The sequence below is a fragment of the Anopheles gambiae genome, chromosome 3 (assembly GCF_943734735.2).
Source record: "Anopheles gambiae chromosome 3, idAnoGambNW_F1_1, whole genome shotgun sequence".
NCBI classification, from domain to species: Eukaryota; Metazoa; Arthropoda; class Insecta; order Diptera; family Culicidae; genus Anopheles; species Anopheles gambiae.
The window spans coordinates 58,399,609-58,533,407 of NC_064602.1; the positions used below are offsets into that span (position 1 = coordinate 58,399,609).

Sequence of the window (133,799 nt, forward strand, 5' to 3'; positions counted from 1 at the left end):
TACCGGACTAGAATGAGTTGCATTCAAAGGGGAAGCTCCCATGAGAGTTGGAAGATATTGCTTCGAGCGTGTACGAGCTCTCAATAAAATAAGATAGATTGACAAAAAGTATGGAGAAACCACTCATACAACGGTGTTACAAAACAATCGACAGATTGATTTCCAAACAAAAGAATACACTCATTGAGGTGTGAAGAAATGTTACATGCTTTTGTAATTTAGTTTATTAATATCATCCAGAAAACATCAGACGGATGCAATGCAGAATCATTTTAGTTTTTAGTTTTTTAGTTTTAAAAGTTCTTACTTCAAAAAATCATTGGTAAATAATACACTGTGATGCAAGGAAGTTTAGTATTAAAGAGATATGTATTTCTTTATACTTTGGAATTATTTTTATTTTAATTGATTGATTAATAACATTTTAAATTCAAAATATATTTACACTGGTTTATAATGGAATGGTATAAAGAGTCACAACAAATAAATGTGCATTTGCAGACTGTAGGGAATTTGACATCATAAATTTTTCTTTTGTGGTGAAGCCACATATTTTACTGTTAATTGTCCTTTTTCTGTATTGTGGAGTGAATTATGTATGGATGTAAATAAACATACACATAATTATTCTGTCTTTCTTGCTCTATTTTATGCTGCCAAATACCAAACGCTGTGCTAATAAGCTTCGCGTACTCCTTCAACAAATAAACAATACCCACTCTCAGTCGTCATACTGAAGGTTTGAGAACAAACAACAATGAGGTACCCGTTGTAGTGTTAACTCACATATAATGAATATGCAAGCTTAGTAGCAGGAAGCTGGCGAAAAACTTTCTTTTATATGTGTCAGTGCCAGTCCGACTTCTTCCTCTTCAATAGGATACAGTTGCAAGCACACGAACTAACTGACTAACTAACTCACTAACTATCTAACAACCAGCATAATATATAAAAATCTGAATGCTTTGGAGATCACTATTCCCTTCACAAAACATTTCGCTCCTTTCTGCCTTTTGTGAAATATTTCATTTTGGTGCCTGATGAGTAACTGATCTAAATTGAAGTGAAATTTAATATGAAATATCTCTATGGAGCAGGTACAAGCATTTAAAATAATTGACACCCGTGCCTTCCGCGCTAATCTCTTCTTCTTCTTCTTTGGCTCAACAACCGATGTCGATCAAGGCCTGCCTGTACCCACTTGTGGGGGCTTGTACTCCTAAGTAAGCTTCGCGTACTCCTTCAACAAATAAACAATACCCACTCTCAGTCGTCATACTGAAGGTTTGAGAACAAACAACAATGAGGTACCCGTTGTAGTGTTAACTCACATATAATGAATATGCAAGCTTAGTAGCAGGAAGCTGGCGAAAAACTTTCTTTTATATGTGTCAGTGCCAGTCCGACTTCTTCCTCTTCAATAGGATACAGTTGCAAGCACACGAACTAACTGACTAACTAACTCACTAACTATCTAACAACCAGCATAATATATAAAAATCTGAATGCTTTGGAGATCACTATTCCCTTCACAAAACATTTCGCTCCTTTCTGCCTTTTGTGAAATATTTCATTTTGGTGCCTGATGAGTAACTGATCTAAATTGAAGTGAAATTTAATATGAAATATCTCTATGGAGCAGGTACAAGCATTTAAAATAATTGACACCCGTGCCTTCCGCGCTAATCTCTTCTTCTTCTTCTTTGGCTCAACAACCGATGTCGATCAAGGCCTGCCTGTATCCACTTGTGGGGGCTTGGCGGCTTCCAGTGACTAATTGATTCCCCCAATAGCAGGATAGTCAGTCCTACGTATGGCGGCGCGGTCTATTTGGAGATTGAACCCATGACGGGCATGTTGTTAAGTCGTACGAGTTGACGACTGTACTACGAGACCGGCCTTCCGCGCTAATACACGCTAATAAGTAGCCAATAAAATCAATAAGCCCAACGTCTATATTCTAATAAGTATACAATATATATTTTATAAATAAATATATAAAATATATTATATTATTATAAATATATTTTATAAATATTTCCTCAGCTATGTAAAAAGCATGCAATATAGCAATATACCATCCATTCAAAGGGATCAGAATATGAGCGCAATAGAATATGTTTAAAAATTATTACCGAAATTATTACGAATGTAAAGCAATGTTGTAAATTTGTTGTAGTTTAATCAATTTTATGGAATATTGAACTACACTTAATATTCCATAGGGATATTTGCTATAACAATAGGCGATGAAGTATTTAGTTTATTACAAGAATCTCTAGACATGCGAAGAGAACGATTTTGAATGAGTTGACAGTTGTTAGTTTGATAAAACTGTCAAATTTTTTATTTGCCTTTACATGTATATTCGTGAAAATTTCCGAATATCTGATCATGTGTGTAACGTGTGAAGGAGAGTTGTAGTATAATTATTACATTAAAAAACAAAAAAGTAGTCCCAGGGGCGGTCAACATACACGACCTAACAACATGCCCATCATGAGTCCCAGACTACAACGAACCGCCCCCCGTAGCAAGGACTTATTATTACTTGTTATTATTATTAGTAAGATGTTTTGAGGGACACTTTACATTCGACTTTATTGGAAAATACAGTTCTTAGTCTCATTTCTCAGTTCTCGAGAGTCTCATTTAAATACATTCCTAGAAAATTTCGCAATTTTCTGCATGGATTGATAAAATTTCATTTGCGATTTATTTGGCGGTATTTCAACAAGTTAAATTTTAATTAATTTCTTAAACTTTCTCTTGTAAATGAAAATGAATGCTTTTTCTACAGTACACTACGAAAAAAGAATTACAATACCTTTTATATATTCAATGTCTCATAATATCAAGGGCATTGAATAAAACCTTATTAACTTCGTATGCAAAATACAACAAATATATTTAGAAAAAAAAGGAAATGTTTCAATCGGTGAAGAAATCAGGTTATTCATTTATGATGCTTCAATTTAATACATTCATGCTAGGTACAATAAACATGAAAATTCCTCTAAATTACATTCTGCATGTAGAAAATGCGAATTAGTCAGAGGATATCACGAACTCTCATTGAAGTATCAGTGAGGGATTATCAGTAAAGCGACAAAATTTAACTCAGAATACACTCACACATAAAACCCTCCACACTTCACACTTCATGAGCGTCACATACCAAATCACAATTCAGTTACTTCCGTACCAAAATGCATGGCATTGTCCATACAATATACTCAGAAGGATATAACCGTATCGGATTCGTTTTATATCGTACTCTTCTCGGACTAGCCTAAAATGCTTTTTACCGGCACTTTTGCCGGTTTGGCCCGCCAGTGTGCGGCAAAACTGTAAGCGTCTTATGTGTGGTTGGTTGGATTTGCCAGCACCACGTGACCACTGGTTGTCTAGAAAGTATCACGCAGAGAAACGAGGGGGTAAGGGCACACACATTGTCTATTAGAAGAGCCAACCTTTGCAAGAAGCAGAAGAGATGCAAAAGGGTAGACGAAATCAATTTAATATTTTTCCATTTTCAATTTTCTGTATGTGTCCACCTACTAACTCTGTTCAATTCTGCTGGCTTGTGCTTCGTTCCTTACGCTTTAGCAATCCTTTGTTATTTCGGAACGATATCACATGCTAGGTCCCAAAATCTGCATCTCTGTACCCCATGCTGAGTTATTTTTTCTTCTTTGTTCAATCTGCTTTGCGTTCAATAGACGAGAGAATTGTCCTGCAACGGCAAAATCAATTTTATAGATTTGCCAACAAGTTTGCATCAGTTTCAAAGTACTAATAAAGTGTGACCTATTTAATTACTAATATACTTGTTTCCATTTGACATAGCGTTAATACTACTATCAATAATTAAAATGTAAAGGAAAAATAGAGTGGAAGTGTTATTGTTGTACCGTAGTGTTATTGGAAGTGTTATTGTTGTACAGTAGATAATCATTGAATGCTATCATAATGAAAGTATAATAGTATCTATTAAAATAATTAGTAGCAGTAAAATTATTAGTTTCAGGGTCAAAAACTCACTATGGTCATGCTAGCGCGCTAGTTTGCTTCAGCCGAAACTTCTACAATTGGCCAATACGACACTTCTGCAATTAGCAACTTAAATAGAGGAATGGGTCCCTTTTGCCCAAGTTACTTCTTTCTTACTTCTCTTTTCATTCTAAAAACATTACAAACGCGATCGTGATAAAAATAATGTATCATACAGGCAAATATTATTGCTCGTTAAGAAGGTCCTATGTATGTGTTTTAATAAAGGTAGCTGTTGTGGAAGTTATTATAACAACATGTCAGGTTAGGCATTTTAAACATTCTTCTGGAATTTGAATGATGCTATCATACTGACCATACCTCATACTAGGTAATTGCTTTAACAATATGTTATGGCCAGATACGTTACAAGCTAGGTAAACAAAAAGAATCAGAACAATTTACAGTACGAAAAAATAATCAGAATAATATAAAATCCCAAATAAAAGAAACTTTTCAAGGAATGATAACATTTTCAAATTTAGCAGTCAAAAACTAGCGCAATGTGTAATTTTACTGATTACCAAAACAGAAACATATCAATGGAAAATATGAATAGCTTACTAGTATAGTATAGCGAACATTACATGAATGACATGAATATGGTTGAATATACTATTTGATTTTTTTTAATGGTTTATTAAAGTCAAGTTCTCCTCTTCAAGATTTAGATATTCAAGGCGTAAAAAATCGTGGTGATGGCTGAATATGGCTTTAAGGTATACTGAGAAAAATAAACAAAAGTATCATCATACCTATATAAAAATGTCATTTAATCAACTTTTAGAGCGGCTGTTCATTACTTAAGATAACCAAGGAAATGATAGGTAAACATTTACAGCACGAAAGGAAACTTCGAATTAGAAAGAAAGCATAATTGAAGATTTAATTGAATACTCGTTAAACTTTCCTCAAATTATTATTATTTAACGCTGAAAAAACATAAACACATTATTATGATTTTTTCTGCTGATGATTATCATTATTCTGATGATAGCCAATTGTCCAAGATTCGCCAAAAAGCGTCGCGCCATGATGTTAATATCGATGACTTGCGATGATATTCGATGAGTAGTCGATGCGCAAGCCATACAATGGTAAGCATGACCATCTATACTGTTACTGTTGTACGAATGTAACCGAAATAGGACAAAATTAGTGTGACTAAAATTTCTTATAAATAGTTACTCTATACAGTGTACTATACACTGTATATCAACGTAACTATAAGTCATAGACTAATCTGCAAACTCAACGGTAAAATTGATTACATACCCACAAACGCTAAGATAAAGACAGCATGCCACAATATAGTTATCAGCACGATCATCTTTTTCCGATTCCTGCAATGCAATGATACCCTATAACGGGTTTTTGAGTCACATACTTTTGAAAGATTTGTTGTTTCATTATAATATATTCATACAGATTGTATATCTCTAAGAATATTAAACAATGATACCAGGGTATGCGTGTTTTGTTTACTCAATTTTTTGAATGCTTTTTGATTTGTGTCCGGGTAGATTAAACTATATATTGTTAGCTTTCATAAATTATTTGGATACAATTGATTATTGGATCTATTCTAAAATTTATTGCATGTTGCTCTATATTTTTTGAATTATTTGTTAAAAATAGATTATAAATGATTAGATTAGGATTAATCTAATCCTACTAATTGTGGTAATGGGTAAAAAATATGAAAAAAACTGTTAATTAATCATTGATCGAATCCAAACATAAAGCACAAAACATCATGAGATTTATCAACGAAAAAACAGAACTACCAGAATGACCAGAATATAAATTAATACATTTACATTAATGATTTGAAGAATTTTTTCAATATTATACTTTTATTCCATATAATAACCATCATTTAGCATACAACGATTATTTTTTTAATTAAATTTAAAAGAGCTAACCCATTTTGTCGTATTTTAATAAGTAAGCAACATTTTGAATCTCGATCAGTGGCGGATCTAACGGTAGGCGGTCTAGGCGGTCGTCTGGGGCCCCGCTGATTTAGGGGCCCCGTAGATCGCTAGTCTATAGTATGCCGTATGGATAGAGTACTATCGACAAGGGCTCCCGGAAGGATGGACGTTGGGGCCCCAAGGCTGGCGTTTCATAGGCACTCCTCCCCTTCCCCCCATCCACCCCCGCCATCAAAAAATTTAGAGCCTGTGACTGATGATCGTAGGGCCCCCCGACGGCATTTCAAGTTTACTGTTCATTCTCCCATGAGCAAGTTCAGTGTCAGTACCAACCAGCCCCTCCCCTAAAACACCATTTACAGGGGGCCTCAACTCGTCTTACCGCCAGGGCCCCCGATACTCTTAATCCGCCACTGATCTAGATACAGCTACTCTACTATATTTTATGTGAAATGAATCAATAAACAAACTTCAAAACATATACCAAATATCAGATACATAAGCAATCGAAAAACCAAAGCCCACCATTAAACCAAAACCTCACAAAACACAAAACTTCATCATGTTAAACATGCAATTGTGCCCGATTGTTTTGACATTTGATGTTTTGGTGTGACTATTTTGCCCATTTCCAAAGTCATATTGCATAAATAAAATGTTACATGTTAAATGTAAGCACTAAATTATTTATATAGCACAATCTTTAATATGGCATTTATATCTCATATTCCCATTGACCCATTGACAAGTAAAAGTATTTGTTTTACATACGATTTGATTAGTGATTTTTATGTCCTTATTCATTTGATTTCATCTTAAGAACAGAATACAAAAAACTTTTATGAAATGAAATGAATTCAAATATTGAGTTAAATATTTTTTCTGCATTTTTAATTTTTTTTAATGCCAACATTGTTTAGTTTACGTTTAGAAAAATATTTGAATTTTAAAGTTATTTTTGTAATGCAAATAAAAATTTTATAATATATTTTTTTATAGTGCCTAAGGTACCTATTTGGAACCCTTTTAATTACTTGTTTTGACTCACACATCACACAATAGTACCATCAATTGAAAAGCGATCTTATTAAATAGGGAAAACAGAATTTCCAAATATCATCAGCCTCCGGTTGGAGGCTTTTATCCTTCAAACGTTGGCACTATTTCCACCACCCTATTGCGTTCCTCGTTTTATTTTGAGCGCTTTTCATTTTTAATGGTGTTCTTTCATATATCGCGTAACACCGTTGTAACGGCTGCTAAGTTGCGGAAGGGGTCCGTGTGAGATTCGGTGTATGCTGAGTTGTTGCGCTTTGCAGATGCGTCCTGGATATTCGTAGAACATTAAAATGCTCTTTGAAACATTTATATCGACTACAAGCAAAACCCATTCGCCTTTAAAAGCATTTTCACCATACATTTCGGAATGTGAGACGGAAGAGAATATAACGGCTGCGTTTTCTATGCCATGATGCATGGTCAGAAATCTTCCTTTCGACAACACATATACTGGAGACCTTTTCTATCACGGTGTTTAATTTTTGTTGTTGTCATCCTTTCGGTCTCCATGAAAGGCTTTAGAACGTTTAAGTTACTTTTATGATAGTATTTCAAAATGAATGTCAAGAAATAGTGAAACAAAGAAGATAACTTTTGAACAAATTCGAGAGTTTCGTGTAAATTCCAAATAAATTACATTCATATAGTAGTATATAGTTATATAATATTTTTTCAGTAACTTTGGAGATTGCCTTGATCGAACGATGCGTGAATTGATGATGATTATGATGGTTCCACCTTCACCCCTGCATAGGCTGGAAAAGGAGGAATACTATTTAGATATGTTCTGAAATGTCAAGAAAAGAGAGAAGGTTAATATACATTGATACGAATACTATTTAGATATGGTCTGAAATTGCGAGAAAAGAGAGAAGATTGATATGCATTCATTCTGTTAGTATGATTTAAGATGTGTTTTTTTATTCACGTATATAACAGTTGTATTGATGATGCTTATGATGATGGTCACACCTCTACCCCTGCATATGGTCCAGAAGGATGGAACTACAATTTAGACACTTTTTTTATTTACAATAAATGTATAAATGTCCAATAGGGCTGGACAACATTTTATGTTCGCTTTATAGTTTTCTAATCAGTACGCGTCAGGATGGCCAATTCCATTTCACGCACGCGTGTCTTGAAATTATGAAGACTAGATTATATTTTTCATATTTTTTATTATTACTAGTATAAGTATTATTATTAGTATCATTATCACTAAATAGTGATGACGTTAGCGTAGCATTACATACAATACGGTACATATTTCTTACATCATTTAAACAAAACACTGTTCTTAATGTAATGAATATTTGACACTCTACATTGCATCAGCTTGAATTTACGCTCGTGCGTTCAATGTAGCTTTCGAATGTCCAAAGAGATTCAGTTTCGCTTGCATTACGTTCACGAGGGAATTAAGGAATGAAAAAGGTTCTTTTTAATTAACCTAATTGATTGTCTCTTCCTTCAGTCCAGTCAGTCAGTGTCGTTGCATGGAGTTATGCTATTACTTTTTTAACGTAAAAATACTCTATAGTATCTAGTTTCTACAGCAGTTTCAATCAAAGAAAAAGGAGTAACACATTTTATTTGGTATGATCATAAAACGTTTGCAAAACCTATATTGTTACAAAGCGTTATTTTACCAACAAAACTTATTCATTATTATTCGAGGGGTCGGCAAAGAGCTTATACGACATACGACTTTTTCGACTTACGCCTTGCTTTGGGACATTTTTCGGTCCCAAATACAGTCGTATCTCGGGGTACACCTGTATTGCTATTGATAATGAGTCAATTAAACTGTAATTAAGGATACATAGGTAAATTTTTGACATGTTACGTGTAACGTGCCGATAACAAGATACAAATGTATTGTCGGTTATCTTAATAACGCTGTTCCGTGGTCTTGAAAATTTAATTTTGGCTTTAACTATAACTAACCAGCAAAAACTATATTGCTGAACTAAAATTTCTTGAAGTGGTTCTTATTAGCAGCCACATTAGGTAAATTAGAAAGTGAGAACAATAAAAAATGCGAGTAAAATTTAAAAAAAAATGATTCAAGATAAACCAATAAAATAGCCTGGGCTCAAATTCGGAACAATCATAAACCGACTGCAATTGTTGCGTCTAGTTAGAGGAATATTTCACATACAATGTATTCCACGATATAATAGGCCTCGTATATCCGACGTGTTTTAATTGATTGGTAGTCTTAAAAATTAACTCTATATTTTTTCTAATTCAAATGTTTTTTATGTAAAGAGAGACAGAGAGAGAGAGAGAGAGAGAGAGAGAGAGAGAGAGCGAGAGATTATCAGCTACATCAACGATGATACCATTACCATAATTTTCGACTACTCGAGATTTCACCAAATGTGTTATTTTGTGCTTTGTATTTTATGTTAAAAAAGGCTTCCGAGGCTTTATAATAAAAATCACCAAAGCTGAAATCTTGTTTGCAATGTTTGATTTGAAATTCTGAATAAATGGTCGGTTAGGAAAAAAAAGATATTACTGAAATGCATTTAGTTTTCTTTTTCTACTAGTTTCTGAGTAACGTCACATTATTTACAGAATTTGTAGAGTTTCTGTAAAATGTGTAATAATGCATTTGCTTGATTTTAAACATAATGACAATGACGCTGATACAGGAATGCAAGCGTTTACTGGCAAATATTCACAATAAAAAAAAACTTCAGTAAAACAGAATAAAAATTCATTACGTAACATCAGGAAGAAGAACAAGAAGAATTATATATATAGATAGTCAAAATCTATACAAGCTTAAATGCACAGTTTTGGAAAATGTTTATATTTAAAATTGTGTGAAAACTAAGACCCGGCAATGTTTTTATGAAAATGGGAATTATCTGAAAGTAGTAGACTCCCCATATCAACCACAGAATAGTTTCCCTTGAAATCTCCGAGACCTGAAAACCCATAATCTCTCCACGTTATTACAAACACAGATCCCGAAATAAAAACATTGATTTTTGCCCTTTTTTTGCATTATCTAATCGTTATTTCGGAAAAGGAAAATTATAGCGCACAGAATATACCAAACGTTGCATTTATACTAATGATGAAGTCCTACTGTGGTTTGAAAAGTCTGTGACACAAGCACACAACAATTAACTCGTCTACCACCAAAAACCTCAGGGCACCGAGGGGGAATCGAAATGGGTGCATGCACATGCATGAAAGTGCAACAGTTAAAACCATTCAATTTCATGATTGCATCCATAAATAAAGCGATCTCCAGTAACAAACCTCCACGCTTGTGTTCGCGTGTACAGGATATAAGAGTGTTGGTGCGACGAGGTAGAAGAGAATTCGCTTGGCAGCGACAGGCCGAAGTACATAATTATTATTGGTATAATTTCGATTGAAACGAAATTAATTTAAATTAACAGAGAATGCAGAAAGCAATTCGCAAATTTATGCATTAATTCTCTGCATATTCATTCGGTTTCAATCCCTCTCGGCGAATTGGGTGTTCATTGCATGTGTGGAGGGGTTCTGAGTATTTTGAACCATCCACTCGTTGTTTCTAGCAAGGGTGCATTATAGTGTAAAGTCATTGCGGTGGCGCATGCAGAAAATGTATACAGGGCACATTGTTATGGGGAAGAGTGTGTCGGGCAGGTGATAATTTAAATTGCCTCAAACCTATGCTACCGCAGCCATCCCCACTCGAACCGATTCTAGAGATTGCATCAACAATTTACAATGCATGCCAAAAATGTGCACCATGCTGATAAAATAATATTTTAGGGGAAATTGAATTTTATTTGTTATTTGATATTTGTTAGTTCTCATACCATTAAATTAAAAAAATTATGCTAGATACTCGTATATGCAACTCGTATGACTTTACACCATTTACATCATGCATGAGTTCTAGCCAAGAATGAACCGTGCCCCAATATGTAGGATTAACTATCCTGCTATGGGGTAATCAATAAGTCACTAAAAAGCCAAGCCCATTAGTAGTTCAGACAGGCCTTGACTGACAATGGTGGTTGTGCCAAAAAAGAGGAAGATTCTAGAACTTATTTTCAAAGGAGAATTCGTACGATCTAAGCATTACAACTTAAAGAATCCACGTTTTGTTTCGTCGAGTATAAGCGAGTATTTGAGTTGAGCATATACCTATTATTATAAAGTAATTATTATAAAGCTCTAATTTTCTTTACTGTTTCCATTTTTAATTCTGTTATGTATATTGAAAATGCATTCAAAATCCTTAAATATGACTTTAAACACCCTTGACGCATGTGTCGTTGTACGAAGAGACCCACTGTTGCTTTCACCACGCGGTTTCAGTTGGAGGGTCGTCATATTGCAGAGGGTAGAGCAATAACAGGCAATGCAAATTAATTGCGATGAAAATGTGTGCTTTGGATGTTGCCAAACCAGCCCGCAATTTATCGTTTCCAGCTTGTTTTTGTTCATCAGCTTCCCATCACCGTACTGCTAGCTACCCCGATCAATCATGTTGTACCCATGAACTTTGCTGCGTTTTGTAAATGGTTGGACAACCGCAGCAAAAGAGCAGAGTGGAAACTAGAGGTCGGTGCCTACTGATTCGGCTAAAAGCGAATGCATCGCGAGTGTCCCTACTTTATGCTGGTGTTAGTGTGTATACGTACAAGTAAATGATCCTGAACATTTGCGTATTTCTATGTAGGCATTGAAAAGGATCGTAATAATCAGAAGGTAGTAAAAAAATGATACAATCAGAAAACAGATCATTTACTTCTCACACAGCGTGCTTGCGTAACGAAGAGAGAAAAGGATATCGAATGTGCAGAGCATAACAGAAAAGGATAAACATCATGAATATACGGCATTTGCTCTTGGTACTCTATTAAGCGCTTTCCCTACCATTCGGATTTCCTCTGGCTGCGCAATATCCAAACAATTTTCTCGCCCCTTGTTCTAGCCCTTCCCTACAGCACCACGCAGAGAGGGATGAAATCCGCGTGGCGTTGCATGTGATTATATTAATTACATTTTACAAGCAATTATAATATAAATTAATTAACGCGTGCAAAATTCAGTTCCTGTCTCATGAATGCCGCACACTCTTGAGGGAGCGATTGTAGAGACGGGTTACCATTGCCATATTGCACTACAGATAATGATGATACAGGGGTTCCCGCAACAGCTTACATTACACTTGTTGGTTGTTTTTAGTTTGTGTAGCTCAAAATGTTTAGTTTATTTGTTTGGCTTATTTATGGTTTGTACATATTGTTTATGTTTTTCGAATTTTATTTCATATGACACACAAACGGTTTATCGGATTCGGTAGAGACACGAACCCTGTCCTTGGAGACCGATTGGGAATGCAAATTACTGCATGGCGGCGGAGATTATTATGTACTCGAATGTGGTTTTTGATGTTGCTTTTATTGATATGTTGCCTTGCAGGGAAGAAGTAAAATGAGCTACAGGAGCACCTATGCGCATACACCCTAACGGATCACAGAACAAATGTTTTAGAGTCGGATGCAATGCGAAAAAGAGACTTTCTGTTCGCTGACACATTAATGGAATGGAGGAACCAGCCCGATGTCCCTACCGCAAAATTCCGTGGTCAGCGTTATTGCAGTATTGTTCCTCTTTCCCACAAATTGGATTAATTCGCATTGCCTTCATGGCACTTCCCCATCCCAGCGTATGAGCGTAATGAGCATCAAGCATTGATGGAGGCTGTGCAACTAATTAATAATAAACATTTTATGGCAAAATACTTAGTTAAACTTACCGAATGTAAGGTAGCAAATAGCTACCACCAAATATATGGATAACAGATATTAATACAAATCACGTAAAATACATGATTTTAATTGTGATGTTTTAAAGGGTTTGAATTCCTGAAAAAATCACGTCTTTGTATATGCAGCATGTGGAAATGCTTTGAACATATACTATTTAACCCGTTTTTTTAATAGAAAGTGTAATATGCTTTCAAAATTCGGTCGCAGTCTGTTGCTTGAAATAAAACAGAATTTATTTTTTCGTTTGTTTGATACTATCAAAAATAATAACCTAAACCATCCCAATGAATGCAAAAAATTCTCTCTTTTTTAATATCTCAATCTTTCCCTCTTTATTTATTTGAATCTGGTTGTCTCTCTCTCTCTCTCTCTCTCTCTCTTTCTCTCTCGCTCTCTCTTTCCCTCTGTCAAGTACTTATTCTCACTAAATTCGTTATCTCTACAACCCAATTTGACTTTCTCTCAGAAATACCATTCTTCTAATAATATAATGTTAAACTTATACATGACACAAGGATGCATCATTATTGACACTCTTTTGTCATGCAGCATGATACCAAAAACGAGGTTGCGTTGAAAATGGTTATAATTGGCAAAGTTTATTATGGAATAAGAAAAATAAATTAACCAACCGTCGTTTGCCGCATCTCGCTTCCTTGATAAGGAACGTTCCTTATGTCGATCGTTGCCTATGCAAACAAATACTTGTAAGGTCTAGTTCCTCGGCTCGATATTAAATTATCTACTACTCATAAGAATTATGAAATTGAGCCTCTCTTTCGCGTATTGTTTTCCATCAACTACCTTTAATGTGGTGTCATAAATATGGTAAATGTACCAATTATTACCTTTAAACATTCAATTACAAGTAATTTACCTTTTTCCACTTGAAGCGATTCTGTGGTAAAATAGTCGACTCGCGTGACCTTACAACATGCCCGTCGCTCGTGGTTCAAGCCTCATATGGACCGTCCCCCCATCGCAAGGACTGACTATTCGGCTACGTGGTACTGAAAAAGTATCGAAAGTCTATCTAGACCGGCATGACCGCGTAGGTCATTACGCCAACAAGGAGAAGCAGAAGATTCGAGATCGACTGTCATTGTTCCCAAACTTATGTTGTTTTTGACAACTGTTTATGATAAACTATACTTTCAGCTCTTTCTAAAATGAACAGCTCAAGCCTAAACAATAAGGAAACAGTGGGACAAATTCTATTGGCAGATAGATAGTACTACAAAAAAACTAAAATGTGTTGTTCGTTGAGAACGTCAGTACCGTAAAAAATGTTCTATAAGTTTTATATCAATGACATAAAAAATTGAATATTTTCTCTCATAAACAGGCTCGCAGTGTTCATGAATATCTTCAATTCGCTCTTTTGCATAAAAAATTTGCTAGTCCTGATATAATAGACTGCCACATTAATGTTTTCCTCGATTTTAGTGTAACATGTAATTCAAATTTATTGTCTTTTTACATAATGTTGTCATTCATTTTGGCATGTTATACCAAAGCCCTAATATAAGGATAGATAACAAATATGCTTCATAATGGACATGCATATCCTACTTCTTCTTCTACTTGGTTTAACGTCCTACGTGGATATGCCGGCTTATACAGAATTTCGAGACTTTATTCAGTACCAGAAAGCCAGATAATATGGCCTTGCTACGGGGGAACGGTACATTCTACACTTGTAGCCTACGATGGGCATGTAGTCAAGTCGCGTAACATGAGAACTGTATCACAGGGGCGTCCCGGACATGGATATAAATCGACTGAAGGTTATGAATCTCTTAAGTTAATTCATTATCATTATTGTACGAAATGTATAGAATTTTTATTCTTGTAGGCTTGATGTAGTTGTTGTTTTAAAGTAAAAGTAATCGTTCACGTGTGTATCGTATTTCTTGGAATTACGTACACGTAAGACATTTTTATCATTTCATATTTTCTAACTAATATAAATTTAATCTGTAAAATCTCTCCACACTCCACTGTTATTTTCACGTTGATAATTACTTCTACATTACATTCCGATGTACTTCAATGTAACTGAACCATATTAATATGAATTTTCGACAATATTAGTACATCATGGCAATCATGTTGTTACGCACGCGATTCTAAATTTCTTTTTTTTTACCAATCTAATCGTAGTAACCATTGTTTATCCTTCCAAGTCAAAATAAGATGTTTCTGGAAACACGAATTATCCCGTCCGAACGGATATTCGGGTAAACTTGGGAGGATAATTTTAGTATAAAAGTAGACCATATTTTGAATAAAGCAGGATTCAAACGCAGAAGCTCTTGGAGTAAAGAGGTTTAATTCTAAATATCCGAAATAGGACAGAGCCCCTGGATTTCCGAGCCAAACACCCCCTTCCGTCTGCATAGGCTTCCCAACCTTGGATCAGAAGCAACTAGCGGGAAGGACTGGTTAGTAGGCGAAGTATCAAATACTCTGTCCACTCTGCTGCTGTTTGTTTCTCCTCCGTTACAACCCTGCAACTCTTGCTGAGGGCCAAACCTTCGCGTGGCCTGCCGGAGAAGCTCGGATCGTAATACATGTACAATTAAAAGCGAAATTAATTAAATTAAATTTATTTTTTTAAAAAAGGTGAGTGTATGGAATTTGAAGCTATCCGTATTTTTACTCATAACGCTAATTGGCTGATAGTTAATTAAAAAAGCACGCGTTCTATTGAAAAACAGACAATGTTCAACAATTTGTTTAAAATCTGATGGTCCATTGAGAAAAACAAATCATTTCTTTTATTCCTTATGGTAAATTGTGTCAATTCAAAAAACGACAATTCGGTAACATTCAACAGAACGATTGTTGTTTGATGACGAATCCCTTTTTGCGTTTCCATGATAAGATTCTTTTATGAATTAGAAAATGACAATTTCATATATACATGCAATTCTATGTTTTCATCGTTTTGAAATCACTTAAAACACTTAGCCACATCCTATGCGCAGGGATCACAAAACTAAGTTTATATACCAAAATGCACAGTTTTTCTTTGCATCTGTCAAAGAATTACAAGCAACGACGATTCGTGCCTTCCAAAAAAGCATGAAAATAATTCGTCGAATCCTGTTTGATTTCCGGGGCCATAGAAAACTGTGATTTTGACAGAAGTTTTCAAGCAGAAATCATTCGATGGAAACAAGGCTATTCAACAGCCGGTATTATTATTTTTTATTTTTTTAAAGCATTTTTTATTAGTTTTGGTCTAAATTAAAAAGAGAACAATATCAGGACCAAGAATGGGGTCCAGGATCTGTTCCAGGACCGATATGGAATCATAATCAAATCAAGGACCAGTATAGGTTTGCGATCAGTTCAAGTATCGGTAGGTATATATTAAAGGAAGTGTATGGGGTCAGGATCAGTCCCAGAACCGATATGGGTTTCAGTGTAAGTTCTGGTATGGGTTCGGAACCAGTGATTCTGGGTAAGGGTCAGCTCCAGCATGAGTTCTGTAAATTTCCAGAATGCGTTTGGGATCAGTCCCAGGATCGCTATGGGTTCCTAATCAGTTTCTCTTAATGTGTGTCTTAGAGTTAAAAGTCACCTGCATATTGCGTTGTCTTTTCAAAAATCTTGAGCACGCATCCTCAAGTAATTAAATACTTCCGAAATTATCTTGCATAACCCTGTAACTGGGTCAAATTAATTTGTTGCACTGAAAATTGACATTTACGAATGTTATCAAACTATCCATATTTACCAAATTTTCACATGAAGCTAGAAAGTTAGACTCAAAACATTTCAACACTCCATACAAAACTACACACAAACTAAACGCCTCAGGTTTAAAGCCTAGATTGGGGCGCTTTCCATATTAAGTTCGTGGGCTGAAATTTCAGCCTGTCAGCTGTTTGCATTGTATAGCAGTTTTCGAGCAGCTATCTAAGTGAATATAATATACAGGTGGGCTTATCCCAAGGTATATGAATTTAGAAGGCTGATTTTTATCGCTTCTGTTTCTAAATCATGATTAGAAGAATATTTTGTGTATTCGTCAAGCCTGCAGAGAGCTTGTTTGAGCAAAAGTTTTCGCCCATCCTGTCAAAAAGTGATATTCAAATTTGGTTATAAAAAACATGCTATGAGAACACCTGGACTACATGCACTTTGATTCTGGATTCCATCACCCGATCTCTTTAATGCACCTTGAGATAAATGTTAAACCCCATCTTGTTTTGCCATTTTTCGAGCAGGTACTCGAATCTAATTCTAGCTTTGAGGCTAGAATAATCTAGTCTGAAAATTGATGGCTAGTTTTATTTGTGGTTTTGTATGGAGTTTTTACATGATTTCAGCCTCCAACTGTCAAACTCCATACAAAAAACTAACTAGAATCGTGAAGGGCCCCATTATTAGGTTTAAGCCTGCTATAGTATACATATTTTGTCAATAAAGATTGAAAACTTTTTGAAATGATGTTTTAAAAAGAATTCTTCTTTTACTTTTTCTTCTTCTTATACCTGGCTTAATAGCATACGCGTATGCTATGCGTTGATGCCTCCCAAGAACAATAAAAAAATATTTTTACTCATTTCAAAACGTAAAAATGGAAAGAAAACTATATTCTCGATGCATAATTGTTTATACTCAATTGTAAATGGCTGATGATTTGCTTCAACTGAAAAGAATACAGCAGGATTTGTTAGTGCTTTCATTAAAACTTTATTTTCTTGTGCTTTACTGGTATAAAAAAAATCCGCCATGTGCGACTACCGCGAGCAATGAAAATTATTGAAACAACATATAGAATATTCAAATACAGTTGTAGGTTCAAATGATGTAGATGACCTTGCAAAACATCCAAACGCGCTTCAAAACTATCCAAACTATCCATTCTGATTCATAACAACCCATAGAAACTAAATAATAACTGTTCTTATATGGCTTTACAACCGTTGGTATGTACTTGCCTTGACCACTAATAGGGTTTGACGCTCTGTGACTTGCTGATGTATCCATAACAGAATACTCAGTTAGTGATAGCTAGCTAATCGAATAACTGTAAAGCTTGCTCTTTACTCTTACCAGTCTAAAAATAAACTTTTTTCAAAAATTTCCTTTTTTTGTTTTTTTTTCATTTGTACTCACCAACATCGTATTCACTAATATAATTAATTTTTGTTTTTAATATTTTGCAGCATAATATACAAAACTTGTTATGAATGGACGAACACGGGTTTGTGAGCTAGATCATGATTGTGTAAATCATTACGTTGCAGCACAAAGTCATAAATCGGCCATTGTCAGGAATGCACAGCACTGAAAATGTTGCTGGTAAGTTTTCAACTAACAAAAACCAGTGGCCAGATTTTTTTCATATTTTTAACATATCAGTAGGTTGCAAACGTAGTAATTTTGACGCAACGTATCACACTGAAAAAAATAACATAATAAAGAAAAAGTGGTTTTTATTTTCCTAAGCTGTTTATGGGAGCATAATAATTATAATCACTGAGAAGTGTTCAGTTTCACTATGTTTTGATAAAACTTTCATTCCAATTATCATCTTGCGATGCTGATACCAGCACACCATCTTACTTTTCTGAGCAGTCAATTAATTCATAGACACAAACAAACAGGAACATCAACTCCATGTGCGCTGTTCACTAATGGCATTTAATGTTGAACATTCAAACCGCATGAAATGTAACAAAAGAATCGCAGGAAGGGAAAACATGAATAGGGATCCATGAAGGGATGTGGTTCATTACTTTCATCTTGTGACGTATTCTCATTGTAAATCTAATTAAAATATTTCTCAAATGGGTTAATAGTACAAACCAGTTTGGTTGAATTATGATGTCTTCGTCTCATCATCCATTGAAATCTTATTTGCAAGTAAAAGTGTGTTCCATGTTGACAAAATTGCTCAACCTAACGTCTGAGTGAAACTTTGAAATTTATGTATCAATTTAATACAAAATACAGCATGATATGAATGCAATATGAAGAATAATTAAATTATAAATAAATTACAACATTTCTTGCAATAAAAAAGAAAGTTAAAAAAAACATTAAAGCATTATTTCTAGTTGAGCTTGCTGTACAAATCAATATAATACCTTATAAAGAGTAATATATTGTCAGTAAATTTTCTAATTCTGAACTAGTTCTGAAATTGCTGCATGCAGGTGTTAATTTTGTTCACTGATTGATCAATTTTCTTAAAAGGTTTTCGTTGCAGTATGGACGTAATCGATTACGTAATTTATTTGGCTGGCTGAATGATGCTCCATTTTCTTACTAAAATCTCGTTAATGTAAAGACATGGAAAAGCAATCATCCCCCAGTCCCTAGCTTGTAAACTTATCTGCACCGGGACACAAGTTCATGCGTGTGGACATAAATATGAAGCTCTCAACTGTACTATTAACCAAAGCTAGAAGGAAAGTATTACATCATCAATATGCACTGAATTTTTGAAATGCTTTATAGAGTTAAATGAGGATATGAGTGCGAAGACAATAGAATCGTTAATAAGCAATAGTGCCTAATGTTACTTATAATTAAATATACGGAATAGGTTTTCGATGTGCATACAATTTTACGAAATTTAGTTCACATAAAAATGTTTTGTGATTTGCTGTGACCATCAATGGCACTATTAGTTACGATAAGCTGCCATCGGTCCATTCTATTTCAATTACTTTTCCCTCCCTACTCTTTCTGATTCAGTTTTACATCCTTACAGGGCAGTATAAAATGAAAATAGCTTCTAACATAAAAAATAACAAAGACATAAAAAGTGGAAAACTATGGAACACGGTTTTGCTGTTTCCTGAGGCACATCTATCTCCGATCGGTAGAAAAGCTCGGTTCAGCTGTGCTCTTTGCCAGCTAATGGATATTGAAAATTGTTGTTTTATTTATTGGGATCTTTTTTCGATACTTTATCATTGTTTGTCGGTTCCAAGGCACTCCAACTTGATCTATCCACCTACGGTCATGGTAAATAGCAAGGCATTCGGTATTCTCTGAACATTGTTTTCCGTGCAATTGTGTCCAACACTTTATAGATCCATCCTTAAACGACAGTGGGCGAAACAGAGCCAAAAAGAAAAAAAAATACGCAAACATTCACTTGGAAAATTTGGGAAATTGTACTGTAGTCTGAATCAATGTGTGATATTTTAAACTTCAATTCATTCCAAAAGTCCACTTCCACCGTTGTGTATGTGTGTATGTGTGAAAGAGAGAGAGAGAGAGAGAGAGAGAGAGAGAGATAAAGAGAGAATGAGAAATAATACTAGGACAAGCAACCCAGCCAATTGTACCCAGCTGGGCAACGCAAAAGACAATCACAGTAGAATAGTATATAACGAAATGAAGCTACGCCGTGTGTGAGTGCGGACGAAATAGGATAAATTCTTCGTTATTTTCACTGTCCATCACAGTTTTTCCTTCCGGTCAACCAGTTGTACCACTTGATCCTTGAGAGACATTTGTGAGGTTAGCTTTCTAAAGCGAGGGAAAACTATCCATACGACAATTCCAACTCGCCAGTATAGCCAACCCTCTTGCCATATCCAATGTTTGGCTATAGTGAGGGAAATGGGTAAAATTGGACACATAAGAAAAAGGAAGAAAAAATGCTCGACTATCAACCTCCCGGCAAAAAAGGGGTTCCTGAAGAAAGTCAATTCAAAACTGTCACCGAACCGGAAAAGTGAATTATATTGAAAGATTTCCATTTTCAGCTGAACTTTTCGGTGCCGTTTTCGACCAGACTCATCCGTAACCTATCCTTTCTAGCACGAATTTAGCGAAAGTATCCTCGACATTGGCAGTCGTTCTAGTCGGCAACAACGACCAATGAATCAATCCCCGGTCATCACCATCATCACTATCATCATCAACGATGGAGAAGTAAGTTAGTATTGGTCCTCCATAAAACGATAATAGCATCAGAAAGCTTTCCATGTGGCTGCCTTAGGGCTTGATGCCTTGACGCGTTTATGTACCGATTTCAATTAGTGACATATAGCTGGACATAATACTGCAGAGCCTTTTCTCCGTGGTTCAAGGCTCACACACTCTGTTTAACTAGTTAAGTTTCGGAAAGAGCTCTATCAATTCATTCATTAGTTTTAATGGCGATGCGGGCCTTTACTCGTAGTTTAATAATGAAATTGAAATGTAAAATGACTACATACAATGACTACATGAACAACATGTGCTACATGTAAACAAATAGTAAATTCAATTCATGTACTGAAAGTGTAATATTATTTTTATGATTATTTTAATTTATTCTTTTGCAAACTTTTGAATATTTTGCGATTATTATTGTTATTCATACGTATTTGTACGACATTTGTGCTACTTTACGCGTAATATAACCGAGTGAAAAAGACCAGCCTAGGAACATAATTAGCTTGTTAATTTTGCGCTGCGACCATGCGTTAATCACGTTCTCGGATAAGATTAACACTTCGTTAAAGACACGCATGAAATACATCAACAAAGTTATGGTAATGTAGTTTATTTAATGTAGTCCTTTGATTTGGCAAGTAATAGAGTATGTGTGTATGAGTGTCAGCAGTATGAAATAACAGCCAATTAGAGCGTATTGTGAGCATAGGATCTCAGTAAATACTCCCAGTGGATATAGCTTCTACCTTCAACTCACTACGCTCGAACGTAGCAGTCGACAGAAGTGGAGGTGCCATCGTGCCACCCCGTTTCATGCAAGGAGGCCATACCATCAGAAATATAATTATATAATAATAACAATAATAAGAACAAGAATAATACTAATCTTCACATCGAAAAGAAAAGAGAACGTAATTGAAATTACATTTCGCCAACGCAAACCGCTTCACTCCAGCGTTGCTGCTAATGTTACTAATTTCCGACGAATAATGATCCTTGTTGCATGCGGTCTACTGTCAAAAGGCTGAAAGGCAATGTGTTACACCCACGGACAAACAACCACACCACATCGAAGAAGAAAGTGCTGCAGCTTCGGATTCCAAACAGTCATTTCACAATCATACAAGAAGTCAGTCAATTTGGCGTTGCCTTTGAATTGCCGCGATGTTTATGTGGGGTTTTTTTTATTATAAGTAGCAGAACCGAGGTATAACCGAGTTTCTGAAATGTTGAGATGAAATTTACCATCTTTCAGACTTGCTAATCCTTCCTCTGTTGCGATTTTTTTAGATGTTTTGGGTAGCCGAAAACCCGAAAAAATGCTGTGTTGGTTGACGCAGCCTGCCCAAAAATCCATCATTTTTCTTGAATAATGAAATTAATTTAATAAATCTGTAATGTAAACATCATCGTAATAATGTTTCCTCTCTGCACACTCTTCGTAATTAAGTAGCCGGGTAAGACTCTAGCTTTTCATTTCGCCTTCACATGCCGAGGGGACGCCATTTTACTCACCATGAGTAACTGGGAGATGAGTATAATTAAATGAAAACTTAATTAAATAATTTGCTGGTTAAAAAAAACGAGCTACGGTTCCAAAAGAGTTGGAAGTGGTTGAATTTATTTTAAGAAGCGCTGAAGAAACCTTTTGAGTTTGTTTCTTTCTTCGTTTGTTAATGATATGCGATTCTTTTGAAATCTGCTCTCGCATGAAATTGTTGTCAGTTTTTTTTAATTCCATAAATAAGATTTATTGGTTGGTTGGTAAAAATATAAAAATTAAAACAAGGGGGTAGTTACGGATTATATAGAATTCATACGTAATAACGAACATGTTTGTCATGTATTAAGCATTCGTCTTGACTAGCCACTTAATTAACGTTTTAATTCAATTTAATTGAATTTTGATCAGCACGACTTTTTATCAACCGCATTGCTTTTAATCAATTTTTTTTACATTCATAGAAAATATATTTTTTTCGATTGATTTGAAAATTATACTTATGATCTTATTGATTTGAAAATGATACTTATGATTATGATTGATCTGAAAATTATACGTAATAATAATTCGGCGGAAAATTATCGTGTATGGCGTCTGACTCGGATAAATAATTGTTTATTTGTTTATTTGTTTTCAATATTTCTTGATCAACCATAATAATCTTATTGAAGTTTTAATATTTATTATATTTTATGCCAATGCATTCATAAATAAAAACATATGCAAATAATTAATAAAAACTATAGAACGAGATAAATCACATAAAATTTAGTCGTTACCAAAGTGTGTGCAACGAGCAAACAAAGCCAACCAATTAGCGGTCATATTGGAACTGATTCCCTTAGCTCTGATAAGTTCGTGTTCTCCATGACCTGTGTTTCTTATTGCAAAGAATAGAAACGTTTGCTCTTGTAAAGCTCTTCTTGGGACGGACCAATTTATATATTCAAGAACTTTTGATCCAACGATAGTTCTCTGAAATATGCTGGGAACGAATAATGCCTGAGCATTTCTTCGCACAACTTTAATATAAATCCAAAAAATCTCACTAAAGAATACTCAAACGAATTAAAAAACCAAAAGTTATGAGCTAGATGCAGCATTCCAGACAAAGTGTAAACAAAAACACTGTGCGAGATAAATGTCAAACCAAGACTTATTTTACTCACTCTCATTTATAAGTTCCTTAATGATGTATCGAATATATTGGATTGCATTATGTTTGAGGTCACCTGGTGAGCGCTCTGCCTTTGAAAGATTGTACCGAGATGTTAAACTCAAACAGTGTGTAAACCTCATAAAACGATCTGCTCATGGATGTTAACGATCACCTGATCCACCTGTAGTGGTACCGAAATAGATAAAGTAGATACATCGGTAACTATTATAAACTATGCGTCAGTAACAAGGTTTATAAACTACTACTGGTTGGCCCGTCCAGTGTACTTTGACAAATCTTCATATGACAGGTAGGGAGTCCGAAGTTACTTAGCTACTCATATAAAGTCCTTGGCAACCATAACACCCTATCTGCCAATCTCATAGAAATCTTAATAAAAAAAATCCACCTGTAGTCTATGTAGCCTAGAGGCGGTCTCGTGGTACAGTCGTCAACTCGAACGACTCAATAACATGCCCGTCATGGGTTCAAGCCCAGAATGGGACCGTCCCCCAGTAGCAAGGATTTGACTATCCGGCTCTACGTGGTAATTAATTAGGTCTCGAAAGCCTATGTACAGGCCGGAATGTCCGCGTAGGACATTACGCCAAATAGAAGAAGAAGAAGTATATCTAGCCACCTTGAACAGAAGAAAAATTAAATCAGAACAGAAGAAATGAGTCAAAACTGATCAAGCATGCGAAGAATCGGCGTGTGTTAACATTTTTTCAGACTGAAATACACTAGGCTGAAAATCTGGGCACATCATTATTCAATTCTTGCAAGATAATTTTCAACAGCTTTCATTATTTGTAACAGCTAGGCTATAAAAAAAGCTCAATGGTGAATAAAACCATTTGCATTGGAAACTGACTCGAAAAACGGTTTGATGGGCTGTCCAGTTTTATTGATCATTTGAATAGAAAAATAGATAATGATTTTGATGATACTTTTCACGTTTGACTCTATACTAATGTCAAAATCAGATAGTGAGTTTTTATATCTACATAAGTAAAATCTCCCAATGATACATTGTTTGATCTTTTAATATGTGTGTGTGTGTGTGTGATGTTGTTTTTTTCAAGTAAAGGTGCTTTAAATAAATACAATCCAACATATTTACTTTGAACATAAATTTTAAAAATACTCGCTTATATTAACATACATATAATGCCTTTTGTCCAACATATAATGACTTAACTTTAGTATTGAAAAAAACGATAAAGATCCCCAAGTTCCAAAATTCGCCGACATTCAACGCAATTGCTGTGAATGTGTATTTTTTGCGAACGAAGAAACCATTCTCATTCTACTCCACACGGTCAATAATCCAAAGCAGCAGAACAAAACCAAACGATCAGGCAAAGTGCTTCCTAATGATGTCTGAAGCAAGAAGAATGGATGTCTGTAATTTTAGTGAATGAATGCAATTAAAAGCTTTTCTACTTTTGCTGTCAACTCGCACTCTTGCCCCACACAGCACGAGTGGCACCATAGTCGGTTCCTCGGTCACTGCGTATTTATGAACTTGAGTTTATTTCGACTCCATGTTCTACCACATTGTACTGTTTATACTGCACATGAGGAATCAAATGGCATGAGAATGGACAATATTTGGCCATAAGCTGAATATTTACCCTCATACTTGGGATAAATAATGTTGAATTATTTGGTTCAATAATTCGATAGAATAAAAAATCTATGTTGCAGTAGATTTTACGTAACAATTTTTATAACATTTCCTAAATCACAATGTTTTTTTTCATCTGATCCAAAGCCATAGTGCAACAATGTGCAGTAAAAGGAAATCCTTTAAATCGTTTCGTTTCTGTGCGGTGCAGTGAGGTTAACTTTTATCCGACAATGCTGTAGAGTGCTTCCGTTTGCATAGCCAGCTTCTGTTGAGAGATACATACCCAGCTCTTCTCCGTTCAGTGACTGTTTTACAGTATTGAAATGGGCATAAAATGACATTCACCGTTCGCTGTACGTACTGGCCCTCCTTTACTGGCCAGCATTCTTATCATTGACCTCGGATCACATTTGAGGAAGCATTCTATTAGATACTCATGTTATGTCCACATTGCACACGCTAAAGCACCGACTAACAGAACGTCTGGTTGCGGGATTCAGGCGCAGAAGGGAACAAGTCATCGTCGCCATCACCATCTCTTCGTCAGCATTATTATATAATAACGTAAGGCTTACCTTCAAATTTCAAGACAGTTCCCCATATAATGGAATTTCAATTTGATATTGTAATTATACGGTTCATTTGCGACGATAAAAATAGCCACACAAAATATACTCTCAGCTTTTGATTGGTTTATACTTCGCCCCTGCAGCATCTTCCTACTGTTGCGACAACCCCATTTAAAGCAGCTGGTGTTCGGTGCTCCTTCGCCCTATCTTCGAGCATCCGTACGCTCCTGGCTCTAACAGTTGGGATTTTTCCTTTCCCATGTTTAACACAGACAATGGTGAATGAACCTCAGCAGAAACAAGCTGTAAGAAAGTCTATTAAGTTTGTACCCATTTATCAAGCACCAAAGATCACATTGGAATAAATTGAAAACTATGGCACGTGGCGTACGAACTGTGAGGAAGATTCGGCAAATATGATGGGTCTTTTGACTTTAGCCTAAACAATTTCACTTGTTATTATTTACTTGGTCGGGTTAAGAGAGTGTTAGGATTTGGGAAAGCAAAATGGTATTATTTTTATATAAAATCTTTAAACTATAATTCATCAACTTGAATTATACTTCATCTACGTGATTTAAAATTGTCATAATATTTTAATAGAAATTTTATTGAGATTTATACTAAAGGCATACCGATAAATATCTTGAAATACCGAATTGACTGTCCGTTCATCGAATTTATTGATAGGTAGGATATATTGTATTAATTTATCCTGGTAGGTTTTAATGTGAACTAGTATAAAACAAGAAAATTCCCTTATTTAATCATATAATAGTCTGCCCTGTTGATAGACTGGTTTGATTGGCTTTACATTAGTGAGAATACAAGACAACCATAATAAATAGTCATGCCTTATCAGTCTCTCAAATCAACAGAAGCTCTCTGATTTTCTTAACGTTCTTTTAACTTCTTCTACGAACATTTGCTTAGTTACCAAAGCTGAAGAAAAACTTGTTGTATTCCCTTTGCCTAGGCACAGTTTTATTTCGTTTAAAGTTTTTTTTGTTTTTTTTTTACCGCTTTACCTTATTCTGCACTAGCAAAGTATAGACTTAAATGAAACCACTTCTAGTTGAATCAAATTAGGAAATCATTAGTCTAATAGCTAATACGTGTATGCTACTATTTAGCAATATTTATTTGTGGTTCATTTGAGCGCAAACTATACAAGTTATGTTTCATGAGCCATAAGCTGATTTTGAGTTCCCAGCATTTTTTACAACTACTTTTCATGAATTGGCACGCAAAACAAATTGACTACTGTAATGCGTACATAATCGTTTTAGTTATTATCAATCGTTTGTTAAATTGGTTTAATCTTTCATCAATAATTTTATTTGGTTTGCGTGAATATGTTAAACTTCAACCCAAAATGTATTCGGTTCTCTGGAAAAACGCTCTCTGAGCGAAATGTAGCAACAGTTTTGATTCATCCTACTTCCTTATCGAGCTCGTCCCGAGCAGGGCGGCAAAAGAAGCGACGAAAACTGTAGGTTTTATGTTTCTACTTCCAAACAGCCGTCCCTCCATCGGTCATACATCTTTCGAATTATTCTAGCGGCGGTTTCGTGCTGGACCGCAGACTAAAGCAGCCTTCTTTGCTACCACGCACACGCCTTGCATCTATGCGTGTGTATGTGTGTGTTTGAGAGAGTGTGCGCGCGTAATTTCAGACCCGGTCAAACAGAAGGAGGACGCAGTTGCGATGGAGTTGGAGTACCGTAATCAAGAAAATTTTCTTAATTAATTTCTTACATACTCCTTTACCCGGGACGCTTCCTTTGCCACTGTTCTTTGCGGTGCCTTCGTGTGGACTGCTGGAAAAATCCCGTCCTTTCCCACCTCACACGTACATAAAGCGTCTATACGCACCCACATCCACCCGCATACCCATTGCTACCGGCAAGCCCCAGAAATCTAACTTAATTTATGTGCATACTTTGTTTTGGCGTCCTGACAGTTTTGCCTTCACTTTCCTCCTCCAGCTTCAATCAATCTCTCTTGTTCTCTCTTTTACTGTCGTCCACACTGTTTTCCTGGTCCTTGTTGGTTGATGTGTTGGTCCTTCCGATGTTGGTTCTAGTTTGACCGAAGAACAACGAACAACGTCTTGCACGCACACTGCGTCATCTAGGTTCCAAAAATGGCAAATCTATTGGTACCCTACCGAACGTGACACGCTCGTGTTATCAAGAAGTGAGAAAAAGCAATTTCACTTCACAGTTTTAGTCAGCTCCAAAAGCAGTTTCTAAGGAGTTGAATACAGTTTGAAGTGTGCTGTCACTCATTCGGTTTCTCATTTAGAGAATGAAAAAGAATTTAAAAAAACATGTTTCATGTTTTCCCATACTTTTGCATTCGCCTTTGCTAATACAGTTTCAAAATTGTCATCAAAAAGAAAGATGAAATTCATAACAAAACAAAATTAAAAGAGATAAAGAAAAGGAATTCCATTGTGTTGTTACTACTAATACATATACCAAATAAAATAAAAATAATGTAAGAAATCCTCACAAATACCAATATATAATAGATCCTTTGCAGCTCTATGCACTTCTATTGTCAGGTAACTTGTTCAGTCTGCAACGCTTCATTTATGGTTACAGTTATGTATGTCGTTTTTGAGCCAATTAGGTTAACATTGCTTTGGTTTAATTAATCTGAAGATTTACTCAATCAAAAATGAACATTTAGTATGTGAATTTTATTAACAATTACAATTACAGATTAAAGCAGGGTGTAAAATAATTTATTCTATTCCACTCGCGTACTCAAGCTTAAATTTTTCCAAAATTTCTTTGTTTATTAATATAAATTAATAAATTAATAAAATATGGCATTTTAGTCCATCTGATCATAAATGTTTCAATTGTTTGACTTCAAATTATCGAGTTTTTGACCATTTTGAACAGAATATGACAGACCAACTATGATAATTTTTCAGTTTAAACACTTTTTCGGTGCTCAGAAAGATTAACTATCCAATCCCAGCATCAACATTTTAACCCTGGCTTGAGAACTGGCCACGATATTTGCAAAACACTGTGAAAAAGTTGAGATTACCATCAATTTAGTTAGCCATTGTATCTTATGTTATACATTCAATGCAGCTGTTCCTTCATTGTAATGAACCATTGAATATTTAAAGTCTATGTTGATTTTTTGTGAACGAAAACGTTAAGTTGTTTACTGACCCTCGTTGATGTCACTTTGCCACAATACATAGTCTGATTAATACACGATTGAACTATAGTCTACCATAATGTTTCTTTGATTCTTTGCCGGCCAATCTTTTCCCTATCACTGCTAAAAACATATCGCGATTATTTTTGCATCCACACGATACGAGCCTTATCCTAAACAAAACGCAAAAGTTTTACAAAATTATTCGTATTACCGGTTAGCCGGTCTCGTAATACAGTCGTCAACTCATACGACTTAACAACATGCCCGTCATGGGTTCAATCCCCAAAGAGACCGCGCCGCCATACGTAGGACTGACTATCCTGCTATGGGGGGGAATCAATTAGTCACTGAAAGCCAAGCCCACAAGTGGGTACAGGCAGGCCTTGACCGACATCGGTTGTTGAGCCAAAAGAAGAAGAAGAAGATTCGTATTACCAGTTGGATACCAAGAGATACCACCAAAACTATGTTCTCTCACAGGTAGTAAACCCAAAATTGAGTAAAAGTACAAAATGCAAATGCAATAAAAGTACAAATCGTGCCACCCAGTAACCAGTGGAAGCTCTTTGCCCGAAAATGGTTCGCAGAAAATTCTCGGGCAGAAATCGTACGGTGTTCAGGCAGCAAATGGATCTTACAGGGTTTCTCAAGCCAGCTCAACATCGTAACACTATTTTTCAAAAACATTAAACGATTGTCAACATCGTACATATAATCCGAATCCGTAAACTCTTTTCGATTAGATAACTCTAGGTTTTGAACGCGTAAAATCCCAACTCGAATCTGGAAAATGTATAATGGGTGACAATACAGCTAACATACGATGTTGACAATCGTTTAACGTTTTCGAAAAATAGTGTTACGATGTTGAGCTGGCTTGAGAAACCCTGTATAATAACGTAAGTTGGCTGTCTTGTCAGCCATTATGCATTTTCCAGATTTGAGTTGGGATTTTACGGGTCCATAACCTAGTGTTACCAAATCGAAAAGAGTTTACGGATTCGAATTGTATGTACGATGTTGACAATCGTTTGACGTGTTCGAAAAATAGTGTTACAATGTTAAGCTGGCTTAAGAAACCCTGTACGTTATTTTTTAAGTAATGCGACCCATGAGCTGAAAAGTTTGGAGTCCCCTGCTCTATAGCATCAATTTTTGACTGTACACATCTATTTTTGTTTCTATAGTATCAGTTTTTGATTGAAACAATCACAATCCTTTAATAATTCGTATTGAAAATAATTCGTGCTAAAGAATATTTACCACAAACAATTCTTTAATTGTAATGAACATGGTTTATTTTGGAATAAAAAAGTAGCAGGAAATATTTAGTAGCGGAACGTCATTTTTTTTTCTAAAATGATGGAAACATTTTCCTTTATTAGCGACTTATATAAATTTATTCCAAAACATTTATGATCTTGAAAACAATTATTTCACTTTTAAAACAAATACTACGGAAAAGAGTCACTTGCATAACAAGTAAAGCACTTGTTAATAATTATTAACAATCGATTCGCTGGCACAGTGTTGTTTCTTGTGATTCCCGAAAGAGGCAACCACAGAAAATGTTTAGTGTGGTTAGCGTCTACCACTGATCGCAAGCTAAGCGAAAGATGCAATGTCACTCTTTAGTCAAATCCCACGACAAGTGACAATTTTTTTAGTGTCTCTAAATTAAAAATAAATAATAAGAAAGCTTAAAAACACTTGTTTTTACTGAAACAATAATTTACTGCGGACGAGTCCTGTTGCAGTGTGCAACAGCACTGGAATGGCTTAAACTCGTTGTGAGGGATTCCACTGCATTTTATTAGGAAAACCTTTACTATAAGAGAACTAGCTTTTCCAAATCTATCCTGAAGTGAAACTAATTTATAATTTTTCTATATCACCTATGCATTTTGTTATTCCTACAATAATTGTCCTTTTTACTGCAATAATTGTTCATTATTCATTTCGGAATGTAATTGCTTGCATTGAGTGTCATAGAAAATAGAACACTTCCCGTAATTGCACTTGCTCTCCGTTTAAGTCAGGTAATGCAAATGTTTGAAAAAAAAACTCTTTGTTCAGTTATAAATGTCAAATAAGAGACAAATCAAGATGTCAACCACGCATCATATTGGGTTTTCCAAGTCTCTTCCGTATCTGCACATCATTACAGCGTTTTCTAAGTCAGTTTCGAATGTAAACATTGTTATTCACCGCGTGCAAAATGTTATTCCGCACTGATTTGACATTTCATTTGCATCATAATAATTTTTATTTTCTTCAGCATAATTTTCAACACTTCAACAGGCAGCTGCCATCGTTTTTCACCGAAACTCACAATCACATCACCATTATCATTATGATGAAAATGAAACATCAGAGTGATGTGAAATATCTTCTTGCACTTGGACTTCAAGTGACATGGAAAACCCTGTTCACCGCCTCCCAGATGTTTTTCAACAGCTGTCATACATTGTATTGGCATCACAATAATGTTTCAGTTCTTCCACATGACTTTCAACACATCATAACTGTCAAACTCAATCCAGCTTGAGACGTGTTGAAAATCATGTGGAAGAACTGAAACTAAACTATTGTGATGCAAATGCAGTACAGGGTTTTCCAAGTCACTTTCGAATGTGCACATAATTATTCACGGCATCCAAGATGTTTTTCAACAGCTGCCAAATGGTTTATTTGTTTCAAAATGAAATTTCAGTTTCAACACATGATTTTCAGCACATAATAAAGAACTGTCAAATTCAATCCAGCTTGGCTCGTGTTGAAAATAATGCGGGAGAAATTAAAAATTATTGTGGTGGAAATGAAATGTCAGATTGATGTGGATTAACATCTTGCAAGCGGAGAATAACAATGTTTACATTCGACAGTGAATTGGAAAATCCTTTATTTGATAGCTTTTGAAAAACATCTCGCAAGCAATGAAAAATGTTGTGCACATTGGAAATTGACTCGGAAGCACTGTAATACCAGATATGAGTTTTGTTACTTCCTCTCTAACAATCGAGTCACATAATAGCCGTGATAATCATTGAATGTAAAATGTAAATGTTTCTATAAATAATCATGTTCATTGCAATAATTCAGGCAAAGGCAAATATGAGCAACGTACACTGAATACCACTCTTTTTTTTAAGAATAGACGATAATTTGGATAGAACGTGAATTCATCCACAGCTTGTACAGCTGTGACGATATTTGCCTCGCATTTGTAAACGTTTGCACACTATAAAAAATAAAAATGGTCATAATTGAAGTAAATAACAGTAATGAGAAGCTGAATAATGCTCATATGAATAACAAACTGGTAACTTACTAATGGGGCTAGTTAACTTTGAAAACTCTTCCCAAAGGGTCAAACTCATTAAAACAAAAATACCCTCGGGTGCACCGTCCATTCTTCTTCTTTTGCTGTTTGCGAAAATGTATACCATTCTAACGAACAGCTACGAGTGGAAGATAGAGAGACAGTTGAAGAGTCACGCAAAAGACGCGCCCTGAGCTATCCTTTAACGAAGCATAAAAATAAGAGCCCATTTTAAGCATCAACTTCGCACGAAGATGTGCAGTGATTGCTTCGCATTGCAGTGAAAAAGTGCCCAAACTCTTTAGCCGACGATGAAGATTATGAAGAGGTGCTTCTCCGACATATCTGTATTTTCCAAGCATGTAAACTATGTGGGAACAAAAGTGTGTGTGTGTGTGTGTGTGTGTGTGTGTGTGTGTGTGTGTGTGTGTGTGTGTGTGTGTGTGTGTGTGTGTGTGTGTGTGTGTGTGTGTGTGTGTGTGTGTGTGTGTGTGTGTGTGTGTGTGTGTGTGTGTGTGTGTGTGTGTGTGTGTGTGTGTGATGAATGATACCTAAATAAATAAATAATACATTTAAATTGAATAGGGCAAATAAATCTACTTCATTAATATCATGTAATTTATTATTTTAAAGACATTTTTGGTCAAGCCGGATTCTATCCATACACAATACAATGTGCTTAGCTGCTTTAAAACGCGTTGAACGTTATTCGTAATACTTAATTCTAATTATTTTAATTCAGCAGCTACCATAACAGTGACAACTGTTTTTGGCAATTTACTTCAAATTCAGAAGAGATAAATAAAAACATGTTAATGTATGATTTGTATGCACTGGTATTTTACGAATTTGCATGTTTATTTCCAATTTTTTAAACTATTATTACTCAACTTATTACAAAACAAAAACGGATTTAGGACCTCAATATAACTGTAATAAACAACATAACTAGTTACACGATTAGTTGGTTTTTAAACAGTATAACAGCATTTGTATTTCATTCTTCCTCTTTTTTTTTTTTTTTTTGAAGATGATGATTGGTGCAACAACTATTGTGAGTCTATCAATTAATTTTGTTTAGTTTCTCAGCTATATGTTACATAAATTCTGCTCTATGTTACTGTGAACACTCTGCGTCCAGATACAAGCGAACATATAATAAAATGAAACTTCAAATGTGTTCTACTTGTTTCTTCCCATTGTCTTTATCCTGCAGTATGCGGCCTTAAACAGTGAAATTTATCCTTCATGCATTTTGTCACAAGATTCTCTGAATGTCGTTTTGCAGTATATCCTTTTCGATCATGGAGAGATATTCAGAGGATACAGGAGACACATATAGTGCAAAATATGAAGCATTTACTATTCCAATGAAATAGATCGTTTGTACCACGTTTGCTCAGCAAATTGCAACAGAACGAGCGTTTGCAAACGTGGCACGCTACTGCGGTGCAGCCATTTGATTGAAAATAAGTTCAGAGAAAGTTTTGCTGTTGTTGCACTTTTCATTTCATACGAGATTTCATCCTTCGTCGAAACACAAACATACAGAGAATCGGTCTATTTTCGAAGGAATCTATTTTTTTAGGGAAGCTTGCGCCGCACTTTTTTATGCTGAGTGTAAACTCACAAAGTACTGTGTCGAACCTGCATCATTAGTGACAAATTGATGTTGTTTTTTTCATACCATTTGCTTGATTGCTTTATTTTAACAAAAATATTTAAACGCTTATTAAGACACCCGGTCTATTCAAAACACGTGCCGCTGCTGCAATACTGGACCATCTCATGACAAGAATCGACTATTCGATTGCATGGTACTTAGAAGTCGATGTAGTCTGTATAAACCGCCACGACATAATTATTTTAGTTTCAATTTAACAAACGGCTATAAACATTTTCTAAAATTTATTTTAATATAGATGAAAATATTTAACTACTCCATATCACGAAATAAGTACAAAGCACTCACTATTAAAGCTATCATGTAAAAATAATGCTAGAAATGCTATTGTTAGCCGCCATTGGATTAAGAGCTGAAAGTAGCGATCTGTTGTCTTTCCCCGAAAGTAAATTTGCTACGTCATCACTTTAGAAAACATTTTGTAGTCAATTAGCAAGCACTATGCATGGCCAATGCAAACAAACCGAGGCGAAACCATTTCTTGAGTCTTGCGTTGGACAGCGTCAGCAACAATAATCCCCACTATGGCCAAAGTTATCCCAATAATTGCTAACGTTAGCCTAATTAAAATTTATAGAACCTTACCAACCATTCCTACCAGCTTACAGATGATTATAGGGAAGCAATGCCAACAAGCCAGCTGTGCTCCGGTGCTGAAATTATTTCAGAAATATACATAAAGTATGCGAAGAAACACAAAACAAACATCAGTTCATTGCACGAAGAAACAGGAAAGCCAAGTTTTGCCGCATTCCAACAAACATAAACGCCCCTCCATATCATAGCATTGGACATATTTGCAGAACACATACCATTCAAAGGACCTTTTGTGCCTGTGGCAGTGAAAAGATGGGCATAACTCCCACGGCTAATTAATTCCTTACGTTATAAACACCAATACCGTGCAATAGAGAGCACGCTTATCGGGCGTTGCAAAATGGTGTACCAGTTACTGCAAAATCTGTGTTGTTGGACATAATATACTTTCCATTTTTTCAATCTTGTCTAGTGCATGTGCAGGAAAAAGCACTATTGAAGAAAAACAAGTTAAGATGTAGTTTTTGTTTAGTTAACAAAATACAAGAAACCTTCCTTTATTCGCACCCAAAGAAGTGACAATAAGATTACTAAATGAAATACAGCGAAAAAAAAATGCCAGCGAAGCAAGGGGTGAAATATCGAAAACGTATTCCCATCTAACTTCGAAGTCTGTACGCATAAGAGAACAAACTTTTGCAGCTACATATAAGATGCTAATTAATGAATACAAAACATCCTCTACCTAATTACATATTCATTGGCCAGGATGCAATTAATGCTAATTACTTTTCTCTTTAATCATTACAAAATCGCGACGTTTTGACACCAGCACCGTGCACTTGACGGGATTTTAATTAAATAATTTCATCCCATACGGAATCAAATAAAGGAAGAAAATGCATCCCATCTGTATTCCAACCGAACTTAAAAATGAACATTACGGTACGGTGAAAAACTCTGGTCAAAAACAAATTCACGCTTACAGCTTGCGGCGTTTTAGAAAATGTTTTAAAAAGCCCTAGAAAACTACTTGTGTTTCTTTCATTTTATTTGCGAACTTAAAATATCCTGTGCAGATGGTTTGATTATTGTTAACAAATTATTTCACAAATGTGCTTTTTATCGAAATAAATCAAATATCCATGTCGATGTGGTCGAATTATCTTTTATCTTCAACTCTTTATCTACCAGTATTATTTTATTTATTTTTTCCAATTAACAATCCAGCTACGATCTAAAATTTTCCTTCACATCGCATACAATACAAATGCTCAACCATATGAACATGAGAAGCACACATGTGAGTTGATAACTCTGTTTAGCTTGTAGCATTAATGTTATGCTATGACTGATTTTCTCTTATCGAACCGATGCCGAATGCAGCAGTGAGCTGGTTTTGCGTTTTACACAAGATATGATGGGATTATTAATAAATGTTATTCATTCCTTTTCGTTCAATCGCTACGTTTCTGCTCGCATGAGATTATGACAGAAGGCATTTTGTTTCATTTCGATAGACTTTGGACAGGGAGCCAATAACAATTACTTTTTTGATGTTTTTTTTAATACATCAACAGGAAAACTACACCTCTTAATTTTATACGGAAAGGATGGAAAATAAATCTTTGGATGCTGAAATTCACATTGCCATGAAACAATACTTTTATTTTTTCTTATATTTTTAACACATTTTCCGTAAACTATATGCATTGTATAGTTCGAGCCAGTCTCATGGTACAGTCGTCAACTCGCGCGACTTAACAACATGCCCGTTATAGCAGCTTCAAGCCCCGAAAAGACCGAGCCCTCATGTATAGGACTGACTATCCTGCTATGGGGTAATCAATAAGTCTCTGAAAACCAATCCCAATACGGTGGTTACAGACAGGGCTTGGCCATCAACAGTTGTTGTATCAAAGAAAAAGAAAAAAATAAGCATTGTGTTGAAACATAAATGAAAAAAAAAAAGATTGTTTTTAATGATTTTTTTTGCATAATCTACAACAGGAAACATATTTCTTGTTTCAAAATAGCTGTAATTTTTTAAATGTAATCAATCAATCATATAATACAATTCAGGCAAACTATTTCTCAAGCAATCTGAAATCTTTCTACTATGTGAAATCTATATATGATTGGCCATTTCCTTTGATTCAAAATTCCTGTTTTGCCGGCAATTTACAATCATCTCATCCTTAAACACACTCGGATCAGTATAAACAAGTAACACGGAATAAAACCCAAACACACGTTACAAAAGGAATACCAGAAAACGGATCAGGTCGTAATAAAAATTGCAATCATATTTCTGCTGATTGAAAAAGTTTATCTACATTTATGAATTTGTGCACAGAGACACACACTCGGAAGGGAAGGGTGCACCGTGGCCGAATCGAATTCAGGATAGTAGAAATTGATTTTCGGTCCGATACTGAACCGGATGAACGGAAAAGGATGTCGCAATTGTGCTGTGATGGTCGTCTCAAAGTGAAATGCTGATTGTATTTGCTAAAAGAAGGAGGATGGAAGAGATAAGGATTGTGTGACACACGCACTTAACCTCCATATCCTGCAACAACAGCCGGAACCGGATACGTACGTAACGTCCAGAAGATTGGAAACTGGTTGGTTGCAATTATTCGCTTGTAAGCATTTTAGTCAACCGGGGATTCAAGATATTCAGTTTAGGTAATGCGCGTTTAAACGAAATGGTCTGTGTGTGCTTAAACAGAACGTTTCCGATAGGTTTCGAGCATTGAACAAATGCACATAAATAAGCAAAACATACAAGTTGTTACAGTTTAACAAATGCCGTATAAAACCATTGTTTAAATTTTCATACATGATTGTTCGTTTACAAATAACATAAAATAAAGCCGTTTAGAATTTTTGAAACAAAGTGATTGTGGAAAGTGACATTATACTATAATAGGCGAAAATAATATTCAATTTAAGTAAATAAATAATTAATTAAATACATAACTTACAATCACTTAATTAATCACTCTCGAACTCCTTGATTAAAAAGTATTTTTTTAAATTCTTATTCTCTTACAGTGGAATCAATCAACGACCACACAATCAATGTACAGCCGATTCGAACTCACCATTCCGGCAGCGTGTCAGCAACAACAATGGGACACACGACAGTTACACCTAATACACCCGCCACTACGATCCAATCGTCGGTCTCAGCCACTGCAAACCTGGTTGCCGCGACCGGCTTAGCCAAGGACTGTGCCGGGTGCGGGAAGCGTATAACCGAGCGCTTTCTATTGAAAGCACTAGATATCTTCTGGCACGAAGATTGCCTCAAGTGTGGTTGCTGTGATTGCCGCCTGGGAGAGGTCGGCTCAACATTGTATACTAAAGCGAATCTTATCCTATGTAAGCGAGACTACCTTAGACTATTCGGCACGACTGGATACTGTGCCGCTTGCAACAAGGTGATACCGGCATTCGAAATGGTAATGCGTGCCAAAAACAATGTCTATCATCTAGAATGCTTCGCATGCCAACAGTGCAATCATAGGTACGGAAGAGAGGTATCATTTTTGCAACTTCGATACTAGCAAGCAATTTACCCTATTTATATATTAACCTTTTCTTCTTTTCATTCATACCAGATTCTGTGTTGGCGATCGTTTCTATTTATGTGATAATAAAATTCTATGCGAATATGACTACGAAGAGCGATTGGTGTTTGCTAGTATGGCCTGTAATCCGTCTAGCTTGGCGCATATTCGGAGGCAAGTTAGTAATTTACAGGTAAAATCAAAACACCCTTAGATGAATCCCTCCCCGGTTTGAATGATCCCGCATACATCATGGCTTACATTTTCTATGTTACATTTTCACATTGCGTTTGTTACCTCTACTGATTTTTTTAATCCGACATACCATATTCATTTTTTTTGTTTACAGTGTTATTTCCTTATTTACATTATATTATCATTCGGTGGTATAAGTGTAGCTATAAAATGGGCAGTAACTGAATTTCTTGATTTAATAGCCTCATATTCGCTGAGCCAGTAACCTGTGGGATGACTACCTTTAGGCATTATGATCATAAGAGTTTTAAACATTGCAGGCATTGCTGTTATAAACATGTTATTATTTAGATTTAGTTTATCGTTAATCGCTTCCTGATCACTACTGATGATACACGAAGCTCAATATTATAATGACGGTGTGCAAGGGATCCCAAGTATGACAAACGAATAGTAGCTTTTTAGGGTGCTTGTGTAATGGTTGGAAATAATTTACGCGCGGCATCGGCAAGACACCGTAAAGCTTGGTTACGAGTTTAATATCACGCCTGTGACAATAAATGGAGCATTACAAACAACCGAAGGTATTGTTGGTTGCCCGATTTGTGTCATCAAGAAAATATAACTGACATCTGGAAGCACGTTTATTGTGCCTGCTTTCAAAAGATTGTAACAGCAACGCCCAAAATGTCTATAAAACGTGATTGAACGTTACCCCGTTGATATTTCATCAACACGTGGTTTCAAAATAAACTGGATTCTTTACGGCCTGCTGCAGTTGCGTCTTTCAGCCTATGTGTAGCGAGTACGGCATGGGGACGCAAATGTTGATTCTGCTCCTTCTTTGGTCAATTACAGCAGCTTTAAAATCTACGTACCATTTGTTTTAAAATGCTAGTGTATCAACCCAAATTGTGTAACAAAAAAAAGAATGTTTGTGTAATTCCAAGATACCTTTAAATATTTCAAAATATTAGAAACCAACGACCGGAAATAGAATAGAACACACATAACTTAAAGTAATAATATTCTTAGTATTCGTATAACAAAAAAGAACAATCCAATTCAACGCTGTGATTTATGAATGAACCCACATACCGACCCTTTAAATCAGATGTGTCAAACTCATTTATTCATGGTCTCATGCTCAAGGGCCACATGTTAACTACAAAATCCTTTCGTGTGCCGAATATTCCTACGTCCATTTAAAGTATCGGTGCTAAAGGTATTCCATTTCAAATACAGACTGGATTAATCATAACTTCGTAGCGTCGCGGGCCGCATACAGAACCCTCAGCGGGACGCCAGTTTGACATATCTACTCTATACAATATGTGTAATTTGGTATTATTGGTATTATTGGTATAAAATTAGTATTAATTGAATAAAATCTATTTAATTAATTGAATAAAATCTAAAAATATTTCCAAAAAAGGAAACGATTTCATATTTTCAATTGATTTTTAATTAAATTAAAATTCTAAATAATAATTAAAATTAAATATTAAATTAAATTAAATAATTAAAATTCTAAATTAAAATTAAAATTCAAAATGAAATTGAGTGAAAAGAATACAAAATATAGTTTTTTGATAATGTTTAGCTTGCAAATTACACAAAAACGCAAATATGAAAATTCCATAGATAAAAAACGAAGTAGTATTCAATTCCACAACTATTTACATTATTTTCTGCAATATCATATGAAACATATGAAATAACCTTCTTTTTTTAGTTGGGGAAAATAATAAATTTATATTTATTTTACAAGACGCCATATGTTGATAACAAAATAGGAGAAGAAGAAGAAAAAGCGAAAGAAGAAGAAGAAGAAGAAGAAGAAGAAGAAGAAGAAGAAGAAGAAGAAGAAGAAGAAGAAATAGAAGAAGAAGAAGAAGAAGAAGAAGAAGAAGAAGAAGAAGAAGAAGAAGAAGAAGAAGAAGAAGAAGAAGTTTTTTTTATTAATTTATGATTTCTGACATTCAGGAACATACATTAAAATTGTATTAAATAGTTTAACTGAAACTAATTGTCCCCCATGTTATCATGACTACCGGAACAAACATTGCAATCGCTATAACTTTAGAAGATTATTTGACATGCAAAAAATTAAATGTAAACAGACGCTATTTATATCATCACAAAATGAAAATATTATAAAATAAAAAACAAATAATACTTTTAGAAGAAAATAACTCATTAAATTTCTTTTGAAAATTTATAGTGCATCGCATAGGGCTGTTGTCAATTTAAAGAGTGCAATATTTATATCGCTTGAACAATTGGTTCTAACGATACTTCTTCGAACGACTTTGAAATATTTTACTAGTAAAATAACAAGTATGTTGAAACTGGAGTGTGTCTAAGCTTGTAGTTTTCATTTTCAAAATAAATAAAAACCCTAATTTTCATTTAATTTCATTCTGAAATTCATTTTTGTTGTACAACTTTCAATTATTAATATAATTGTCGTATTAACAAGGATGATTTCAAAAAAAAACAACTGTTGGTACCAACAAACAGGGCCACATAAAGTAAACGTAGCCAAAGCAGCAAAGTGAACTATAGTTTCTAACGTCAAGACTAAAATTATAAATTCAGTACAATGTGGCTTACTAACGTTTTGCCTAGATACCACAGTGGTTGATTATCGTATTGATGCACCCAGGAGCTATACAATTTGCTTTCGTGCTTACCGATAAAACAAGCCATAGGTTACATGTGATCTACCAAAGCTCGTATGTAACATAACTAGCCTGTTATGGATAGCAGATATACGTTTGATACGGCTCTATTTCTCCATAAGCAACGCAACGTCTTTGTGAATTCGTTGTAAAACAAGCACCAAAAACACACACACACTCTCTCTCTCTCTCTATTGGATAAACGACAAGAATAACTATTGACGTATGTAGAAGAAAATTATACAATTTACTATAATTAGATTTTATTTGGATACGTTTCTCAGTAAACTTAGAGAGATGGGTCATTTGTGAAAACTTTCATGTGGCACCATCATACCATCATACTTGCTAACACCATCCGACATACACTTTTGCGTACGGAGCGGTTGAATCATCAGCTCAACCATTGTATTGATGCCGGCACGCGAAAACGATCCGTCGCTTATGGCTGAAGAATATCCTTAGCGCCGAAAGAGAATAGACAAGGCAAAAAGTGTAGAAGCTTCAAAGTATGAACTATTTTAAAATGTGTAACTGCATTGTTATCTATGATTGAGATCATGTTATGGCCTTTCAACACAAAGCAGTGTCAGCGAGCACTGCAAAATATGACGCAGAACAACCATACATGCCCTTGGGTCATGTTTTGTTTGGTTTGTTTGCTTTTTTAGTTTGCTCGTCTTTGCCGCTTCGTAAAATCTATGGCGAATCTCAAGCAATTTGCAACCTGAAGTAGTTTATGACTTGGTTTTCGGTGATGTGCTAAACCGCACTTTCATAAACAAGACATTCTCTGCGCGATGAGGTCAAACATCAAACTAGCATTACGTGTGATGGGACTGTTGGAAGTTCGTTTTTACTTTATAATTAGGTATATGCAAACAACACGACTCTTGATTAGCTATCCAGTAACAAATTATGGCACATGTGAGTTAGTGAGTTTGATAGCAGATATGCATAACTTAAATGCACAGATCAATATTGTATGCATTTTGCATTAGCATGTTATTTTATATCTTAATTACCTAAATTTAAAAAACTGAATATTGATCATATCAGGCAAATATACACTAATGCATAGTTAGAAAAAAGACAAAATATAACATTCTAAACTTTGTTCAAGCGAAACCCTTTCAAATTGTTTTTCAATAATGTGTGTGTAAATTCATGACGTACACCATCTACAAAGACTGTCGTAAATAGATGCGTTGAATGTAGGAACAAAATGGAATATACACACACACACACACACACATACACACACTAATGGACGGATAAAATCACACAATGGTCGTGGTTGGAGGCATTTGAAAATGTGTAAATTAAGGATGAATGGGGCAAGAGAAATCAACAAATATGTTTAATGAATTTAATTAAAATTTTGTAACAGAGCAGGACCGCACCATATGCAGTCCTATCACAGATCCTTTGTCTCCCATTCCTATATACTCCTAAATAACCTGCTCGTTTTTTGTGCCAATGAATTCGAAGCCATTTCTGAGATTGACTGAGAGCAAAAAAAAACAGTACTATTCTTTTATTTTACGAAACAAATCCACAGACGACCAACCAAAACGTTTGCCAAAATGGTATGCAACGCTTGTCAACGCTGTGACTGTTTTTCGTTGCACTTTTATCATTAATTAAAACGAATAAATCAGTTTTGCAGGAGCCGGCGCTCTTAAATAATAACAAATTCAGCGAGTGAATGTACTCGTTCAAGGATATATGGTGAACATAAATGCTATAATATATGAATTTACTTTACTTATTTGTAGTAGAGTTCGGTTTCCATAGCTTGTTGCAGCTCGGTCCATAAGCCTCGGTCTGAAAGGTATTTTTTCCAACAACTGGTCATTTAGTAGCATGTGTAGCAGTACTTTAAGCTAATTATTTGAACCGAGAACGAAAAATCGTCGTCATGAAAAAACAAAGCTGACCAATTAAGCTCAAGTGAGCGATGTTTTTTTAAGTCATGGCTACAAATTATTTAACGAATTATTACTGATGTGTACAGGTCAGATGTGTACGAGAGAGCTGATTTAGAATAATAAATGCACAATGATACGCGTGGCGTAAAGTAAAACGGGGTAAAATAGGTAACTAAAAGAATAAAATGGCAGTGGTCAACAAAACGGACGCTCATTTATTGTGAACATAAGCTAAAAAGCTCAACGCAAATTAGCGCGCATACGCCTTCATTTTGAGAGCACAAAAGAAAATTAATTATAAACAGGATAATAACTTTTCTTGTGCATCTTTAATCTTTTGCAGATAATTAAAAATTTATAATTAGAATACACAGAGAACAGATCTAGCGATAAAGTGGAATGGAGTGCAATGGAACTCGGTGTGTGTTTAGCTACAAGAAGGGACCTGTACACGGCAACGTACGTCAAATAAAACACTGGAAAACCATTTCGCTAAATAATTAGTACTCACTCTTCATATTTACGTGCGAAAATGAAGAGGAAAAAAAGGATTCGTGTTACGAAAATAATTGAAAGTTTGGAGGAAAATAGTGTAAGCTGTGAAGTATTGATTAATGTCGAGTACTTCTTTTGCCCTAATTCCAAAAAAAAAAGAAAAACATGTAATGCATTTTTAGCAGATTATGCACGTATTTGAGTATTTAGTTTTAAAAAGAATTTTTACTTTTTTATTCGTGTTCTTTTTTTAAATATTGTCACATCTTTCTCTCCTTACATTTTACAATCCTAATTAAAACGAGTCCTATAATTACTCATTTTCGTTCGTTTCCATTATTTAATATTCAGCTCCCCTTTTTCGCACTCCTTCGTAATATATAGCATTGTTCCGCAGTCTCCCCCCCCCCCTCCCCCCCTTTCTCTCTCTTTCTCTCTCTATCTCTCTCTCTTTCTCTCTATCTCCTCTCTTTCTCTCGCTCCTCTCTTTCTCTCTCTCCTCTCTTACTCTTTCTCCCTTGATTATAACCATTTCTTGTGCAATCCCTGCATTCCTCATATAAAAGCATAAATAATGTAAAACTGTTTAACGATGTTTCGCCTTAATTAAATATGTACATTTTTTGTTCTTTTCCTTCTTTTGCGCTCTGCCTGTTGTCTGAAATGAATCGAAATCCATGCAAAACCGTAGCCCACTGGAGAAAACCATCTCGCGAGTGCCGGACGTTTGCCACCAACCAGTATTAATCGATCTCCATACGTAGCAGAAAAGGCCGGATTGGTCCAACAACAACAACAGCAGCACCAACAATCACCATCTCAACAACAACAACCCTCTGCAACAGTTGCGGTAGCGACTACATCATCGGCAACGTCGATAGCACCAACAACGTGCGAATCACATCCATCCTGCTTACCAGCTACTTCGTCCTCAATGCATCAAATCCAGCCCGGAAGTAGCAATCTTCAGCAGCAACATTCCACACAACAGCCGCAACACCCACAGCAGCAGCAGCAGCAACAACAACAACAGCATCATCATCACCATCCAAGCAACCCGGGTCCACATCGAGACGATGGTTCCAGCGGCTATGGAAGTCCCGATTCAGAAACGTTCGAAATGTCCAACAATCAATGACGTTTGATTTCGGGCATTACCAAAATGTGCTGATGATGCACAATAGAATGTTTTTTGTTTGCGACAGTAACGCGGTAACGGAAAAGTTAAGTTTGGTGCATTTTTACGTTGCAAACTTTTACGTAATTATTGGAAGGCGACTCTATGTACTCAACGTACTGAAAGTTCTAGTCAAATTAGATGAGCCAACAGTTTTCATAGCAGGGAATACAGCAACTAAATAAGAGTTTCTCTTGGTTGAATATAGGCTCAATTTCGTTCCTATGCTTTTCATTATAGATAAAAGGAATGCAATCTTCTTTTCTTGCTCCAATTTATTATCTATATAATATGATAGCGAACGCCTTATCACAATACACTGGCGAATGGCAGCGTAACGGCGAAATAATAGGAAAGCACGGTACCGCAGATAATACAAATCCGGTGGCATATAATAAATATCAAAGGTTTATCAACGGACTTCACATGTCCATACGCAAGGAAATAATTAATCGAAAAGACTTTCGCCCTCACTATCACCAATAACTCTATTAATCTCGGTCTTCCAAAGACTGTCCTGCATTATGAAGTACGTGCTGATTATGTTTTAATTTTTTTTGTACCGTTGAAAACTTTCCAGCGGCCCATTATTTTAAGTCCCATTACATTCCTTAGTTTATCATTATTTTTATAAAACTATATCGACAAAAAGTTCAGTGCATAGTGATAACTATGTCGAATACTTTACACTGTTATCGAAATATTCATATGTATTATTTCGCAGTAATAAATTGTTGAATAAATAGTTTGAAGAACAAACTATTTCTTTTTCCCACTTTCACGCACGTCAACATTCCAGATACGTGTCTCTCCGTTTTTGGCGCATACGATCTACGCAGAGATACCAGATTAATGTAGACTTACTTGACATAATTATACACCATGACGGAATAGTCAGTGAGTCTATGCACCCGTAAGGTAGTGCATGAACGAGAACCAAGCTGCGTCCGGTTTTACAAGAACCAACGCCAGTTTCATTTCGGCAGACTCTTCAATAAACCTCTTGGCCGCTCCGTAACGTTGAAATACAAAAGTGTAATAACTTTTCCTTCACAAAATACCGCAGCATAACTGGATAGTTGGTTCTGCCTATGGGAATAACGTCCGGACGGGAATCGAACGTCCGCCCGACCTTATAGAAACTGACGCGTCTATCTAATAGATGTCGCGACCTACTCTAACGACAAAACTGATCTTCGATGTTGATTGTTTTTTCCTCTTTTCTTAACTGCTTTAATTGTTCGATCCTAATCCCATCAATTGCACATTTTGTTCTGCTATATTCTCTTTTTAAACATATCCCAGATTCATATTTTGTTCCGTGTATAGTAATGTAAAAACTGTTAAATTATTGTCTAGGTACAGCGGTGTAGTAAAAGTATTTCATGCTATGCTCGTAGTAGCAGAAGTACGGCGCCAAGTATGTATTTGTTTTAAGCAACGTCAGTTTACTATTTGCTTTGATAAAGGCAAACGATTAGAAAATAAAATGACCAGACTATGTACAGTTTGCTTGCTTTACACGTAATTCAAATCACAACTAAGCGAAGAGCTACTCTAAGAACTATTTTAGGCAGACTAATATAAAATACTAAATAAACACAACCTCGGAAACTTGCAGTAGCTGTAGCAGCCCGTAAATAAAATTACGATTTACACAGAACATGTAAACATGCTATGCGGATAGTCGTGCCAGTATGTATTACTATACGATGGAAAAGGAAGACACTGTAGCAATGACATGTTCCAAGCATAGGTAATGTGTAAAAGGTTTTTTTTAACAAATCGAATATTATAAGAAGAACATTGCACTCGGATGTAAAAACAAGTTTGACCTGAGAACTACACCTAACAATAATTCGCACACTTATATAGTAATGAAAGCCAATGTAAATACGATTTCAATAATAACTGCAATCTAAAAGTAACAATAAAATTGTCATCTATGAAGAAACTCGCTTACATTGACTCCAATTGTATGCGATTCTTTACAGCATACTAGCGGTGACATGGCGGTTCATTTAATGCGAACAATAAGAACCACGGAAAGAACACCACGTAAGTCACAACATTATAGGTATCACCTTTCTGCACAAGTGATTGTTGATTGTCGTTCGACCCTATTGTCAATGTGTAGCCAGCAAAGGAGCGATCAGCTAATGGCAATAATTTGATATAAACGCTTAATTCGGTCCAATGTTGTTTATTCAATTATAAACATGCTTTCTTCTAGATTTTGTTTACAAATTGAATATATTTCACATTTTTAGTTGATCTTAGTAGCTTGCCCAAGGCTTTTGGGTAAGGCGAACATAAATGGTACGATTTGTTAAACCTATGTAAAGATATTAATAGTTAAACTAAATGTTAGAAAACCATAGAACGATATATTCATATCGATGATCAGATCTCATTCTTCGAAGAAATAATTATTAATCCTATTCACTACATTTCTTTACCAGCAGTGCTTTTGCTATTTTTCAATGGCAAACAAAAGAGTATGTTAAATTTGTCAGTCGCAATCGAATGCCTTCCGTAATCGCACTAAGACATGACGCTGTTAAATATCAATTCAAAGAAATATGTATTCGTATACGAAAATATTCAATCTCGTCACGAATGAATGAAAACACTTGAATCATAATTTCTTTTCTTTTTGCCTAAAATTCGTCGTGCCGCGTTAAAGCCTCACCAAAATCGGTCGCCTGCGAACCGACAAACAGGTCGTACTTTTCAATAATTTCCTCCTTTGTTAGCTTTTCATCTGCGTCAGAGTCTGCCTCGTAGATCAAATGACGGGCTTCGGCTTCCGCATGGTCAAAGTCCGCCGGAGTGATCCAATCTTTCACCTCCTGGTTGTCCATGAAGCCATCCTTATTTTTGTCACTGCAATGTAAAATATCAACAATGTAAGACGGTTTCGCACCTTATTTCTGTAACCATACGTACCGGAAGTTGGTAAAGGTTTCGCGTTCGTGTTTTACCCAATCCGGTTCTTCTTCATTTTGTTCACCTTGCCGATACATATCGCCAATGTACTCTTCGACTGACACCTTTCCGTCACTATCCTTGTCAATGTCCTCGATGGTCTCCGTTACTACAACGTCGCGCATGTGACTGCTTTCCTCGGGATGGAGAAAATCGGTAAACTCTTCCCTCGTGAGCTCATCATCTCCGTCACGATCCGCAATGCTCCAGCGGCGTCGGTCGCGCTTCATCATAGTGCGGTAGGAAAAATGTTCATCGCTCGGATGGTCCGGTTCCTGCGCCGCAAGCTCGTCCAGGAATCCATACACATTCTTGCGGTATGTGTCCCAGTGCACCTTCTCCGTGTTGTTCGGATTATGCGTCTTCCACTGACGGTTGACATCATCGTCGATGTAGCGCCTCTGTGTGTACTGAATCCACGCTTTCAGCTCAGACATATTAACGAAGCCATCATTGTCTCTGTCTATTTTATCTACGATGAGTCTGGCGAAATAGTGAAATCATTTTAACCAATTAGCGACACAATTGCTGCACTTTAATGCATGCTACGCGGCGCGACGTGATTACGCGATTAATTCCCATCTATCCAAGCTTACCATATTGTACGTCGGCTCGCGTTTACTTACCCCAAGCGTCTTCTGCTTTCGTCCGCCTCGAGCTGATCAAACGTTTTAGCATCTTCGCCGAGAAATGCTTCGTGATCGTACTGTTTGTTATGCTCATCGTTTTGATAATGTTGCGCATGGCTTAGCGGATCATGATCCAGCACTCGTTTTTCCTCCGGCTTTGGGATAGCAGACACGGCGTAGTTAAGCAACAAGCAGATGCTCATTGCGAATACGAACATCGTTTTCATTGTTATTGTTTAGGATGGACTTTTTCTGGTGTAGTTTCCGTTTGCGTTCAATTCACCTAAGAATGCTGGAAACGGCCAAAGAAAATGGATGATCTCCAAGCATTAGAACTAGAAATGTGTAAACTTCATTTTTAATTACATGTGCAGCATTCGACAACGAAAATAACCATTGAGCATTGTCAAAGTAACAATTAGTACCAGCTTCAGAAAAAATAACTAATATCAATTCTAAAGATCACTAAGCATGAACCATTCAGTAAAGAGCGCCATAAACGTTACGACAGTGTGTAAAATTAGGCCACGTCATATCCCGTAAATCAAGACTGTCCAATAACCAGAAGGATGCAAATAATGTGAAATAGAACTTACTATATTGAACCTCTATATTGAGTCACACGAACTTGGGGTTTACCACAGAAAAGAACTCCTCTTATAAGTAAAATCTATTCATAATGACACTACAATAACGAAATATATGAGGCCTGGACGTGTAACCGAATTAACACCGTTCTGATGTGCCTTGTGTGGATGCTGAACTAAAACTAAATTCTGTACTGCTTCTTCAAATAAACATAAACCACGTTGCGTCGGCGGTCCACGGGAGACGATAGACGGGTTAAATGAGCATATGCGGAAGTAAACCAAGACGAGAAGAAAACTTCGTCGGTTCAAACATCGGTCGACCAATGGCCAAAGCGACATGCAGCAGAATATGACTCTTCACCGCATGAACGCCTATGCTGATGTAATGCGACCCGTTTGTATTGGTGTTATTACTGCCGGCTCTTGGAGCGATAAGCGTATCTTGCTGTACACTGTAACGGGAAAAACTTGCAGTTTCCTTCCATCAAATCGCAAACATTTTGAATGTTTGTTCGCTGTAAACTTCTTGCTTTTTTTATGTTACTGCAGGTTAATGTTTGTTTAGAAAATGCTACAAAGCAACACGGTGTTTTAAGCCATATTTTCTAGACAAAAGAAAGAAAATTGTAAAAAAAATAACACAACACAAATTCTTTCATTATTTTCGATTGAGAGTACGAGAGTAGGGGGGGGGGGGCGATTCATTTTGCTCACAGTGCCAGTCATCTGCATGCTGGGGGAATCTGTTGCATGTGGTGCCGGATGATGGAAAAACCATGTGTAGCGCACGATGAACACAACGCTAGGGAGGCGGCGGTATCCGTGTAGGCAAATAACACGAAAAATAGTTCACTCACAATTCCACAATTCCAGATGGTGTTAGTGGCATAAAAATAACAACCGATTCGGCACAACCAGCGCTACGTGGAATACCAAGCCATCTTGAGCATTTCGAAGAGCCATTGTACAAAATGAACAGGGAAATGTTTTATTCAAAGATTTGCAATATCACTTACGTATGAATAGCACTAATAACGCGCCACTTTTTCACTGTAAGATATGTACAACATAGTAAAAGAGAATTTTTTGACTAATAATTAAACATAACGAAGCTAATATCGAATTTGACATTGAGATGTTTATATTTGTTTGCCAATATGCAAGTGAATAATTATATAAAAAAAGGTAAATAGGTAAATACTTACAACTCTACCGGCAATTTACATTGAAATAATTTTCTATTCACCAATCACGACACTTTCATATTTGTAAACACAAGAATAATGAATAGGTAGAGGTCTCATACGATTTATAAAATGACATTGTGCTGATGATGAATGACAGATTGCGTCAAAACCGCGACCAAGATACATAAGCTGCAATAAAATAAGCTGCATTTTCGAATATAAAGTCTACACATCTTGGTGATGAGCGAATTTCGCTGTTGCCATACAACGGCAAGGCGCAAGGCAACGGGAGCAATAAAATGCTCAAATATTTGTCAATTTTGCGTGCAATTCTCATAAAGTTATTTTTCTATGTTTATTACTTAATACGGAGGAGAAAAGTTTTGTAAAAGGTAAATGCACATGTTTTGCATGCATTTCAACCATTTTCGTGACAAAAAAACGATGAAAAAACTACAGTAGAACAACCGACAAACCGACGTGACACTGGCGTTACAAAAGTGTTCCACACGCAAGTACAGGCGTCCCCCGAGTTACGACGATTCGCAGATACGACGATTTTGATTTTGACAGTTAAAAGTTGTCAGTGAGAAGAAATTGATGTATTTTTTTGAATTTATGTGCTGAAAACCGTTGCAAACACATTTTAAAAGATTCTACAACTAGCCGATCTTTGATATTTATATCGCGTAAACGACTTTCGGTGTAAAATTAATACATTATCAAACATTATTTCAAATAAAAATCACGTTATCATAGATTTCGCCTCTTCAACTTCGGTTTTAAACTTAACTTTGACAGATATTCGACATACGACTATTTCGACTTACGCTTTGCTTTGGGCCATTTTTTCGGTCCCAAATACAGTCGTATCTCGGGGGACACCTGTACTGTCATTTACTAGTGAGGCGATCACTTCTGTCAAAGTAAGCTCTGTTCACTGCTGCTTCGATTTAAACAACTTTTCTAAATACAAATTGCGAAGGAAGTGTGAGGCACGATTTTGTGAGAATTATTGGACAAAACACCCAGGAAAATCATTTTATAAGTTTCCAAATCAATGCAAAAGATGTTAGAAGTACATAAAACAATACGCAATGGAATTTGCGAAGAAAAACAAAAAAGGGATTTAGTAGTTTCTTCTCTGTGTCAGTGTAGTAAGCGAATCATTATAGTGATGGCGCTAGTGTTTAACGTATTTTCATTTGAAATAAGGAGACAACTTTTGAAGCTCTTTTTGTTCGAAGTGTCACATCGGTTTGTCGGTGGTAGAACGTCGATTATCCGGGCAGTTCCCCAAGCGCCACAGATTAAGCTTAAACGACTGGAAAATTGAATATCCATAGAAAAAAAAATGAAAGCTTCACAGCTTCATTGGTTTCATCAATAGATGGCGTATTACAACTCATCATTATATTGCTATCCTTTTCTTGCAATGTGTTTCGACAAGTTTCATCTTATCATGACCTATATAGCCTTCTAACTTTCTGAGCAAAAATCTATATGAATGGTCGTGTGGTCAAATACGTGGATATCAACACCAACGACCATTACTCAAATCTCACTTGCTTCAGTGCTGGTGGTTTCCGTTGGAGTTTAGTATTTAAACAATCGTATCGCCGTTCTAGTTCTAGCGATGCATAACTTCAATGCGAAACCATACAACAGTACAGAGGAAATGAGAAAGCTCTCCTCCAAGCGATGAAGATCAGCTGGTTGGGGTATCCCACCAACAGATAGCGCCACCAGCTTTTTTGCTATTTTTAGAACGCATGAGTCGTTTGCCGTCTGCTAAACGAAGTCTTTCTATATTCCGTTTAAGTAGAGTGCTTAAGTCGTTTAGAAGCCGTTTAGTGGTCGTTTAGTGGATTTGTGGCACTTGGGTCGTGACCGGAATGCCGATTAAATGAATACCACGAATAATGGTTCAAAAATGTCAAATTCATGAACAAAATTTAAAAATCACTGGTTTTGCTAGAAATTCATATTAAACTAATCGATAAATCATCAGTAGAATATTTTTTGAATCAATAACAATATATTTAACAATTGTCTTTTGTCAAAAATAATGTTAAAAAATATCACTAGACACTAGATTGCTGCATAACAATTTTTTTTTTTTTTGGTAACCGTTCCATCGCAGAAAATGTTCGCCGCTATAGACCAACTGTCAAGTTCATGCGCACGTTTAAGCCGCCACCGGTTAATCCGTCCCCGGAAAATCGTCGTTCCACTGTATTTAATTTTTAAATCCGGCTCGACCATTCCATCGATTACTATAAAAAACTTCCACCAACCGACGCCACATGCGCTAGGGAAAATATAAATTACGCTAGCGAGTACGGGCAATCCACCCCGTACAAATATTTGCAAAACTGAGCTACTTTTTGTCACGCGCGACGTTGTCGCTGTACGTCTATTTGGACGGTTACTTGGGAATGTTCGAAAACTGCATAGCAGAAAGGTCAAGACATCTGTTCTAACTTCTAACTTCTATAAACCTTGTGTTTATTGCAGCTGATGCGCGCCAATAATTGTTTACTCCCTGATAGTGCGGATTGTAATAGCAGTGGAAAGAATTTTGTTTTTACGCGGTTAAAACAACGAATTGTGTGGATTGTGATAGTTCTTCTATTTCCCGAAGCATAGGTAATTGAAACAATGTCGAAGGTACCGGTTTTATTAGCTTGCAAGAGGTGTTTTTAAAAGGTACCTTGAAGATGGTTGTAGGACTGGGTACAGTGCTAGTGTGAAAGAGAAGGTTCCATCCTTTGTTTTCTTTTCATCATACATGACTGAAGCAATGTTAAGACCGAATGGTCGAATTAGATTTTAGTTGTCTGATGTTTTCAATCTTTGAATCAATCCTTAGTCTGTGCAAATGAATCTTACAACATTCGCAGTTGCTAATTCCACTTTTCCAGAGAGGCCGGGAACTGTAAACGTGTGAAACGATGACTCCAAGCCACCACCACTCCCTACCTGGCCATGAGCTTTATGATCGTCTACGGGAAGCTCTACGTTTGGCATCCTATGATGAACTTGATAGCATCTTGATCGAGCTTAAAACAGTATGTTGTACCGCAGCGGAAGAATCCGACAAGAAAGAATGCGACAAAAAGCGCAGCATCGAAAAGGATGAACTTAAATTTTGGCTCATCGATGTTGGGCGCCTGATGTTCGAAGAAAAGGCTAAAACTAGAGAGCTAGCTCTGGATGCATTTGAGTCTGCTGTGGTCCACATCCGTGCCACGGACTATCAAGATCATTCATCATGGAGTGAATTACGAGAGATAGTCAGCAAGGAATACACATCCCTGCTAGATATAGCCCGCAGCGAGAAGGATCCCAACTGGCATCGGGTATGGTCGGTTCTGGTGCGAATTATGAATCGAGATCTTTGCCAGGGCTCGACAATCATAAACATGTTCTTATCGATCGTTGAAGCTGGATTTCGTTCTCCAGAGCTATCAATCCGGGAACAATCATTTGATTGCTGGAGGTTACTGGTTGAAATCTTTGCCAATAACAAACAGATCAACATACCTAAACGGGTGAAGTTGATATGCATTCCGCTGAAAAGCTCCAAATCCAAAACGGAAACAATTGCATTGAAAAAATTTGACATCTGGTGGTACCTGCTATGCCAACTACGTCCGCAATTGGACACTATGGCCGAAACTATTTTTGAACCATTTATATACTTCTGTTTTGGACCTTCATTTAAGACGCCCTTGTGCTATTATTTTGATGAATCATATAAAGAGCTCGGTGCTCCGGGTAAAATGTAAGTAAATCACGATGTTTGCAAAAGTGCACTCAAGTTTAACAGTTTTTTAAATTAATTTATTTTAGGTATCAGTCTATCAAACAACTATCAGGCATTGCGTTAATTCATCTTCTAGGACCAGCCACGGATATTTGTAAAACGCTACTTACCTGTCCGGACAATAGTGGTTCAACACTATCTTTTGAATTCCCTCAAACTGAAATGGCCATTTCTGATATGCTGTTTTCGACAAAAGCAAAATTAATAATTGATTCCTGTATTGAGTGTACTGTACTGCTCTCAGAAATGCAGCATCTTGATTATAGAGCAGTTAACAGATGTGTTTGGAATAATTTGATAAGACGCATTCAAAACGAGAAAACGATTCCCAAAAATGATATGTTGCAGTGGATCAAAGAGGACATGAACGCGCTTTTAAAACTGGTAAGAAAATCCACCCATCCCGTTGCGGTGTAATATACCCGAATGGAGATTTTAATTTCACATGGGACTTTTTTTGTTGTTGTTATTGCAGTGTCTTAACTCCAAGCACGACACTGCCCTCCGTGATCTACTGTATGATACATTGTTAATCATTGCGGAGAGTGATTTACTTCACGTCAAAATTGGATACGATTCACCAGAGCAGTTGATGTTTAATTATCAGATGATTATGCCATTTGTGTTAAACTCTCATCTTCCGTTTCCTGATTCGTGAGTATATTTTTATATTAAAATAGTTAAAAAAATCATGTAGATCAGTTCTGTGATGCTGTTCTCCATATTAATTTTTTTTTATGTAAAAAGATAAATTTGTTTTACATATTAATTTTTTTTGATTTTTTTATCTAACTTCCCAAACAAATCCACTTATTGTCTTACAGGAAAAGTGAAGAAATAACAAACTGCTTATTTGATCTGAAAAGATACTCCGCTCAAAACGCGTATTGGGACATGCTTCAGAAAACTATCCAATACATTTCCCATCAAGACAAAAACAGTACCAATAACAGCATTCAGTTTCGCACGATACGAACTCGCATTTACATACTGTTGGGAAATCATCTTGCTGATCAAATGAGTGCCGATTCGGAAGGATTTCTAGCTCATCAAACCACAGTGATGTCCTTTTTACTGTACCCATTGGAATATGACCAGCTACTTTTAGTTGAGAACGTGAAGGAACTCTGGACTAAGCTGTATGATGAAGTGGTAAAGCATGACTCAAAATGTTGCGAATTAAAAAATACATTCTGCGAAATGATAAAAGCCATGACGGTCGCAAAGCATGGTTACAATCTCGCAGTTCTGGCAGATTTCTTCTGTTACATAATACAGTCACTGCCAGCGCACTTCGAAGCTACAAGTCCACCCGTAAAAGTGTTGGAGCTTTTTAAAGATGTTTCTAGAAAAGGGCTCGCCTACAAATCGAATCTGGATCGCGTGGAGGTAATGGTACGTTGCTTCCGGGAACTTTTGGAAAAATTGGACGCCAGAGATATATTGATCTTGGTGTTACCGATAAGGAATGCAATTAACGAGATGGTTTCGAATGAAAATGGGTTGGCTATGAACGAAGTGAAAAAAACACTTAAAGTTGTATCCAACAAAATGCTTCTGAAGGAAATGACTACGGATTTGATCTCTCAGTCCAATGATGTGAAATGGAATTACAAAATGTTACTCAAGACCTTATTAGATTTACCAGAGGATTTAAAAAAGGGTTGGAAAACTGTGGAAATGAAAAAGCGTATGATCGCCTGTGAAGGTAACATTAGCAACACCAAAACTCCAACACGTAAAACACCTGACGATGAGTTCGTGGTGATAGAAAAGGTATGGAAGTTCCAACCGGAAATGCTAACCGAACATCAACGGGAAAAAATGATGGAGAAGCGAACAGATATCCCTGCATTGTACAACGATATGAGCCAATCGCAAGACAGTTTCGTTATAAAACCGTGGACACCAAGTAAGGGTGTTGCTTCGTTAAAACAGGAACGTACTAAAGCTACCGCTGCTGTCACCACTGTTGACAACGCGCCTCCAAACCCGGTAGAAAGCAGTATTGCAGCAAAAGAAATCATAGAAACTTTATCGACAGTAGAAAGCGATCCACTTATATCGACGACAACGGACAGTGCATGTGATTCCAAGACGCACCGTTTAGATAAAGAAAACAACAATGGGAATGTTCTGCGTGACCAATCTGTAACATCCTTAGAAAAGGAGGGGCAAACCGAATCAGAGGAAGACAAGGCGGCCGAAAAGCAACAAAACCGAAGAAAATCTATTTTAGATCAACTGCGCATCGACACAGTGGAAGGTAAAAATCTTAATGTGATGAATTTGTCACGCACCCGGCATTCGGAATCATTGGAAACGAGAACCACAAGACGGAAAAGTATGTCGAGTCAAAAAATGGGGAACGAGAAAAAAAGAAATAATGGTGAAATTATAAACCAAGACACCAAGAGTGCTTCTGCGTCAAAGGCAGTTAAATCGAAAGGAACACAACAACGAGAAAGGCGAATGTCTAGAAAACTGTTAAAGTTTGACAATGACGAACAAGCTACCAATTCAACGCCGTCTTCGTCGAGTCAACATCAATCCAAAGCTGATGTATCGGATGATGTAATCGAATCATCTCAATCCGACTCATCTGAAACGACTAACAGAAGAACATCCTTTGCAAAGCCAAAGGCTCAAGAACCGAAAGAAAAAACAATCGCCCCATCGGCGCCAAGCACAGACATGAAGCAAACTAAAGAGATCACGCTGCAAGACGAAACCCCTCATCTATCGCCCATCAAAGAAATGAATGCTTCTGATACTAGCACAGGCACTAAAGTAAACGACGTACAAAATAATGAATCAGACAATTCTGTACTTCCAAATCAAAAGAAAGAAACTGGGGTAACTGTACCGACAGAAACAAAAGAATCACCTAATAAAGGGATTGCCTCCGATGACAGCACTACGAAACCGGAAACACACCAACAAAGTTCTTCAACGAGTTCTGCTTGTGAACAACAAAATGCTGTAGTAACAAGTCCAACCGTTATGCTGTCCCCAAACAGACGCTCCTCTCGGCTGTCTCTGGAAGATAACAAGCAGAACATTGGCAAGTTGGTTGCTTTTTCGCCAAAGAAATTGTTGGAAAATAAGAATGTGGCAACATTATTATACAGTCCCTCCAGATCAATTCATAAGCAAGAAATAATGTGCAAAGGTACGCCATCGAAAAACACTAATGATGCCTGCAACAACGCAATGAGAGAAGCGCTACAGATCGGCAGCTCGTCCAACAGCACCACTAATGACAAAGATGAATGTAAACTAGTTGAGAATCGGAGCGGTTTGTCTAGCCCCAAGGTTGCACGGTTCAGTCCATTAGTTGTGTTGGAACCGATTGTAAATCTCGGAAAGCCATTGCAGGACGTCGATGGAAGTGAACCAAAAGACATCTCTCATCCCATCAGCTCAGCGATGGTAACGCAAAACGACGAGAAACTTTCTAGCTGCAATGCACAGCAATCACAGCCATCCGAAGAACATCGTGTATCACACCTTACTCCTGCCACGCATGTAGATACGAATGCCGATTGCACCCCTAAGATGTGTCCAGAACAACCGATATCTGTAGAGCAATCCACCTGTGAACAATCAGAACTTGGCATGGAACAACTTTCTCCTATTAAGAATTTGGACGAGGAGATGGAGCCGCTGAATAAGTCGCTCAATCGTAGCATAGTATCATCGCCAGATCTTGCCGGTGTGGAAGATAGGAATGCCGATTTGTTGAATAGTACATTGAATATTTCTCCAATTTCGGAAGAGAAAGGTACCATGACTAAATGCGTGGATAGTGGAGAGTTGGCCGGTAGCGCTGATAGACGTTCATCTGGACGGATTGTTGGTAGAGAACGGGAAATAATTCCAACCAGCAACACACCCGTTCAAACACCTCTTATGTCCCGTCGCACTAAGCCCGACCCAACACCGCAGACTCCTTCAGGATCGGGTAGTGGACTTAAAGCTCGCCGTCAGCAGCAGCCGTCTATTACACGAAGTCCAAGGACAAGTATGATCGGTATGGGTGGGCGTGGTGCACAACTGATCAATTTGATTCGCAACCAACAAACCGATCAATCTCCAAAACCGAACACTCCTCCCCAAAATGCATCGACACCGAAGGGAGGCCAATCATCAGCTACCGCAAACCGTCTCATGATGCGCAAGAGAGCCATTGTGGGGAGTGCCGCTTCTTCAGCACCAGTTGATGACAGCACAGCCTTAGAAACGTTGAAAGAAAGAGAGGAAATGAGTCACAATAATCCATCCCAGTACTTGGTTTTCTCGAAAGTACTTCCTTCACCAAAAGCATCGCCAGCAGGTAGCATACTGAAACGTAGGCACAACCAGGATGAGAGTGGTGATGATATTGATTCACCGGTTAACAAGCGAAAACGCGTAAGTTTTCACGATCCTCCTGTATCTCTTACCAAGGAATACATTCGACAAGTGGAAGAGTGTCGTCCAGCATCGGTGAGTCGCAGTCTGCAACTAAACAGCAACATTATGTCGTCAGCTGATAGGGCAAAGTTTCTGATGAGACGTAAAAGCAAATCAGATAGCATTTCAGAACTGCAAAACTTTACCAACGAGCAGACAAATGCAGCAAAGAAAATGGATGCCGCGATCTCTGAGAATGCACCGAATGACGAGAATATGGAAGGTGAGGAAGAGGAGCTAACATCTTCGCCGGAATCGTTGGATGAGCACGAGTTCATGATGCACGATGGTACGAATAATATGACCGCGCTGCAGGTCTCCTCTGACTGTATGGATGTGGATGGAAATGAAAACAAATCTAATTCGAAATCAAAAATAGACGATGGAAAAGAACAGAAAACATTAGATCCATTAAACAAACAGCAAGGATTCTCAGAAATTTTAGAAAAATCTAATGAAACACAGAGTAAACACATTTTCCCTTCTGAGGATGCCGTTTTGGAGCATGTGATGAACCGTTACTCACTGGATGATATGTTTGAGCGCTACATTGCGGCTGGAAAAACGTTGGAAAAAACAAAGACAATTCGAAGTTTAACAAAGGAACTTTCGTCAAAAATGTCGGATGATTCAAAAACCCGTGACATAGTGCTGGATGAGCTATCCGAGCGACATTCGGTGGAATTCCTGGACCATGCCATACAGGAAAACTCCAACGCTAAGGTTTGTGAACGTTTATCAACCTTGGCGATGATGGATCATGTATTCAAGCAGTTGCATACTGCGTACAATGCACCGTCGGGTGATAAAACTCCTGCTGTTCCACAGAACGAAAAAGAAGAAACAATTCGGTTAATAGAGAACATTTACGAAAATCTATTAAGCTTGCCCATCATTGAAACAGATAGCCCAAAGTTAATAGAACTTCGGGAGCAGCTGTTGAAACAAGGACTAGCGCGTAAAAGTCGTTTGGAGATCATGGCATTGTTAGAACATTACTTCAAATCTTCCTCTTCAGAGTGATCGTTGCAGCCTTCATTTACGTATTTTGACAACAACTGCTGCTGTGCGTGTTGGTGAATTAAATTTACGAATAGTCCTTCAATATCTACTAGAAGAAAATATTATTTTACTATGTCGTTTCAGATGACGCTAAGTATTTATTGTAATATAATTAACTTTTTATTGTACTTGTTTTTTTTTTTCCGGTTTTCATTGAATTTCTTTAAACGATAAAATATTCAACGCCATAACAATACTGTACAAAAAACCTTCTTGATTCCATGGTAGTAATTAAATGTAACGAAATCTGAATTCTGTCTATGTAATCAGTACAACAAATACGAAGAACATTTTGCATTGATACCCTGTAACATATTAGCTTCTAGCTAGTAACTTAGGCTCTCTTTTATAGGTAATTTGATGCGTACGCACTTTAACTTATATTTTTCATTATTTTGTCCATAAGAAGTGTTGTAAGTGTTATAATAGCAAGCTTAAGAACGGAAAAAAGTAAAAAATAACAGACTAGGACGAAGGAAAGAAAGGACAAAACACTAACGAGGGAACAACAAATCAAACCTTATCCTGATAATTTGCACATTTATATTACTGAATAAAATTAAGTTATATAAAAACTAACAATAGTAATTTTCTAGAAGCCTTAATCGCCTTAAAGCTCCTCGTGCCCATTCCGAAATCCATATCTGCTTTACACAAACGTGCTTTGTAAGACAGCGCTCTCCAAACTTTTTTGGATCACGGACCACTCACTTGGCTTTGAAAATACATTTGCCGCGGCTCACATATATTCACGGTTACGAATGAAGACCCCGAAATTAAATGCTTTGTTTACCTTCAACTTTATTTTTAAAAAGCTCATCTTTCATCTTTATATCAGTACGCTGGGCTATTTGAACACATATGTATCAATGTGTGACATACGTAATGAGATTGTTTCATTACTATCAAACGGTAATTCTTTCATCATAGAATCATTGTAACATAGGTGGAACAGCTGAGTTAAGAGGATAAAAACTATTCCATCTTCAAAAAAAAAAAAAAAACAAAATTCCTCTATCCCAGTGGGTTTCAACCTTTTGCAGCTTTTCCTCCCATGTAGGGTGCCCCCACTCACAAGATCATGAGCATGAGGAGAGCGTGGTAACCCAAAGTATTAGGTGAAGAATGTGAGCGATTTTTGATAGTTCACCAACAGTTCAAGACTCCGTAGCGTTTGTAGCGCCAGATCAGTAGCTAAGTAAATTGAACATTAGTATAATTTTCCAAAAATTGCTGAAAAATATTCACGACATTCAACAACGGTTAGTCAATCGTCCACAGCCCAGAGTACAATCTTAATTCCTAGTGGTATCTAATTTCTTTCAGAAAAAGAGAATGAGTATGATATTATTCTTATTTCCGCATCTCTTATTATCATCTTATTGTGCGCATAGAACTGAATGACGTTAAATCTTATAAGAAGTTAAATCCTACTCATCCGGCGCTACAACCGCTTTTCGGCAGTTGCTGCAGTAGTGTCCGCACGACAGTGAGATCGCCGTCCATATCGTAAAGCAATCAGTTCCTAACCAGTGTAGGTTCAAGCTCAGTTTCAGCATAGATTGGTAATTGGTACGATGATGGGGATAAGTTGAAAAGTGACAACACATGATACTTTTTATTGTAAATTTGAAGTATTTTGGTTTTAGAGTGTGTAATTACTTGTTACTTGTCCAACGTGACTATCTTTGGCGGTGTGTTCGAGCATGGAGTGTGGAGGAGAAGGATGCACCACGAGCTTGCGAACCGAGCATCTTGATGGAAGCGAAGGCTGGCAGGATACGATGGTTGGGGAATGTCATGAGGATGTCGGACTCATGCCCCACCAAGAAGGTGTTCGACAGCGATCGCCAGTTCCTCAAGAGGGGCAGAAGCACACAGCAAGCTCGAAAGCTGGATCAGGTGAAGCAAGACCTGTCAGAGATTAGATCTCTATATGGATGAGAAGCTGCAGTCAAGGACTGAGTTTCCAGGCAAATTATTGCTAACTGGACCATTTCACGACGATGTGCTATTTAGTGAACAGGCCAACTAGAGAGCGATTCACTTTCTCAAATTGTTATTCATTTCAAACGATGCGACGGACGATTAATGGTTTTCAGTGTTGGATTTTATTTACCAAATCGTTTCTTAAATATAGCCATCATCGAAGTCAGGCTATCGTTCGTATAGCTTATCTTAATATCCTTTGCCCAATGTAATTGCTCCTTGCTTTGTTTATCATTTTATTTATTTCTTTTCCTATGACTTTTAGTAGTCAACAGCGTTTTTTAAGCCTAGTGGAAGAATCACACCCGTGGGGGAAAAACAAAGTATGAGAATGGTAAATAAAAATCACGAGTAATATAATTTGAATAATGAAGCGTCGTACATATGCTCATTCAGGAATAGGAAGATATTATTACTAGCAAACTATACACATCTTATCTGTTAGCATCAAGTCAATCATCGGAAGCCATGCACAGAGTAGAAGCCATCACTAAACAGTACCAGTCTGAGCTGAATAGTCCTTCAGCAGCCAATAATAGCAGCCACGTCATTTCGTCTGAACTTCTCTATACAGGACAATTCGTATCCCCTCTGTCATAAGCATATGCATAATAATTCTATCGCGCTACATACTAAGCTTGGGATGCATTGATGAGGATTCCAAATTTAATCTTTCTTGCTTAGGTGTTTTTTGTTTGTTTGCTTGTATGGATGAAGACATTTTATAATCTACTAACACGAAACAACTAGTCCTGTATCAAACCTCAACCAGTACCGCAAATAAGCCCTATCCACAAGTCTGCTTCAGTAAAAAATGAATAAGACTGACCGATTCTATTCGCCAACGCACCCTTTTTAGCTAAACCTGCAAAGCATCTGCCTTGTACAGAAAGCGACCGTAGATAGTAATAAAGTTAATTTAAACAGTACACGTTAATGAAATGGTGAGCGTCATGAGCTTCGTAGTTTCGTGGCTTATCTAACTATGGTGGCATCCGTTTGAACGGTGAGGTGTGAGCCATGTAAAACTAATCATGAAGTGCTTGGAATTTCCTTTACTTACAATTAGGCTGTGGTTAAGAACATTCATTCCATGGTATTTGTTTTTTTCTCTATTTAATGCTTTCTATCATTGAGTCACACTTACACGCATTCGCACACTCACATACGCAAACACTCACACATGGACAATTCGATTGACTCTTACGTACACAGTTTACAATGGAATCAGTAGTTCATCCTTTATCCCCTCGCAGTTGTGGGGTGTGTAAGGATGAGTTAAGGAAATCTCATGTCACCCATATGGCGCAGCTGATGCAGGCTGCTTTGGGAGGCCGTTCGCTGGGGCGGTTGCCGCGGGTAGTAGAGATTATGCTGGGACGAAGAGCGGTGGGGATTCTGCTTGTAGATGCCTTCGGGCGGGGAGAACTTCCTTGGGCGTCTTTCGTCACTGTGTCGCCGACGTTTGTCGCTTTCGTCGGAAAATTTTCTACGATTAGTGTTTGCACCCTGTTGCAGGTCGACTGCCGTGCTGCTACTGCTGCACGCTTGGCTCATATGCTGAAGGCTCGTGCCGGCAGGATTATTGTTGGTGCTGCTACCGGCTGCTCCACTGTCATTGGAGAGGCGCTTGACGTGGCTGGTGTCGTAAACGTAGTAGCGATTGGTATGCTGATAGTCGGTGTCGTCTAGCATTTCATCATCGACAAACGTTCGATTATCTTCGTACCGCGACTTGTACCGTTCGTCATCCGACTTTCTGCGATCGCGGCGGTCCTCCGTTCGGTCCAGCTCAAAGTCAGCAGACCGTGGCTGTTTGACTGTAGTTTGCCCTTGTGCAACGTTTAGCAGCATGTCTTCGTACCCGTAACGCCCGTTGGCAATTTTCAGTGGTGCCTTACCGGTAGTCTTTGTCCACAGGGCCTCTTGTCCGTAAAGATCGAGCATAGGTTGAAACTGGCTCTGGCCGGTCAAATTGTGCGTCGAGCGTCTCCATCCTTCTTCGTAACGACGTCGCGTGTTCTCATCCTCGATTGCCTGCCGGCGCTGAGATTTGCTGCTCGAGCTTTCGCTCGAATCTTCACCAGACGTTCCAATGCCTAGGTCCTTATCTTCGCCGTACGCTTTATAGGGTGCACCGAGGAAGTTTTTACTACCGAACGCACCCGTCAATGCTAGCTGGGGATGGGAGATGCAATATGGATGCGGGTAGGTCTTTTCTACCGGTGATAGTTTGTGGTCGTCATCCGGTTGGTAGCCCGATGTACACGATCCCGGTCCAAATAGGGATAACAGAACAGGTAGCAAAAACAGACCATGCATTGCGCCGAAAAATATCACCAAAAATACCATTTTGAAGAACACCAGAAAGATGTAGCTATCGGCTAATAGTAAGGCCACCACGCCCAGAATCGTACTCAAGCTGCCCTGTACGATAGGCATGCCCAGGCTGTACAGTGCTTCGCGCACGCGCTCATCGGGTGTGCGTGCCTTCGAGGACATGTAGGTGTAGCAGATGTGTGCTGTGAAGTCCACCGAAAACCCGATGCACATGATCAGATTTATCATCGAGATCGAGTCGAGGTTCACGTCCCACAGCGCCATATAGCCAGCGACTCCCAGCTCGATCGATATGATAGAGAAGGCCACCCACAATGAGCAGAGGAAATTCGGGATGAAGATAAATGAGATCAGCATCATTATCAGTGCACCGACAATCATTGACTGTATTGACGTGGGTCGCACTAGCTCAAACTGATCGAAGAACACGAAGTACGGATGGAATACGGTGGCGTTCAAGGGGGAATCCTTGCATATTTGCCGTAAATCTTTTACCATAACCTTTTCGTGATTTGTATCAGTTATGTTCACTGCCTGTATCATAAACCGGGAGGCAAGTATTTTTGTACCAGCCTCGTTGAACTTGACATCTAGCGAGAAGGGGTTCGCCGGGAACAGCCAAATCTAAGGAAAAGATAAAACATTATTACCGTTTCAAACATGCAATTGATTGCTTCCCTTGGCATAGCTTACCTCTCGCAAAGCATCGATGAAAGCTTGCTCACTGTCCAAAGTAAGATTGAGATAGTCGTTATTGCGATCGACATACGAGATGAACGATCGCAGCCAGGATTCACTGTAGAGCGGTGAGGTGACATAAGAGGTGTTTTCGAGCGATTGCATCAAATCCTCAATCTGCATCTGCGTATGTGGATCGGAATAGTTGAGATCGCCCGTCACGATCACCTGTATGCGGTAGGGAAACTCTCGATAGTATTCATCCTCCAGGTCGAAGAACTTGACCGAGTACGAGTCAGCCTTGGACAGTTTTCTACGTTCCAGTCCTTCTTTGATCTTGGTCAATCCAAAGCAGGCGCCTCCTAAATAGGCGGCAAATATAACCAAAATTATGGTTTTTGTCCAGCCTTTGTTCAGTATCCGTGCCATCGTTTCGCGGAAAAATGCCATCAGTACATGCTCCCGATTATCGATAGGATTATCCGGATCGTCGCGGTTGATTCCACCTGTGTTCATTTTCCGATACAGCCACGATCGTTTTTCTGAAAGAATATAAACATTGAGACGAATTATTTAAATGATTCTAACATGATGCTCTGCCACTGCTCTAGACTGATGATTTTCTACTCCTAGGCGTAATATACCAAAGGTCATGTCGGCATTACTAGAATATTTCTAGAAGTTTATTAGAAGTTTATCGTAACTCTGTTCAAATTTGTGACATTTGTTGAACAACGTATGCAATCAGTAATGCTGTTAACATTAGAAAGTTACTCAAAAATGCCTATTTATTGTCAGCCCGTATATTTATTGGCGCTCTAGCACCAATCGAACAAGACATCGAATAAGAAAAGTATATAGAATTTGGCTGAACTTGTTCGTTCGAGATGTCTTACGGTTGTCCTCCATATAACTATATACGTTTGTTCGAGTCTGTGTGTCTTGTAGGCTGCCAGAGCACCGCCTTAGTTTTGGAAAAGGATTATAAAGTAGCCTTTACATAAACCTTCCCATCTACAGTCAGTAGCAATGTGGTGCTACTGTACAGCAAACAAAAATCAAATTTACATATGCTCATATGGTTACGACTACATTCAATTTTCAATTCTCAGATAAACCGTCTTAGTTGTAAGACATTGAGAAAATGAAATTTGGACGAAATCAAATCGACTTAGAAGTATTCCCTTTTACCCTACCATCGGAATGTCGCGTATGCCATTCCACAGTGGGCCAATACATCCCCGATGGTTTCCATTTTTTTCCCTCACTATCTTGCTTTCGTACCCCGTTCATTGCGAATATGTTCAAAAGAAACATGGCACGTTGGAACCTGCTGAAAAGTGTAGAGCTCGAAGAAGAGAGTGGATAGAGACGGGTTGGCGCGTGTTTTGAAAAGCGAAAATCATGCCGCATCCACCATCGCCACACCATCGCCCGTTGGGCAGGTCGTCCTCGTCCGGTGCACGTAACGTGTCTCCGACGCGCCGTGGGGCCTCCGATGGCAAATGACACACTTTCGTTGACCAGTGCAATGGTGTATTGGGCGCTGCTGTATGTGTGTCGTAAACAGTGTCTGTGCGTGTAACGCGAGGTAAAAGTGGTTTCTGGACAGTAAAGTCAAATGGTTGAAATTTGGTTGAAAATCCAAAGATACCATCGCCCGGGGCATTTCACCGAATCTCTCTCCAGTGTGTTTTTGGGGTTTTACTGTGCCGAAGGGTTTCAGTAACTCTTTTCTTTCTTTGGTGCCGATGGCCTCGGTCATGAAGATGTTCCAGAAATGCCTCTACCATATACATGCTAGCTTAATGCTTTTGACGAATTGTAAGCGTCAGCGTCAAATGATCGCGTGCTGAATGTTAGAAAGACTGCTCGAAGCAACTAATACTTTTCCTGTCACTTTAGATGGAAACAGCAACAACAAAAACGAAAGTATGGCTAATGTTTTCATTTCAATATTTTAATATTTTAAGCTTCATTGATCACAAAAACTAGAAGAGTAGCATATTCACGAAATAATAGTTGCAACAAAAGTGCATACAATTTGTTGCGACTTGTTGTGAACTGAATTGGAACTTGCTTTTGATGAGCCGGTGGCATTTCTTTTGCGATAATAATATACTTCAAAATAATCAAGTCAATGCACCTATGGGGTTCGCCATCTGCTGCCACAACCCCGGAAGTGGAACATCGTGGAAAATATGTTGCTTTGGTGCTTCTCACGTTTTCGAAAATCAAACCGTATCCAACTTAACGAATCATGGCAACCGAAGCCTACCTAGCACGCTTGAAGAAGTCACATCGATGTCGTACCAAATATGAAACCCTATTCACATCCTATCATCATCATCACCGCCATCGTTGTCGCCATCATTAATATACCAATAGCAACGATCCATAACTCATCAACGATGTTGCTGGACTGTTTTTAGTTCGCAAAAGCGCATGCGGCGATAGTCTACAATTGCACTCGGACTACCGGTACCATTTTGGCAGGCATGTTGACAATTTCCTGCATGGTTTGCTGCATCATCAACTGCAGTGCAGCCATCTGTAATGAAACGGTATTTAGCGCGTATTGGACTCGCACGGACTACCAGCTCTGGTCGGGATCAGGAAGGGAAAAAGCGAGCGAAATTGTGGCTGTGATTGCGCATGAATGAATGCACCAACTTGCCGCCTTAGCCCCGGAGAGCGTGTTGGTTGTTTCGTCAATGAAATATGGTCAATCTTCAGCTTTATGTTCAGTCGTCACGAAAGCAAGGCGTGAGCACAATGAAACTGGTCTGGTTTGCTGTATGGCTGACCATTTACTGGACCGGATATAGGAAAAATGGCAATACTATGGCATCCGGGGAGTACCGATTCCGGTTTGGCTCGTCGGACCACTTTTACAGAAGACCGGGTGGTATATGCAGCTAACCGTGTACACTTTGCAATTGATCACGGGCTCACTCGATCTACGCTTTCGTGCGGTTATTGACCGGCTTAATAGTTTAGGCACTATCTTGCTTAGCCTGATAAGTGTCGGCGTCGGCTGCCTTCAGCCGTGAAAGGTCACCCACATCCTCTGCCGTAGAAAGTCGTTCATTAATATTTTATGCGTCTGGTCACAGTTGTGCACAAAACTTTCACGCCACCGTGCTGATAGGAACGACACTATCAGGTTATCTCTTTTATTGACCTGAAATAAACGCGAAGTTTAGAGCTTTGGAGGCTGGGCTGACTTGGCATGAAAAGTAGAAGAAATGAAAGAGCAGTGCGCATCGAGAAATGTGTGCGTTTTCTTTAATACGGGCGTCATTTAGTAACAATTGGCAACAATGCCCTATTTGATGATATATTATCCCAGCAGACGTGGAACAAACTTGATAAAACTTACGATATGGTTGAAGTAAAATTCCTGAGAATCGGAAAAATTAATAAGCACATAATCAATCAATTTACGCAAAGGGAGACAATTTTCAGATTGGAAAGGAGAGCCAAATTCGAAACAGTCACACATGCGAGAGATCTATTCATAATAGTACATTACCGTAAGGATGGTAGAACATATTTCGCATCACAACGTGTACTGGCCGTGAGGGAGTGCTGCAATAGCAACAACCTCACCATTTGGCCTCGGCTGATGTTGCCAGCGGTGACAGTTTATTTGCGAAAGCATGAATTCACCCAAGCTGCACAACGTTGCACTGCGAGCATGATCCGATGTTGAAATAGCACGTGTTGGCCACTGACTTCCACACCGGAGGTTCTCTTCGGCTGCAAAGGTTATCGACCATCCGAATAATGTTCATCCGTTCGCAAAACAAGCGTGTTCTAGTGCTCGAGGCCCCTTGGTATCATGCAACGGCGTGGCTTACGGCTGGCCACCGCGCTATGTCATAAACCGTAAACGGTCGACCACGATATCTGAGGGACACACACCGCCTGCGCTCGTTGCTTATGACAACGTGCAGTTGTACATTGCGCACCTGTTCTGTTTATGGCCTAGGCGTTACCAGTGTCTCTGCGTCATTTTCAACCGTTTGGATCCTTTTACTACGCTTACGGTCAAAGTTGCTGAAGACTGGTTCGCCAACGGGTGGAAATGACCGTACATTAAATGGCTGGTAACATGTTTGCTGATCGAAACAAGGTGAATCTAGTGTGAGCAGAATGATCCACAGAATGATGTAATGAGCTACTACTGAATTCTTGTGGTAATTATGTACTGCTAGCGGCTTGTCACCGTCCTCCGAGAAAGGAGATAATGCTCAAATTAGCTTTAGTTTTCTCGAATTCAAAGCGTCTTTTTGAACGCCATATGTATATATGTATATTAGAAAGGTGGTAAAGATATTTCATATTTTTGGTCTGATTTGGACCATATAGCAAATTAGATTTTTTATATAAACTTTACAATATTTTGGCGTTTGATTCATCCAAATCTGATTGGTATGTTTTGTTTGTGAACTATCTACCATACCATATCAATCGATTAGAAATACTGAATAAGTATCAATCGAACATACCAATTCTGCATACAGTGAGTTTTCGTTTGCGACAATAATGAATAACCGCTAAATCGAGCGTTAAACCGATTGCATTTCGCACCGCCCTGCGGCAGTTGATGATCTGAGGTGTACAGGTTTTTTTTTCAGACTAGCCCCTGAACGCGCGTGGCCATGAGACGCGTAATCATGCCGCCTCGGTGTGGTAATTGCATTGAGTAAGTTTGTTCCAGTGAATTTAGTGAACGATTCGATTAATTTACAATTTCTGTTATACAAGTGCACTGAATCGCCATGTTGAATAACGTGCATCACACAAAGAACACAGAGCAAATGAACACATGCAGACGTAGAAAAGGAATAATGGGTTGTGACCCAGGTACTGCGGTTTGAAGCGTACATACTACCGAACCACGCATTGCTGCCTGGACAAAACCCAAGAGATAAGTTTCGCATATCCTCATCCTCATTCACCGCTGTAGGCAGGTATACACCCAAATGATTATACTTGACCCACTGGTCGAGTAACGAAATCAAGTAAGATCCTGATGAAGCCGTCCCATTGTTGAAACTGGGATCCGACCATCGTGGTTACATCTTCACGTAGTGTCAAATAGTGTGACATAACAGCACGTTGTTTCATCAGCGGCATCGAGCAGTCCCGTAGCGGTTCACGCACAAACACAGCTGGATCGTTTGGTTAGAGGCGAATGGGAAAAGGCAACAAACCCCTCGTCTCGTTGAGCACAGGTCTGAAAAGTTCAGGTCAGACGCAAAGCAATGCCAAACTTCATCGCCAGTCATTATTGAAATTTCAGTTTTTTGCTGTTATTATTTTTGTATGCGACGTGAAAGCTCTCTAACGAGTGTTCAGGTGTGCAATCAGTACTTTGTTTGAGATTTTCCTCGATAATGTATCGGGATTCCCGTAGATGGCCTACAAAAACCGACGTTACCAGGAAGGTGACATAAAACCTGGATAAATTGAGTACATAGGTAAGTGCAATAGCAATGTGAGTCTCTTACAGTAAAGTCTTATGTATTAAAAAAAACCCCTACGTAGCACTTACTTTCAAAAAACATTCATATACAGTTCATATCCATTGAAGCTAAGGGGTTAAAGGTTTATTCTTGAATTATAAAAACGACTCCGTAATTACTAGGAAGTAGATTGTTTGCTACTTTCTCGTCTTTCAACGAAATTGAAGAATCATATCTTAAAGCTCTGCGACAGTATGATCTCGTGATGATGGCCAACGGAGAGCAGATGAGTGTCCCATCATTTATGCCACGACAGCGGGTGTGGTTATCACAATGCAGATCATGTGTCGGCAATTACTCGTTTAAATTAATTATCATCTTTTATTGGATTATTACATGTTGCGCATCGAAGCGACGAAGCGGATTGTTTAGTTTGAAGACACTGTTTTATGCCGCGTGCCCTTGTAACGGTACTGGCTCCGATTGGGACGCCGATGAATCAACCGTAATCTAAAGCGTGCATTTGTAGGTACATATACACATTTATACATAAATTGTTGTCTCGCTACGCGATACCAGATCTTGTTTGTTTGGAGCGGTTTCTGGACGAATGAAGCAATGGAAAAGTGCTAGACTGAGTTAGCCGCAATGTCGCCGCGACGTATCGTAAATAATCTGATTTATTCAGCTAAATGATTCGCTTCCGTTAGCTCGAGTATGCTGCTTTACTGACCCGGCTACTGATCACCGGCAAGTGATGGTTGTTCTCGCAAGGCGTGGTTGATCTCGCGGTCGTGCGATCAAGTAAAGTAATCTTCTTCTCGAATGTGTACGTTTCATCCCGTAAGCTTGATATCAACGGTTTGTGATGTAGGATTAACGTTGGGTCGCGCTGGGCTGGGTGATTGGCTGTATGGGTAACACTTTGCTATCGCTCGGCTCCGCTAAATCCCACAGCGTATGGAACCTTGTTCGATTAAACCAGCGAACGCACTACCAGCAACTATTATATATGGACTCAGGTGTTCAAAGTGTCGTATGGCTTGCTTAAATTCGCTTCCGGATCGTACAAAGCAACCGGCAGTCAGTAGCAATTATAAAGCTCGCGAAACATACATGCGTAGACAATACACGGTGACTTCACTGAAGCTTTTCTCCAAGCTGATTTCCTTCATAGGGCCGCTTCCTTGATCGCGACCTTTTAGCAACAAATCGATGTTAGTATGCATCGATGAACGGAACTGAATGATAGCCGCCAGTTTCACGCTGGACATATCGTGTGTTTCACACCGCACCTGCTATTTTCGTTTCACACACAAGGACGGCATACGCTTGAGCGACAGATTGCATGTTGCACCACGCAACTAAAGATGAAACGAAGGGAGCCAGACAGTTTACTGACCCCAAATTGGTACACTCACACCATGTAGGTTCGAGGTGGTCAGCTGCTGGGCTTCTTCAAACTACTACGATTCGATCATCGATCCGTGGCGAGCGGACAGCGAACTGTGGCGTGAAAACGAGGGCAGTGGAGTGCACGAGCATCGCCACAATATTTTCACATTTTTCAAGCCCGTAACCTACACGAACATCCCTTCCTCCTGTCCACCTAACGGAACGCTCGTGGGCTTATGAAGGTGAAGGATCCCTATCGTGTGGTGTTTATAAACAATTCAAATTTATTGGATTTCTCTTATAGCTTACTTTTGATCGACGTTGGAAGAAAACTTGGAACCAAGGATGGATGATCTTTCATTGCGCATGTAATGAGTATGGATTTTTACGTCTATTTGTTGCATTCATTTGCTCGCATCAGTACTGATAAAATCAATCAATCGATATTTCATTTTTGAAGTATATATATCGTATAAAAATAACTTGAAATTTTTGTGCAAAGGCTTGTTTTGCTTATTAATCAACATTTTAAAAAGATGCAAAATGTAATAAAACTTACTTATAAATTATGATGCTCTCGTTAGCATTAAGATAACTTTGCAATGAATTGATGACGTTTTTTTTGTTAAATAGATCAGCAAATTAGTTACAGGCAATTTTCAATTTTCTTTTTCCCTTCTCACGTACAAGGTCTTTGTTGAAGTAAAGCAATTCTTAGGCGAACCTTGATTCGGTCACAGTACGGTAGGACTTAATTGAATGCTCCTCACATACAGACTCACTTGATGAAGTTTGTTCCGAGGCCGGTGATGATTTGGCGGTCGTTTCTTGGGAATTTCCTATTGGGCAATCAGTTCGATATGCATCGTACGAAAGGAATCGACCAGTCTGCCTCTGCCTTTGCTGGCAAAAATGAATTGAACTGAAAGCCGTTGCATAACCGCGACCTCAAAAACTGCGCACTACAGTCAAAAGATCAAATTGTTTTGCGGACCTTAACTTGAAGCAGGGAGAGCAAAAGTATGACATACTGTTCAACTTTCTTCACTTTTACAATTACATTCGGGGTTTTTCCCCCGGGAAAACGGGGTATAGTGGGATTGGTAAAGTTCGATAATCTGCTGGTCAGTGCTTGAGGATTTGGTGAGTGTCTACCACAGCCTTTAGATATGATTGAATCGTGCACATGAAAAGTTAATGAAAGAATTTTTATGAACATTTTTCTTTGAACACCTAACCTGATCTTTGTGGACATAAAATCAGATGAAATTATGGATTGCACTGTTATTCACTACATAACTGTTATCCCGTCTATTACTAAGCAGCAGGAAAAGAGAAAAACTGCATACCATCCTTGTAAAATAGAAAATAACAACAGTAACACAATTAATACTAAATGCTCTCATCATCAAGCAACCCCTTTTATCGAATCAGACGATTGTACATACATAATAAAAACCACGCCCATCGATGGTCAAACGGTAAATGGTTGCATGTTATCAGACGCTCCACTTCAAAGTAGTGCATTGCGTCAACCACATACAACGCTACTCGGCTTTCTGAAGAAGGTAAAGCAATGCATGGAACCACCATGACAGTTTCTAGATTAATCCAGCTTCAGCATACCTAAATGAAAGCGGTTTGCATCCACCAGAAAGCATCAACCAAAGCCGAGGTACAGTGGCAGTTGGCAGTCAAATCTTGGCTTCAAAAGAAACCGAGCAGCTCCTTAGGTGGTGTTTTGAAAATATGTGGGACGCTTTCTTCCACGAGATGCTTATCACGCTTTCAACCGTCACATCCCGGCGCTCGTTATCCAGTCCGTACCCAGGTCGGATCATTAACCAGTCATCTAATTGATCTAGACACGGTTGTCTAATAGAACTCGTCGCGCGATCGTTACCGCCTCCCCGTACGACGTCGACGCTTCGTTATGCCTCTCGTTAATTCTAATGCTTTGCTGGTTCCCTCAATAACTCCCCCACTTAATATCCAGGAACCGGGGTAGCAGCTCGTAGGTGCGGGCTGTCTTTCAAGGCGATCGTTTAAAACTGCCTCCGGTACCGGTAGGCACGACCGAAGAGCATAAATGACCATTGAGGATTGATTCATTGTTTGGAATGCATTTGGTCCAAACAGTGAAGGTCGATAGAAATAAAAGAGAGAAAAAAACAAGTCGGCCCCGGTAGACCATAAATTGTTATGGAATACATTGATAAAAAGAAATTTTGCGTGGGCTTAGCAGATTTTTCGAAAAACTGTTCTTGTCCACCGTTCGCTGTACCGTTGAAGGTAGCAGGCACTCGCTATGTCGGTTCTATTCGATGAAAGGTTCGACCGGTCCCGTGCCGGCTATTTACCGTTAGAAATCTGTTGCACTGGCGGCCAGTGCATGTGCACGGTGCGGTCAATACAGCAACGCGAAGTTGGATAAACTTTCTAGCAGTAAAGTGAACAGCAACGTGTGAGAAAACTAACATGGTCGTCTCATGGTTCAATCGATATCGAATGCACACATTTCATTGGCTGGTGCACGTACAACACATACGGAAGTGATGCAGGGCATCAAGAAATTGTGCTCTAATTCTTAGGATGGTTCATGATCGTCAGGTTAGGCTAATATATTGGAAGGATTTAAATCGTAAAAAGCAGCCAAATATATTATTTAAATACGTACATATACGTACAGCAGCATACATGCTTTGTATAAGAAATTCAATGCTGAAAGTACTTAAATTATTGAAATGAAATATGAACACTGTAAGCATTGCTGTAATGCGAGATTGAAAAAAGTACTGCAAATCGAGTAGCTTCACAATCAGATCAGAAGGCACGCTCTCGAGGTTTTAATCGGCACAGCGTATTGCAGGCTGATCTGTCGATCTCCGCGGTCGCGTGTATATTTGCGTGCCAACGATAAAACTTGGAATAATGGCAAGTAATTTCTCAACGAGGAACGTGGGATGTACACATCGCTGAATTTTACCAGCCAGGTCGTATAGAGTTGACCTAAGGAAATGGTTTCGGAGAGGATTATTTCCCTGTGATAATGCATCAGGCGTTAATTGGTTAACGATTGTACCTCGCAAATCATTGGCTAACAGCGCTAGAGAATGAATTCTGCCATATTAAGTGTTACGTATCATTTCCAACAAGGTGTATAGATAGCAAAGCTTACAAGTATTAGTATTGACATAAGTATTGGTGTAAACGGTGATAGTGTAGTAAGAAAGATAAGCGTAAGTGGGTAGAAGGTAGAGAAAAATATAAGTCACACTGTCGTATACCATGATCCTCCGACGTGATTGTTATCGTCCGAACTGCTCGCCGAAAAACCACGTAAAGATCATCATTTAAGAGGAAAGGAGGGACATTAAACATTGATTTATGCTACAACAACTTTCATTGAGTTTGATTCAACACGTATGTTGGCATTATTTTACGCCTCATTCAACGTTTACCGGTAAATGAGTAGTACGGTATGCAGTAGATAACGGTTATGATGAAACGTATACGATACGTTTACGGCGAAGGGTCTACCTACCTTTTATAGCAACCGATTCCGGCAGAACCTTGTATCCGAAGATGGCATGCAGATTTTTGAACTCGCAGTGTCCCGATACGGCCATACAGCCGGCGAAGAACGTAACATGCCAAAGGTAGGTAAAGCACACGGCAAATCCGCTATACGCACAGAAAATTTGAACCGATGGAAAGGGGCTGAGGATGCCAATCCAGAAGGAGATCATGTCGGTCAACGATGTGATAGTGATAGAGACGGCTGCTTCCGACATCATGTGACCCATGCGTTCTGGGACGGATAACTTTACGGACGTACGTCGCCAGGCGGCCAACATAACGAATGTGTCATCTATTCCGATACCTAAAATGAAGAAATAATTGATACATATTGTAAAATTGGAAGTTTTGGTTTTTATCGATTCACAGGGTTTCCCACGATTTATTGGTTGGTTCCCATTAATTTTTGGTCGTTTCCCAGAATTTTTTGGTCTAATTGTATTGATATCCAATCGGAAAATACCAATAAATTATGGGATCGAACCAACAATCTATAGGAATAAATCGTGGGAAACCCTGTAATACCATATTCATGTATGTCGATCCATATCGGCAACATATAATATTAGTTTATAAAAAAATCTAGTTAACAATACGTCTGATAAAAAAAGCTGTAATACACTCACACACACAAATGAAGTACATGCAGTGAACACGAATAACCGTGAGGGTGCAAGATGGATAATTGCAACCCACACATCATGCACAGCACTCCCCTACCCCCGACCAGCCGTACGTATGCAATTACATAATCATTTACTCACACGCGTGATGGTGTCAGCTGTTTCTACAAGGGAACTATTGAGGTCTAGAAGTGGACGATCGATACCGATCTACCTGCCAAAAATCGATCCCACTCTTGAAATACATTTTGAATGGTGCTGTAAAACTGAAGTTTCTATCTGTAGGCATTAGTGCAACAGCACCAAATTAACTTCTTATCATGTAGGGTGCAACTAATCAATCTTGCCTTAGCACAAGGTTACTCGTGATTTCATCATTCGTACGACCAGTGGCGTTTACCGTTCCACATATGTCTAATTGTTTACCCACGGCTAAATTTAGCGACAGATAAATCATGTGGTAAGTGAGGCGGATCTATTGGATTTGAGCTAAAATTGGCTTAGTTTGCTGTGTGGCCATCGTAGGATAGCATATTTCCACAGGTACGCGAAAGAAACCAAATAATTGCTACCTCTGGTCCTCTCGAGTACTTGAGTGAGGATAATTTATTGGCGGTTGCGATTGACATAAGATGACTAATTATGTTTGTTTCAGTCTTTTTAATATTTAATAACATACCCACTGGAGATTCTGTTAGCCGTTATTTTCAATATGCCGAATGAATATTTTACAACAATATTGTTAATGTGTTATACTCAACAGTAAGAATGTAAACAAAGAGTACGATTTACATTGAGTTATTTGTCCTTCAATGCATCCTTCGTTGGAATTGCATCCGGGTTATAAAGCTAATCAGACCATGATGTCTAACTCATGCAGCTAAAAGGATCGTTAATTTAAATGCGGATGTGTGGTACAACAACTTCCCCAACCTTAGGGTTAGAAGCAGTGTTGTTATCGTTCAAATGGTGTGTAGTAAGCTAGTCTTTCGTTAAGAATGCACTACAGGCTTCTTCTAGCGCTTGAAGGTTTTGTTAATTAAGCTTCAAATTTGTTCGCACATATTGTACAGACGCAAGTCGACCTTGTATGAATTTGTACTATCTTTAGCACCATTTCTGGTTTCGCCTCAATTGTTTCAAAGTAACTTCATTTACACTATTTACACACACGTGAAATATTTTGAAGTGAAGTGAAGAATCCTTTTGTCTATTTACCACACAACGAACTGTTTCCTCTATTCAGTACAGCAGGAGGACCCCACAGTCACAAGGACACCTTCTGTGACCTAGATTGGGCTTGCGAATATGCGCAACAATTTATCAAACAATAACCACAACGACGGACGGCATACGATTTGATTGTGGCAAATTTGGCTTCTAGTACCATATATCATGTTGTGTTAAGAAATGTTGCTGAGATTGCGGTGATCATGAGCATATAAGCGGCAACAACCCTTTGCCACAATTGGAACATCATTCACTACCAATTGCAACAAAAGATAGGCGTCTGCACAGTACGCGTTTGTTAGGCATCAGTATGAGCCAAAAGGGTGTTGTGGTTATCTGGGCTGTATCTTTATGATATTAACATTGCTTTTAAAGAGGCATAGTGAAGTAAGTTTCAATAATCTTTGCAATTTTACGACCGAAATATGATAGTGCCAAGAAGTATAGTGTAGTGTTGTCAAACTTAATACATGTTTCGATGATGCATTGATTAATACGTAAACTATTTTGAAGTTCTTGGTTCACATATTTGTTCGTACATAAAGTGTTATTGCCGGGAAGGTTACAAATACGACGGGTGTATTTTAATAGATTCGCACATTAAGTACAAACAATAGGGATCGATTGTGTTTTTATTCGTTGCACATTAGCAAGTTTATGTTATTATATTGTTCAGGAAAAGACTTCACCAGTTCCAAATCAGCCATCACACTTGGACCAGAAATGGTGATCTATTTGTACATTACATTTAAAAAAAACCATCCCGCCAGCAGGACCCCCAGTCAAGGGAGTTAGCTCGCAAATGCACTTATGCTTGCATTCATAGTTTGCGGCGCACCTTCGGTGACCGTAAATTGCCTGCAATTGAGTGCATCGGTCATGTTGATTGTTGAACTATCTCATACGCTCGCACCCACTGTTCGCAACGAAAGCCTTCCAAGCGCCTGGCAGTGTTTCTTTTAGTCTTACACTGCTCACTGGCACTTATCTTTCGGCATCATTGGCAAATACCATAGAGTTTGGTAATTGTATACGTATTTCTTTTCTCGAGTGGCAATAAGTTATGTAACTGACATTGTGTGCTATGTATCTCGTGGGCACCCTATCGAAATGGGAGTTTTTCCTCACATGTTTAATTGGCATGCTGGTTGGTTGATTTCTTTTTGGTTCATTTCACTCTTCCATGCTTTTTTACGAAGCTTTTATTTTTCGTGTGTCTACGTCTGTACGTGTGTATGAACTATGTATGTATGTATATACAGTGGTGTTCGTAATGTATTGAGATATCATTGCATGCGCAAGATGAGCAAACCAATTCAAAAATGATCGGTACAGACAAGGCAGGCAATATTACGGTAATAGTGAGTATTTATAAAACGGGTACTGTTTGCGTTCGTCTCGTGCATGATAGAGAAAAGAAAGCAGAAAAGCGCATAAAAGTAACAGAAAAGAAATAAAAACAAAATAGCTTCCGGACAGTTTCCGGCACGCGGCGCAACAAACGTGTGATAGCAAAAGGAATTTTTTTTAGATTGATATGAATTGCTACGCGTGAAAATCTGATCGTTATGAGAGGAGTGTTACCCAATCTAAAATCATAACGCAATATTGGACCATAGTTTAGTGAACCAGGAAGGATGAGTAATGGTTTTACTACCAGAAACAATTAATGATAACAATAATATCGAATCGATTTAGGAAATGGAGTTGTTTCCACAATCAAAACGAGAGTATGTTTCGTAAACATAGGGAAAAGTTTGGGCCGAACACCATTAAACAAAATTGAAAATTTATACTATATGTATAGTTATACAAGCGAATGTACGGTTTTATCGTCTAAAAGAATAGTCACCTGCTAGTAAACAATAAAAAAATCACTTCGACGACCACGGTTTGTTTGTATTGATACACAAACAACCAACCATGAATGGTTAGTATGATGCACCTTGTAATAGGTTACTTGCCTACTTAAACGGTAATTAGTATTCTAGTCATATGCTATGAGAATTACTGTGTTGTTGTCTCACGATCACGGCACAGCGCGCCTTATATTGGTGAGCATTGTAAGCATGACAGAGAGAAAAGTTTGACCGTTTGAGGTGACATTGTTTGGGGGAAGGTTTTTATAGCCGACCCAATGTCGCCCTGCAGATGATGCTATTGGTAGTACTCATGGTCGTAATGCCATAATCACATTAAGTACAGTTGAACGATGAGTAAAGCTTTGTGCGAATAGCAATCAATTATTGAATAGAGCTAGTTTTCGTGGTGTGGATTGATTGTGCAAATTTGATATTTTTATCTCATATTACCGTCAGAAATATGTATTTCACTGACTGTCAACTGAAATCTATAGCTTATACAAAGATAGCCTGTATATTTTGTCTTTCTTACATAATATGGCATCAATTACGGGCGAATTATATTGACTGCCATTGGGTGTTAGAGTAACGCCATCAAACGGGGACTGTTAACCGAGTCGTTCAAGCTAGCTGTACTCTTCGCATACATGATGCGTGAATGGGTTACGATTTTGGACAGACAATTGTTCCTCCGTACGCTACACACAGGTGCAATTAGAGCAATGTAGCAAGACTTACCAATCATAAGAAACGGTGCCGCCAAATTGATTCCGATGAACTCAATGCCCAGATACATGGCCAAACCGAAAGCGGCAGACGTTGCCATCACAGCCGATACGTTACCCATCAGTCCGAGCCACGGTTTGGATCGCACTACGTCACCCATCATGCAGGTCACAACGCTGTTGGTTAAAAGTGAAACAAGTTACGAAATAATCAATAAAAAAATAGTGAAAATTGCATCTTCACAGATGGCTACTTTATTACTACAAAAATGTCGATCTTCCTTACCTGAATGCTATCATCAAGACGAAAGTAGAGCTAAAGTACGGAACAACTGTTCGCGTATTTCTCTCTAGCTCGTGATCCAGAGTGCGTGATGCGAAACGTGCAACAGAAATGTATTTGAAGACTCCATGGTCTTCGGCATAACCAACAGCCTCCAGAAACGCTTCTTCCCAAGCCGCTCCTCGAGCATCCTGTCGTTTGGAGTCGGCCGTAACAAAGTACACTAACTGCAGTGATGGCACTGAAACGATCAGATTGTCTTCTGATACCTGCGTTCCCCCGAAGAATACTGGAAAGACGTGAGCATCCCACGTCACGGGGTTGAACATTACTGGGAAAGTTAGGTTTAGATCGCCAGCTTCAACCTGTTGAAAAGATGATATTATTGTTTGATTCATGGTTATTGTTTGTCACTTTTTGTTGTGTTCTTGGTTCTAGTGTAAAACATGCATCTTACCTCGTCGATTATTTTGTCCAAGTTTAGTATATCGTTCGTAAAGCATTCATTTTCCCAACGAGCACAAGCTTCACGGTACGTGAATGATTCACCGTCGTACTGCACTGTAGCATTCTGTATAATTCCATCCAACAGTCGTAACTCCTGCCAAACTTCGCTTCGTAAGAGATTTTTGTTGTGTTCGTCCTTCGAAATGACAATTACTCGACCGAACCTCCCTACAGGGAAAGGTAAAATGAATGAACGAATATCAGCATGAGACTAGCTGTAATGACAATGTTCTGCTCTATTTCGACATTTGAAGCAAGGTTTTGTGACTGGCTTTAAATTCCCAATTTCCTTCCCCAAGGGTAAAATTTGATTGCTTTTTGTTTTGCCTGCATGGAATGCAAAAGTTGTATCACGCTGTAATATTGAGAGAGACATTTTCGATTCCGTTTCCGTTTCGATTGTATCATATTGTGCTTTTTTCACCTCGTTTTGTATGGTCGTGGAACCTTGTTTAGCGAATGAGCATCACATACTACGATCAGCCATAAATATTGCCTATTGTACATGTATATGCATGTAGTCTTTTGTTAGAGCAAGTAAGCATATAATATATTGACTGAAAAAATCGATCATAAAAGAGAGCTTATATACTCCTTGCCTCAGTTTCCTGGTTTACTAATCGATCATCGGTATCTATAACGGAATCTACATATTTCAGCAACACGCGCAAGTCTATTAGTCGACTACTAATAACTGCTAATCTTGTGAAATTTTGCCTCTAGAACAATTACTAAAGTTATAGTAGTAGTATTACAGAAAAAAAAAACTTTTACTTCTTAGCTTTCGAACAAACAAATTTACTAAATGTCAAGTACAATTGTACCACTATACTTGCACGACTTTGTTCAAAGTTGTTTAAATAAGATTTGATATCTTTGGCATTTGCTATTTTATTCAAAACTGTTTTCCTGCTAGACTTAAATCATGAATCAAAGATATCATCACTTGGTTAAAATTATTGTCATTACAAAATAAAACTAATGTTTTATTAGAAGTATAGAAATTCCTTTTTGACCATTCAGATACATTATATAGTATCTGAATGAAGTTTTGACATTACAAAAATGTTATGTGGAATGCGTAGCTGAATTACTTGCCTACTGACCAAAATGTCTTTAAACCTGATACTCATGATAATCAAATAACTTATCACAACGATTAGTGCATGTGTTCATAATCTGAAATAACTTGCCGGATCTATTTGTGTATTGTCCGATGCACTATCAAATTTACACGTGACTTCATCCATGCAAAAACTGATACTAAATTTGATCTACAATAATTGCTCTCGGTTGTAAAACAATGCTAGTATCTCCTCACTGCAAAGGAGATGTAGCGTATCGTTGCTTTCTGTGAGCTACTGAGACAGCACGCCTAGCGGATCGAACAAAAACAAAAACACCTGTGGGATTTATCGTAGGGATAAATAATGATTTACAGTTTTCCTATTTACGTCATTCATCATCACATTCATCAGTGCAAACACGTGCGGTATGTGCGGATAATTTTTGATTCTAACAATCTCAGCAACGATTATGAACAATGCCGAGTTCCTTTTAGGAATGTGCATTTTTTGTGAGAATGGAAATTCAAAACGATTTTCAATATTATGAACACTAATATGATTTTACCATCCTGCAATATCGAGCAACAAAATCAATCTAGAATTTTGTATTTACACAAATAAACAAAAGCTGTATGCTTTACAATAGTATTCTTCAAACGATTTTTTCGCCTTTTGCATTTCCCGACTCAGCAAAACAAACGACTTTGTCGCTAAAAATTAAAGCGACGAACCCCGATTCATTATTTTACTACTTGGTGTTACGACCTACTGCGGTCATACTAACCATCACATATGAAGGTTTAATTATAAAGACTTTTCATGACAACGCAACTTAATTTGTAGTGTTTGCTATTGGATGACGGGTGGGAATCGAACTCATCCGGCCATGTAAGAATTTACGCGTCTTTTGAGCTGATTGCTAAGAATGTTTTATACAGGATTTTTTGTATCTCGCCCTTACAGATAGATGATCAAGCAGCAACCGACTACTTATTGATACAATGCTTTTAAACGTCCTATCATGTATGAGAGATAGAAAAATACTTTTTTATCATCACTGAAACATACTTAAGATATATAAAATATACAGGATATCGTGTAGAGTAATCTAGCAACAAATTCGAAATTATTTGAATCCATATTACGGTCCATATTACATGCAATCAGCCCACCAAAGTGTTGATCGCAGAAGTACTAGTTGACGAAACTGCTCCATCCCTTGATAGGAACAAACTAAAGCCAGTTTTAACATGCCCGTTAGTTAGAGTCGATTGGTTGGAAATGAAAGTAGTCAAGATATGACCTAGCGGCACTGACAATCATATACTGAAAAGTAGAACTGACTCAAAGGACAGCATGCAAAACCGGTATAATTGCCCTGCATGCTACTAAGTTTCCTGCCGATATTATAACTGCACTTGTTTTCATCCTTACCCGGGCGAGTAATTCTTCCAACGTTGAAACGGTGCGTATAGTTGACCTTGAAGTAGCTTTCAACGATGGCACGTTCTGATTTGCCCTCCCCTCGGACTGGTGAGAACAAATATTCTGGATCGATTTCGTATTTTATTTGTTGAAAGCTGGAATCCATGAAGCGAACAAAAGACAAATATCGGTAAACAAATGCATGATATGAGAAAATATGTACCACATTGTAACGATAATGTTTAAGTTTGGCCGTAACCTAGCACCTTGGTAAACTAACTAGGAAATTTGTTAAATCATGCACCATAAAACTAGACGTTAAAGTTACATAAAGATAATTACGAATCAAAAATTTCATGAAGTACAATCATCCTTAAAGTAATAGTCGTGTTAGTAGCAATAGTTTTCTATTCTAATGAGGGGCTAGTTATATTGCAACTTTTTTTTCGGGATAAGGTGTAGCCAATAGAGAAAAAAATGAATAGACTTAGCTAACGATCTTGTAAACTGTGTAAATTTACTTTACTATCATTTTATTTATATAAATTTAGTACATCAGTAAGCATAACATATCAATTTATGTGTGTTCCAGTTGTTTTATATTTTGCCCAAAGCTTAAAAAAATTAACATCTCAAAAATTGATAAAAAATTGAATTTGATTTAAACCGTTTAATCACATGATATCATCCTATTTGATAAAATAATATCTTCATTAAAATGGTTACCAAATTATTGTTTTATTTTGTAATGTGGAATGTGTGGCCATGCAGAAATGCCGCAAATTATGCCGATTTTAACTACATCTACTTACCCAGTCATACACAGAAGTGCTAGTAAAACAGGTACTATAAGAAAGTAGCCCGGATGCCTTCCGATGAAGAGACCCAGCTTAAAGAAGGATTTGTTTAACGCATTGTCCACACAAGAAATGCCGCAAGTCATCTGTAAGAGAGAAAATTACATTAAAGTAAAAGAGAGACTCAATACATGTGTACATATAAAAACAAATGAAGTGAAAAGGGTAATCGAACTCATCAATCTTTTCAGCTAATGATGCATTAAAGACGTGACGCACACGCACCCAGTCAAACAATCGGTAAACGTGGATACGTTTTTACACTCTTAACCGAAGCAACCTAACTTGTCCAAGCAAAGTAGGGTGGAACAAAATGAGCGTACTCCACATTGAAAGTACCCTAAAGCGAAGTTGGTCTGCTGCGTGTATGTTGAAATGCTGGACGAACATAAACATTGTGAAAAGCTATGATTTTCTCATTTGATTATACCGACCGTATACCTCTACTGTTAATTGTACAACGTAAATGCCCTAACTGCACAACGAAACCAAACTTTCCATTTCCATGGTATGCTTTGTACCGACCATGCCGAAGTTCTTTGACTGCAAACGAAAGGGAAAATCTCAACCAAGTTAATTTCCCACTATTTGCACGATTTGAATAGTTATGTTAGGGCCATGGTCGACTGCTGGTACTGCAAGATAAGGTTATTGAGATCATGAATGCTTGCTTTGACCTCCTGGTTTTCAATGAGCTACGAGCAAAGAAGCAAAGAAGTGTTTAACAAGCGTAGAAGTTATCACATGTTCAACTAAACAATAGTCAACGAACAACAAGTTTATGTTAATATGTTTTCAAAGTAGGTTTTGTGAATGTGTCAAAACCCAACGTCATTGTCACTCAATATTTCTAAATACGAGTCATTTTCATACAATGTTTATGAAATGCAAGCACTTCAAGCAACGGACTACATGATGTGTCCATATGTTTCAAGATATGGAATCTGAAGGCAACTGTACAAACAGTCTTTTTGTTTTAATTATTCTGCATGTTTTCTGCCATCAGCATTAAACTCATTTAATTTGTCAACCCAAGTCTTCTTTTTTGATAATAAAAACATAATTACATTACTCCTAAGCTGTAAACAGTCGGACATTGCGCAGTATAAGTGGCATAAAGCTACCCAAACCACTGGGTAGCAAACAATAGTGCACACAATCACGCAAAAAACATAGCACATCCGACATTGACCCACTTTGCTTGATGATAATCTAATGGGAAAGCTTAATGTCATGTGACTGATCTGAGTGTAATGTAAGTTACTTTAATTATGTGCGACCAACGGACGAACATGATTAAAACATCCGTTTTGATATTGCTGAGGTGAGAAGTTTGTACCTGCGCTTGAATGTTTATGTTGTTATCCGAGAAAGTCTAATGCTAATTATGAACCGATTTTTATCCGACATTGAACATTGGTAATGACAGCATTGAGGAGTTTCAAGCTTAAGGTTTCTTGAAGCAGAAGGTGTCCGGATCAACATATCCGTTTCACTTTCTATCAACTGGACAGGAAATCGATAGGCATTTTTTGCGTTGAATGTCTTCCAACATAAACGTGTTTGCTTGCTATGTAAGACGTAGCAACCGGCTCGCAGAGGTCGACAATCCGTGGCGATCGAGAGAAAGGAAGCTAGACTAGCAGATGTGTTTGTAACTTGGTCAGTTTAGTGATCTTAAAATTGGAAAATGTTGCATATTTTAGTATCATTTATACGTTTACAACGCGAGTGATTACTTATTGTGTAGACTGAACGTATCATTTTATAGAGGTAAGAAATATTAGTTGAAGCGATTTACAGTGTTTGTATATGAACTATTGTTACGACTGGTAATAATTTATATTAAAAGAGCTTCATTTCAGACCCATTTCAATTATCGTTTACTTATTTCGGTGAAGATTTTAAAAATTGAGCTGGTTTCACTCGCATTAGTTTTTACTACTGCGTTGGTTATTGCCGGCCTTTCGTGACCCTGATTAGTAACCTTTACCGAACTGACCCTTTTTTTGGTAAGCTAGCTGTCTGTTTTGACTGTTATGTTTTTGTTCTTTTCTATTCCAACAGTTTATATCTATCACTCTTCTTTCAAAGCTATTTCCTGATGTCTTATCCTAAATTTTCTTCGTAACTATTTCAACTATTCATCTGGGATTTCGTTTTCCATATCATATATTTTTTTCAATAAAATTTCTGAAATATAACATAATAATAAAACAACGTTTAATTCCCCTAAAAATGAATTACAGTAAAGTTGCAAGTTAAATAATAACATAATATATCGCAGAACGAACATAACTGGCACCTTACAATCTTTTTTTTTAATTGGTTTTCCGCAACGATTATTCAGAGTAAAATCACAGCAACTCAAATTAAGTGTACAAATGCAATTCACTAATTTTTTTACGTCACTTTAAAATTGTTCATGCCAGTAAGATTACTATCAGCAACAATATCAGTGTTGTTTATTAGTTTTCTTATTTTCTTACAAAGGGTAAGTCAACAAATTTTGTATACATAAGATGTCTGACCTATTTTTAAATATTCTCAAGGAGTCAGGAGGTATCGAAGCAGTCTATACCGGGTACTATGAAATCGATAAATCAACACCATACTCTAACCAATAAGTTTATTTTTAATAAAATTGAAAAAAAGGAAAACAATTAATGATTGAATATGTATCAAAGATACATACATACTTACATCTTTTTCTATTTATATTCTGGTTAGAAAAAAAATCGTAAGAATTATGTCTTAGTTCATTAGACGCTCAATGAACCCATCGCATGCCCAAGATGGACGAGTTCATTAGCAGTTTCACCGGACGGAATGTGATTAGTTTAAACGTCTGCCAAAGAAATTTTGATCGATGATCTGCATAGAAATTTCGGCATAAGCTTTAAGTATGTGTTAACTCATTTTTAATGACAAGACAGTCTACGTCAAATAGTTTGTTCCACTTTTTCCATTACTCCAGTTCGTCTGAAACCACGGCTCTAGATTAAGTTTTAATGGGGTGAAGATGTTTCCCCTTTTTGGCGATCAACCTGTATGAAGCGAACTCTCACGGAGTGAAATAAATGCCTTACTATAAAGAGTAAAGATGTTTGAATGAATCTTTGCTGGTAGTGTTAAGGTTGTCCATGAACCGTGGAAGCGAATATAAATATATTTTACAAAAGAAAAGTGCGAGCTGCATGAAAAATAAAAGCAATAAAACACTAATTTTACACTGTTCAAATTTATGAGTTTTCACATCATTAACCTTGCACTATTTTCAGATGACTGCTATAATCAGACCAACGTGGACTTTTTTGTAAACGATCGTTATATTCGGTCTGTCTCTTCATCTTAAATTGTTCCGTCTCTTCCCATTAGACATGATTATACCACTTGTTGTGACTTACGAACCCAAAAAAATTTGCTATCAGCAACAATAACAATGTTGTTTGCGAGTTTTCTCTCTTTTCTTTACAAGTAGTTCGCTGTAGCTGACACGCTGACGCTATCACAAATGGTCTTTCCCAGGCTGATATTTGGCACAGATTACCGTCATTGAACCATAATTTAGACATTAGTCTTAATTCCATTGCTAAGCCCATATTTAAGTATAATAATACAGAAATGAAATGCATGACGGATATCCTATGAAACGGATAACCCATGAAAATATTACAGTTTTACGCTCTGCGGGTTTAGAATGACTTATTTCACTTTTGTTTGATCGTTGTTAAAAATTATCAACTCACTGTTTACTAAAGAAACCTTTTTTTCTTTACTTCACTAAAGACATTGCATTGGAAAATGTGGTTAATATTAGATGATGATCTATGGTTGGCTGTAAGTTGCAATGGTACCCTTTAAGTTACCACCTATACCAGCGATTTTCACCCGGTGGGGAATCCTTCCAAAGAGGGAATATTTATTTTCTTGGAGTGGGGGAATTTTTGATTAAAATTTCGCTAAATACCATGGGTTGCCACACTCTCCCCCCGCTCATGAACTTGTGAGTGGGGAATGAAATCCTACATGCACCTTACATGGGGGTAAAAGCTGGAAATCATTCGACTATACTGTCTGTCGACTGAATCTAAGCGAATCAGTCAGATACGATCGCTCCGTGTTTGTTTTGTTTAGCCCTCTGTGTTGAATAACAGTGATCGATACCAAAGGCCTTGCGAGACCTTGCTGTAATGAGACAGCAAGTCGCAATGCTTCTTTCTCTGAGTAGTACCATTTTAAGGTCAAAATATTTACATAACAACTCAACGAAACCAGTATTTGTAAAATACAGTTAAAAGTACAGGCAACCTCGCTTAACGCCATGTGTTGGTTCCAACATCTGTATGCGTTAATTTATTTCGGTTTCCCACTATTCTATTATTAATTTTTGGTCAAAAATAAATTTGATTACACCATTTACAAATTGCAGAAAGAGGAAGCTGGAAACTATAAATTTTATAAGTTCCATTTTATTAAAAAAAACTGCCAAACAAACAGCAATTTTAAAATATCTTTTAACATATACACATATTTTCTATATGTATGTAGTGGACCCCGTAAGCGGGTGTTATGCTTAATGATGATATTCTTACCCTCAAGAAAAATAAAATGTGACAATGATTCATTATTAGTCCACTATTGGCCTCATTTTATGCTTCAAGCCAACAAGCAGAAATTTCAGCCTTTCAGTGGAACAATATTGATCGGCCGGGTTCTATCAATTTGACAGTAACGCCATGTTGAATTTCACCATTTGTTTGCAAACAGATATGCATTTAAAATCTTTTTCTTCGATATTTCTTTTTGAAATAAGCGTGTTATACATTTAATTAATTTTAAAATATCGATGCAAACAGTTTTTAACCTACCTTGATAAAATATTTATACTTGAGCTACAAAATTTATTCCTCTATGATCTTCTTCTATTTGGCGTAACATCCTACGCGGTCATGCTGGTCTATACAGGATTTCGAGACTTAATTCATTACCACGCAGCCGGATAGTCAATCTTTGCTACGGGAGGATGGTCCATTTGGCACTTGAACCCATGGTGGGCATATTATTGAGTCGTTCGAGTTGACGACTGTACCACGGGACGGCCCTCTATGAGCTACTCTGATCAATCCTGCGGCGAATCGACATTTGTTTATATATTTTTCTTGCTGAAATCAAGGACTGTGTAGCAACGAGGCGTAATGTCATCCCGTGATGTAGAACGATTTGACAGTTAGCCATAAGTTCGTTACATGTAGTTTGACATCTGAAAGTCCCTTTCGATTCATATGTTTAATATGATTATACAGGCGGTCCCTGAGATGTATGACTAATAAAGACCGAATATACCGCCTATATCGAATTTCCGTATAAGTCGAATCTCGTGATTTTCATATCACTAATTTTTGCTTTATTTTGCTCATAGGGGATGATTTAACCACTTAAAACATTTTTATGTGATTCTGATTGAATATGGTTTTCAACATTCCATCAAAAGGAATCTTATTTGACATTCCACAATTAATGTGTCAAAACGGTACAATTTGCTTAAAGAACTGTCAAATTTAGAAAACCGCGTATCTCCGAATCTGCGTTTAAAAGGTACCGTGTATCTCAGGGAATACCTGTAATGATGAATCGGTCTAGTAATCGTAAGAATAATTTTAATTGATTCATAAATTTTACAGGAAAAGTATGTATGCCTCTAGTAATAATAAATGTTTAAGGGTTTGATTAATTTTCAATGGCTTTCTCTTGCCAATGGCATCCAAGATGGTCAAACCGATGTTGAATAATTTTTGACCTCGTTCCTACACGCACGTTCTCAACAGCACGGATAAACGGACAGCCGGATAAAAGGTACCCTATGCGGACATGCCGGCCTATACAGGCTTTCGAGACTTAATTCAGTACCACGCAGTCGTAGAGTCAGTCCTTGCTACGGGGAGACGGTCTGTTCTAGGCTCTAAACCATGACGGGCGTGTTATTGAATCGTACTAGGTCGCGACTGTAGCATGTTACCGCCCCTTATTCAAGCTTTGATCGTTTGTCGATAGAAAGCAATTATACATGTATCGATTATGTGGTAAACTAACCCACTAGTCTTTATTTCGTCTAATCAAAATCATTGTTTAATTCCTTCTTGTTATTGTTAAGATTATATCGAAAGCGGTCGGAAAACTTTACGACCGAAAATTTCAACATCTATAATTTTATATAGAATTCCAAATAAAGAACCAAATTGATAAAAAAAAGTATAAAATGCGTAACATTTACATATTTGAAACTAATGAAGGGAAAATAACCGCACATGGCTCGCGAGCCCTGCTTTGCCGATCTCCGGACTAGAGCGAAAGGCACAAGTATGTTGTAGGTACTTGACGCGGTGCTCGGCTAACTGGTTGTTGGTTGTATAACAAAACTAGTATACCGAACCGAGTAACCAAATTGACCAACCGTAGTAAATTTAAACGATATTTTACTGTATTGAGCTCTATAACACATGTTTGATGAAACAATGATGAAGCATTGAGGGTGCTGGGGCCCTTTATTGCTCGAAGATCCATTTATTATTTGCCTTATACTGTCCCAAAATGTTCAAATATCATAAGAACATTTATAATTTAATTTATAGCTTATAAGACTTTAGTTGTAGTTGTGTGTAGGCCATGTAGACGCGATGCCTTAATAATAATAATAAGAATAATAATAATAATGTATCGTTTATTAAGTTTTTGGACTATATTGTCCAAATATTCATATTCATTAAAATAAAAAAATAAAGACCGTTACTCCTGAATAAAACATAAAAAAACATTTAAAAAAACTTAAATTCATTTTTATGTATAATGCGTTAAATATTTAATTTTTAAATTCAAATTTTAATTGTTTTACATAGTATGTTAAATAAGCTATCCCGTTCAAAGCTGTATTTACCAGCTGAGAGAGAAAAATACATTAATAATTGGAAATTCCGCTATCACAATCTGTTACCGAAGAGGCATAGGTGTGTGGTAGAATGAATACTTTCGTGTTCAGATTTCCGGTTAAACGTTTGAGCACGTAATTAACAAAAGTAAAGAAGATCTTACTAAGGAATGATAAAAAAACTCCATCTGGGTTAGTACCCCTGCAGTTTCCATACCGGAATTCGAAGACTGATGAAAGCAATATTCGTGTAGGAAGTGTTTTCAGGCGATTGGTAATGTATAATTTGTAGTAATGCTAAGATTGTACCATCTGGCTTTGTAGCTGGTAAGCTTGGTTGATCCGTAGTCTTAAATATCTGATCTTTCGGGAGACATAATTATCGCACACGTACAAAGCCGTGCGTTTGACCGAGTGCTACAAACCAATCTTGACTGTCATAGCAATACAGAAAAGTTAAAGTGAAAACAGCTTGACTTGTCTCATAATAACACACCTACTTCCAAGATGAAAATAATAGATTTTGGCAGAAAAGAAAAATGAAAGTAGAGCTATTTTTGATAACAAAGTACAAACTTTGAAAGATGTCTGTGCTAGATGATTTGAAATGTTTCATAAAAAATGTTAGATTGCTGTATTACAAATTATCGTTTTCAAATTTATTTAATTCGGCCTTATATTAATGTTTTACTCTTAATCTCAATTTAACAAAATCATCTGCAGAACTAAACTATGATAGTGATACAGGGGTATCACAGTCATTTTGTGATATGACCTAGATGATTTAACGTTCACGAAGCGTGTTTTGATAAATACTGTGTGTCTTAATAAATCCACACTAATTTATATTTATTCAATTTGATTTTTAACAACACGGGGTTTGTGCATAATTGCCTGTTCATGCTACATTACTTTTATTTTTTTTACATATTTTTTAAAATATGGAAGGGGTGATAGTTAAGTTTTATTACAATTTATCGTTTCAACCATAACTTGCCTTATTACATAAATCATGAGTAGTTGAAAATATTGAGTACTCCAAATTGGTATGTTTAATTTTTATTTTGCTTTGGCATCTTAAGTGTAATTTGTGTTTAACGCATCGATTCTTACGAATCGTGTTAATATTAATTTAGGGACTTCACAAAATATCTCGGTAAACCCTATTCTCGCTGTCACCGATAAGCCTTAGATACTATCCAGTACCCATATTTTACATATGTGCCACCTTTTTTGTTACAATTTAACATTTTTTGTAGAGTTTTGATAAATAACTACAACTATTCACTTGTTAGATAATTGATCCAGGGTGGCACGCGGTTGAATGAATAAGGGAATGAGGGCAATTCAGTGGAGATTTCGTGCTGTGCTTGATTATAGCAAGTGTTGAAACTGGATTTCTCGCGCATTGCATGTTTGTTCCTCTCATTTTTTAGTCTTTGGCAATGGTTGTAGTTGAAACGAAGTAGCATTACCGTTTTCCTTCGTCAGTTAAGTGTGTTTAATACCGCTAGCTTTAAGACAGTGGTATACAGTTGATTTTGCGTTGTTGTAAAGCGAGTTTTTCTTATTGTATATTTGTATGAAATCATTATGAATCCTAAAGTTTTGATTAAAAAATGACATTCAAACACCGACAACATCGAGTACTTTATATGATCCTATCGACTATAAAACCATAATGCACAGCCAATTTACTAGTACTAGATTTTCATTATTTTTATTTTATACAAAGTATAAAATGCCTGTTTCAAGTAACTAACTGCCATCTTGTTCAATGCTATCCAGGTTTGAAACAACTAAGGTTGGTGTAATAAATAGTAATATATTTCGTAATTATATGGAATAGATAAACTACTATGGGTACAGGTTATGAAAAATGTGCCAAGTAAAAATATTACTTGGATGCAACCTCGTTTGAAATGTTTTGTCAAAATGTGGTCAAACATGCGTTCAAGAATGAAATAGCTAACAAAATAATGGAAACTCAAATTCCAGGATTAAAAACAAAATGATACATAATGTTTTTTGACTTCAGTTCGGTGCTACTGCGATAAAACAAATATAAAACAAAACATACAAATATAAACAAATATAAAACAAAACACCAAAACACAAACATCTAACAATTAGAAAGATTAAAAGAGAAAGAAAGAGAGAGAGAGAGAGAGAAAATGATAGATAGTGTGTGTGAGAGAAAGAGGCATAAATAGGGAGAAAGAGGCATAAATAGGGAGAAAGAGAACATTATAAGCACGTAACGATCTGTTTACGTAGAGCGTAAATAACGAGATACGAATGCGAAAGTGAAGTTAAAAATCATTTTTGTACGAGTTTTTTATTCGCTGAGTAAATAGTACAGGACATTACTGGTGCCTGATGTTATCTCTAATTAATAACACATACTCTTTCATCATTCCGCTGCTTTCTTCGGTATATGAACCTATTGGAACAAGCGCAAAATGCTTAAAGTTTGGAACTTTTTAGCAGGTTGTCAAGTAGTCATTTTTGTAGTCTAGCAACGTAAGTGTATAGGAGCTTGATATTTTGCTTACTTGCGAACTATTGCGGATTGCGAATAATTTTACTCGTATTTAAGTTTATAGCTTACACGCACAGTGTTTAAAAGCGTACAGAGCGCTTGATTCAAGTTGGCAAGAGGTGCTGAACCGCAATGTTTCAGCCTAACTGCATTAAAACTACCGGCATACACTATTTTCTCATGTTTTGGTATTGTTTGTTCATGTGGCCCCGATTCCTGTTATTGAGCCACCGTCATTAAATACGAAATATAGCCGTTCAAGCGTATGCTGGCACCCTTAAAAAAAACTTTAAAATTGAGAACACCTCTTCCCATGTAATGGGTTATTAATCAGATTATGCGATGTACTACGTTTATATACCAAACTATGAATCTGTAATGAAATGTGTTACTAGATATGTATTCAGATTTTTGGGTGGGCTCATGCAATTCATTTGCTTTAATCAAAGGGTCGCTCCTGTGGTACAATCGTCAACTCGCACTACTTAACAGCATGCCAGTCGTTGGCTCAAATCCCATTTGGAGCGTCCGTAGCAAGGACTTGACTATCAGGCTGAGTGTTACTTAATTAAGTCATGAAAGCAAATATTGTGCCTGTCAATAGCTGCGTTTTCACACAGAATATCAGTCAAACATTTATTTTTTAGATGTATTGGGGAAGTCTAGCAGCCTTCAGGGAATCTTTTTTGGTAGATGGATAACAAAAATATTTGCTTGCAATCTTTGCTGACTTGCCGAGAGAAAAATTGTGTTTATTCGTGTTTAAACATAATGTTTTCGATTGCTTCCAAAGACCAATTGCCTAACGGTAAAATTTAGTGCATTTCTTACAAGAAGAACCCGTATTTTACAACCATTAGGCTAAAATTATTGTTTCACGCGATGCATTTTCTTTTATTTTGTAAAATTACGATGTTTGTATATCCGACAAAAACTCGTGGTATGTGAAGATGAAAGATTCTTCTTCCTTTTCTTTGGCAGAACAACCGCTGTCGGTCTAGGCCTGCCTGTACTATTGGTGGGTTTGGCTTTCAGCCTCTTATTGATTACCTATAGCAGGTTAGTCAGTCCTACGTATGGGGGCATGGACCAATCGGGGCTTGAACCCATGACGGGCATGTTATTAAGTCATACGAGTTGACGACTGTACTACGGGACCGGCATATACAAAGATCGGCGAATCTTTTTTTGTCCGTTATTTTTGGTGCAAGGGGAAAGATTAGCTAAAAAAGATATAGATTGTGGAACGCACCTAATAGATATAAATATATTATGGTCCTACACTCAGTGCCGAGCAATGAAAAAACGGTGATGTCTTAAATATTAACTAAATGTAATCTACATTGCACAGATAAAATGCAGAAAAAATAAAAAAATAATTGTGAGTAATACACCTAATGAAGATAGTCAATCATGCTTAGGATCATTTTTAAAATGAATCCACATTGTCGGCATAACTTAACAGTTTAAAGTTACATAAACTATATTCTGGTGATCTTATGCGATAAATAGCCAGGGTAGTCTATGTCTAATCTGTTTTTCAGATCTTTCTCTTTTGATTTAAACAAAAACTCAATAGAAATATAAAGAACAACTTTAATATTTACATAAACACAAAAACTAATAGATGAAAACTCTCCAAATTTTCTATAACATATCGAAGATATTTAAGAATACCGAAATCAATCTCGAACATCAACATCGAATCAACCATTAAAGGTTTTCAAAAAAAATGTTTTTCTATTTGTTTTATGAACGATTTGTCGATAAAACTATTGGTGTCATGGAACCCACAAGCTCAATCAAGGGAATGTGTGTCGAATACATTAATTTGATTTCTATGATACATCTTCATATTTCAGCTCACATGACCATACGCCTTCAAGGCTTATATTATCGGAAAAAATGCTACGCTTAATGATAGCGGCAGTACAAGAAATGTTAAATAGGAAACACAAGCGTATCGACTTGATCCAATACTATGCAGATGAACAAGAACTGGCCCCTTTAACATACTCCTGACCCATTAGTTAAAAGCTCTCATTTCGGGAACGATCAGGAATGATCTCACCCTTACTTGCAACATCAAGCAACAACGCCGGCCAAACTTGGGGGTCACACTATACAGCCACGGAGAAAGTGAATTCGTTCCCGGGAAACCTGCTGTTCCCGAAAAAGGGGCTAACAGGTTTTATCACATTGCTTTTCATTTTGCCGTATTCTGTCTCACCCTGTTTCGTGGACAACCGTATCCTGTCGGTGTTGTTTTCTGTCTGCACTTTTGTTAACGACACACATTTTGACGGTCCAGGTCATAATGATTCATGTCAGTGTAGAAGGATTTCCAGATTCTCCAGGAGGAAACGAAACCGTAAAAACAAAGGAAGGGAGAATATGAACCCACTCTGCTCACTGACCTGTGTCACCCCGGAACGAAGGTCGAGAGATCGAAGGTGTAAAAGTGAATTATCTTGAAAAAGTTTTCCAGAGGTACCTGGTTTATTTGGTTCTCTTGGAGGGGTTTAACACAATCTTTCGAATATTTCATAGTCGGCAATACGAATACATTGCACCTGGCAAACACTACAGAATGGCTCCTTTGGAGAAAAAATTCCATTACGGTCATTCCATTGCCTGGGTCTAATATGTACACCATACCTTCGCAGGAATATGACAGGTGTATGAGAATATATTAAATTACCATAATATTCAGTCCCAAGAATTTAGCGAGGACTAATTAGTAATGTTGCTCAGTCGTGAGCAAGATGAAAGAAAGTTCATTAAGCCTAAGAACACCGCTCTCAAAATCAACGACTTATTTACGTCTGACTTTCTGCCCTTACCTTGATTATTTTTTGACTGTCCTGAGTAAGATGTTCGGATTGGTGCACAAGTGCAGTGGTGGTGGTGTTGTCGGTGTGCCGTTGCACGGCACCTTTCACAAGCTATTTTACGTTTCTTTCGTCTCGTTTCGTTTCACAGCTACTGCGAGGGTGATACTGTATGGATAGTTTGCGAAAGACACAATCCAACTACTATTGCACCGACGCTGACATACAATTTGCACCTGAAGCAACTACACTTGCTCGCCTGCAATGCCTATCAACAGCACTTGGCTGGCTCGATGCGTGCCAGCAATCGTGCGTGCTTGATGGTACGTTTGTTCATATGTGTGAAATGCACTTTGATAGATTCGATTAACTGCACTGTAACGCTACAGTCGATCAAAAAACATCGCACAAAGTAGTACGTTAAGCGGGAGCATTCAGTGAATCGTAATAATGGTTATGTTAAGGATATGTATTTAAAACAACCAATCAGCACGTTGGTAAACACTGCACAGACCACTTTTGAGATGCACTAAAACTTGATTTTTATTTTTCTCTATTTCGCTCTTAACTGTGTACAAGTAGCAGCTTTTTATTACACTTCATACATTATGTTTGGAAACTTTAATTATCATCAGCTCAATATAATATTTTAAGCTGATCACACACGGATATATTTACTTTTTTTGTACATTAAGCACTTATCAAAACAGCAGGATTCAGAAAAAACAACGCAACACGACCATCAGGCTGAAATTACTGTTTCACACTATGCATTTGCCCTACTTGCTTGCGTTTGCCGCTATGATTTTATTTTAATGAAATGACAAGATAATAATAAAAAACAATCGAGTCAACCGCTGATAGTTACTGTGCAGAGAGAACACAACATACATCCAACAGCTCAATTGCCGTCTGTAGTGCAACAATCACAGCTGCATTTTTCAGCAACACTGTACGAAGAAAAACCGAACGACGTTTGATAAGTATATCAATGAAAGTTCACTAGACGGATCACGCACACTTAAACTGAGGCATGAATAGCTAAGCAACCTTCTGCAAATTCTCTACACGAATATACGTGTAAAGATAGCACCAGAAACCGCTCTTCCAACAATCATTTTCATGAATAACTGTTGGTTGTATTTTTTGACCGATCTCAACGTTTCACTCAATCATGCAAATGATAACAATCCACAATTTGTACGCGGGAAACGGTACCTTTCAACCCGATCTACGCGGGGACCACACAGCACACGCGTGCGCACTCTCGAACTGCTGATTCGAAACTCGAAACATTTCCAGACCGCATCTCACTACGACGCATGGCTAATAGACTTTAGCACAACTCAGCAGGGTTCGTAGTTCATTTTGAACCATCGCAATCATACCATAGATACAGTACAACGTCGATTATCCGGGAACGGATTAACCGTTCAGCGGTTCAACCGTGCGCATGAATTTGACAACTTTTCAATCGTGGTGAAGATTTGCAGCGAATGTCAGAATGGTAGGAAAAAAACAGTGCCGATATCCAGTGGTTAGAAATATTTTTGAACTAAAGTTTTGTCCAAAACTATTTTTTAAACCATTATTTAGTAATTTAATTATAGTTCTACTAATGATGTCGATTGGAATTAATTCAATTTTGTATAGAACTGGTGAATTTTTTATATGAAATTGACATTTCTTGGATTATTATCCGTGGAAATCGTTTAACCGGTAACTGTACCGTCCCGAGCACTCCGTATAATCGACGCTTTGCTGTATAGTAACAACCATATAGTAACAATCCAGTTTTTTTTCTTCAGGTTGATTATGCCAATAATTTAAGTTATCAATTTTAGGTATAATAATATAATTTTATTATAGTGTTTAAATATATTTTCACATTGTCTACTTATTATTTGAGCACATATTTGCCTTAACCAAATAGAAGCTATTATGTTGTTTGTGCTGTACAAATCAGAAGGCGTGAATATGAATATAAAATGTGAATAAAAGAATAAAAGATACAAAATCACTATTCAACGAACTTAAAATATGATAAGTATAGAATATGAAATATATGAAAGCATATCTCATGTGAAAAATAAAAGAATTATATGTTTGTATATATTTACTGATTATACAGGTATATATTATTATTTATTATAAAATAATATGTGTCATTTGATACCTTTTTTTAAATAAAAATTATAGAATTATAAAAAAGTATTCCAATAACACAATCCCAAAGTGCGATACCACACATGCTTTTTAAAGCAGAGTGTGTAGTTGTGCACGAGCTGTCATTTTCACATGCATGAACATTTCACTCTCTCTCTCATTTATTTTGAGTTTTTTTTTGCTGTGAGTGAGCATGGTGAAACACGATCATATGCTTCATTCACTTCTCAACCATCGCCTTCATTCATTCCTCCATCATCTCCAATGAATTCCAGGGTTGTACAACAATTATTAATTTGAAAGTAGAATTGTATAATTGAAGAATATAAATCCATTTTTGAATTTTTGAAACACTATTTCCACAGTTGCTTAAAAAGCAATTGTCAGAAATATTATCTAAATTTACTAACAATTTATATAAAATAACCAAACTATACATATGATGCTTTACCTAGCATTTAAATGATGATTTACCAGATATAGAAGATACAATATATGGTAAAAAGACGTTAAATTTTATTATTTGTGTGAGTTTGCATGTCATTAATGAAATTGATATGAGATCATTGCCATGAACTACGTCATGTGTACTATTCAATATTCAGCATCGAGAAATAGAAACATTTCCAACCGTCTTGAACAAACATTTTTAAAACAATACAGTCTCACTGCATTATTAAGTAAATTGTAAGAGCTATTAAAACTTTCTGATTGGATCCCACTATCTATTAAAAAAAAAAACATTTTAATTCATCGAAATAGAGAGTTTTCAGTTCCTTTATTTGTGTCTGAAATACAAGTAATTGTGCTAATATCAAATATGAAATATGGTTGATGTGCTAATATCATGTGTGTTTCTTACTGTTATTCTTAATGAACTGACTTAAATATAAATCGACCGTATACATACTGATTGACTATTCAGGATGTCTACAATTCATTCATTCATTCAATTCAAAAACATCTAAGACTGCGGTTTTCAACATTGGAAGACAGTGGCGGATTAAGACAAGTGGAGCGTTCACACGAATATAGGTCAGGTTGAAGTGTCGAGCAAAGATAGTATCAAAGATTGTCATCCAGAGAAGGATTGAGTAGCAACTTTACCTATGAGCGGTGTTGGTCTCGAGGGGTCCTTTTTCGGGGCCCTCGAGACTACGGGGCCCAATGCGACCGCTTAATTTGCGTATTGCTTGATTCACCTTTGTTGGTTTATTTTATTAATTTGGTGGATTATTTAGGGAGGGAGAGGAGGGGGAGCACGTAATTGAATTTTTATCATCTAAAGATAATGAAATCTAAAAACATTATCCAAGAATCCACATTTTTTTCTAAAAATAAAGATTGACAAAAAAAGCGTAAATATGGTATGTAAAACTACAAATAGGTTAACAGAGAAAAAATGGAAGGGCTTTTATTTAGATCGAACTAAGAATTACAGCAACCACACACCATCCCAGAATAATATTTTTTGTATCACTGCTATAGGTCATTGCCGGTCTCATGGTACAGTCGTCAACTCGTACGACTTAACAACATGCCCGTCATGGGTTCAAGCCCCAAATAGACCGTGCTGCCATACGTAGGACTGACTATCTGTTATGGGGGGTAATTAAAAAAAAGTCACTGAAAGCCATCCCCACAAGTGGGTACAGGCCAGGCCTTGACCGACAACGGTTGTTGAGCCAAAAAAAAATAGGTCATTGCTACTGTTGCGCTATAGGACATTTCCTTTGCAAACTTGAGCAAAACCTGACGTGTGTTTCATTTTTCTAAACATAAATAAAATCAATCATATTTATTTTAACACAAATATTACAGGGGATGGGGAAAGGGGAGAGTGTAAGGATGTTAATACATCAAACAACAAATCATACCCAGAACAATAAACTAGATGTGTGCCAAATTTGGCTCAAATCTACCTTGTCGATATTGCATGATGCGAGCCTGCACAAACAGGCAAAACTTACCATAAACTATAATATTTCATTTTTATTGATAAAAAGATAAGAAACAGTGTTTCCATGTCAGTTTGCGATAAGTGCTGCATATTTTGTCGCTCACGAACCTTATTTTGACACCTACGACGAATTTGAGTAAGTATAATATAAATGTTCACAAGTTCAATTTTAGATTTGACAACATTTAACATTTATATGTAGGTTTGCCTACTTTTTTTTACATATTTTTACACATTGAAAAAAAAATTTAAAAATGGAAAGTAAAACACGAAATATATACAACAGTGTAAAATAATGTAGAATACATAGACAAGCATACAACTGGGGCCGAGCCTAATTCATCTAAAAAAAGTAAATGTTAAAACAAGTTTCATGAGTGACAAAATATGCAGCGCACATCGCAAAATAACTTGGTAAATCCTGTATTTACGTTACGCATGGTTTTAGAAGAAGAAGAAGAAAAATGTCCAGGTTTAGTATCTTGCCAAAGGTAACATAGAGCGCATCCGTAATGCTTGAGACAAGATTATGAACTCCGATAAGTCTCACTTGATGTCCGTAGATTTCATCAACAGTGCCCATGAATTTTATTAGACGGTCCACGTCTATTACCAGACCAAAAGTACTGTTAACGGGGTATGTTCTGGCGGGCGTATTCTGACCTTGAAATCCATAGAGCAACAGCCTCGAGCTGATTGTTGTGGTTAACAAAACTAAACTCACAGCACTGCTCTGTCAGATCTAGCTCGTTTTGAAGGCTCTCAGCTAGACTGCTTGAATTGTCTCATCGCAAAACGTTGAACGGCATTCTTGACACACACTTTACCGTCCATTTTAATTGGCCATCATGTAATAGTCTCGGTGCTAATGGAGTCTCGAGTAAGACTGATAAAAAATTAAATATAATGCACTCAGCTATTAGCGCAAATAAAATAATACATCGTGTATAGTCAGTGTGCACCGTAAATTCAATCGTAAAACTGTTCGTTAACAATGATGCTATACTTTTATCCAACCGATGAGTTTTTCGACGCATAACATGTATTTTTACATTCACTCATTATCTGACTATAAATAAAATCACTCTTTTGTTATGGCTCAAAATTGTTGATGATAACTTAGCCGGTCTCGTAGTACAGTCGTCAACTCGTACGACTTAACAACATGCCCGTCATGGGTTCGATCCCCAAATAGACCGTGCCGCCATACGTAGGATTTGACTATCCTTTATGAATTATGGAGTTTGATGCCAAAAATAAGCATTATATATAAATAGTGCAATAACAACTAAATTATTCAAAAAACTAAAAACAGTCATTTGATTGGTGCGCAAAAAGTATTCGTCTATCAGACTTTTGCCGTAATATGCGTATGAAAACAAAGGTTATGGAACCAAAAAATGTCCTGATCTTGATTCTTATTGTATTTATGACTATTGGAGACTACTTGCACAAAGCAAGAACTCATCTGAACCTTAAAAAAGGCGTATTTTTGACCCACTCATGCTACAAGACTTGTTATAATTATTCTCTTGTAGAAATATGGCATTTCCGGACTACGTGGCCAAGTTCCATTGAATCAATGGCAACTGATATCATATTGAGAGTCAATTAAATCATTTTCATCAGTTTGGTTTTAGCTGGTTTGGTGTTTCGGGCAAATGACAATGCTCTGTATGTTTTCCAGCTCAACTGTTCTTGAAACATGTGATACATTTGAAATAAAATTTCTCAGAACTGTGACTCAAAGTACTTAAAAACTGCATGAATATGTTTCCCCATCTCGTCTCCTATCAATTTAAATTATTTTTCAAGCTCACCTTTCTTCATTGAGTTCTAGTATCATGGTGCTAATGTTACACGAGATTTTGCTGCTGCATCTTAGTAGACTGTATTCGAAATGGTAGACGTCGGCCGTATGACCTTGGCGATTTAAACATGTTTTAATATGTTAGTAAAGCCTAATTTGAAATAAATTCCTGAATTAGTTGATGCACCTAAACAGATTTGGCCACTTTCTGTGTATGGTATTATTCAAACAAAACATGTTTGTAACAACTCACTCATTCAAGCTATTACATGACCAGTTACGATGAAATGCAGAATGACCCTTCAACCAAATCTGACCCATCTCTTTTCCTGATCTTGTTGGCCATCACAAAATGCTTGGTAAATTTCTTGGTAAAATTTGATTTTTTGGACATTAAACCGCTTCTTTCGTTAGCTTAACCGTCAAGAATGGCTGCTTATATGGCAGTTTGTCACACAATTAGTGTCAGAAAAATGGCCAAACTATGATCAAATGAAGGAATTAGGCCTCTCACACTTTAAGTAACCTTCGAAAAAGGGTAGAATAGGTTATGCATAAGTTAAAGATACGATTTTCCCCATCATGCTCCAATCATTTAACTCCCCCGTCTTTAGTGCCTCTCTGACCGCTTGAAGTGCAATTGAAACAACAGAAATGCATTAATTTAGAAGGAAGACACCAATAGATTGATAATAATAAATTTTATTCACGTCTACGTAGTGTTTGTCCAGCGTAAATAATTAAAAAGCTAGATGGACTGACTGTATATCTGCTCTGCTCTCAGTTGTACACACATTCTTGTTCTTTTTTTGTAATTATGTTTTCATTGCTATGATTAATTGACCTAAAGACGCACTCAATAAAACACATAATTAAAATTTGGATTTAGCCATTTTTATGTGAAATAGTTCACAACAAACCATCGTAGCAATGAATAAATACTTCAAATATTAAAGCAAAGATTTAAAAAACTATTTATTTTATTCTACATCTTGTCCATGTGTTACTAATGTCCACACATTGTTTTGGGTTGTTTTGTTTTGTTTCATTTTTTTTGTACGGACAATTTACATCTCATTCCTTTTAACTGATGTTTTTTTAGTTTTACGGAACCGATAATGGCTAAACCAGACTTTTCTCATTGTTAATATGTAGCCTGAAAATGACGTTAGCCGTTATTTCTCATGAAAACTAAATTATGACCTCATATGTGGGACTGTTCTCGATTTAATTATATGTACATCATTATTTGTTTTTTGGTGCTTTTGATGTTCAAAAAACATATGAAAAATAAATTGAATTGGAATACAATAGAATGCATACCAGATTGTGTATTTTGTTTTAATCTAACACTTTCGAGTAACACATGATGTGCTACACGGATTACATCTTTGCATAGCTAAATGTTGTATTTTGGTACATTTTCAGAAGTTTTAACTAAAATACAAATAAAACGGTATAAATACATACACAAAAGCACGTTATACAAAACATTTCAAAATACTTCGGCCGTGCGCCAACCTTACCGTGCCCTGTCGGGAGTCCTGCTCGACCGGCTGTACGCTACACCCTCTGATTTGTCTGAACACACGACCCACACTAAGGCCCAAGTCTATGAAACATGTTGCGACAACATTTGGCATATGTGTTTTGGTTTACAAACTAATCGGACAAAGTTCCTGAACCAAATCATAATGAAACAATTCGATTTTTTTTTCTAACATTTTTTTTTCGCAAAATGAGTTTGACACACTATACTGCGTTTCAAAAAATGATAGCTACACCTATTTTTTGTCGATTTTCTGCAATTCTTGAGTTTCAAAGAATTTAAAAATAAAACACTCTTTTTTTGTTTTTAAACAATATTTTGGCCAAAAACATGTAAGAAATTTTCTAGAACAAAAATTTTCAAATGTAGGTGTTTCAAAATAATAATTAATAAAATAATAATTCACCTTAATTTACTTGGAATATTCCCATTAAATCAACTAAAATTGAACTAATAGTTGATTTATCTGACATTGTGCTTTTTTTACAGTGTCAAAATCTTAGAAAGTAACATTTTATCCTTTAGTACATTTTTTATAAAAGTAAAAACCGATGAATTCACGTGCGCTTCCTTTGACTTCTTTGAGCTCATAAAAGGTTGTCGTTATGTGTCTTATCTCACCACACCACTTTGACTAACATTTTCTATTATATTGGGATCTGAATAAAAGGGAAGCCAGTTTAGTGTTTTGATATTCGATCATTTCTGATAGGCTCTCAGTATAATGTTTGGGCAGCCTGATCTTTCTGGAAAATAAGATGATCTATGTTGTGTATGTCCAAGCAAACCACGTAATGCAAATTTATGGTAAATTAAAACAGATTCATCTTAAATTTAACTTGCTCCATGGGAGTGAAAATCTACTGTATTTCTATTGTCAATAACAATAAAATTACCAGGTGAGGCTATTATTATGAAATGTAGTGTACTTGGCTACAAATATTACCACAAAATTTCATAGACCCGGGTCTAAACGTCTCGCGCTATGTTTTCGTATGATAGTGTGCGTGGCATACTGTCGTCTCCATTAACGATACTGGTGGTAGGACAAGTCCAGGGGTCGGCACGGCTGCCCACGGTTTATTAGTACCAAAAATTAGAAATACGACGTGTTGTCTAAATAATTCTGCATCAAATCAAGCATTCCGGATAATCTCTCTAGGATGTAGTTTCCATAAGATGACAGTCATATTCCATAGACGTTACGCTTTATGCCCGAAAATCTTCCACCTTACTGTCTTTTTCTCCGTGGAGGAAGAAATCGAGCAACAAAAACCTTTGGTACTGGTTACTATGGATATATTTCTTGCAAAGGATTGCTATGCTTCTTTGGCAGTGGTGTGAAAAACATTCATATGCAAAGAATCGTATTGTGTGAGGGCACCTATACAGGTTTTATCTATTCATCTTGAATGTCTTGAATAGCCCTAGGCAAATAGGTGTTATGTTACCTGCATATTCAGAAGATACCTTCAAAAGATTAACTTTAGAGAGACTTTATTATATTTTCCCATATCACTGCGAAATACTTTGAAGGATACTCTTGATCGAAGAAAATCGTTCGAAATAGCACATTATTCGATACTCAGACCTCAACGTCGGCAAAAGACCCCAAATTTGTGTGAAACATGGACACTTGCGACGAATTTCTCTTCATGAGATTCCAGATGTTTTGTGTTTTGACGTTTGAGTGTTTTTAAACTAAGAATCACTCCAGTTAGGGAACCTCCAGTTAAAAATCATTCCAGTTAAAACACATCCTGTTAGCGGTCACCTACTGTACCTGACTTACCTGACGCTATACAAATGGAATCAACAACGTAATGACCGAAGAACAGAATGGATATCGAAAAAACACGCAAGGCTGCAAAGGCCATCATTGTCTGGCTCCAATTGGTCAAATGCATCTTTAAGACGGTTGAAAAAAATATAATCTAAAGCATACGCTGATTACAGCAGAACGAGATCATCGCTGCATATGAGATTTTTTTTTTGATGTACTGAACTATAATTGGCGACAAACCCGTGTGCTCTGCCGCTCCTTCATACCGCCGGACTGAAAGGGAGCTTTTTTTCTAAACCGACACAGTTCTGGAGCTTCTGGAACAAACGGCGCAATATAAGTAGTATCCCTCCGTCGCTGAGCTACAACTAGTATCGATACCGATATCTGCTATACTTTCGCCAACCGTTTCGCTGATGCATTCACCCTTCCTGTTCACAACCCTAACACACTAGCAGAGGCCACCCGCAATACTCCATCGAATGCTATCGATTTTATTATACCCACAATTGACGAAACATTAGTTGCGCGCACACTACATTAGTTGCGATATAAAACCATCTACATCATCTGGACCTGACAATATTCCCACATACATTTTGAAGCACTGCCGTCAATCACTCGCACCCATTCTTGCCAAAATATTTAATGATTCCCTTATGCGTGGCACGTATCCTGCGTCCTGGAAACACGCGCGTATGGTTCCTATCCATAAGAAGGGCAGTCGACTTCATGCTTGCAATTATCGTGGCATTGTTTCCCTATGCGGTTGTTCAAAGGTGTTTGAGCTCATTTTATACAATCTGCTACTCACAGCAGTTCAGAACTACATGCGCCCTAGACCGCATGGATTTCTCCCAAGGAGATCTTCTACCACAAATCTTACTGAGTTTATTGGTTCTGCTTCGACAACATAAATCACGGTATTCAAGTTGATGCAGTATATATTGATTTCAGGGCTGTGTTCGATAGTATCTCGCATGATATTCTGCTCTCGATCCCACTGATCCCATGTGCGTCAAGTCGATCTACTGTGCCATCGTAAGGTCATGCCTGGAGTACTGCTGCCCGATCTGGTGCCCGCTTGGCGTTGGTGACATCAATCGCCTCCAAGCCATTCAACGAAGAATCAACAGGTATGTGATTCGACTCCTTCCATGGAAAACCCACCACGCTCGGCCCTCCTACCATAAACGGTGTCTACTTCTCGGACTTGAATCACTCTGCTCTCGACGTAAAAACGCTCAATGCCTTTTCATATTCCGGCTCCTTAATGGAGAGATCGATTCCCCGGCATTACTATACACCACCAATCTGTTCGCTCCTTGTCGGATACTTAGATCCAATTTCCATCTCCGTATACCCCGTACCCGCAACAATAATAGCCAAGGACACCCTATTATACGTATGCCCCTCAAGTTGAATGAAGTGTTAGATTTGTTCGATTTTAGTATGTCTACATCTACGTTCAAGGAGAAATTGCGTCTGCGTCATATTTAATGTTTGAGTTCTGTATATATGCTCCTTAAAATAATTATAAGATTACCGATTAGACACGATGGTCCGTCGGTTAAAAATAAAAAATAAAAATAAATCATTGATCAAAAATTATATCAGGAAGGGTATTTTCCAAGGCGAAACCTTTACTCCGCTGTGGTTTTGCCTTGCTATGAACCCGCTTAGCTAAACACTCAATCAGCAATGGAACTATGGGTACTTACTCAAGACTAAAGAAATAAGCACGAGAATTACCCACACCTTCTTTATTAATGATTTTAAGTTGTTCGCAGAAACAGTACTGAACCTGCACCACCTGTTGAAGACCGTGCAGGGATTCAGTAACGACATCCGTATGGAGTTTGGTATCGACATGTCGATCAATTCATCTACACCGCGGTCAAGTAGTGGATGCCGATGGCTTTCGTGTCAAAGAACAACAGGAAATCTTCAACATAGTTCAACGTGAAATGAACAAGTTCCTCGGTTTTCTGTAGCTGAGGGGTATTCGCCATACCGCGATCAAGAAGGAGCTGCAGGACAAGTTTTTGTATCGTATTAGTCGTATCCTGAAGAGCTTCCTGTCAACCGGCAACAAGGTAAAAGCAATAAACATATTTGCGGTGCCTCTGTTGACCTACAGCATCCAGTGCTAGCTGGGTCAGCGTATCTCGATCGCCTCAAGGACGTTGCCAAAATTGTGCACCACTAGCTTGCATTAAGGCACAAGTTGGAAGAGTGATTTTTACCCTACAGACCCGGTCCTGGAAAATGATTGCATAAAACTGTACTGGGATCGAAAAATTATAAGGCATCTTCATCCGTGTCAATAGGCCAGACATGTAGCACTGTAAGGAGGTTCCTGAATCACCACAACTAAATATAGGTGTAAACTCATTAATATTAAGAAAACTGGTGATTGGGATCCAAAAAGCCTAATCCCTTTTTGGCATTTGAATAACCCTGGGTACGTGAGTTTTTCTCAGCTTATTGCTGAGAAGTGACAAAATTCGGATAATAATAGTAATAATAAAAATAGAGTCGTTCATTTTTGAAGAACCTGAACGACCCAGTTCATTATTATCTACTATGGAACTATATTGGCCGTCTTGGAGGTGTGTATGACTCAGTGGGTTCTGCTGACCAGACGTTCTGTACAGAGGTTCAACGGAATAGAGAATTAGTTGTAGTTATAGTTAAAATTCTCGTCTGAGGCTCGAGTCTAGGAACATGCGGCAACATTTGATTATTGAATGGCAACATTACCGGGGTTTCTATGTATGTTAAAAACTGTGAACGGATTTTCTTTAAAAAAATGTCTTAAATTTAAGCTCAAATTTTGTTAACAAAATTTACAAGACTCGCCATCGGGACATTAGGTTGGACAGATGCATCAACGTAGCCATCCTACCACCAAAACTGTCTACTTCTGGGCCATGAATCTTTAAAAATTGGCTGCGGAAGGGCTTAAGTTTGCTTCATAGCAGGGTTTCGTAGATTCTCTCAACGCTATGATTCGTAGATTCTATCTAAATTCCGGTCAGGTTGACTTTACCATGTCTATGCCCATGTTCAAAAACTCTTTGCGAATAACGTAATTTGAAATGTCTCTCGTATACTCATCATTTCATCGCCTGTAAATGTGAAACGTGTTTGTATCTAGACTTAAGATATCAGTTAAACCGTTAACGGTGACCGGAATAAAAATAAACATAGAAACAATTCAAAGAAGGTTTTTACGCGCATTGTTCTATCGTTTGCCTTGGTCCTGCTATAGTAGGGGAAGATAGGTAAAGACGGACACTGCGGGTAAGATGGACACTTCTCATAAATGCATGAAAAAGGTAATTTTCGAGTAATTCAACAATGTAGAATCCAAACTGAAGGTAAAACAACACATTTGAGAACATTATTGGCATAATATATGTAAAATTGGTTAAATCCACAAACAAAATAAATTTTCAATCATGTGCACCCTTGTGGATCTAATTTGACTACTGCCGATCTTAAGCTCTACAATTTGTATTGTTTATATTTCTGGAAGTTTTATTTCATGAATGGGTTGTCGTGATCATTAATGAAAAAACTGGCGAAAAAACGAGAATTAAAGCAATACAAAATATTGTTTTTGGTGGTTTAAACATTCTGACACCAAAGCGGGAAAGACGGACACCTTGTTGGAGGGAAAGATGGACACCGGATTTATTGATTTTTTTACTTCTTATATCAATTGGTGATGGATATATTTCTTCAAATACCTTAAATAAGGGTATTCCGATGCTATAAATCAATCAGTAACTAGAGAAAGTATTGAAACAAGCGAGAAATGAATCACCGGTCAAAATAGTAGCCATTCGTTATGCTATTACTCGCTCGACACTGATGAGGCGCTTCACGAAATCCAATATCTTGTCACGACTTGGACAACTTTAAGCAATAAAAAGATGAGACATTGATACGACATTGTTCAGGAATAGATGAGAAATTCTATGAGAATACAAAAATCAAATGTTGAATTTTGACATGATGGAAATCCAAACTATTAACAAGTCCCTTACGAATACTGGGGTCGTGGACGTTTCGCGGAGTAATTTCCTAAAAGGAAGATCAAGACTGTTGTTCTGTACACTGGAGCAACTTCAGCTGTAAGTGCGCGATATTTCCATTAATGTTTTAGATGCTGCATTCTACGATATATTAGAAGCGTTGTTTACAATTTCTAAAACCACGGGTGAATGAATGGTCGTTGCAATAGGCCTAGAATTGGTTTATAAACGTACCAGGACGTGGAAAGCGATAGAATTTGTTAAAATACTGTAAAACTCTTCACTTTCTAACCTTTTCTACAGGTGTCCATCTTACCCTTCATGGTGTCCATCTTTCCCATACCAGGTGTCCGTCTTACCCGAACATTTCAAAACCGCACGAAAAAAATCATGTTCTTCATTCATGAAAAAACACAAAAATCAATGGAAACTTAAAAGTTTCAACACATTTTCTGATAAAACATGAGTGTAAGATAATGTATGCACATTTTCATGGTCGTTGCACTTATATATCCCTAGATTTTTCCCATTTCCCTTAACGTGTCCGTCTTTACCTACCTTCCCCTACTTATCCCACTTACTTACAGGTGCCTCCTTTTCGGACTGGAGTCTCTCCAATATAGACGAATGACGGCACAGTGTGTACATACTACTTAGCTACTTAGAGGATCGATTAACGCCCTCGTCCATACTTGATGACGAAACTTCCGTGCACCTAGTCTAGCGATCAGCAAAGTGCCCCATCTTTAAATTCGAGATAAGGGCTCATAGCCGTTTAAATATTTCAAAGAAATTTCACATTTTTTACTGTTACCTTATCTATTTGGCTCTTCACATGGAACTCTGCGAATATTTATGAACAATTTGGTACTTTCAGTCGCATAGTTTGCCGACCCCGGACCTAGTCGAATCTTTAGGCCATGACCATTATTCTGTACTAATTTAAGATCAACATAGTTTGGCTCAAATGACCAGATTTTAAAAATGATTTCTGCCTACTCCTCTACAAATTGCTCTGTTATTTTAAAGTTAGTGTGAACAAACTTAAATCACTCTTGCGAAGCGCATTTTAACAAAATTATTATTTTTTTTGTTTTTAGTTAACACTTATTTTATTTCTTTCGTCTTATCAGTGTGATGTACTGTAACATATAGAAATAAGTTGTGTAAGCCTATAGTAACTCGATGACTTTTGTTAAAAAAAACATTAACAGTGATATTATCGTTTCTAGCTGCTATCGATATCTTACAAACCTCATTTGTTATAGTAATTGGTTTGCTGAATGCCATATGTTCTAGTAATCATTCATATTTTAACGCTCTACAATAATTTATATCCATGCGTAGTTAAACTTAATCATTTAATTTATTTACATTCCTGATATCACCATACTCTAGGTTTTCAGAATTCCACTGCTTTGTAGAAGCATGTTGTGCCGTGTTGTGTGTTATGCGCTACTTTGCTACCATCATTCGGTTACAATTGCGTAGAAACAACAACGTTTAACTTATGTTTATGGTTTTGTGGACGGAATAATATCTATCTTATGAGTAAAGAAAGTTGGACAGTAGATATATTACATAAAGAAGTATATTAAACAAAGCAACGAAAATTCCGTTTTGAGCGCACTTCAGTTATGTCACATCCATTTTCATCATCTTCGTAATCAAGTCATCAATGTATTTAAAGATGATACTTCATGATGATTGCTGCGGTCGAAAGTTAAATGACTGAAAAATATATGCTTAGATATGTTTATACACTTTGTGCATAATCTAGCACATAAAAACAGATTTAATCCACTGAAATTTAAGAAAAAAAGATTTACTTTTGTTAACGACAAAAACATAGTCGAATAATAGTATCAAAAGATGAAATACCTCAGTCATTCCCATACTAATGATTCCATCTTGATTCGTATCCTTTGCTTTGAACAACTCGAAAGCCATAGTTAGATGCAGAATTGCTGAAATAAAGTCAGCTAATCGAAGTGTTCCATCCCTTCGCATATATCTGTAAAGAGTAATGAGCCATTTAGGTACCAAAATTCTACCAAATTTAATATTACATTTATTAAATTACAAATACCGTAAAATAAGGATGGAAATGTTATCCGTACTGAGCTGGAATCCAACATCGAAAAGTGCGTCTCGTAATCGCTCTGCCTTCAGTATGCCCGATTTTTCCTTTGTGTGCATCTTGAATACTCCCCACCAAGTTTTGAGATTGATCATAAACTTGTTGAAATCGTTAAAATTTATACGACCACGATTGGTTTTCTGAGAAAATATATGGAATCAAAATACGTAAATGAAAATAATCGACTCAATAGCAATAGCAACCTCATAGTAATAATACTTACATCCATTAAACATACCACCTGTCTACAAACATCTATACTGGCACAGCTTCGAATGTAATCATTAGGAAGGCACGCTTCGAGTAATTCTTGCAGGTCAAAACAATTCAGCGTTCTTAAATGAGATTTAAAAGATAAATTATTTGTAATACACCTATATTGCACGAATCAACCATGTAGGAGGAACCGAATCTCCAATATGAACAGAATAATATATTCCTCCAAAGGTGCTTTCCAACATCTGCCACATAATTAGATTCCATCCGAGTATTGTGTTTCGTCTTTATCATGTTTAATGTGTGGAAAATGTGTGGTAAATTATATTCATATGATTAGTGTAAAATGTGTGTACCCGGTCTCGTAGTACAGTCGTCAACTCGTACGACCTAACAACATGCCCGTCATGGGTTCAATCCCCAAATAGACCGTGCCGCCATACGTAGGACTGACTATCCTGCTATGGGGGGGAAATCAATTAGTCACTGAAAGCCAAGCCCATAAGTGGGTACAGGCAGGCCTTGACCGACATCGGTTGTTGAGCCAAAGAAGAAGAAGAAGAAATGTAAAATGTGTAAAAATTATAGAAACATATGACAGATGTTGAAAAGTTTCTTGTGGGCAAATAATTTGGCTATACAAACATATTAAAAACTCGTTAACTCCTATACATCCTACCTTTGATCATCCGCAAGTTGCATAAAAACTGGTTCATACTGCGCAGTGCTACAAGAGATGCCATTATTGTTGTTATTATTTGTTGAATCAATGGTAATCTTGGTGTTAGAGTTGAGCAGCGGGAACGGATCTAGTAAAAGCATGGTTTGAGTTTCAAGAAGAGCCAATCGAATGGTACTTCCCAAAACTCTGACACTGAATGATGCTTCCTCTGCAGGCTCGAATGTGGTGGCCATGATAAGATAGCGGCCAGGATCAAGTGAACATCGGTGACTAATTTGTCGCGAGTTGGTGTATTGAGAGTTGACTAAGCTTTTGTGCTTCTTGAAGAAATTTTTCGAAAGACAACCGTTGATGTTTTGCACTAATTTGAAAAAAGAGATGAAATTGTGATGAATAGCAAAAGTTTATGAGCGTGTTGTATATCATATAACATTACACGTACCGCTGTTCAGATTGTATACTGTGAAACCGATTACTTTTGGTTCAAGCACGCTATGCTGGTTCACAGAAATGATGACATCCTCTTTTTCACTGAGAAACAGTTGTAGCTGTGGATTGATGTGGAAAGAGTCCGGATTGTTGCGACATCCACCTGCCGTAACTCCCCGTTTCCAAGCACCCTGATACAGTCGCATTAGCCAGCGACGACTTTTATCTGCTAATTGAGGTTCATCCCTAGCCGTATCCGAGTCAAGATGAACGCATTCAAGATGCGTAAAGGTTTGGGTCATATCGAAAAATGACATCCAGAATTCACCCTGATCGAGTTGCTCAATGAGCCGATTCCTTTCGTTCATTGTTACACGTTCCCAGGAATTGGAAAATGATGACCAGTCGCCGTTAAAGTTAAATGATTTGCTGAGCGTTTGAGCCAAAGGATTTCGTAGGCGTACTAGCTGAACTGTGTCACCCATGATAGTTTCGGCCTGTACATAAAAAGTAGAAAATAAATACTATCATTTAGTAACACAGCTTTCCGGAAACTTGCATCCATCATCGGCATACGTACCTTGTCCATCGAGCACAAGCGATAATTAATTCCCACGTGGATTCCGTTCGGCAAAGCCTCTGTTTGATTACGGATCTGTGTCATGGTACCATTGTTGATTGTGCAGGTTATGATGCTCGTTGTGTCCAATAGGTTATGCAGAAGGGGTGGTCGTATGAGGATATTACTCTCTACCTTGATAGATATTGACTCAGTGATACCACCAGTTAAGTCAGCCAATCCGTCCAGCAGTGTACCATACTTCAACGCTTCATATGAGCCATGCAATCTATACCGAAAGAATGAAAGATGTAAATAACGTACGTAGATAATATTTTAATCGGGCCATTCTATTTTGGAAAATGTTTCAGTGGGCTACTTACTTTGCATAAGCTTTCTCCAACAAACCTGGCCAGAACGAGTTGGTGTTCTGCGCTTGAAGGAAGGCCAACTTGCCATTTATTGTGGGTAATCGATCATCAACTAACACCTCTAACCATTCGCCACACCACCAAAGTCGAAAACGAAACACTCCATAGTACGGTTTGTCGAAATTCTGATCAGCCGGTACCACTCGATAAAACAACCCTTTTGAAAGGTAGAGTACGCCCAGACACGACACAAGCCAACGATCGCCCATCTTGCCAGGCACAATATCGAACTGTGCGGACGCATCGTTGACGAATACCGGATTTGAGACGATCTCGTGTGGTCTTTTCCATTGGAAGGTGAACGGTGGCGTTTGATGGTAAAAGACGGACGATTGCGTTGCAGGGAAATCTTCGTCTTCCCATAAAACACCTTTCTGCTTGCATTCAGATTTGATACGTTCATAGGACGAGGTCATTATGAAGCCTTTCAGCCGTTCAAGATGGGAGGGAGTGCCGCTAGTGTGTCAGCAATAAGAATAAATAGATGGGTGCGGCACTTTCAATTTTTTTATTGAAAGTTTGTATGTTTGTCTGTATCCTGCGTTGTACACTCGCGCGCCAAACCATACAAAACATTCATCTCATAATGTTGGTATCGTGTATCTGAAAAACAAACAAACAAACAATAAAAATTAGTGTGAAAAAATTCAATGTCATACTTATATTATTTACATTCATACATATCTCTTTTTGGAGCATATTAAAACATTTAAATTATATTGGAAAATGATCAGCAACCCCAATTTCTTATTTGGGTTTCATAGACAAACCACTTAATTGTATATTCTCCACATAAACATTTCATAATAGGTAGACTAAACCCCAGTTCACTTTATTTTTCCTTTGTTTTTGTTTTGGTAAGAAACAAAAAATACCTCTTTTTCATTAACCCAAATCACGATAAATTATGTGTATGAAATGTCACACATTATAATTAACGCTGTTCCTTGCGTTAAGACGTTTGTTAACAAAGTCTTACGCATGGTTTGCAAGTGTCAACGGTCGAAGCAAGCTTAAGGCATGAACGGAACCATGACTACTAATGCACTTTTGCGTGATCGTTTCTCATGGTAAAGCAATCCTACGTAAGTGTTCGCATTGTTTGCTATAGGAAAGGATGGGAATGTGATGAGCTCATTATGTTATTTTGTATACAGTAAAGCGTGACGAACTAACAGCACAAAGCAAACGTGATGTCGCTATCTGGTTGCGTTAGTATAACGCTAACCCTTCATTTATTGCAACAGTACCAATTGAAATGCACGGAAAAGAAAGTCAAGAAATCGCGTAACGAATGCACAAGATAAGCAAGTAATTTTTATATTTGTATTTGTAAGTAGCTTTTTATTCAATGGACTGCAAATATGTGTTCATCAATTTTACGCAAAACGCGCAATTATTACTTCATTCAATTTCAATTTATTACATTTGCTTTGATTCTAATTGTATGAAGTAAATGTGTTAGATAGAATCAACAACCTTGATTCCCAACCATTAGATAATTTTCTAAGATTTGGTTGTTTGTTTTTATTCTATTAAGACAATTTGGTTACAATTTTGGATCAACTAACGTAATCATAGCCAAAGCTTAATTTATGATTCAACTATTCCATCGGTTTACTCGAAAAGCAGCGCTGGAATCTCGTTACTCAATTAACAATTATATTGCATAAGCGCAAACCACGTGCCATGCTTTCTGCGGAAATCAATTCGGCTCGTCCGTGGTAAAAAAAAGCTAACACTAAGCTTATCAGATCTGTTTCAGGAATCAAACGCTTTTCAACAATGACACAAAAATAGCTCGAGCTCTTGTTAAATTTCACTATTTTTCAAACATGAATTTCAAGCAATACGGCCGAAGCCGTTCTTTATGAATAAAAAAACATGAATTTCATCAAATTTGCTGAAGACACTGCTGAAGATATTATTAGTAAAAATATTTAATGCAATATTTCAGATTGTATCGACCCTGGAATTGGTAGCAGAAACATTGTTGTACCATCCCCCGTAGTAAGGACTGTTCAAATAGAAGTTTCTTTTCATTAAATTAAAGTTATGAAGATATTTCAGTAGGGTTAATGCTGCTTTTAGTTTCTTATAATTCATAGTGTTATCGATGAAAATAGAAGATCATCAAAAGAATATTTACAATCCTCGATAGAGAACAGTATCGCTGCAAATATGTCTTACAGCACCCGTTATGCGTATAGTGCCTTTCCTAAGGCCCATTACTTAATCGTAAATTAGACCGGATAGCACCATTTAAATCTGCTATAGGTCAGTGAATGCTCGGCTCTTCCCATAAATGATAAAGTATGCAGGCCAAAACCGATAACTGCAGTGGCAAAAATAAAAATATGCTACTACATTGGATGATTTATACAGGATAGGTCAGACGACGGAAGAAATATTGATATGATACCATCATCAAATTTTTGAGCTATGTTAACGGAACCCTAACGAAGATGCACAAAAGCACAAGCCGTAATATAAAGCTCAACCATGAATGACATACGAATGTATTTGATTAACCTATTTCTGGATTTCATAGAGGGCTATTAATGTTGCTTACAGCAGAAACCGTTTAATAGTGGTCTAAGCCAAGGGTTGGTAAAATCAAACACACGTCTGAGCGAAGAACTATTGCACTTTATTAATAAATTTTACAACAGTGATATTTGCTACGAAGCGTAACGTTAAATCGCTTCAAAGCTCTATCAAAATATCGAAGAGAATGTTAAAGATATAAATGCTTTTATGTAACGTTACATTCACTGGAATTTGTTAACTGTAAAGTGCACAAAATGGTTTCGAGAAGGCACATTTCTCCATGAATGAACAACATTAAAGCAAATAATCTAACGAATTTGAAATTGTACTCGATATTATTTTTTTTTTATTCTTTATCTCGCCAATGGAAAGATTAGCAAATATTATTAGTCGGCGCTAGTGTTTCTTTCTATAAATTTCTATACTAATCATAGCAATATGAATTTTTCACAATTCGCGATCGAACATAAAACAAAGCGATTAACCTCGATACCATTGTTACATGAGACAACCGTCATTGCTATGCTATGACTATGCTATTCTCCCATACAATATTATGTGATTGACAATTGTTTTGTAACACTACGTGAGAATAATTCTTCTATGTACACGGTTATATGAAATGCAGGGAAGTTTTGGACTCCAGAGAAATGTAAATAGTTCCAAGTATTAAAAAGAAACGCTTGTGTTTTATTACAGCTTTGTTTACATAAACCATTGCAAGGCCGCGCGTTGCGCTGAGAGAGTACTGGATTAAAACGAATTCAACATGCTTTCCATCGCGCATATCTTTGAGCACATTGCTGTCTGCGTTTTCAGCTCAAATTAAAGCACAAAATTATGGAGTTCAAGTACAGGTTGACTACAAATTGAACACTAAATGAAATTCAGGGTATTGAAAATTATGGATTTCATTTCATTTCATTTCATTTTAATTCAATATTGTATGTGATCATTATGAATCTGACATGTCGCGATCTTCGTTTATGTTGCATTCGTTCTGTGCGTCCTCTACTGATTTGTCATGATTGTACTAATTTAAGATATTAGAAAATAAGACAGCTTCAAGGTGCCACATATGGTCTGTTAAATTTTAACAATAAATAACAAATACGCTCTATTCTCTCCATCGAACAGGCAGTTAGTGGACTCCAGACAAAGCTATATTCTAACACGTACAATGACATAAAGCACAATTTTCAAGCCCATTGGGTCAGGAAACTCTTTACCAGTCCTTATCATCAGACCTAGTCCTTGATTTACCTTACATGTTACATATTGAATGTGATCGTTAAATGTGAGTTTACTAGCGAGTAAGACTCCAAGATCGCGGATGCATGAAGAGCGTGCTAGCAAATTTTTGGATATGTTGGAATAACTTCACATTTTTCTACAAAAAGTTTACAAAGCAAATGATTCCTACTGCACCATTTACCAAACAAAGTAAGCAGTCTTTGTAGGCCGAGGAATCACTAGGGTCTACTGTCTACATTGATATCATCAGCGTACATCAAATAATATCCAACCGATAAGATAGCTGAGAGGTCATTGATGCAAATAAGGCACTATTGAAATATTATTTTAATAAAAAAATAAGTGTAAAATATTTCTATTTAATATGCATACACATGCAAACAACATATCCAGAACAATACCGACCACAGTTTGAATTTCAACTTCGTTATTGCTTAACGGTCCACACGAATTGAGCGAATTCAGAAAAAATTCACAAAAATAGCTATAAGAACCTTACGGTGGAACATGGACCAGCCTCTAACCTATCAAACTAGACGGCTTCTTCTAGGATTGCAGTCCTTAGAGAGACGTAGGGAGGTAGCACAAGCAGTTTTTGTAGCAAAATTAATAAAAGGCGAAATTGATGCTCCCGAGCTTCTCCTTAAAATAAATTTGTACGCCCCTGACCACGCACTTCGTCCTCGAAATTTTCTGATCAAAATAGACCGGGCCCGTACTTCCAGAGGAGCTCATGATCCAATTATTTCAATGTGTAAAGCTTTCAATAAGTTCTACTGCTTTTTTGACTTCAACATTACAGTTGCCACGTTTAAATGTTCATGTCTGTTTTCAAATATATAGCAAGTAAGGTTATTTTTAAGTATTACTTTATTTTAATATTGCAATGGCCCCTGCGTGCGCCACGCAATTATCTTCAATAAATACTTAAGTTCATATGTTATTATGCCACATCACTCAACTAGGAAAAGTTTATTCTCGGCTTGTCTGTTAAAATCACAAGAAATAAGTTGCTATCAAACAAATGATCATCACTAACAACTGAATAGTTTATAAATAGCCAGTACAGTCTGTTCCCGAGTTACTCCAGGCTCTCGACTCTAATTTTGACAGATCAAATGTCAAATCAGTACAATTTGCTTCAAGAACTATCCAATGTAGTGAATATTGCATTTTTTTTCTCATAACTAAATTTATGAGAAAAAGCCAAAACTAACATAATGTTCTGCACGAATCGTATTCAATATTCAATACTCAATTGTATTTTGGAAAAACTGTGAAATTCGACTTGCGCGTATATTTGAGATAAACGGATTCCTCGCAAACGCATAAATCGTGTATCTCGGGAACAGAATTCTTACCAAAAAGGTACTTATCCCTATGAGCGTCCTACACACCTATAAGAAACCTATTTCCTATAAGAAAACAAAACTTTCTATTGAATATGGTTTACTAATTCATTTTTTTTTTTGTTATCCAGAAATACAGGATCTGCCTATTCAATTAATTTCATAGTAATTTAATAATATTTAAATATGTATTTTTAAAACCAATTAAAAAATCTGATAAAGTGACATTTACTGATGTTTAACAATACTAAATGCGTTTTCCAAAATCGTCTGATATCGACTCAATTTTTTTTTATTCAGGAGGAACGGTCCAAAAGAGCCGTATTGCTAGCGACTCCATATATTCATGATACAGCTTCCACTGAAGATGGTGGTGAAAGTGAAATCTTGATATGATCAACTTTTACAGCGTATTCCTGTGGTGTTCCTGATTTGCAGGGAACAAGACAGAGATCAACTTCTGCAGAATGAGACAAACGTTATTTGATTTTGCTTATCGAAATACCAGTGACGAAATGTGTAGCGGTTAGTTGTTTGGATAGATCCGAAGTACCCGATCGTCTCTGCTGTGCCGATTTCTCTTGGCTTCCTCCCAACACCGGAATTTCAAAAAGATTTCGCTTTCGCTTTCGACGAATCCACGCTGTCCTGGCACACCTTGCCTTCAAGAGCAACAGATTGTGAAAGTTTTGTGGAACTTGATTCAATCTTTTACAACCATAAACTTGTGTTTTCATCAAAACGAAATAAATTGTGACTAGTTTTGGTTTGCTCTACACTACGGCACAGCCAGATTGCTTTCTGTATGAAATAGAAATTATGCCATTGGTGATAAAAGAATTTTAATTGATAGGATTAAATTTCATAGTTTATTTCAGCACGTCTTTACTATATTTACGAGGTAAGATCAGTACAAGACTAGTCCAGACACATACAATATTAAAATTTAAACCCGTCCGATAGTAGTATCATTCCTCTATATTGCTACTCACCAAAACCTTCAACCCCATGAACATAAGAGCTTGGATATGGAAAATGTGGTTGCTATATGTTATCTGCATGCTTCTATTCCATGCAAGCTATTCTGCTTTCACTGTAGATCGTCTGATTCCCGAGACGGTTAGCTATTTTAATCGTCACTGCCTTATGGCAAGCGAACCAGGTGAACAAGGTAGGATTGTTTATGTGTCTAAAAAACAGTATACCCTAAGGAAATGGGACGGGAAATATCGGGAACAAGTAGTATCTTATAACTGTTTTCCTTTTTGCTACATCATTACCTTCCTGCGGCATGTTCCAGCACGAAGCAGACTCACATAGTAAAGAGCATGTTCTTACGACCATCGCTCCATTTGTAGAAAGTACTTGAACCATCTCGGTGGTTGAAGATTCTTTGTTTATATAAAGTTTGCTATGCACATTTTCTTTTATCTATTCCCACCATAGTTGCCACTATAACCGTGTGTATATTGTATTTCTTTTCAACAGGCACATCCAGCGCGTTTCTTAACAACCGTGCAAATTGAAAAGGTTGCTTTCCTAGTTATCAGCAGAACGCTGTTACACCTTATTGCATAGGAATAGCGAAAAGACTAAATTGAAATGTTAAACAAAGTAATTCAAAAAAGATACAATAACTAAAGTGAACAAAAGTAAAATTTTATTTAACCAATGCTCTTCAAAATTTAATATTAAATAATGAATATTAATATAAACCATGACCAAATTATGTTTATAATTGGTCATGCATAAGACGTAGTAGTATTAAGTGTAAAATATCAATTTTGTTTATTGGAAATTATCAAACCTAATGTTCCATAAATCAGTTTAACTTACCGATCGACGTTCGATTAATACATATTCACTAAGTCGCAGAGCTAATTTCAAAAACGAAATGCAGCGGTAATTTTTAATTACCTCCATTTTAACCTCTGTTTTTGGTACTCATCATTTATAATCAATACACGTACACGCTACCTGGGGAGGTGCTTTTGTGTATTGCTTTAGCTGTGCGTTTACAAAAAATGTTTGTTGTTTGCACTCAATTCACACAGCACATTATGGCAAAAGTTTGACAAATAATGGTATGTTAAAATAACTGAAAAAAAAACTCGCATCATAGCTAATTTACTTGACTATTGTAGTTAAATAATTGGAAAATAATGTGTTACAAGAGCGCAAACGAGCTACCAACTAGTGATTTCGATGGACGCGCAAGTTCCTACAATACTGCTCATGCTCGATTCCAATCCTTAGGAACCTACTCTTTACGAGTTCCGTTTGCATGGTACTAGTCAAAAAAGATACCAAACATTGTAAAGCTCATACGATAAGATACAGTAACAAAAGTGATTTAGTGATGTATGTTTGAATTTCAATACCGACATCATATCACAATAGAATGTAGTTGTATAAAGTTTTCAGCTGTCTTAATATCTTCTTCTTATTCTTCTATTTCTTTTTTGCGCAACAACCACTGTTGGTAAAAGTCTGCCTATACCACTAATGGGTGACTATCTTGATCAGTGGCTTATTGATTACTCATAGCAGGATTGTCAATCCTATGTATAAAGGGCACGTTTCATACGGGGTTTCAACCCATGTCGGCCATGTTGTTAAGTCGTGCGTTAACTTTTGTACAACTGAATCTCTACTCCCTCTTGATATCTACTTGTATTAATATTTTGCTACATTTGATGACCTTGTAAATATTGGAAAAAATCCTTTTGAGCAATGAAGAGTTCTGTGAAAAAGTTTTCCTAGCTAATACACGCGAGACTACTAAGTCAACAATTGATAAATAATTGCCTTGGCTCAATAATTCCCCCATACATTTCACACCACTGAATTTAAACAAAGGAAACATGTACACGGAAAAAATGAAAGTCAAACACACTGACAGTGGTTGTGAGATACCATGTGACATTCAATGTTTATAGTCACCTTAGTCCATTAATATGCAGCTAGATTATGGCTGCGTGTGAGGGAGAAATTTATCATAGCCAGTTCTTTCTAACATTCACTGTTTAGGACGCTGTAAGTTTAAAAAAAGTGAAAATAAATTTGGAAGTTGAAGAGCATACCCCCCTAAAGAAAGTCAAACAATAGTTGGAATAACGATGCAAGAGAAAGCCAGACCTTGCTGATAATAAATGTTAAGGTTATGAACATCAAACACGTGATTTTAGTTTCCCAAAACATCCAAACTTGCCACAGTCATGTATGATGTAAAAATGGTATATTTTACAATCAAACAAACAATCAAACCATCATGAAGAACAACAACCAAACATCTGTTCATACAATTCTGAATCAAGCTGGTTAGAGACATTGAGTACAGGCTGTGTAAGTATAAAACAAATGACAACGAGGCAGTACAGAAAATAGAAAACACGTTTCAAAGTTGAGTCAACTTGAACGCACGACCACTTTCCATGTATGGAATGTGTGGTCGCGATTGGCCAGTGCACGGAATTAAAGCATGTAGGAGTCTGCGATAGTACTTGATCCGACGGCCACATTTTTGAGTGGCAACAAACTGGTTTGCCCACTCACTACCGGGCACCAACTGCACCTGGCAATTCTGCATACTCGACAGCCGTTTGTAGGTCTACGCAATATACAATTGGTAGTTGACGTAAGATACCATATGCCGTAGAAGCTGATGATGAAAATTAAGGAACACAACAGTTTTTTTGTAAATATTCCTATTCATAGTTTCATAGTTATACCACATAGTATTCATAGTTCCTATAGTATTCTTCATAATATTCATAGTTATAACACATTCATTCAAAATACAGCAATCTAGCAGTACAAAAGATGCATTTTGAAGAGAAATTAACACAAAATAGGCAATAGCTTAGAAGTTCATTATGAAATGCTCAAACATTTATTATAATTTAAAGCACCATTATACTTCATCTGCCTCGCTGGGGCTATTAGGAGTATCACATGTAGGAGTCTTAAATGCGTTGCATCATGAGCAGTTATTGGGCTTCGAGATCATCACACCCAAATTCCGCTGCAAAACAAAACAAAAAAAGGTTGCATTGGATAACGACATTTTTGCATACCATAATTACACTGTTTGGTATATGAATGGATGTTTGGGGAATTTTCAAGTGGGCTACGAGTGTTGCATAAAATACGCGTAAGCTACCACACTTTGGTTAAAACAAATGCAGAAAGAAAAGAGAGAAACGCAAGAAAACAATGCACCGTAGCATATGACTAAGCAGCTAGTTCCCCGAGTAATGAAAAGTTCCACAGAAGGCCATCAGGCATATTTCATTTGATTGAGTGAGATGAGCGGCGACAAAATTATGGCAACTGTTATGATAAAAGACTGTATGCTGGAAACAATATCTATGTCTTTCTTCACAGCATTTAAGTTGAGCAACAGATCTACAAACTGTATAGGTTTAAGCAATGTCATCTTGGGGCAATTGCATAAGCAGTTAAGATGAGAAGATGGTTGAACAAGTTATGCAAAATTTTGGATTACTTAAACGATACATAAAGAAATGTCCCACCAAAGATAATTCAGTTCTGAAATGCAAAGCGAAAGTAATCTATGTGTCAAAACTCTTTTAGAGTTCATTTTGAAACTCTCCCAAAACGGAGAGATCAACGACACCCTGCGCAATGTCTAATTGTTTTTTACGTTCACGTTTGCGCATTGGTAAGCGTGAATGTGCCAGGGTCAACGAGTATCGAAACTGCGTAGGGAATAGCTGTTACCGGTTTTGTGGACATGTTGACGTGGACGAAAATTTTTGCATTTTGATCATGGCTCTTCGTTCGAGCATATCTTACGCGTTTCATGTCTGTGTTCGCCATACTTGATGGAATACGAACGAAATAAGGTGTCTCTTGTTTATGGGTCTGTATGTAGTTATTGTTACATGCCCAATTTTAAAACCGATTAAACAGAACCGAACCGTAGTTTGTCTTTGTTTTAATATTACGTTACGGTATAGTTTTGCTCTATTCGATAATCTACACATCCAAAAAAAGAAGAATTATTCCTGACTTACAATCAATCCATTATTCCCCTGCAGACATAAAAGGTATCAACAAATCTGGAAAACGCAGTTTATTAACGAAGGAAATAAAATCATCCGTCGCTGCGTAGCACTGCTATGGTAGAATAGGGTCGGTCAAGATACTGCTCTGATAATTTATCCGTTAGCTTCACCGACAAAACGGTAAAATTACTCAGCTGCATCATGCTGTGGTTGCATTCACACACACACACACAAACAACCATGCAATTGAGGCAACCAGCACATGCCAGAGTATTGCGATAAACAAAGCTTTTTTGTATGATTCAAGTTTCTTCAACAACAAATTCACTGCTGTTTTGTAATTTTTAATGCTTTAAAGAAACCACGTTTTCTTGCTTTAACCTACCTAAAATTACGATAAGATTGGTACGTCAACTTCAACAATCAAAATAATATTAAAAATAATTATGTTATCTTAAAATATCAGTTAGTTAAGACGAGACAACCAATTTTGATTGATTTTTCGATTTTTTCACGTAACCAGCAGCAATTTTCTGGCTAATCGATAGCTGATCGTTCAGAATGAACCACTGACATACACTGGCACTTGTATCACATCACTGTTTTCCACTTCTGCAGAAGCACACCTTACTGTTTTTCACTGTACGCTCAAAACTCGGCAACCTAGTTGCGGGATGATATCCAAAATATGATATGAAATATTAATGTGTGTTTTCCAATTTGCTACGATGAACCGCCAGAAAGGTAACGACCCGCAAAGCGTGAAAGTATGGGCGATGTGCGTTGAGCTGAATTTCACTTCACCTCGGGCCAACGATGACGTTGGGAGCATGAATACACAGCCACATGAGCATGATGTCGTTTGTACACTCACTCAATTCCGATTGCTGCAAGTTTCACTGGATGTTGATGCATTTTAGTATTGCAAAGATATTTGACCCACTATGGATGGATTGCGGTGATACTACGAACTCACACGTGTTAATTATATTTATTTAGTTTTATACAACTACACATTTTTTTTAACATTCACTGATAGATTTAACACACTAGTCGGTAAGATATTGTGTATAACACGTAACTTAACTGCACATATGTTTGCTGAATACTAGCGCAAGCGGGTTCGTGTCTTGCATTTCGCACGACTCTTCCTACCATGAACTGGTTACGAGGGAAAATCTCTTCCGTTTGAGGCACATTCAAGTTTACGGTAGTACTGGAAATTTGCGATCATCACTTCATTTGTATGCGAGGGCACTTGCGGGACTTTTAATTACACTGTCTAAATCGCATGAACCTTAACCGAGCCTTGAATTAAGCATTACGCCTAATGATCATTCTATTAAAGCTGTTTCAAAACGTTACCTTTCTCGTATTAGCTGACGTACATTGATTGAGGAGCTTGTTGTATTGCTAAAAAACTCTGATATCTTCAAATGGAAAAATAGAACTTTAATACACGGAAATTATAAACAAAACTGAAATATTCGAACACTTGAGAGGTTTAACATTCGTGAGAGAAAAAAATGTGTGTCTTACGCACTGAAAAAAGCATCAACGATCGTGACTACGCCCGTCGAGGAATTCCAATGTACTGGCCACACTCTCTCTCTAATAACACAAAACCATGAAGAAACTATGCTTTTGTCTCGGTCTCGCTCTCAGGTACGCACTCTCTACCTTTTGGTTTTGTAGGAGTATATTATTTCATTCCCTCCGCCGTGCTCTTTACAATTCCAGTCCATAATGGTTATATGATGAAATAAAAGAAAAGTATTGCGATTCATACCTCCTGCTGTGGAACGCTCAGAGCTCAAATGTTGCGCTTTAAAAATGTTCCTAAATTATTGATGAGTAATTCTAACAGAGTTAAGCTCATATTAGTGTTTTAGCTCAGAACTATGTTCTAGTCCTAAAAACTCTATACATTATATTTTAAATTTTTATTTCTAAAATTAGTTTGGTTCGCTATTAGGATAATAGCTTTTTAAAGTAAGGTGGAATAGTTAAAAACACGCAAAGTTTATTTGATTTAGCTGTACCATCCAGTCCGTAGGATGCTGTTCAATATAATTAAAATGAATAAAACGATAACACTACTTTACAAAAATTGCCAAAAGTCTGATCGGTTGTTTAAATCTCATCTTATTTTTTTTTTTTAATAAGTGTTCACATACTTGAGCCAAATATATACTGTAGGGGGATTAGACATATTTTCTTAACCTCTCTTTTCAATTCTCTGTAGAGTGTGATGATTCTCTCATAACAGTTCTTTTTTTATTGCCTTATATTAGCTTTTCGTACAACAACCATGCTCTGATCTTCTCATGCTCTCTAATGCTTCTGACACGTTTAAAAACTTGCTAGGAGCATTTTACAGACATATTTACAAAATACACTTTTCATGAGAAATTTAAGCTATTTTAGAATCAGTCCGATAAAAAAAAACCAGCAAATTATGACTAAAATAATACTATTAAAGGCTGGGTTATTTTCACAAAAAAGTAATACGGCACGCACTGGAATTGCAACTTTCATGGCAAGCATAATGTTGATGTTTCTTCAACATACTCTGATGCTCATGTATGCGTAGGCACTATGTTGCTGTATGAGTAAGTTCATAGCGGACTTTGTGTACGTTTCTTCGCGTTTATCCGCACAGTTAACTTCAAAAGAGATTTGCGCAAAACACGACTCTTTCAAGAGAGTAAGAATGCTCTCTCATCGATAGTTGAGATGTTTTAGGTCGGAGATTCTGAATTTTGTACGCATTTTTTTTAACCACTCCATCACTTGCTTGAGCATTTCTCCTCCTGACATGTTCTGCTTAGTTCCCTCTAAAAGAAGAAATACCGGTATTGATGTGAATAATATGAAAAATGCATGTGAAAGCTTTCAACTTGACTATCGACTCTATTATGAACAGTACCATCTATTAACATGAACCTAATTTAAGTCTGCATGTTTAATGTACAAGAGTAAACAAACACTTGACATTGACACAGATCATAAAAGAATTAGTAGACAATCAACTAAACATATGTTCATACTCTTTACACAAATACCGATCGCCCAAAAGAAATACTTGTTTACAAATGCTTTATTATTATAAAGTTGTTTAAAACTAGTTTTGATTAGCTTAGAAAGTACAATTGTTATTTAATACACAATGCCTAGATATAAATGGTTTTCATTTACATTTAACTCATTAGTGATACACCAAATATTTTGCAAACATAGATTACGTTTGGCCTACTTCGTGGTACAGTCGACAACTCGTACGTCATTGGTTCAAGCCCCGGACGGACTGTGCCCCCATACATAGTACTGACTATCCTGCTAAGGAAGGAAATCTGTAAATCACTGAATGCCAATCCCCACTAGTGGTACAGGCAGGTCTTGACCGACAACGGTTGTTTAGCCAAAATGGAAGAAGATCATCCAACTGCTAATGGCCGCAAAATAAGGGATTCCACCAACAGTATGAATAAATGGAAACAAATTTCATAATTTGCTAATTGTTTTTGTAGACAGCTATCTCAAAAGTCAAATAAATTAATAAGTTTTACTCGTCCTCACTTTAAATCAATCAGTGTATACTTAATTTACAACATGGAGGAAGGCAAAAGGCGCTTTTTAACAAAGGCAAAAAATGTAGCTAGCAGGTGTATAGGAAAGGGAAAACAATAGTCTGTTTTACGTAGATTGATCAATTCGAAGTGCCGGTTCAAACGGAATCGTATCAGTGATTATAACTCCGCTTTTGTTGTTGGTCGTTTTTCAGCGAATGACGAAAACGAAAGTTTCTCGGCAAGGAATTTAAATACTGGAGATACTTTCTAAACGCATCGAACAACTTTATAATCAAAATGACTGAGTCTGAGCAACGAAAGGGTTTATCACGTGATCAAGATGTTACATTCACGACTTAACATCGTGCCCATCATTGGTTTAACAGTATTGCAGCGCGAATCGTCCTTGTGCAAGACTGATTACTGATTGGGACCGAAAACAGCCGAAAATACCGCATATCTCGAATATCCGCGTAAGTCGAATCTCGATATTTCCAGCCAAAATATCACAAATTTTCGTATAAGTTTGCACATAGGGGTAATTTTAGATACTTAATTAATTATTTGATACTTATTTATTTATTTATTTACCAATATATGTGTCTTGCGCTCTTGAGGCTGAGACAAACTAAGTACTTAAAAGCTATCCTACACCTAATCCCTAACTTATTCCCCTAACATCTCCCTTGATCCGGTGTCGCCAAAATTGAATATTAATAACATCCTTTCTTTAAATGCGTTGGTCGTTAAATTAAAATCAAAGTGATGGGACCATGTATTGAATTGCCTTGTCATAGCTAGTAACGGTTCGTTGTATCCATATAAGGTACGCCTGTTCTCGCCGACAAGTAAGTTGACAAAGGCAAAGAGGTCTCGAAAGTGCGTATCTTCTCTAGTAAACAAGGGACGTCTAATTCGTTTTTTAATATTTTAGCAACAAATACACATTGGTTAACCTTTAAACGGTGTTCGAGCGTCTGTAGGCCAAGCAGAAGGCAACATGAACGATATCTTAGCATGGTTGTAAGTCCTATGAATTGGTCACATTTTAAAGCAAGTCTTGTAAATTTCCATTGTATTGCCTCTATTCTGTTAATCATCGTAGTGCAATTCGGGAACCAAAGGCTTCACCTATCAGCGGACAAGACAAGTAAACAACGACTTAAGGCTCAAGACATAAGACATCATTACTTACTTATCCGGCGCTACAACCGCCGCTTTGCGATCTTGGCCTGCCTCAGGAGTGTCTGAAACCGCTCGCGGTCTCGCGCCTTCGTCTGCCAGTCCGTTATCACGGCCTTAATGGCGGACGCTTCCAAGCCATCTTGCCACCTCAGTTTGGACCTACCACGCCTCCTCTGTCCTTGTGGACGGCCTAAAAAGACTTTACGGGCTTGGTCGTCTGTTTCCATGCGTACAACATGTCCAGCCCACCGGAACCTGGCGAGCTTGATATGCTGCACGACAGTGAGGTCGCCGTACATCCCGTATAGCTCGTCATTATAGCGGCTCCTCCATTATCCTTCCACACATACGGGGCCAAGTATCCTTCTGAGCATTTTCATCTCGAACGCGGCTAAGAGGGTTTCGTCAGATTTGGACAGTGTCCATGTCTCAGAGGCGTTTGTGAGTATCGGTACTATGTAGGTACTATATAGTCCCAGCTTCGTCCGTCGCGACATGTTCTTTGAGGTAAACTTGGCCAGCATCCTTGTGCGCAACTCAGCTTCCATGCTATTGCCGTTGCTGACCTTTGACCCAAGATAGGTGAATTGTGGGACGACTTCAAAATTGCGTTCACCTAGCTGTACGTCACGCTTACGTAGGTTCTGATTATTTATTGGTAGGTCCGCTGATGTTGCCACCATCAGTTTGGTATTTGCTTCGTTTATCTGCAATCCGAGGCTCTCTGCCGCCTGCTCGATCCCTTGGTAGGCTTCTGCTACATAGGAGAGCCGCAGACCAATGATGTCTATATCATCAGCGTATGCCAGGATCTGGGTTGACTTATAGAAGATGGTTCCCGTAGTCTCCACCCTCGAGTCGCGGATGGCCCTCTCTAGCGCCAGGTTGAATAGGAGACAGGCACGCCCGTTCCCCTGGCGCAGACCCATGGTGGTAGCAAAAAGTCCTGAGAGTTTTTCATCCACCCTCACCTGGCAAGTGACTTTGGTCATAGTCATTCTAACTAACCTTATCAGTTTGGCCGGAATTTCAAATGAGCTTATAGCGTCGTACAGTTTTACCCTGGCTATGCTATCATATGCGGCTTTGAAGTCAATGAAGAGATGGTATGTGTCATTTCTGTATTCAGCCATCTTCTCCAAGATCTGCCGCATGGTGAAAATCTGATCAGTGATTGATTTTCCGTTTCGGAATCCTCTTTAATAGTTTCCGACTATCTCTTCGACGTGCTAGACAAGGCGATCCTGAAGAATCAGGGAGAATATTTTATAGGCGGTATTCAACACCGTAATAACCCTGTAGTTGTTGCAATCCAACCTATCTCCCTTCTTGTATATGGGGTAGATGATGCCGAGATTCCAATCACAAGGCATCGATTCGCTATTCCACACCTCAGTAACAATATGATGAATCTCGTTTTCTAGTCGTGCACCTCCATTCTTGACCAGTTCAGCTGCTATTCCGTCGGTTCCGGGTGGCTTGTTATTTTTCAGCCGACGGATAGCCTTTCGTGTTTCTTCTATGCTAGGTGGCAGTAGCATGACTATCTGCTAGTGGCGCTTCTAGCTGTTCATTAAACTGGTCGTTGAGTAATTCATCAAAGTCCTCGCGAGAGGACCTCTGGCTGGTTACTGATCAGATCTCCATCCTTGTTGCGACAGCAGGTTACCTTAGATACGTTGTTTCGGTGGCCTGCTATCGCTTGGTAAAACTTTCGTGTCGGTCCGTACGCCTCTCTGGTTTGCTCGAGTTTCCGCATGTTTTGCTCTTCCAAAGCATGCTTCTTGGAGCGGTGAACTTGTTTCTCTTCGCGTCTGAGCCGTGAATATTCTGAGCCGTTGCTGCATTGCTCGGTATCAGTGGCGGATCTAACGGTAGGCGGACTAGGCGGTCGTCTGGGGCCCCGTCGATTTAGGGGCCCCGTAGATCGCCATTCTATAGTATATTCATTCATTCATTCATATTCAAATTTATTTGTCTACCTTTTGGTTACACAAATACTTAAATAATACTTATTACCTAATTTCCTAACCTAACAAAAATGAACAACAAATTATCTAAAATTTGAGAAAATTTTTTTTTAGAAAATTAGAATTTAAAATTTAAAAATTAAAAATTAAGGCAGCACGGGATTATGGAGGGTTCTAATGCGGGATCGGAAAGAGGATAAGGGAAGGTTGAAATCAAACATAGAATATACACAGTTAAATCGACGAATTGCACGAAGAAGGGGGTCATTACGGCCCACTGCAGTTCGGCGGGAAGGGATCACTAGGGGAGGGCGGTTTCGAAGAACACGGTTAGGGGCGTAGAAAGGGATAGAAGAAAGAAGGGAAGGAGAATCAATATTACCAAGGAGTAATGCGGCAATAAAGGAGGATTGGGCATGGGAACGGCGGTTTTCCAATAGTTCCAGGCCAAGCTGCCGACACCTGCCCTCGTAAGGAGGTATGGGGGAGGACAATCTACCCAGGATTTTACATATAGCAAACCTGGTGAACGATCGCTGCACCCGCTCGATACGTTCCACGTGGGTTCGAGCTGTAGGGGACCAGACTACTGAGCAGTACTCCAAAATCGATCTGACCAGAGAGCAGAACAGAGTCTTGAGGCACATAGGGTCGGAGAAATCGCACGCAATTTTCTTTAGGAGACCCAATGTTTTCCGCGCCTGATTGACAACTGAGTCAATGTGGTGGCTGAAGGTGAGGCCTCTGTCAAGCAAGACACCGAGGTCTTTTACGACACAAACACGATTGACTGGTACAGAATTTAGGACGTACGAGTAAGTGATTGGAGACTGCGAACGACTAAACGAAATGACGTTACACTTATCAGGACATAATGTGAGGGAATTACTAGAACACCAAGACGAAAAACGATCAAGAATATTTTGTAGGGAAATGCAATCACTAGGAGACGAAACTGGGAGAAAGATTTTGAGGTCGTCTGCGTAGCAGAGGAAACACTCAGGAGGGAGGGTGGTACGGACATCATTAATAAAAATTATGAACAGCAAAGGACTTAGAACACTACCTTGCGGTACGCCTGCACTACATGAAAAGGGAGTCGAAAACATATCATTAAATTTAACACTATAGGAACGATCACATAGAAAAGAACGTAACCAAGATACAAAAAGATTATTGACGTCAAGTTGTGAAATTTTATTTAGAAGTAAGGAATGAGGAATACGATCAAATGCAGATTTGAAGTCAGTATAAATAGTATCAACTTGTTTAACTGACTCTAACTGGGATGATACGAAAGAGGTGAAGGACATAAGGTTAGTTGTTGTAGAACGGTTAGGAAAAAAGCCATGTTGCTGAGGGATAATAGTAGAAGAGGTGAGTTTAAACAGATAGGTATGGATAATATGCTCAAATACCTTGGTTATTGCGCATTGTATTGAGATGCCACGGTAATTGGAAATGACAGACGGGTTACCTTTTTTGTGAATGGGAACTAGCCATGCTCGCTTCCACAATAAAGGGAATGAGGACGAGGACAAAGATAGGTTAAACAATTTTACCAATAGAGGGACGAATAGAAAGGGTGACTTTTTTAAAACCGAGGCTGGTATTCCATCCGGTCCAGGGGAGAAGGATGGCTTAAGTTTTTTAAGAGCTTCAGAGACTGTATTAACATTGACAATACCCTCAGCCCAAGCGACGGAGTTTAAACCAGGCCATATGCCCTCAGACTCCGTCAGAGGTTGACTCTCCGGTCTAGACAGACCATTGGCGAAATGCTCAGCGAATAGGGAACAGGTGTCAGCAGCATTGTCCGTAGTGACCGTACCGAGCGACATGGAAGTAGGAAGGGAAGAGGGATTACGACGCTTCTTGGCATAAGACCAAAAAAGTTTAGGATTACGGTATAACATGCATTGAAGCCTTCCAAGATACAACCTATAACTGGCCCGATTATAAATACGAAAAGCAGAAGCGGCATATTTGAAAACTCTACGATTATGCTCAGAAGGAGTTGAACCGAGTTTTTTGAGGGCACGTGTCCTATCCGCCTTTAATGACCGTAATGTAGCATCGTACCAAGGAAGGCGAGAGGAGGATTTAGAACGAGGACAACATAAAGGGAGAGCTGCCTTAACAATATTACTAAATTGCTCCACCGCTACGTCCACAGTGGAGGGAGAATCGGTTCTAATTTCTAAAAAATTCCAATCAGAGTTGATTATGATTTCCCTAAATTTTTCTAAGTTCATTTTCCGAAAATTTAACTCAGATTTGTTATCTCTAACATTATTACCATTATGCGGTAAAGGAACATTTACTACGAATTCCAGAGGTGGGTGATAATGATCTAATTTAACAATAGGGTCAATACTACAAGAAACTGGTGAACATGAATATGTCACTAACTCATTAACAAAAACTAAATCTAGTTGCCTCCGAAAAATATTTACGACCCCTGAAAGTTGACGCAGATTGAATTCAGCTAATCCATCTATAAAGTAGGATGAGGCAGGGTTAACGGCAAGCGGTGCGAAATAATCCTCATTTTGAGACCACGATAGTCCAGGTTGATTGAAATCACCGCATAAGACAAACAAATCCCTATCTTTCATGCGAGATTGTATTAATGTAATTGTATTGAAGAATGAGTCTAACGTGTCAGTATTCGAGCTGAGGTTTGGAGGTAAATACACACCACCAACAAAGAGTGAGTGACCGTTCAGTTTAATTTGAATCCATAAAAGTTCTAACGAGCATTGGGATACTTCAATGTGCAGCGACAAGAGCTTAGCGGAACAGGCAATGAGTACACCACCGCCGCGAGAGCAGGTACTGTTAGCGCTTGAACGATCACAACGATAGACGGTGTACTTTCGGTCACAGAAGAGGGGTGAAGGAATCGAATCGTCCAGCCATGTCTCAGTTAGTATTATGACATCATAACTCGCAACTTCGAGAGAGATGCGAAGATCCGAAAGTTTGGTTTTGAGACCGCGAGTGTTTTGATAGTAAAATTTTAACGGAGATTTAGAGTGCGAGTGTGTAAGTAGTGTTGCTATTGCTGCTGTGATGATCGAGGAGGTGACGTCGAGACTGCAGTGTTGTTGGTGGAGGCAGTAATGTTGTTGTTTGTTTCCATATGAATAGATACATCAGTGTTTGTGGTGACAGGTACGTGTGTATTTGTTGGTGCTGTAGTGGTAGTGGTCAGGAGATTTGCCGACAATGTAGAAATAGGAGCATTCCTACGATCCGTGAACTCTTTGAAGACAGTTCCGATCGGCCACGATGAGCATAATAATGCTTTCTTCTTATAATCCGGCGACAAACCGACTTTAAACGAAGAGAAAGTCAGAGTGCGGACATCGCGGTTAAGTGGCACCAGCTTAAAAACGGTGACATCCTCGATGCCGATTTGCTCCTTGACGAAAGTCTTCACTTCTAAGATTGTGGCTGTCGGGCGGCAGCGCGACAGGTACAACCAGAATTTAGGCGTTTCTGGTGGTAGGAGCAATGTGGCATGAGCTGAAGTGGCGATGGGTGCGGTGCCATTTAGAAGCGGGGAGGTGGCGACAACGGACGGCGGAGAACGGTCCATTAAACGACGTTTTGCCGGGTTGCT

General features: G+C 37.5%; 5 protein-coding genes across 13 annotated transcripts; 2 read left to right on the forward strand and 3 right to left on the reverse strand.

Moving 5' to 3' along the window:
* The first annotated feature begins 18,034 nt into the window (after positions 1-18,034).
* LOC1272655 (LIM/homeobox protein Lhx6) lies at positions 18,035-46,375 on the forward strand. Its single transcript, XM_061654169.1, is given in 5 exon segments — positions 18,035-18,166; positions 37,422-37,515; positions 37,518-37,896; positions 37,991-38,132; positions 43,936-46,375. Coding segments are annotated over 5 exon segments (1,071 nt in total). The 5' UTR covers positions 18,035-18,157; the 3' UTR covers positions 44,383-46,375.
* Positions 46,376-46,608: 233 nt separating this feature from the next.
* On the reverse strand, positions 46,609-49,981 carry LOC1272654 (calumenin). 3 transcript variants are annotated; one of them, XM_061654172.1, is made up of 5 exons: positions 49,834-49,962; positions 49,645-49,678; positions 48,036-48,330; positions 47,371-47,892; positions 46,609-47,307 (listed from the first exon to the last, which is right to left on the reverse strand). In XM_061654172.1, exons 3-5 carry the CDS (start codon positions 48,263-48,265, stop codon positions 47,082-47,084), a joined length of 978 nt encoding a protein of 325 aa, XP_061510156.1. In that variant the 5' UTR covers positions 48,266-48,330; positions 49,645-49,678; positions 49,834-49,962; the 3' UTR covers positions 46,609-47,081. The 3 variants fall into 3 exon arrangements, with proteins under 3 accessions (XP_061510156.1, XP_311555.4, XP_061510155.1); XM_311555.4 differs by lacking the exon at positions 49,645-49,678 and having other exon boundaries at positions 49,834-49,981; XM_061654171.1 differs by lacking the exons at positions 49,645-49,678; positions 49,834-49,962 and adding an exon at positions 48,635-49,307.
* A 2,315-nt stretch (positions 49,982-52,296) lies between these two features.
* LOC133392842 (telomere-associated protein RIF1) lies at positions 52,297-59,743 on the forward strand. 3 transcript variants are annotated; one of them, XM_061654841.1, is made up of 5 exons: positions 52,297-52,464; positions 52,740-53,602; positions 53,671-54,028; positions 54,120-54,298; positions 54,469-59,743. In XM_061654841.1, the coding sequence occupies exons 2-5, from the start codon at positions 52,770-52,772 to the stop codon at positions 59,120-59,122; spliced, it is 6,024 nt and encodes a 2,007-aa protein (XP_061510825.1). In that variant the 5' UTR covers positions 52,297-52,464; positions 52,740-52,769; the 3' UTR covers positions 59,123-59,743. The 3 variants fall into 3 exon arrangements, with proteins under 3 accessions (XP_061510825.1, XP_061510827.1, XP_061510826.1); XM_061654842.1 differs by having other exon boundaries at positions 52,312-52,464; positions 52,719-53,602; XM_061654843.1 differs by having other exon boundaries at positions 52,310-52,464; positions 54,120-56,028.
* A 1,506-nt stretch (positions 59,744-61,249) lies between these two features.
* On the reverse strand, positions 61,250-96,792 carry LOC1272652 (patched domain-containing protein 3). The gene is made up of 9 exons (XM_311553.5): positions 95,506-96,792; positions 83,151-83,281; positions 82,348-82,493; positions 79,797-80,014; positions 79,343-79,704; positions 79,070-79,233; positions 74,582-74,920; positions 64,184-64,710; positions 61,250-64,114 (listed from the first exon to the last, which is right to left on the reverse strand). The coding sequence occupies exons 2-9, from the start codon at positions 83,279-83,281 to the stop codon at positions 62,429-62,431; spliced, it is 3,573 nt and encodes a 1,190-aa protein (XP_311553.5). The 5' UTR covers positions 95,506-96,792; the 3' UTR covers positions 61,250-62,428.
* Positions 96,793-110,148: 13,356 nt separating this feature from the next.
* LOC3291079 (calpain-C) lies at positions 110,149-125,033 on the reverse strand. Of its 5 annotated transcripts, XM_061657093.1 has the most exons (11): positions 124,988-125,002; positions 124,810-124,874; positions 123,830-124,107; positions 113,214-113,864; positions 112,852-113,119; positions 112,285-112,768; positions 111,840-112,203; positions 111,168-111,279; positions 110,894-111,084; positions 110,686-110,818; positions 110,149-110,607 (listed from the first exon to the last, which is right to left on the reverse strand). In XM_061657093.1, exons 4-11 carry the CDS (start codon positions 113,675-113,677, stop codon positions 110,581-110,583), a joined length of 2,043 nt encoding a protein of 680 aa, XP_061513077.1. In that variant the 5' UTR covers positions 113,678-113,864; positions 123,830-124,107; positions 124,810-124,874; positions 124,988-125,002; the 3' UTR covers positions 110,149-110,580. The 5 variants fall into 5 exon arrangements, with proteins under 5 accessions (XP_061513077.1, XP_559060.2, XP_061513075.1 ...); XM_559060.3 differs by lacking the exon at positions 123,830-124,107 and having other exon boundaries at positions 124,810-124,894; positions 124,988-125,033; XM_061657091.1 differs by lacking the exon at positions 123,830-124,107 and having other exon boundaries at positions 124,988-125,006.
* Between the last annotated feature and the right edge of the window lie 8,766 nt (positions 125,034-133,799).

Excerpts from the sequence above, each read along its gene's own strand:
- LOC1272654 (XM_311555.4), bottom strand. The coding sequence starts at position 48,265 with ATGAAAACGATGTTCGTATTCGCAATGAGCATCTGCTTGTTGCTTAAC. Across the intron at positions 47,893-48,035 it reads GAAAGCAGAAGACGCTTGGG|ACTCATCGTAGATAAAATAG; the intron begins GTAAGTAAACGC and ends CTATTTCGCCAG. Across the intron at positions 47,308-47,370 it reads GAAACCTTTACCAACTTCCG|TGACAAAAATAAGGATGGCT; the intron begins GTACGTATGGTT and ends TTTACATTGCAG.
- LOC133392842 (XM_061654841.1), top strand. The coding sequence starts at position 52,770 with ATGACTCCAAGCCACCACCACTCCCTACCTGGCCATGAGCTTTATGAT. Across the intron at positions 54,029-54,119 it reads TGAACGCGCTTTTAAAACTG|TGTCTTAACTCCAAGCACGA; the intron begins GTAAGAAAATCC and ends TTGTTATTGCAG. Across the intron at positions 54,299-54,468 it reads CATCTTCCGTTTCCTGATTC|GAAAAGTGAAGAAATAACAA; the intron begins GTGAGTATATTT and ends ATTGTCTTACAG.
- LOC3291079 (XM_559060.3), bottom strand. The coding sequence starts at position 113,677 with ATGACCTCGTCCTATGAACGTATCAAATCTGAATGCAAGCAGAAAGGT. Across the intron at positions 113,120-113,213 it reads TTGGAGAAAGCTTATGCAAA|ATTGCATGGCTCATATGAAG; the intron begins GTAAGTAGCCCA and ends CTTTCGGTATAG. Across the intron at positions 110,608-110,685 it reads TTAGTATGGGAATGACTGAG|TGGATTAAATCTGTTTTTAT; the intron begins GTATTTCATCTT and ends CTTAAATTTCAG.
- LOC1272652 (XM_311553.5), bottom strand. The coding sequence starts at position 83,281 with ATGACTTGCGGCATTTCTTGTGTGGACAATGCGTTAAACAAATCCTTC. Across the intron at positions 80,015-82,347 it reads TGGAAGAATTACTCGCCCGG|GGAGGTTCGGTCGAGTAATT; the intron begins GTAAGGATGAAA and ends CTTTCCCTGTAG. Across the intron at positions 79,234-79,342 it reads GTCTTGATGATAGCATTCAG|CGTTGTGACCTGCATGATGG; the intron begins GTAAGGAAGATC and ends TTTAACCAACAG.